The sequence below is a fragment of the Bubalus kerabau genome, chromosome 16, assembly GCF_029407905.1.
Source record: "Bubalus kerabau isolate K-KA32 ecotype Philippines breed swamp buffalo chromosome 16, PCC_UOA_SB_1v2, whole genome shotgun sequence".
Lineage (NCBI taxonomy): Eukaryota > Metazoa > Chordata > Mammalia > Artiodactyla > Bovidae > Bubalus > Bubalus kerabau.
This window is the reverse complement of record NC_073639.1, coordinates 18,817,178-18,961,356: the sequence shown is the minus strand read 5'-3', so window position 1 is coordinate 18,961,356 and position 144,179 is coordinate 18,817,178.

The following is a 144,179-nucleotide window of genomic DNA, read 5'->3' as shown; positions in this document are numbered from 1 at the left end:
CTCCCCAACCTCCCGGAGAAGGTGATGGCACCCCACTCCTGTACTCTTCCTGGCAAATCCCATGGACGGAGGAGCCTGGGAGGCTGCAGTCCATGGAGTCGCGAAGAGTCGGACACGACTGAGCGACCTCCCTTTCACTTTTCACTTTCATGCATTGGGGAAGGAAATGGCAACCCACTCCAGTGTTCTTGCCTGGAGAATTCCAGGGATGGGGGAGCCTTGTGAGCTGCCATCTGTGGGGTCGCACAGAGTCGGACACAACTGAAGCGACTTAGCAGCAGCAGCAGCTCCCCAACCTCCATGGCACCACTTGGGGTCCTTCTGCTACCTGTGGTTAACTCCTTTTCTTCCTCTCTCCCTCTAAAGAAGCACATGTCCTAAGGTTCAGGATGCCATGCTTTGTCCATCTTTCTATTTACCCCCACCCCTAAATCTCATCCACCTTTACACTTTCAACTTTCACCTCTTTGTGGATGACTCTCAAACCTTTATCTTCCATCTTAAGATGGGCATACACAAATCCCATCTTAATTGTCCCATAAAGGGTATTAGAACATCTGACAATTCATTTGGAAGAAAAATTTTTTAAATGTAGATTCTATCTTCACACCATATACAAAATTCAACTCTAGACGAGTCAAACAGATAAACATTCTTAAAAGACCTTTTTAAAAAAAGTACAGAGTAGTCATAAAGTTTGTGTGTGTGTGTGTGTATATATATATATAAAATATACATATTTATTATTATTTACCTTGTGTGGTTTAGTTGCTAAGTCATGTCTGACTCTTTGTGATCCCACGGACTGCATCACACCAGCTTCCCTGTCCTTCACGGTCTTTTGGAGTTTGCTCAAACTCCTGTCCATTGAGTTGGTGATGCTACCTAACTATCTCATCTTCTGCTGCCCGCGTCTTTGGTCTTCAGTCTTTCCCAGCATCAAAGTCTTTTCTGAATGTGTCGGCTCTTCACATCAGACTAAAATATTATTATTATTTACAATGTAATATAAACATAAATATATATTTACAAACGGAAGCTCTGATGATGTCTTCTGAGGTGTGCTAGAAGCACAAATTTACCCAGTGAAAACCAGAGATACAAACTAGTGCATCACAGGTACGTGTGCAGGGACTTCTGGAAACTTCATGTTAATGTATCACATTTGCAAATTTGTGGTGCATTGAACTATGTAACACTAATAAAGAACAACATGTTGAATATATCATGAATGCCACTGAACAAATTTATCATAACCCAATATCAATAAGCCATTTATTATGCATATTTACTTAAGCTTCTAGAATTTCCAGGTCATCTTGTTTAAGGAAAATGAATATGATTATTTTGTTTAAAATCATGAGATAAGGGAGGCCTTTCTACATGTGTACTAAAATTCAGAAAGGAAATATTTTTAATGTGTTTTTAAAAGGCCCCCAAAGAACCGAAAATGCTTTCAAAGATTATCTTTATGAGTGTGAAATTTTTATGGTTTAATAATTTCTGAATTGTCAAGTTTTTTAATAACAGGTATATTTTCATAGATTATTTGCGTAAATTTTAAAATAAAAATGAAAGGCACTGTACAGTACTTAACTAAGCCACTAATAATCAAAGTATTTACTGGATTGATAAATTCTACCAACATACTTTTTAAAACTGCTGATAAAAATACAAAATATCACATATCTTCAACCAAGCAAGAATCAACATGCAGAGAAAAATTAATTTCTCTCCCTGAGGTATCCTCAAGTTAGCCAGCTCTAGAAGTCTATGGCACCCAACTCCAGTATTCTTGCCTGGAAAATCCCATGGGTGGAGGAGCCTGGTAGGCTGCAGTCCATGGGGTCGCAGGGAGTCAGACAAGACTGAGTGACTTCACTTTCACTTTTCACTTGCATGCATTGGAGAAGGAAATGGCAACCCACTCCAGTGTTCTTGCCTGGAAAAAACCAGGGGCAGGAGAGCCTGGTGGGCTGACGTCTATGGGGTCGCACAGAGTCAGACACAACTGAAGTGACTTAGCAGTAGCAGCAGCAGTAGAAGTCTATAAAAATGACAGAAATACAGCTATTTTGATTAGAAATGTCAGAAACAATGAGAGTGTGTTATCTACTCAGTCATGTCCGACTCTTTGCAACCCCATGGACTGTAGCCCACCAGGCTCCACTGTTCACGGAATTCTCTAGGCAAGAATACTGAGTGGGTTGCCATTCCCTTCTCCAGGGGATCTTCTCAACCCAGAGATCAAACCCTATCTCGTGCATTGCAAGAGGACTCTTTACTGTCTGAGCCACCAGGAAAGCCCAATGAGAAGTGATTCCAAAAAATAATGGAAAAATAAATTACAGATTAAAATAGTTGTTTCCCCAATTTTTTCCCTTAGAATACTATCACTTCTGAATACAAATCTTCTATAAGGGAAACAAACTGCTTCATCATCCAAAAAGTTGGGAAGAAATCTAGGCTAAGCACAAACATGTTTCATAACTTGCAGTCTTCCTGAAGCCCTTAACATATGTTCATGCAGGTGGTGACTCTCTAACAGAGGGAGACAGTATCCGATGCATCCCACACTGACGTGATCGCAAATCCTTTTTTCCATGATAGCTATTAACAGCTCACACTGTGCAAAATGCTTATCAACATGTCAAGGAGGTTTCTAAATTTAAAATACTTGGTTCCAAAAATAGAAATTGCAAATTGTATCCCAGGTTCCTTAGTTAACCAAATAAACCTAGACCATAGATAGACTGCACCGTATGTTTCCTTAGACTAAATGGCAGCAGAAAGTTTTAGAAATTCTTGGGGAAAAACAGCCTATGTATTCATCCTGACCTCTCCTCCAGGTGTTTGGATTCATACTTTGTTTACCTTAGCTGTATCTGGGCTTGGGGAGTATCCCTATTAGTCCTCTTTTATAATTTGTAATTAAAACATCTATAATGTTATAAATGATTAATAAAGTTGTCCTCTTACATTTAAAAGCTTCAGATCAATAGCTTTTGCTTTCAGGACTTGTATCTTCTGGATGTAATTATACTAAAACACTGCATACCAAAAAGTGTGTAGCAAAACTCCCATAATTCAAATTATTTAGACTAATGATTAGTGTTTATATTCACAACTCAAATTAAGCCTAATAAATGCTTTCTACAGTTATATTTAAGAAGCATAACATGGGTGGAGTAGAAGGACATGCGCTCATCTTCTCCTGAGAGAACTCCAAAATTGCGACTCGATGCTGAACAACCATCGACAGGGGAATGTTGGATCCCACCAAAAAAAAGATATCCCATGTCGGAGGGCAAAGGAGAAGCCCCAATAAAATGGTAGGAGGGGCGAAATTACGTTTAGAATCAAACCTCATACCCACCACAGAGATAGTCAGAGGGCTCAAACAACCAGACGTGCCTTTGAGTATTTGAGTGTCTCCTGCAGAGGCATGGATCAGCAGTGGCCTACTGCGGGGACAGGGGCTCTGGCTGCAGCAGACTTGGGAGGCACGCCATGTAGTGTAAGTCCTCTTGGAGGAGGTCACCATTAGCCCCACCATAGAGCCACTGGCCCCACCATAGAGCCACTGAGCAGATGACCAACAAACTGGAGAACAATTATACCAAAGAAGTCCTCACACTGTTATGAAAACTCTGCAACCCACAACAGATTTCCCGACCTGGGGATCCAGCAAAGGACTGAGAAATGCCAGGGAATTTGACTTTGGAGGCCAATGGGATTTGATTACAGAACTTCCATAGGACTGGGAAACAGACTCTTGGAGGACACAAACAAAACCTTTTGTGTACCAGGAGCCAGGAGAAAGGAGCAGCGTCCCCACAAGAGACTGAGCCAGACTTGCCTGTGAGCGTCCAGGAGTCTTCCTGGTGGAGGCATGGATCAAAGTGGCCTGTGGCTGGGTCTGGGGCGCTGACTACAACAGTGATGTGTAAGTCCTTTTGAAGGAGGTTTACCACCATACCATGGTTTGGCCTCAGGCCAAACAACAGGGAGAGGACACAGCCCCACCCATCAACATGAAATTAGATTAAAGATTTACTGAGCATGGCCATTGGACTGCAAGGAGATTCAACCAGTCCACCCTAAAGGAAATCAGTCCTGAATACTCATTGGAAGGACTGATATTGAAGCTGAAACTCCAATACTTTGGCCACCTGATGCGAAGAACTGACTCATTTGAAAAGACCCTAATGCTGGGAAAGATTGAAGGCAGGAGGAGAAGGGGATGGCAGAGGATGAGATGGCTGGATGGCATCACCGACTCAATGGACATGAGTTTGAGCAAGCTCAAGTTGGTGATGGACAGGGAAGCCTGGCGTGCTGCAGTCCATGGGGTCACAAAGAGTCAGACAGAACTGAGCGACTGAACTGAACTGAGCATGGCCCCACCCACTGGAACCAGATTACCAAGAACCAGATTACCCCACAGCCAGTCTCTCCCATCAGGAGGCTTCCACAAGCCTCTTCTCCTTATCCATCAGAGGGCAGACAAAATAAAAACCACAATCACAGAAAACTAACTAAACTGATCACACGGATCACAGCCTTGAATAACTCAATGAAACTGTGAGCCATGCCATGTAAGGCCACCTGAGACAGACAGGTCATGGTGGAGAGTTTTGACAAAACATGGCACACTAGAGAGGGGAATGGCAGACCACTTCAGTATTCTTGCTTTGAGAACCCCATGAAGAGTATGAAAAGACAAAAAGATAGGACACTGAGAGATGACTCCCCAGATCTGTAGGTACCCAATATGTTATTGGAGAAGAAAGAGAAATAGCTCCAGAAAAAATGAAGAGATGGAGCCAGGGAGAAAACAATGCCCAGTTGTGAATGTGACTGTGATGAAAGTCAAGTGTGATGCTGTAAAGAACAATCCTGCATAAGAACCTGGAACGTTAGGTCCATGAATCAAGCTAAATTGGAAGTGGTCAAACAGGAGATGGCAAGAGTGATCATCGACATTTTAGGAATCAGTGAACTCAAACCGATCAGAATGGGCAAATTGAATTCAGATGACCATTATATCTACTATTGTTGGCAAGAAACCCTTAGAAGAAATGGAGCAGCCCTCATAGTCAACAAAAGAGACTGAAATACAGTACCTAGGTGCAATCTTAAAAATGACAGAATGAACTCTGTTTGTGTCCAAGGTAAACCATTCAATATCACAGTAATCCAACTCTATGCTCCAACCACTAATGCCGAAGAAGCTGAAGTTGAATGGGTCTATGATGAATGGGTCAAGATCTTCTAGAACTAACACCAAAAAAAAAGAAGAAAAGAAGTCCTTTTCATCATAGGGGACTGGAATGCAAAATAGGAAGTCAAGAGCTACCTGAGTAACAGGCAAGTTTGTCCTTGGAGTACAAAATGAAGCAGGGCAAAGGCTAATAGTGTTTTGAACGCACAGGTCATAGCAAACACCCTCTTCTAACAACACAAGAGATGATTCTACACATGGACATCATCAGATGATCACTATCAAAATCAGACTGATTATATTCTTTGCAGTTAAAGAAGGAGAAACTCTATACAGTCAGCAAAAACAAGACTGGGAGCTGACTGTGACTCAGATCATGAACTCCTTATTGCCAAATTCAGACTTAAATTGAAGAAAGTAGGGAAAACCACTAGACCATTCAGGCATGACCTAAATAAAATCCCTTATGATTATACAGTGGAAGTGACAAGTAGATACAAAGGATTAGATCTGATAGAGTGTCTGAAGAACTATGAATAGACTTTCATGACATTGTACAGAAGGTGGTGATCAAAACCATCCCCAAGAAAAAAGAAACACTAAAAGGCAAAATGGTTATCAGAGGAGGCCTTACAAAGAGCTAAGAAAAGAAAAGAAGTGAAAGGCAAAGGAGGAAAGATATATCCATATGAATGCAGAGTTCCAAAGAATAGCAAGGAGAGATAAGAAACCATGCCTCAGTGATCAATGCAAAGAAATAGAGGAAAACAATAGAATGAGAAAGACTAGAGATCTCTTCAAGAAAATTAGAGATACCAAGGGAACATTTCATGCAAAGATGGACTGAATAAAGGACAGAAACTGTATGGACCTAACAGAGGCAGACGATATCAAGAAGAGGAGGCAAGAATACGCAGAAGAACTATACAGAAAAGATCTTAATGACCCAGATAACCACTATGCTGTGATCACTCACCTAGAACCAGACATCCTGGAATGTGAAGTCAAGTGGTTCTTAGGAAGCATCTCTACAAACAAAGCTAGTGGAGGTGATGGAATTCCAGCCGAGCTATTTCATATCCTAAAAGATGATGCTGTGAAAGTGCTGCACTCAATATGCCAGCAAATTCGGGAAACTCAGCAGTGGCCACAGGACTGGAAAAGGTCAGTTTTCATTCCAATCCCAAGGAAAGGCAATGCCAAAGAATACTCAAACTACCACACAATTGCACTCATCTCACACATTGGTAAAGTAATGCTCAAAATTCTCCAAGCCAGGATTCAACAGTACACAAACAGAACTTCCAGATGTTCAAGCTGGATTTAGAGAATGCAGAGGAACCAGAGATCAAATTGCCAACATCCTCTGGATCATAGAAAAAGCAAGAGAGTTCCAGAAAAACACCTACTTCTGCTGTATTGACTATGCCAAAGCCTTTGACTATGGATCACAACAAACTGTGGAAAATTCTTCAAGAGATGGGAATACCAGATCACCTGATCTGCCTCTTGAGAAATCTGTATGCAGGTCAGGAAGCAACAGTTAGAACTGGACATGGAACAACAGACTGGTTCCAAATTGGGAATGGAGTACATCAAAGCTGTATATTGTCATCCTGCTTATTTAACTTCTATGTAGAGTGCATCATGAGAAACGCTGGGCTGGATGAAGCACAAGCTGGAATCAAGATTGCCAGGAGAAATATCAACAACCTCAGATATGCAGATGACACCACCCTTATGGCAGAAAGCAAAGAGGAACTAAAGAACTTTTTGATGAAAGTGAAAAAGGAGAATGAAAAATCTGGCTTAAAATTCAACATTCAGAAAACTAAGATCATGCCATCCAGTCCAATCACTTCATGGCAAATAGATGGGGAAACAATGGAAACAGTGACAGACTTTTTCTTGGACTCCAAGATCAGTGCAGATGGTAACTCCAGCCATGAAATTAAAAGACACTTGCTCCTTGGAAGAAACGCTATGACAAACCTAGCCAGCACATTATAAAAAGGAAAGACATTAGTTTGCCAACAAAGGTCCATATAAACAAAGTTGTGGTTTTCAATAGTCATGCGTGAATGTGAGAGTTGGACTATAAAGAAAGCTGAGCACCAAAGAATTGATGCTTTTGAACTGTGGTGTTGGAGAAGACTCTTGAGAATCCCTTGGACTGCAAGGAGATCCAACCAGTCCATCCTAAAGGAAATCAGTCCTGAATGTTCGTTGGAAGGACTGATGCTGAAGTTGAAACTCCAATACTTTGGCCACCTAATGCAAAGAACTGACTCATTAGAAAAGACCCTGATGCTGGGAAAGATTGAAGGCAGGAGGAGAAGGGGACAACAGAGGCTGAGATGGTTGGATGGTATCACCGACTCGATGGATATGAGTTTGAGCAAGCTCAGGGAGGTGGTGAAGGACAGGGAAGCCTCGCATGCGGCAGTCCATGGGGTTGATAAGAGTCAGACATGACTGAGCAACTGAACTGAACTGAACTGAACAGTTATATTTGAAGAGAAGATTTAGTTTTCTGTGTGTTTACAGAAAAGAAATATAAGTTTGTGTTAATACATAGGATAATTTTTCGTACGTTAATGTAAATACAAATGTATGCATACACACATTTACATATGAATATGCATATACATTAGGGATCTGATTTTCCTTTGCCTCCTCATTAAGAAGATATTGAAAATCCTTAGCGCAATATGGTCTAAAAATAATCCTCTGTTCTTTCTGGGATTTATTTCTCCTTTAGTCTGCAAACACTATGAGGTCAGGCATCAGCTTGCTCCTTTGGGCAGAGACATAGATGTTTTCATAATTCTTGAATAACATTAAGCATCCTTCCTTGTTGCAATGAATTAGAGCCTTGCCATTTAACCATTGTATACCCATAATTAAATGAGCTACATTGTTCAAAAATGCTTGCTCTTCTGAAATTAAGGAAAAGCTCTAATTGCATAGAGAACTACTGGTTCACTTCCTAAAGAAATAAACCTAATGAAAGATATATAGTACTCTATATAGAAATATATAAGACAGTACTAAGATATTCTTCAAAGACAGAGAGCCAGAGAGAGAGATTCCATTCACTGAAATGCTCAATTTTTAAATTTATCAATTCCTTCCAGATTAATCTATAAATTTAAAGACATACCAATAAAAATTCTACCAGAGATTTTGGTAGACACTGACAAGTTGATTCTATCATTTATATGGGAATTCAAAAAGAAACAAAGACTAGCTAAGACAAAGAGAGAACAAATTTGGAGGATTTATACTTACTCAGCTATCAAGACGCATTATAAACCAAAGTAATAAAAAATATGATTTTGCCACAGTAGTGATAAATAGGTCAATGAACAGAAACAAGAGTCTAGAAAAATAAGCAAACATATTCATTTGATGTATGACAAATAAATTATACTGGGTCAGTTTTTTATCTGCATAAAATAAAAATAAATCTTAATCTTTATCTCACATAAAAATCAATTCCAAGTAGATTGTGACTCTAAATGTGAAATGTAAAATAGTAAAACTTCCAGAAGATAACATCAAGAAACTCTTTCAGACTGTCAGACGGACTCTAGGGTAGCCTCCATGCCATCACCCTTGAGTGCAGATGGGACCTGTGAGTTGCTTCCAACAGAATACAGCAGAAGTGTAAGGTTGCATGACTGGTTGCATGCTCAGTCAAGTCTGACTCTTTGCAAACTCATGGAGACCCCATGGACTATAAACTGGCAGGCTCCTCTGTTTCTGGGATTTCCCAGGCAAGAATGCTGGAGCAGGTTGCCATTTCCTTCTCCAGGAGATCTTCCCAACCCAGGAATCAAACCCAGGTCTCCTGGTTGGCAGGTGGATTCTTTACCACTGAGCCACCTGGGAAGCTCCAAAGTGCAAGGTATTCCAATGTAATTAAAGTCTCAAACAATCTGATTTGAAGTTATTATCGAAAGAGGGATTATCCTATACGGATCTGACTTAACCAGGTGAAATCCTTTAATAGCGGGACTGACCTTGGGGGCCTGATGAAGTCAGCAGCCGTGAGAAGAAGCCCACAAGATAATGACCTGAAGGAGGCCTGCAGGAACTACAGGTGGCCTCTGTGACCCGAGGTGGCGGATAGTCATTGGAAGGTGACAACGGATGCCAACAAGGACAACTGACAGCTGCGGAACAGATATTTCACCCTTCTGGTTCTGGGCACTGGAGAAAGGCCCTCAGAATATATACAATATATTTTCTCTTAGGCAGAATTGAAAGCAGAAAATCCTGAATGGACTGAGAAATTGCTGAATTAACTAAATGACCATGGTTAAATTCGTGCCACTAGGCAGGGGACAGAAATTAATTTCAGTTGTAGAAAAATACAATTATATTTTTGAACTCCCAAATTTGTGGAAAATTAAATTAAAACCTATATAATTACTTTAAGCTTTGGATCTTACTGGTTTGATCATTTTAATTATTCATATACCACAATTCAAAAATAACTAACTCTGATGAGTAATTTTTCTGTCTAGTATTTCATTTTTCCTGAAAGCTTGATATTCTTCTTAATATCTCACAGCAAAGAATGAACTGCCTTATTATTTGCTTCAATTCCATAGTCTTGATGACTTTTAAAACCCAATTTGTCTTAGACATAAAATATTTACTATTTTAAACACTTAGTTAATTTCTATTGACTCATACTCTTCTAAATATTACACTCCTGAGATTGCCTAGTCCATTAGTCCTGGAAGGGCCCCTAACATAATACCTTTCCAAATTCATTATTATTAGTTTTGGGGAAGCTTTTGTCCTTGAGCAGAGTTAAAATATTTTTCAATGATAGTTGAGCAAATATTCAGTGAGATAAGCCACCAGGTATAACTGATGCAAGAAGTACTTTTGAAGGACAGAACTGCAAAGAACAGAATTTCAAGGGCAAAGATAAATTCACAATTGCAGGTTTAGTCACCATAAGCATAGAAAAAGTGTACACATTCAGCAAACACCACCAGCACACATGGCAGACACAAATGCACCATAGCCTCTTTGCACAAAGAAATTCTCAGTCATCTTTTCAATTGTAGTTTCCCTATTGCATGTGTACTAAGTCGCTTCAGTCGTGATATCTGACTCTTTGTGACCCTATGGACTGTAGCCCGCCAGGCTCCTCTGTCCATGGGATTCACCAGGAAAGAATACTGGATTGTTGGGTAGTTGTCCCCCTTTCCAGGAGATCTTCTCAAGCCAGAGATCAAAGTTGCTTCTCTTGCCACTCCTGCACTGCAGGCAGATTCTTTACTGCTAAGCCACCAGAAAAGTTTCCCTTTTGGCCCACTCCATCTGTACTAAACTCAAAATTTGTACACTTTCTAGCCACAGAGAAGGGTCTACTCATGCTTAGATGATAGCCCTACTTGCATTTTTGCTCCCTTCAATCTATTCCCAACCAAGAGCCAGAGTGATCCATTTAGACACGTCCAATCATGTCACTCCTTCCACAGAATAAATTGCTTACTGAGGATAAATCACAAGTCCTTACAACGGTAGGCTCTCTTTCTGCCTTTCTGCTCGCAGCTACTGCCCATACACCATCCACTTCACTCAGCCTCACTGGCCTCAACTTGTTCATACAAGCACATGTCTCTCAACCTGTGACAATCGTACTTCAGATTTCCATAGAGTTTATTACTCTCGTGTTTTCCAAATCTTTGCTCAAATGTTCTCTTCTTAATGAGACCATCCCTTTAAAATTTCACCCTCCATATGCATTATTTTTCTTTTTTTTATACTCCATTTGAATTTATTATAAAATATTGAATATATTCCCTGTACTGCATAATAATATCCTTGCAATTTACTCATTTTATACAGAATAGTCTGTACCTGTTAATCCACTATCCCTATCTTGCCCTCCCACCTTCCCTCTTCCCACTGGTAACAACTAGTTTGTTCTCTATATCTATGTTTGTTTTGTTCTAGTCATTATTTTTCTTAATAGAAGTTATCACCTCATTATTTTTCTTAATAGCAGTTATCACCTCATAAAATATTAAATGATTATTTATTTCCTTAATTTCTGTTTCCACCCATCAAAATGTAAACTTTATGAGGGAATTTGTTTTCTGTTTTGTTCACTGATGTACCACTAACCCCCAAAACACTGCCTGGCACATAGTATGCCATCAGTAAATACTTGTTGAATGAATGCATGATAACATAGCTTCCAGGCATAACTACAAAAAGGTAAGTATTTGTTACACTGCTTTTCTTTGATATATTTCATTTTTACCTACCAAATCCAGGACTTCTGCTATGAATAGTATCACAGCAAATTTCTGTCTATCCTATGTCCAATACTTTATATTTTTACCTCCATCCTTTTCTAAGGGACTATGACAGCCATTAAATATTCCTGGAGATTTGGCCTTAGGTTCTGATTTCTATACGTTAGCCAAGTGTGATAATGTCGCTTCTCTGTGTATCTGTAAAAGGTAATAATTACTGACACTACTGCCCAGAATTTAAGATAAATATCAAGATGACAATGGAAATCGATTAAAATTTCTTCAATAACTCAACATTCAGAAAACTAAGTTCATGGTATCAGGTCCCATCACTTCATGGGAAATAGATGGGGAAACAGTGGGAACAGTGTCAGACTTTATTTTTCTGGGCCCCAAAATCACTTGCAGATGGTGATTGAAGCCATGAAACTAATAAGATGCATACTCCTTGGAAGGAAAGTTATGACCAACCTAGATAGCATATGCAAAAGCAGAGACATTACTTTGCCAACAAAGGTCCGTCTAGTCAAGGCTATGGTTTTTCCAGTGGTCATGTATGGATGTGAGAGTTGGACTGTGAAGAAAGCTAAGTGCCGAAGAATTGATGCTTTTGAACTCTGGTGTTGGAGAAGACTCTTGAGAGTCCCTTGGACTGCAAGGAGATCCAACCAGTCCATTCTAAAGGAGATCAGTCCTGGGTGTTCTTTGGAAGGACTGATGCTGAAGTTAAAATCCAATACTTTGGCCACCTGATGCAAAGAGTTGACTCATTGGAAAAGACTCTGATGCTGGGAGAGATTGGGGGCAGGAGGAGAAGGGAATGACAGAGGATGAGATGGCTAGATGGCATCACTGACTCAATGGACGTGAGTTTGAGTGAACTCCGGGAGTTGGTGATGGACAGGGAGGCCTGGCATGCTCCAATTCATGGGGTCGCAAAGAGTCGGACACAACTGAGCGACTGAACTGAACTGAACTGTGATGAATAAAAGAGAATGATAGTATGAGACCAGCAGTAGAGAAAATCAGCTGCAAAATATAAACAGAGTTGCAGAACTGAATCTTCTTTCTTCCATAGATGATATCGTATATCTTGACATAGGTTTGATTTTAACAAGTGCATTCACTGGGTGGGCTTCCCAGCTGGTGCTAGTGGTAAAGGAACCCATCTGCCAAAGCAGGAGATGTAAGAGAAGTTCAATCCCTGGATCCAGAAGATGCCATGGAGGAGGGCATGACAACCCACTTCAATATTCTTGCCTGGAAAATTCCACGGACAGAGGAGTCTGGCAAGCTACAATCCACAGGGTCGCAAAGAGTCGGACACAACCAAAACAACTCAGCATGCACATTCATTGGTCAAAACTCAATGCCTGAGCTGGTAATGCTTGCATGTTTTATTATATATATAAACTTTATATAAAAATAGTAATTCAGTATTAAATTCTGGTTCATTATATGCATGCTGAAATATTTAGGGGTAATTTACTGATATCTGCAATTTTCTTTGAAATACATTAGAATAAAAAATGGATTAAAAGAAGGATAAAAGATATATATAAATAGGTGATAAAGGGCCTATAGAACAATATAAATGAGAATTTGGGTTATGGTTATATATGGTGTCATTTTTCATTGTAAATTCTCTCAACTTTGCTGTATATTTGAAAAAGATCATCATAAAAATGCTTTAAAATTGAGCATCTCAGCTCCAACCATGTCTTATTAGAGAAACTGCTCTGGATCAATGACCCTTGTGATTAATGCATCTCCTTGGGATGGATGAGCCTGAAGAAAGACTTTGAGGCCCTAAAGGCTGTGGCCAGGACCTCCAGCAGCTTCTTCCCCATCCCTGATGATTTGTTTGAATTGAACTCGAGTCTTGGTCATAGGAACCCTGGCATCCAACTTTGACTAGAAATATGCTTTCCCCGAAAAAGGATGAAATATAAATAAATCTTTATACTCACTGGCCTTGTGATAACAAAATTTTACATAAACATAGTATAAATGTTTAGTTATAAAAAGAAAGTATTTCAGCCCCATTGCAATTTTATCTTTTTGTTCTTCTTGTAAAAACTACACTGAGATTTATTGCAAGGACCTTATAAAAGTAATAAAATAATATAAAATGATCATAAAACGAATCACATATTTTATAGAAAATAGCAGAATAAAATCACTTTTTTGTGAGATGTCAAATGCAAAGAAATGTATGACTTAAGACAACTCTCTGCTGTCTTTAAGCATCTAAAGTGTTCAACTTCTTGTGTTCTTGTAGGACTGGGAAGACATTTATTCCTGTCAATTTGAAAAAGCTCTACTGACCACTCTCCATGCTTATAGGAATGTTCAGTGTGAATTCTGTTAACTGAAAAACCTTTTTAATAAATGTCTTTCTTGTCTTTTCCATTATGTTTACTTAGACTGTATCCCTCCATATCAGTCAAAAGAACAAACAAAATGAAAAATATTCAGGCTTCCTCTAATCATATCCTTTGAAACAAGTTGCTATTATGACATACTAAGGTCTACTAACTTCTGTCTATGCAGAAACGTAAACAAAATAAGTCCAGAGATAATCAGGCAACACAGGTTGAATATGACCCAGGAATTCATCACGCTTCCAAATAAACAACTGCTATCTTGGACTGAATTAATAAAAGCATAATGAGATCAGATGAAGCATTAACTCAATTAGTAGGACTCTGTCGAGATAAAGATTCAATAAGGAATTTATAGAAATTTTAAAAACTAGAATACATTTCTGAGAAGACACACAAAATAATATTTAAAAGAATGGAACTAGGACTTCCTTGGTGGCCCAATGGTCAAGAATCTGCCTTCCAATGCAGGGGAGGTGGGTTCAAGGGTCAAGGGACTAAGATCCCACATGCCATGGGGCAACTAAGCTGGAGTAACACAACTAGAAAGCCCGCATGCTGCAATGAAGACCTGGAGCAGCCAAATAAATATTTTTTTTAAAAAAACCTCACACTGCATTAAAATAAGTAAATAAATAAAAGAATGGGACTTAATGGAAAACCATGAAAAAAAGAAAAAGACAAAAAAGTGACCCAGCTGGTGGCTGTCTGCCCTCCAGCTTTGCTGGAACAGAACAAGATGTAACAATCGACAACAACAGGTTAAATAAGACAGAATACTCACTCAATGGCCCCCTTTCAGTCTTCCGTGAACCTTTTCTTTCTGAAGCATGGTATACTGTCAGTTGCTCCCTCCCTTAGGATGAGTCTCCTCTCCTTCTTAAAGTAGAACTCTATTCTCATCTTACCTCGATAGTCACTTTTTATATCTATGGTCTCCAAAGTTTCAAGGTCATAAAAAGAAGGCAAGAGTTTGGAAATGAAATGGGTTAGTCTCCACATAATGTTTTACTTTTACTGTGTTCTTTTGCTTTTACTTTTTTACTTTTACTGAGTGCTGTAAAATGTGGATGTTATTTAAAATTACACCCTTTTATTTTGACCCCCTTTTCTTTTTATTCTCTTTCTCCTCCCTGTATAATCTCACCCACATATGCTGGTGACTCTGAAAATTACATTCTAACTTTAATCTCTTTCATAAACTCCAAACAGAATTCTCTTCTTCTCAGGGGTCTTGCAGGTACATAAAACATCATCATGTTGAAAACCAAACTTATCATTTCTGCCTAGACCTTCTTCTTGTATAATATTTTCTAGTAATGGCATTCCTATCAAAGTAATTGGAGAAGGAAATGGCAACCCACCCCAGTATTCTTACATGGGAAATCCCGTGGACAGAAGAGCCTTTCAGGTTATAGTCCATTCCCTGGGGTCACAAAGAGTCAGACATGACTTAGTGACTAAACAACAACATCATCAAAGCAATCCTCCAAATTAGCAACCATGAAATGACCTTAAGTTTCTCTGCCTCCGTCTCAACCTCCCACATTCTGGGGTTCTTCTGTCTCTCCTTTCTATACTGATGCTTCTTGAAAGTAAGGACTTATTGTATACATCCTTATCTCAGTGCCTAGAAGGGTGTCTAGTACATATAAGGTGTACAAGGTAGGATGGAAAAAAGGAGAGAAGAAAGGAATAATGAAAAATAATGAAAGGAGAAGAGAGAGATGTAAGGAGGAAAGCAATTAATAAAATGACTGAGTTATTACTAATAATAGGATAGTTAAAGTTTATAACAGCTGACAGCTGAGGCTGTAATTCTTCTGTGGCAGAGAGCTCTTTTTGCTGGAAAGACTTATGAAAAATCTTTAGGGTAAAAGTTAAGCCCCTCAGGGCCTACTTATCAATTGATGAAAGCTTGGAGGGAATGTGGAATACTCTACGTAACAAAAAGAATTTGGAGAATTCCAAGGCAAAATAAGAGTGAGACACAGGAAGGAAAAATGAGGCAAACGCTCATGAGGACAATGCATCATCACCGTGACCCTCAAATCCTCCATCAGTTCTAGGAAACCCATTAAAATCTTGGTGTGAGTGGATATTTCCATTCTTGAAATGCAGTGAAATGATGGAATTTAGAATCTAGGTTTACATAGGATAAAAAATGAGACAAAATTAAGGGACACAAAAGCCAGAGTGTTAGGGAACCATCGGTCAAAACTGCCCAACTTAGCTTGGCACGATGATAACCACTTGCATGAGCTATCTCACAGCAGGAGGTCCCGGTGAGGAACACGGTGCTATCACGGAAAAAAACTAACTGGGAAAATTCAGAAGGGGCCAAAATACAGAAGACACCAGCCCATAATATGTCCTACCAAACTCCCAGAATCCTTTACACTGGAATCTGTCTTGGCTGAGAGCTGCATGCACCACCAGGAAGGACTCTGAGTCAAATTAAAGCAAGACGACTGGCCAGGGACAACTCAGAAACTCACCCCCTCACCATGAGGTCTGAGCCGGTAAGCCACACGGCAGAGCAGTTCTCCTGGTTTCCCTTACTGCACTGTTCTCCACCCGGGCACGCCATTCCAATAAAGTCTTTTGCTTTGTAAGCACATGTCTCTCCTTGGAAAGAGTCCATTCTGGATGGGGTACCCTCTCCTGCAACAAGAGGACAAGGCAACAAGCAGAACTGGGGTTACATTCACAGTCACACATTACAGGGAAAGTACTTAGATTGGCCGTGAACGCGGCAGGTGAAGCATGACCTCAGCCTCTGCCAGGGAATCTAACATGGATTATCGGATCACAAGGAAAATGATTATCCAAAAAATCAAACCAAGGTTACAAAACTACATGCTCAAAATTGTACCTGACATAGCTCTATTTCAAATTCACAGACAGGGCCAAATAAACCAGCTTAAAATTCTCATTTTAAGTCAAGAATTTCGGCTTTGATCTGGGGCCACTCCTTTTTCCTAGAGCCATCTAGAATAGTGGTATGATCCCTGAAGAGGTTTAAATGCTTGAAGCTAGTACAGCCTTGAAAACAGATACTGCTTCCTACTGCTCAAATAGAAGGAAATCTGTATAAGCTGATACACACTTTGGCAGGAGGCCAACAACTTCAATATACTCTTTTTTTATTTTGTTTTTTAATTTTCAAGGGGCTCAGCAGTCACCAATCTACACTTGTGTTCTTATAGTTAAGTGAGATGGGGAGTAGAAGAAAGAAATGGGAATATCTGATGGTTTGAGGTAGAAACATTTACGTCTGCCAGTTCAGTTCAGTTCAGTTCGGTCACTCAGTCATGTTTGACTCTTTGTGACCCTATGAACTGCAGCACACCAGGCCTCCCTGTCCATCACCAACTCCCAGAGTTCACCCAAACCCACATCCATAGAGTCGATGATGCCATCCAACCATCTCATCCTCTGTCATCCCCTTCTCCTCTTGCCCTCAATCTTTCCCAGAATCAGGGTCTTTGCCAGTGAGTCAGCTCTTCGCATCAGGTAGCCAAAAGTATTGGAACTTCAGCCTCAACACCAATCCTTCCAATGAACACCCAGGACTGATCTCCTTTAGGATGGAAAGATTGGCTCTCCAAGGGACTCTCAAGAGTCTTCTCCAACACTACAGTTCAAAAGCATCAAGTCTTCGGTGCTCAGCTTTCTTTATAGTCCAACTCTCACATCCATACATGACCACTGGAAAAACCATAGCCTTGACTAGACGAACCTTTGTTGGCAAAGTAATGTCTCTGCTTTTGAATATGCTTTCTGGGTTGGTTATAACTTTCCTTCCAAGGAGTAAGTGTCTTAATTTCATGGCTGCAATCACCATCTGCAGTGATTTTGGAGCCCAGAAAAATCAAGTCTGACACTGTTTCCCCATCTATCTGCCATGAAGTGATGGGACCAGATGCCATGATTTTAGTTTTCTGAATGTTGAGCTTTAAGCCAACTTTTTCACTCTCCTCTTTCACTTTCATCAAGAGGCTTTTTAGTTCCTCTTCACTTTCTGCCATAAGGGTGGTATCATCTGCATATCTCAGGTTATTGATATTTCTCCTGGCAATCTTGATTCCAACTTGTGCTTCTTCCAGCCCAGCATTTCTCATGATGTACTTTGCATATAAATTAAACAAGCAGGGTGACAATATAATGCCTTGACACACTCCTTTTCCTATTTGGAACCAGTCTGTTGTTCCATGTCCATTTCTAACTGTTGCTTCCTGACCTGCATACAGGTTTCTCAAGAGGCAGGTCAGGTGGTCTGGTATTCCCATCTCTTTCAGAATTTTCCACAGTTTAGTGTGATCCACACAGTCAAAGGCTTTGGCATAGTCAATAAAGCAATAGATGTTTTTCTGGAACTCTCTTGCTTTTTCGATGGTCCATTGGATGTTAGCAATTTGATCTCTGGTTACTCTGCCTTTTCTAAAACCAGCTTGAACACACTGGAAGTTCACGGTTCACATATTGCTGAAGCCTGGCTTGGAGAATTTTAAGCATTACTTTACTAGCATGTGAGATGAATGCAACTGTGCGGTAGTTTGAGCATTCTTTGGCATTGCCTTTCTTTGGGATTGAAATGAAAACTGACCTTTTCCAGTCCTGTGGCCACTGCTGAGTTTTCCAAATTTGCTGGCATATTGACTGCAGCACTTTCACAGCATCATCTTTTAGGATTTGGAATAGCTCAACTGGAATTCCATCACCTCCACTAGCTTTGTTCGTAGTGATGCTTTCTAAGGCCCACTTGACTTCACATTCCAGGATGTCTGGCTCCAGGTCAGTGATCACACCATTGTGATTATCCAGGTCATGAAGATTTTTTTGTATAGTTCTTCTGTGTATTCTTGCCACCTCTTCTTAATATCTTCTGCTTATGTTAGGTCTCTACCATTTCTGTCCTTTATTGAGCTCATCTTTGCATGAAATGTTCCCTTGGTATCTCGGATTTTCTTGAAGAGATCTCTAGTCTTTCCCATTCTATTGTTTTCCTCTATTTCTTTGCATTGATCGCTGAGGAAGGCTTTCTTATCTCTCCTTGCTATTCTTTGGAACTCTGCATTCAAATAGGTATATCTTTCCTTTTCTCCTTTGCTTTGCGCTTCTGGTCTTTTCACAGCTATTTGTACGGCCTCCTCAGACAGCCATTTTGCTTTTTTGCATTTCTTTTTCTTGGGGATGGTCTTGATTCCTGTCTCCTGTACAATGTAACGAACCTCCATCCATAGTTCATCAGGCACTCTGTCTATCAGATCTAGGCCCTTAAATCTATTTCTCACTTCCACTGTATAGTCATAAGGGATTTGATTTGTCTGCCAATATCAGGTTCTAAATATAAAAAGTTTCTTACTACTGGACCACTAAACCCTTCACACTCATTTTCATGCTATATAGGCTAGTTTATTTTCTTTATATGCTACAGTCTGAGCTTTATAACTTGTAATTATATGTGTTGTTATATAAAAAATGAATGTAACTACTCATTTTGACAGGCTAATGAGGTGCAGGAGTGCAAAATTGTAGAAGTATGTGATTTCATAGAAAATTCTACTACCATACTTGTTTATTTAATAAACCAAACTGCAGGCCTCCAAAACATGCTGCTGTCTTATAATAAAACCATTCACAGCCATAGCTAAGAAAAGAGGCTTCCTAGTTTTCAATCAGTGGCAGTCACCTCGGCTATAAAAGAAAATACTCTGGGTGGTTTTGTAGCAGAAAATGGGTCAAGACCCAGGAACACTCCAAAAACTGTTTGTTGTCAAAATAAACTAGCAAAGCCTCAAAGTCATTAGAAAATATCAAATATTAAGGAGTTATAACAATCTTAGATACTGTCTACTCTACCAACAGTATTTACATAACATTTTTTCACTTCACTAATTTTCTTGGTTATTGGCATTGTTCCCAGATATTAATAGTATTTCCTCTTCCCTCTAAGATGCTCTCTGTCACTTATACTTTCCATTAAAAACACTGTCCAGAATCTTTACACTGCATTTTTCAAATGCATATTCCCTTGCATAGTATTAATACCAACTATTCACATAAGATAAACACTTTTTTCCCTTGACCAACAGGGGACCTCTTTTTTTCCTTTAAATCAGTCCTATATGGAAAGTTTTATACTATAGCACCAAAGAAAAACACCAGTGACATTCTCTAGACTTTTTCTTTCTTTCTTTGAAACTTTCCCTCTGACATCCTGGTGACACGAACAGCCAATATGAGAAACAGCAGCTTCACATGGAGTCCAGGTCAAGAGCCAACAAATTACTCGGTCACTTAAAAAACAGAATGAATAGACTTCTAATTACAGTGATGTCAAACATAGAAGAGAAGAAACACCGGATTTCACTTCTGAATCCCTGCTTTATAATTGAGCTGCTTCGCATGGTATGGAGTAAGCTCCCTCACTGGTTTCTGACATGACTGGCCATATTACCTCACCTTTGTGGAACCTGAATTCCTTTCAATTCCATCTGCCTGTAATAGAGTAAGGAATGTCCTAATGACCAAAAGTGCTATTTTTACATGAGTATCTCTCACCATTTTTCAGAATCTATTCATTCTTAATTCAAACAGAATTTGAAGAAGGCAGCACAGTATCATTAAGAGCACGGACTCTGCAGTCAGACTGAGTTGAATCTTGGCTCTGCTGTTCACCAACTCTGTTACCTTAAGTTACTTAAACTCAGTGCTCTGTTTGATCACTGATAAGATGAGGAAAACAATATCTTTTATGGAGTTCTTTTAGAATAAAATTAATTAAAATATGTAAAATACCTAGAACTGTTCCAGGCATAGTTTTTGTTTGATTTCTAAACCCATAAAATAGACAGCAAAAAGGATAGAGACGAGAGCTTCTGCAGGCATTTGCACTGACCCCAGCAAGCAGGGCCCACTTCAAGTCTAACAGCAAAGGGAAGAGATGGGGTATTGCTTTAAAACAGATGTAAGAACTGGGAACACGGAGTGTGGGAACTGAGAAGTGGAATATTTCCTGGCATATTAGTAAACAAGGCTGTCACAGTCATCAGCGATTAGAGCCCTCCAACGGGAGCCGGTGAGGCCTAAGGGCCCTCAAAAAGGAAAGAATACCTGCGACCTGACAGCCATCAGACTGCAGCCACTCCCTACGGTGAGCCCCAGGAGACCTCAGGATGCGAAAAACACAGAATACTGGCCCCGATAGCTGACATGCATATGGAAGGAATGATTTCAGTGAGCTCAGACTCTTGCATCTTCCCATACAAAGAAAGTGCTAAATTCCTTAATGAGATATCTAGTTTTCTTTAATTAACAGTAATCTTTTGATGACTACCTACCCTTTGTTGGCAAACTTCTATATAATTTTGCTCCTACTCCTCCCCTCCTTGGAGCAGTTCTCTTAGGGTTACTTCAGATGCTGTCTCCTAGGCATAAGTCCGAAGAATTTCCACCAAATAAAACATAACTCTCAACTTTTAGGTTGTAAATATTTTTTAAGCCGACAGAATAAAAGCCTGGTGAGTATCCAAGGGCAATACTCTATTACATTGCAATGGAGCAGTGAACATTTATTAAGAAGAACCTGAACCGCCATGTCTGAGGACCTCTATTTCAGCTCAGTAAAATAGTTAATGTTTGTAAAGATAACCCTAAGCATTTAAGAAATGATTGAAATAGGCTTAACAATTTCACTGAAGCTGCAATAAAAGTTGAGATTTCTACTCAAAATACTCAAATAAAAAATTTTAGTGCCATATACATACTTAACTAGCCAAAATACTCAACTATTTAGAATGATTTAATCTAAGTGATCTAGTTATAAGAAGATACAGAGAGAATAAAATCATAGTATAAAATAGCAAATGACCTCAAGAGGAGGTGTGACAAAGACTGCTCATTATTCTCTAACCTTTCATTTTCTGAGTCTTCTTTTGGACATAGAAAGGTGCTGAGTATATGGGACACGACTTTCCACTCATCTACAGGCTACATGTCCTTGTCTCCCTTGCAGTTCAGTGTGGCATGTGGTTAACCTCTTATCATTGGAGTGTCAATGGAATCTATTGTATTATAATCTAATCTATTGTGGTGCTTCCTTATTGGAAAACTGTTTGCCTTCCACTTCCTAGTCCTCTCCCCACGAGCTGTATGGAGAACAGGAAGCAGGTAAGCTAGCTTCTACCATGCAGATGAGGTAGCAACCAAGGAAATGGAACAAAAAGAGGAAACTGGGTCCCCAGATCCACTCGTGGAGGGACGAGGGTGATTGCCTCCCCTCAAGGCAATTAACTTCTATCTCATTCAAGCTAGAGCAATATGGGGTCTTTTTGTTGTAGGAGCCTAGTATTATCTTAATAAATTTAGAAAAAGATAACAAATTAAATTCAAATGTATTTTGAGTGCAAGTATTATACAAATTGCTATGTGAGGCTTTATAAAGATGCAGTATTAATTAGATGCAAGTTCTGCCTCCAGAGACTTTATAACCCAGAAAAGATGAGCCAAGTCCTCAGACAAGTACATTACCACATAGTCTGTGTTGCTTGTCATCTGCGAGTTATAAACAAGGTGCCATGGGATTAAAGTAAGAAACAATTCTATCAACTTGGATCAGAGAATCTCAAACCAGGAAAATCCTCATGAAGAGAGCCTTTCAGAAAGACCTATCATTGAAAGGCAGAGATAAATAATGATAAGAAAAAAAAACATTATAAATAAAAGCATTAGAGCAGAAAAGTGGATACATATTCATGTGTCTTATTAAAATGGACAGTAAGGTTGAAAGGCTTTGGAATGGGTAAGCTAGAAGAGTAAGTTTAGAACCACATTGAGAAGAGCACTGAATTACAATTATAAAATATGTATTAAGCTCTTTCCATATGCAAACATTGTGCTAAGTGTTTTGTGTACCTTCTCAGCTGGTCATCAACATAAACTCTGATCTTTTTTGATAGTACTGATGAACCTATTTTCAGGGCAGCAATGGAGACGCAGACATAGAGAAAAGACTTACGGACAAGGGTCAGGGGAAGGAAGGAGAGGGTGAGACGAATGGTGTGAGTAGCATGGAAGCATATATACTACCATATGTAAAATAGATAGCCAATGGAAATTTGCTATATGACTCAGGGAACTCAAATTGGGCCTCTGTAACAACTTAGAAGGGTGGGAAAGCGTGGGTGGTGGGAGGGTTTCAAGAGGGAGGGGACATATGTACACCTATGCTCATTCATGTTGATACGCGACAGAAATCAAACCAATATTGTAAAGCAATTATCCATTAGTTAAACAGAAATGAATTGAAAAAATAAATTCTGGTCTTCCACACATCATTTCTAGTGTGAGGGGTCTGTACCTAACTCAGCAGGCCATGGACATTTTGATGAACCATGAGAAAGTGGATGACACTCCCCAGCTGGGCTGCAGGAAGGTCATTCACCATGTGGCAGTGTGCAGTGCAGGATGCCAATGACGGCAGTGAGAATATACATGTGTGTGTGTGTGTGTGTGTGTGTTAGACAAGGCAAAAGATGAGGGTTGAGGGCTTGAACTAGTGTGGCAACACTGACCCAGGAAAAGAAGGAGTGGCTGGACTCAAGACATTATGAAGAACTTGGCAAGTAATTATGTGATTGTGTGAAGAGTTCTGTGAAAAAGGAAGTGGGGGAATAACTCTAGGGTTTAGAAACTAAGCCTTGAAATTAACAAAATAAGGAATTAGATGTATTATTAACAACAACAACAACAAAATAGGAGGTAAGGAGGTTTACTGGGCTTAATGAGATGTTGAGGAAGTCTATGCAGAGAATCTTTGCTTTCTCTGTACCATGATTCAGTATATGCCTTTGCAAAACATAGTTTTATGTTTTGCATAGGCAAAAACATAAATACATAGGCAAAAAACCACATAGTTCTTTTTTCCTCTGAAAAACAGAAATAAAAACATCCCTTATAGACTTTTCTGAGATTGAAATAAGATTTAAAAAAAAAAAGGGTACGAAATAGTACCTGGCACCATAGCACTAGAGATAGCACATAGTAGGCAGTTACTGCATACGTGCTAAGTCACATTCAACTAGTTGTGACTCCCTGGACTTTAGCCTACCAGGCTCCTCTGTCCATGGGTATTCTCCAGGCAAGAATACTGAAGTGGGCTGCCATGCCCTCCTCCAGGGGATCTTCCCAACCCAGGGATTGAACCTGCGGCTCCTGCATGCAGGTAGATTCTTTTACTGCTGAGCCACCAGGCAAGCCGCAGGCACTCACTAAGCAGTTAGTTATTGCTGCTGCTTCTGCTTTTTCTCCTGACATGATGGAAAATTGGGAGCAAGAGCTATAGGTTTCAAAAGCTTCTATGTGTATATGCTTATGTGTGTGATACATACATTTTATATATATATATATATTCCATATATATATGGAAGATGTAAGATGATGAAAACACTAACAAAAAAAGGAATAGTTTATTTATTTATTTATTTTTGACCTCATGGCATGTGGGATCTTAGCTCCTCAACCAGGGTTTCAACCCACCCCTTGCATTGGATGTGCAGTATCTTTAACTGCTGGACCACCAGGCAATTCCCAGGGGGAAAGTTTTAAGGGGAGAATCTTGGTAAATACTTCCATTTTAAGACACTGTAGAAAGATGGGAGCTGGTGAAGGAGACAGAGGAGGCAAGCAATGAGGTAAGAAGAAATGAGGGCTGAGGAAAAAAGAAAATTCAAAGGGAGATGGTAACCACGTCAAATGCTGCTTAGAGGACAAAAGAGAATTGCAATCTGAGAAAAATAGTATTGATTCGAGTGTCAGAGTTAAAAAAGAAAAAAAATTAAACTTGTCAGGAGATGGACAGCAAAAGGTGTTTATCAACATGTGGGAAAGATCTGGTCGAGAGAAGGATTAGATTTACAAAGGAGAAAGACAAATCAAAGGAATGAAACCTCAGAGGAAGGAAAAGAGTTTCGATGAGGAGCATGGGTGCAAACATCAGCCTTTGCCAGGAAGAGAGATGCCCTTTCCTCATGGAGGGAAGAAAGAGAAAGGGGCAGTGTGTGCAGTGAAGACAAGAAGATACTGCAGCAACTCCGCCTCTGATAGGGTACCTTTAAGCTGGCTTTTTAGTAAAGTAAGAGGTTAAGTCAACTACTGAGAGTCAGTAGTAGTTGTTTAAAGACATCAGTTCCTGCCCCCAAACCGCCCCCACAGGTAAAGGGTATTTATTAAGTATATGTTAGTTGCTCAGTCATGTCCGACTCCTTTTGACTCTATGGACTGCAGCCCACCAGGCTCCTCTGTCCATGGAATTCTCTAGGTCAGGATACTAGAGTGGGTAGCCAATCCCTTCTCCAGGGGATCTTCCCAACCCAGGGATCAAACCCAGGTCTCCTGAAATGCAGCCGGATTCTTCACCATCTGAGCCACCAAAGACATTATTTATTAATGTTTCCACTTTAATAATATTTTGCCAAACCCACTTTTCTCCTCAAAGCATTCATTTTTCTACTGTTTGGTGAGAGTCCTCAGAGAAAAGCATCTTGAGTGGCTGAAATGAGTCATTCCCAGTCATTCCCACTCCTTAATGTCGAGTCTGCATATAAAAGGAATAAATGGTGGTGGCTGCGGAAGGGGTAGAACCTTGCACAGACCATCCTGAAACACCTTCCTATGGAGAGTAGGAAGGTCCATTGTAATGCAATTTTGACAGTATGTTCTGTATCCACTGTACTGGCATGAAGGATGTTTGCTAAAACTTCACGTCCACCCAGAATCTCAGACTGTGACCTTGCTTGAAAATAGGGTCTTTGCAGATGTACTAGTTAAACAAGGTCATTCTGGATAAGGGTGGACCCTAACTGGTAAGACTTTTACCCTTCTAAGAAGAGGGAAATTTGGACACAGACACAGAAGGAAGACATGTGAAGACAGAGGCAGAGTTTGGAGTTATGCCATCCCAAGTCAAGAAATGTCTAGAACATTCAGATGCTGGAAGAAGCAAGAGAGAATCATCCCCATAAGCTTCCGAGGAAGCAGGGCTCAGTAAACGTCTTGATTTTGAACTTCTGGCCTCCTGAACTGTGCGTGCAAGCTGTCACTTCAGTCATGTCCAACTCTTTGCGACCCTATGGACCACAGTCCACCAGGCTCCTCTGTCCATGGGATTCTCCAGACAAAAATACTGGAGTGGATTGCCATGCACTCCTCCAGGGGATCTTCCCGACCCAGGGATCAAACCCACACCTCTTATGTCTTGTGCATTGGCAGGCGGGCTCTTCACCTCTAGTACCACCTGGCAAGCCCTTCCAGAACCGTGCGGATCATAGAAAAACAACAACAAATTTCTGTTGCTTCAGGCCACCTAGTAGATGGTGCTTTTTATATCAGTCCTAGGAAACTAATAACACCCACCAAAAAGAAATAAGGCGCTAAGTCCCATGACTAATAAATTCTTCCTTTATTGGACCTCATAAATATCACCTAAAAATCAAAAGTACCATTTTCTATCAGAACTTAGCTTTGTTGAGCCTGAATCTCTCTCCAGAGGCAGCAAGAAAAAACCTCTAAGTTCTTAAATTGTCATTGTAAGCAGAGTAGCGGTTTATCTGAACACCCTGAAAATATGATGGGAAATGGACATGAGGGAAGAAGAGCACTTTAAAACCTATTACATAAAAAATTACCCAAGTGCCATTAGTCCCAAGGTTCTATAGAAGAGGTCAGTCAAATAAGGATGAGAACTAATCACTCAGAATAACCAATTAGCAGAGAAAAAAACAATAGCCTAAGGCCCTAATATGTGTCCCTTTAAAAGGAAAGACACCCAGTTAGAACACTGAGCCTGGAGCAAGGTACAGTGATGAAAGCAGGAAAAAAAAAAAGAAAAAAAGTATTTGGGTTCCATCTGGAATTCCTTGATAACACATCAGAAAGAATCACATAGGTTTGGACGGCCAGAGGGACCAGAAGGACAAAGGCCCACCCCGTGTTTGAAGACTGTGTTTCTGAATCTTACCACACATTTGGATTTAAAAAACCTGATGCTATGCTTTGAGCACATAAGATATCACAGGAGGAAATAAAACAAAATTTAGAGATCAAGGTCTGAGATTGTGGTGCAATTACTCTGGAGAGGTGGTGAAAAATACTACAAAGAGCCATAGAAAAGCACAAGAGAAACTTTAGACCTAAGCTTCTCCTTTCACATGAGACAATGAAATCAGTGGGAGATAAAGGGAGAAATCTATTCCTTTTTTATTTAAAGAACTCCTGGAAAATATGCTGTGTTTATCTGTGCAAAATGAAACAAAAAATAATGGGGTAAAAAGGGTGACAGCAAAAAGTTATAATGATACTATTTTGTAAGAACACCAAATTTTGATTTTAAAATGGACTAGGATCATTATAGACTTCCAAGGATTTGACTAGCAAGATCAAAATGACTCTTCAGAAAGATGTCTCTTCCTGCTCTCTGTGAGCAGGATAGTTTGCAGAACAGAGAAGGCGATAAAAAGAATTTGAACATGAAGCAAGTGAGTACCCAGACTGGGTTATGTATGTAAAAAGACCAAGACACAGAATTCAAAGTGGATTAGATGAAACAGACCTGCACTTAGATCTGCTTTCCTCCCATAAGCACTCCAACCAAAACCTCCAATCTTATTCTCCGGCCCTTAGGCAAACATTCCATCAACCCTTTGCCTACAATCCCTTGATCCCAATAACCTTTTCATTGTCCCTCATCTCCCTGGCTTTCCTGCCTCCCTGCTTACACAATTTAAATAAAGCCATTCATATTATAATCACCCCTTTCTGCTACCAACTCCTTACCTCCCTTTATTTCCATTATACTCAACTAGCTAAATCCCAGTGTTTATTAAGCCTGGTTCCCCACCCTCTCCTCTGTGGCACCCAGACATCTGATTGGAGCTAAAGAAAAACACACAACCATGCTCACCCTTCTCCCTTCTATTTCATAATCCCTAACCTTTCATACGGAGAAGGCAATGGCAACCCACTCCAGTACTCTTGCCTGGAAAATCCCATGGACGGAGGGGCCTGGTAGGCTACAGTCCATGGGATTGCGAAGAATCAGACACGACTGAGCAACTTCACTTTCACTTTTCACTTTCATGCATTGGAGAAGTAAATGGCAACCCACTCCAGTGGGCTCTTGCCTGGAGAATCCCAGGGACAGCGGAGCCTGGGGGGCTGCTGTCTATGGAGTCGCACAGAGTCAGACACAACTGACGCAACTTAGCAGCAGCAGCAGCAGCAACTGTCTTCCTGGTCCATTCACTCTTCTGCTCACTTAGATAATTATTTCATGTCATCTCTGTTCTCAAATCTCCAGGACCATTTCTCCTTAGCTGATGGTCTTGTTTCCTATTTCTCTGAAAGGACAGATGATATCATAAGAGAAATTTTTCAAGCTTTTACCACTCTATCTGCTTTTACATCATTCTTTCTTTTTTGATGCTAAAAATGAATGACCCAAGCTCTTCCCCAACCCCTTCCCTTGTCTCTAAGGTCTTAACCTGCTCAAATACGTCACTCCAATATTTATCCCTACTCCCTCTTTTCCATGATCATTTTTCCTCTTAGATCACTACCACTGGCAGACATCTTTTAAAAAATTGTTTCCATACTCTTCTTCAATTATTGTCCTATTTTCCAATTCCAAACTGCTCAGAAACTTAATTTTCTGTCCTGAATTTCATTGTTCCTTCAACCTTATTCACACGGCTTTTGCTTTTACCACTTAAACTGGACTCCTATTTTATACCACTCACATAAAGCAACCTGAAATAGATTAAAGGAATAAATGAAAGAGCTGAAACCATAAAACTCCTAGGATAAAACACAGCAAAAAACCTCAACACTGGTCTTGGCAACAGTTTTTCGATATGACATCAAAAGCATAAGCATCAAAAGCAAAAATCAACAAGTCGGACGACATGAAACTAAAAAGCTTCTGCACAGCAGAAGAAATAATCAACAAATGAGGAAGCAACCTATGGAATGGGAGAATATATATGCAAACCATAGAGCAAATAAGGATTTAAGATCCAACATATTTAAGGGACTTACACAACTCAATAACGAAAGTAAAAACAAAATCCTAATAATCCAATTTTAAAATGGGCAAAGAACCTTAACAGATATTTTTCCAAAGAAAATATACAGATAACCAACAAGTACCTGAAGAGATACTCAACATCACAAATCATCAGAGAAATGCAAATCAAAACCACCATGAGATATTACATTACATCTGTTAGAATGGCTTTTATCAAAAAGATAATGATAACAAGGATGACGAAAATGTGGAGAAAACGAAACCATTGTGCACAGTTGGTGAGAATATAAATCAGTGCAGCCACTGTGGGGAACAGTGCCTCAAAAACCTGAAAACAGAACTATCATGAAAGTGAAAGCGTTAGTCGCTCAGTCCTATCTGACTCTTTTCGACCCCATGGACTGTAGCCTACCAGGCTCTTCTGTCCACGGGATTTGCCAGGCAAGAACACTGGAGTGGGTTGCCATTCCCTTCTCCAGGGGATCGTCCTGACCCTGGAATCAAACCCAGGTCTCCTACCTTACAGGCCGATTCTTTACCATCTGAGCCACCAGGGAAGCCCCCCAAAACCACCATATGATACAGCAATTCCACTTCTGAGTATATATCCAAAGGAAAGGAAATCACTATCTTGAAAAGATATCTGCACTCCCATGCTTATTGCAGCATTATTCACAACAGCCAAGATATAGAAGCAAATTGCGTTGTGGTATATATAGATATTAAATGGAATATTACTCAGCCATAAAAAGAATTGATTATATTCTTTGCAGTCAAAGATGGAGACACTCTATACAGTCAGCAAAAACAAGACTGGGAGCCGACTGTGGCTAAGATCATGAACTCCTTATTGCCAAATTCAGACTTAAATTGAAGAAAGTAGGGAAAACCACTAGACCATTCAGGTATGACCTAAATCAAATCCCTTACAATTATACAGTGGAAGTGAAAAATAGATTTAAGGGACTAGATCTGATAGACAGAGTGCCTGATGAACTATGGACGGAGATCCGTAACACTGTACTGGAGATAGGGATCAAGACCATCCGCAAGAAAAAGAAATACGAAAAAGCAAAGTGGCTATCTGAGGAAGCCTTATAAATAGCTGTGATAAGAAGAGAAGCAAAAGGCAAAGGAGAAAAGGAAAGATATACCCATTCGAATGCAGAGTCCCAAAGAATAACAAGGAGAGATAAGAAAGCCTTCTTCAGTAGTCAGTGCAAATAAATAGAGGGAAAAAATAGAATGGGAAAGACCAGAGATCTCTTCAAGAAAATCAGAGATACCAAGGGAACATTTCATGCAAAGATGAGCTCAATAAAGGACCGAAATGATATGGACCTAACAGAAGCAGACAATATTAAGAAGAGGTGGTAAGAATACACAGAAGAACTATACAAAAAAGATCTTCACAACCCAGATAATCACGATAGTATGATCACTCACCTAGAGCCAGACATCCTGCAATCCAAAGTCAAGTAGGCTTTAGAAAGCATCACTGCGAACAAAGCTATTGGAGGTGATGGAATTCCAGTTGAGCTATTTCAAATCCTAAAAGATGATGCTGTGAAAGTGCTGCACTCAGTATGCCAGGAAATTTGGAAAATTCAGCAGTGGCCACAGGACTGGAAAAGGTTAGTTTTCATTTCAATCCCAAAGAAAGGTAATGCCAAAGAATATTCAAACTACCGCAGAATTGCACTCATCTCACACGTTACAAAGTAATGGTCAAAATTTTCCAAGCCACGCTTCAACAGTACATTAACTGTGAACTTCCAGATGTTCAAGCTGGATTTAGAAAAGGCAGAGGAAGCAGAAATCAAATTGCCAAAATCACTGGATCATCGAAAGAGCAAGAGAGTTTCAGGAAAATATCTACTTCTGCTTTATTCACTACCCTAAAGCCTTTGACTGTGTGGATCACAACACACTGTGGGAAATCCTTCAAGAGATGGGCCTACAAGACCACTTGACCTGCCTCATGAGAAATCTATATGCATGTCAGGAAGCAACAGTTAGAACTGGACATGGAACAACAGACTGGTTCCAAATAGGAAAAGGAGTACGTCAAAGCTGTATATTGTCACTCTGCTTATTTAACTTATATGCAGAGTACATCATGAGAAATGCTGGGATGGAGGAAACACAGGCTGGAATCAAGAATGCCAGGAGAAATATCAATAACCTCAGATATGCAGATGACACCACCCTTATAGCAGAAAGTGAAGAAGAAATAAAGAGCTTCTTGATGAAAGTGAAAGAGGAGAGTGAAAAAGTTGGCTTAAAGCTCAATGTTCAGAAAACTAAGGTCATGGCATCTGGTCCCATCACTTCATGGCAAATAGATGGGGAAACAGTGGAAACAGTGCCTGACTTTATTTTTTGGGGCTCCAAAATCACTGCAGATGGTGATTGCAGCCATGAAATTAAAAGATGCTTGCTCCTTGGAAGAAAAGTTATGACCAACCTAGACAGCTTATAAAAAGCAGAGATATTACTTTATCAACAAAGGTCTGTCTAGTCAAGGCTATGGTTTTTTCAGTGGTCATGTATGGATGTGAGAGTTGGACTATAAAGAAAGCTGAGTGCCGAAGAATTGATGCTTTTGAACTGTGGTGTTGGAGAAGACTCTTGAGAGTCCCTTGGACTGCAAGGAGATCCAACCAGTTTATCCTAAAGGAAATCAGTCCTGAATATTCATTGGAAAGACTGATTTTGAAGCTGAAACTCCAATACGTTGGCCATCTGATGGAAAGAACTGACTCACTGGAAAAGACCCTGATGCTGGGAAAGATTGAAGGCGGGAGGAGAAGGGGATGGACAGGGAAGCCTGGTGTCCCGCAGTTCATGGGGTCTCAAAGAGTCAGACACGACTGAGTGACTGAACTGAACTGAGAAAAAAGAAATCTTGCCATTTACAACATGCATCAATCTAGAGGGTATTATGCTAAGTGAAATAAGTCAGACAGAGAAATACAAATACCTTATGCTTTCATTTATATGTGAAATTAAAAAAAAAAAAACTCATAGAAACAAAGACAATAGGAGTTCTATGGGAACTCAGATTGATAGAAACAGGGAGTAGAATGGTGGCTGCCAAAGACTAGGAGGTAGTCAAAATGAGGAGATGATGTTCAAATGGTACAAACTTCCAGCCAAAAGATAAGTTCTATGGATCTACCATACAGTGCAGATCTAATATACTGTATTATATACTTGAAATTTGCTGTGAGTATAGATCTTAAGTGTTCTCACCATACACACAAAAACAGCTCTAATCAGAGAGGTGACAGAGGTATACACTAACATAACTGTGGCAATCATTTCACAATGTCACCTGTATCAAGTCATCACATTTATACCTTAAACTTATATGACGTTATATATGAATTATATCTCAATAAAGCTGCAGGGAAATTAAAAGTAAAATGAACATAACATGACCAAAATAAATTTTTTACGTCCCTTCCACCCCTACCCCAAGATTTCTGCAGTATTTCTCAACCATTCTTCCTGTTTTTCTGACCAAGAACTTTGGACTCATCCCTGGTATTCTGCTTTCTCTCTTTGGTGAGTGTTGCTAAGTCGCTTCAGTCGTGTCCGACTCTGTGCGACCCCACAGACAGCAGCCCACCAGGCTTCCCCATCCCTGAGATCCTCCAGGCAAGAATAGTGGAGTGGGTTGCCATTGCCTTCTCCATTCCAGCCTCTATTACCAGACAAGGATTACACATTTATTTAATGATTTCCTCTTTCCATGTGCTCCGGGACTCAGTAAAAAAAAAATTCTGTGCAGTTACTAAACAAAGGCAGTGAGAGAGAATCATGAAATTTCACTCAGTAGGAAGAGTTCCAAAACAGTTTTTTAAATCTTGGATTTAAAATCACAAGGGCTTTGGCTGCTTAAGGAAACTGAATATTGCACCCAGAGTGTTGGCGACAGCTTGGCAAAGCAGTGGGTTTATTTTGTGCCTTTATTTGCTCTCTCAAGAGAATATTAAACTGCAGTCATGTACAGATACCTTAATTCAACTCCAGAACTAAATGCTGAGTTAATTTTTTCAAACAAACTATTAAGAGCAACACAAATTTAGATCATTTAGGTTATGTCTGATCCCACTGTAGTTTTAAGAACATGTTTAGAATCTTAAATGACATGTGTTCTATCTCATTTTTTGTTTCTTTCTCCTTCATGATTTACTTTGCTCAGTAAAACATTTTACTGTATGTAGAAGCAGGCTTGGAAGCTTTTCTGCAAATCGAACACTATGCTTCTCTGCCAGGTACCCTTGGGATTTTGAGCTATAGTGATTTTTTTTTCAACTACCCTATTAATTGGTGAGGAAATATATGAGATTATAAATATATGTTCTTGTCCTTATCAGTGCATACTGACATATAATTTTAAAGGGTTAAAAGGGACACTACATTCCTATAATAAGAAAATATTAGACTCAGCATTCTTATCACCATGGCTTGAGGTAGAAATTGTGACTTCATTATAGTCACTCTCTACTGCAAAAGCCTTCTACCTCCATGGAATGTCAGAGTAATTATAGTATCACAGGTACCATAAAAACATCATATCCTAAGACAGAAAGCTCTACCCCAAGCAGTGACCCATCTTACCCATATTCAACAACCATATAAAGTGCATGGTGCCTGTCTGGCACTATATTTATAATGAATGACATTAAAAAAAAAAAAACAGTTGAGGGATCCACAATAAAGCAATTAAAATGAGCAAAATCACAATAATTGAGAAAACATGGAGCACTGAAAAGTAAAAGGACAAACTAAAGCAGAAGCCAAATGAAAAACATCCTGAAGCAAAAACATGACAATTTTATAATGTAATTATCTAATAGCTGATTCAATAGAAAATAGCTAACTTATCAAAATATAACATCATGGAGTTTCAAACACAAGAGTAGGAAGAATATGTCTGTCAAAATTAGACGTGGTGAAAGATACACAAAGAAAGGGTCTGAATTTTCTTTAAAACAAAATACAGAAAAATTGTTAGAAATTCTCCTATAAATACGTTAATATATTTAAATTAAGATCACAGTGATAGTTACATTTTGTAACAGACTCATCATTAACTACTGGTCACTATTTCTCTTTCCTGGGTTACGGTTTTCTACTCTGTTTTTCTCCCATATATATTTATAATAAGTGCTGACTGTTCAAGATGAAGCTCACCAGTTATTAAATGTTATGCCCTTGCACCTTCATGACTCATTTGCTCGTGAGAATATATTACCAACATCCCAAACAAGAAATATACAAGGACAAGATGATTTTTATGTCTTTTTCATGGGAGTGAAAAATATTATGAGAACAAGAATTATTACTAAGTTACCCCAAAAGAATTCTGTCACTAGTTGTCAAACCATCTAAGGAGAGATAACACCCTCATCTTAAAAAGGGGTGAAATAAGTTTACCAAAGTAAGAATATAATTTCATTAATGCATCAGTTTCCCAAGAATAAATATAAGATCTCGCAATCCTCTTCTTTCCTACCCCCTCTTCCTCTACCTAATGATACTTTTAATTTGGTAGTTTTATTACTTCTCAGGCAGTGGAAGGTGTGATATAACAAGGAGACAATATTCTTCAGTAATCCTTAATTTGAGGAAGGAGATGCATGATTGTGTGGTTTTGTGTTCGATCCTGAGGCAGCCAAACAGCTGGAAATGCAGAGTCCTCTATTTCTGCAATACTGAGGTCTCTAAAGAAATTGATAGAGTTTGGAGAAGTCATAGACATAAGAGCATGATGGAAAACTACATCTGTATTTTTTTCAATTTGAATAGTAGTTAATTTGGGGGCACAGTTTAGGATATTTTGTAATATGTATTATTTTGTTAAATTGTGCTATAATCACATATACACACACACTCCCAAACACACATATACAGTAAATACAAATTCACCAATGGTATTGTTGTTCCAAGACTTTCAATAGTTGAGACCACAGAATTAAGAGTGGAGTCAAATTCAGATAATGAAGGTATAGTTTAGACAGAATTGAGAGGTCAGGTATCAAAAAAGGCTGAAAATTAATAACCAACTTGGAACTAGAGATCAAAATTAAACAAATAGGGATTAGAGAAATCACAGTTGCCAAAAGATTAAGACTAGTCACTGCATCAAGAACAAGGATTTAGGAGAATATGTAAGATTAAGATAGTAAAGAGAGAACTAGAACCAGATTAACCAGGGAACTTCTGCTAGAATAAAAGCCAGTTCTACAATGTGACAGTTCAGGACCTAAATACAGAAGGTAGTTCACATTTGAAAAATACTATATGGATTAATCTGATTAGATGAAGAAATATGATTAGGTGGGGCTTCCCAGGTTCTTTACTAGTGGTAAAGAACTCGCCCGCCATTGCATTAGATGTTAAGAGATGTGGTTTTGATCCCTTCATCAGGAAGATCCCCTGGAGAAGGAAATTGCAGCCCCCTCCAGTATTCTTGCCTAGAGAAACCCATGGACAGAGGAGTCTGATAGCAATAGTCCATAGGGTCGAAAGAGTTAGACACAACTGAAGTGACTTAACACGCGCATGTGCAGCACACGCACACACACGCACGCACACACACACACGCACGCGCGCACACACACACACACACACACATACACACATGATTAGGTGATATTTAAAACCAGGTGAATAGGCTCTTTCAATTTCTGGAAATCTTCTGCAAAGCCTGTAAGAGATGCTGCAAAGCCTATAAGTGCTTTTGTGAGAGAAACATTTAAAAGTTTGAAGACAGTGGATATGCATTATGATTAAGGTGCTTGCTAGAAATGTTTGTATTTGTCATAAGCTTCTAATGCAAGTTGCTTTTGTAGAACTATTTCTGTAAAGTCACCCTAAGTGGTCATTTCCACACATTACTTACTCTGGAGAGACCTAAAAGACAGTCCCACTGTCCCACATTTTGAGATGCAAAAATGTGTCTATAAATTTTCATGAACATTCAGAAGATTTTTAGACAAAATAAGTCTTTTTCACAGGCAGTTATGCACCTTTAGGAAGGTCAACGCCAGTTCTGCACAATTTTGAGCTTGATGTTTGCATCGATTCATGTTTTGTTTAGTTCAAAAAACAAGAACTTTTCTCTTCAAAGCATAGAGAGACTTCAAACAAAATTGAGGTGAAATATTTCAGAACATTTAGGTAACGATGCTGACTAATGGAAACTGATGCATATTTCTCTATCTTTACATAAAATGAAAAAGAAGTAAGGAGAGTCTTAAGAGCAAAAAAAAAAAACAAAACCACGTAAAAAATTAATTATTAGGACATACCTGGTGGTACAATGGCTAAGATTCCATGTTCCCAATGCAGGGGTCCTGGGTTTGATCCCTGGTCAGGGAACTAGATTCCACATGCTGCAACTAAGAGTTCACATGCCGTAACTAAAAATCCTGCATTACCACAACCAAAGATCCTGCATACCACAACAGATTGAAGATTCTACATGCCACAACTAAGAACCAATGCAGCCAAATAAATAAGTATTTTTTAAAAATCAATTATTGATTAATGGTTTCCACTCTAATTACAGCTTCAATAGGTTCTTAAATAATCATTGACAAGACCTCTGAAACAGCTATTCCATTTTACAGGAATGGTTTGGAAAGGGTCCTCTCAGACCAGTTTAATTAATACTGATTTTCCAGCATGCTTCCCTTTGTCTCTCTCTTTCCATCCATTCAGGAAACATCCATGTCTTGTGCTGAACACTTAGTGGAGGACAGTGGGTAGTGCTTGCTCTTTGGTGATAAATAAAAATTTCAGTTAGAACAGAGTGAAGAATGTCATCTACAAATTATATTGGTCATGTACTATCCAGAGAAAATTAGCCAAATTTCAAAATATTTTTAAATTCCCAGAATAAACTTATTTTCTCACAGGTTAAGAATAAAAAACCAGGAACAGAAGAAATTTCTCATTATCCAACAAAGTCATCCTAAATGAATGCCTGCTATACACCAGAAATTTGCTGGAGGTTGTGTTCATGAAGTTGGTTGTCAGCTTAAGAGCAGATGGGGGAATTCTAGCAATAAAGGTGTGATTAATATATAAACTCAAAGGGAATAAAGCCATCATATTACTTGACAAATATCAGGCCCAGAGAAATAATTCCTCATCCAAGTTTAAAGAAATCATCAAGAAATGGGAAATAGGGGAACTTTAAAATAATAACCCACTGTGATCTATAAGAAAGAACACAGCTATTACCCTAAAAACCATACAGATGTATACCTCTTAATAATATTCATCCAAGAAATAAAAGGAAAGCTTATATCATTTCTTTTTCTTTAATCTCAATAAAATATAAGAACTCAAAGAGCCAGTGAAATAAGAGATATGACACAAATGAAAATTGAGCTGGCAGAAAAAAATTAAAATGCAAAGTCCTCAAGAAAGCACAATAAAAGATTAAATAATTAAAATATGCATTGAACAAGTACAAAATTAAGATTGTATAAAATTTAAATCAGTAAAAATCTAGAAAAATTCTCTAAGAAAATAATAGCTACAGTGAAAGAGAAAATTCAACATTTAAATAGTCACCATAACTAAGAAAGGGAGTAGAAGTAATTGTCAAAGATTTATTAGAAGGAAAAAATAGTAATACCCTGAAGTAGAAAAAAAGAAGCATAGACATTGATAGTTCTAAAAGGTTTACAAAATCCCAGGCAAAACTGATGTAAAATAGGATAAATTAAATATAAACTAAATAAAATTTTAAATTTCAAAATAAGATTGTTTAAAAATTCATGCAGAAATAGATTACATTTGAAGAATAAAAAATAAAAATAAAAAAGAAGGCAGGCCTGTCCTCTCATTGAACCCATAAAACCACAACTGTCTGGAATTTGAGGAGAAAAATGATGTGGCAATTATTTTATACCCAGACAAGATAACATGATGAAATGGTTTAGGGAATATACTGTCCATATATATCTACCTGAAAAATAAACACAAAAATCTCTTCACTATATTAAGAGAAAAATTAAAAAGTAAGCATGAGAAACCAGAAATATAAAAGGACTATGTCAACCAATTTAAAATATGAAAACAAGAAAATATCATGTACTAATCAGGGAGGAGTTTAAGAAGCTATAACAAAAGACTTGCCAAATGCAGCGGCTCATTGCAGTTTACCTTTCTCTCTTGTAAGAGTCCCAGATGGGAAAAGCAGAACATCCATTAGGTCATATGCAAACCCAGATTCCTCCTTTTTCAGCAATCTCCTGGAGTGTTGACCTCATATACATACTTAAAACTGTCAAGGACAATCGTGTGCACATTCTAGGCCCTGGAAAATGGGAAGTATTAATAGAAGGTGTGGAAAGCAAGTCATTTCCTTATACAAAATTAAACTGGCAATCGCACACATTACTTTGCTTACATCTAACTGGGCAAAACTTAGTCATGTGGCCTCACCTAGCTACAGGGAGATTAGGAACTAAAATCTCTACTTAAGTGTGTATGTGACCAATTAAAATGTGTTTGGCTTTCCTCTAAATCACACTGTGTGGAGAGAGCAAATTAGCCAAGATGGTATGTTCAGGCTCTCTCACCCCATGTTTTGTAAATAATGACTATGTAACAGCTGACCTCATTTGTAGCACTTCATATGCTCATCATGTAGTGCTCACTTGGTCATGGGCTACTTTGTGTGGTACAGATGTATGCTGCTGCTGCTGCTACCGCCGCTTCAGTCGTGTCTGACTCTGTGCAACCCCATAGATGGCAGCCCACCAGGCTCCGCCGTCTCTGGGATTTTCCAGGCAAGAACACTGGAGTGGGTTGCCATTTCCTTCTCCAGTGCATGAAAGTGAAGTTGCTCAGTCATGCCCAACTCTTCACAACCCCATGGACTGCAGCCTCCCAGGCTCCTCCGCCCACGGGATTTTCCAGGCAAGAGTACTGGAGTGGGGTGACATTGCTTTCTCTGACAGATGTATGAGCTCCATCTAAAGAAAGCAGGGGTATTTTACTGCTGCATCATGGTTGTGTCTGTTGGGTCAACCACTAGAGGAGAGAATATAGCGTGTCTCCTGCTACAGCCGCTGCATCAGCCAGGAGAGAATAAACGTGTCTGTAGTTCCTGCAGCTCCTCGAGTCTCCGTCCAGCCTCTGAGCTCACACCTTGCTACCTTCAGCTCGCACCTTCAATGAACAGTGCAGACAGTGTGAACAGTGAGACAACGGGCATTACACACAGATCAGTGATATACTCACCCAGTTAAAAGTCATGTGGTTCCCAAGACATCCTTATTCAGCAATTTAGCTGCCTTTTCCACTTGCGCTAAAGTTTTCTCTCACCTGAAAGTCATTTTACTCAAAGAAGCACATATTTCATCACTTACCAAGTCACTATGGACAAGAAGAGGATAACAAAGCCACACAGAGATAAAGTGCTGCACTCAGACCCAGCCTGCCTCAGTCCACTTTCTTAAATCAGCAAAATCCAATATTCTTATATCATGGCTCTTAGGGGCCAATTGTGAAGAGCTGAAACCAAAGTATATTAAACCTGCTAAATAAATATGGAACATGAATCAAAAGCACAGATGATATATGATATTATAAGAAAATTAATGTTTTTAATTAAATCAAGAAAGAAAAAACTTAAATAGGGTATCTAATTAGACTTTTCTATGGTCTGAAAATATTGGATAAAAGTTCAAAGAAATTTCACTCTGAAGAGAACACCAAAGAGCTTCCAAATATCTACTTTAGAGCTTATTAAAAGAAACCAAAATCAGGTATGATTCCTTCACTCCCCCTCTACCCACCTCAAGTTGATTTAAAGGGAAAGCAATGGTAAAGAAAGGGCTTCCCAGGTGGCACAGTGGTAAAGAATACTCCTGCCAATGCAGGAGACTCAGAACATATGGGTTTGATCCCTGGGTTGGAAAGATCCCCTGAAGTAGGAAATGGCAACCCACTCTAGTAGACTTGCCTGGAAAATTCCATGGACAGAAGTCCACTCCGCGGGGTCACAAAGAGTTGGACATGACTGAACATGCACATGCTCACAATGCTAAAGTTTCTGTAGTAGAGAATGATCTGAGATGTGAGCGGTGAGCCTACAAGAGTATTGTGGGTCTCCCCCTCTACTCCCCCATTTCAATCTTGTTGAGGAGAGTCTCCAAGAGAATCAGTCACAGAGATCAGGAGTGCCTGGAGGGGCAAGAAAGTGGCATCCCCACCTCTATGGAATATACAGTCCCTGGTACTGCCAGTGCTGAATGGGTTAAGGAAAGGGCGCTCTTGAGAGAACCTGACGTATGTCCCCTACAGCTAACATGAGCAGATGGAAAGCGCGGGACAAGGAGAGAGAAGAATGAGGAGGAGCCTTCACTTGCAGCAGTACAGGAGGTGCTAAGGTCTCACAGATGTCCTGTGAGAGGGCTGCCTGAAGACTTCAGGTGTGCTGGTAGGGTGGCCAAGATGTCCCTACAGTGTTCCAAAGGACTAATCCCTGCATTCTGGAGTCCACAAAGACATCAGTGACAATCACAGTTCAAGCTTTAAGACTTTTGACACCTTCTCTTATTCCCCTGCATCCCATCCAAACTCTGTGCGAACCAAAAGAGGTAGACAGCGGAGGAGGAGAGAGAAATACAGAAGGCAGCAGGAAATCACACCTTGCCTTGGCTCTCACCATTCGTCTCCAGCCACAGGCCACACCTGGGATTGGGCTTGAGGCAGTGGCCAGAGGTGAAAGAGTTTTGACTTTGAGCTGCAGTTAGAACAGTATATTTCAAACATGAACTTGTTGGGGGAAAGGAGAAGGTGGGACAAATGGAAAGAGCAGCATGGAAACATACACTACCATATGCAAAATAGATAACTAGTGGGAATTTGCTGCATGATTTGGGGAGCTCAAAGCATGCTCTGTGGTAACCTAGGGGGTGGAGTGTGGTGGGAGATGGGAGCAAGGTTCAAGGAGGAGGAGACATATGTATGCCTATGGTTGATTCATGTTGATGTATGGCAGAAACCAACATAATACCGTAAAACAATTATCCTCCAATTAAAAATAAATGATCTAAAAAAAAAAAAGAATTTGTTCTTATACCTATGAATAACTAGAAAGCCATGGGACCTGACAAATGTCTTCCAAAAGGAGGAACGGAGATCATCAAAATCTCCTAGAAGCCCTAGATAATCCAAACCACTATCATCTACTACCTGGATTTTTGCAATCAGTTATTTAATACTCTCCTTGCTTTTGTCTTTGCCCTCCTCCAATCTCCTCTCAACACAGAAGCCAGACTGATCTTGTAAAAATTGTATCAATCAGCTTTTGCTAAAATAACAGCGAGGTGGAGGGAATGTGCAAGTTTGACTTTAAAGTAAATGAATAAAGTGAGAATTTGAAATAACACTACTGTACATTGCTCAGTGTCTAAGTGATGTTATTAACAAGGTTGGTATACATGGTAGCCAATCTACACATTTGGTCCCACAATGAACCATGCCCCCCGATATGTATTTCCTTCTCTAGTTCTGCCCTATATTGAATTTAATGTTGGTGGTCAAGAATGCAAACTGAGATTAGTCAGTATATTTGTGAGTGTGAGTGAGTATCTTTTTTGGCAACTGTATCTTCAGCTCCTAGAATAGTCCCTTGCACATACTAGACTAGGAATAGTCAAGTAAATAAAAATTTAATATAATCCCACTGCATGCTTTTAAATGATGCTTTTAACATTGATGGTATACACAGTATATAATGTTCAAGTATGGGCTTACCAGTAGCTTACCAGTAACCTGTGAATCCTTTTTAGACAAGTCTAGTGCCCTTCTTCATTGAATATGGGCTGGCTGTTTTAACCACTAGGCTGTGGTGGAAGTGGTTCTGTGTGATTTCTGAGATTAGGTCAGAATAAACCTGTAGTTTCTGCCTTGGTCTTCAGAACACTTATTTTGGTGGAATCCAGCAACCACAGCAAAATGCCTGACAATTCTGAGATCCACAGGCTATGAGGAAACTCAATCTACCATTGTAGAGAGACTACATGGAGAAAGACATAGATGACAGGCCAGTCCTAAGCTCTCCAGCCTTCCCAGTGGAGGTGCCAGACATACGAGTGAAGATGCCATCTTGTACAATATCCCATTTACGCCTTCAGTGATTCTAGCCTGAGCACCATCTAACTGCAATCTAAAGACATTTCCAAAGGAAGAAGTGCCCACGTGACCAGCCAACCCACAAAATTTTGAGAGATAACAACAAATTGTTGCCTTAAGCCACTAAGCTTTAGGGTTTATTGTTGCATAGCAATAGATGCCAGAGCAGTTTAACTAGGATAATGAGAAAAAGAGAGAATGTTAAATCAAAGATTTAAAATTCTAAGGAATAGCACCAACACAGTAGTTTTTAATGTATCATTTCCTACCAAAAAGAATAGAGATCTTTGCAGAAATGGCCAATCCCATAGCTAGGGAAGAAATGTACAAGAGTAGTGTGAAACAACTTATCCAGAAGACAAGCAATTATCAAAGACTACTACTAGGACCGTACCATAAGGATTCAAGAATCGACTTGAAAGGGTACCACTGTTTACAAACGGAGTAAATTGAGCAGCAATAGGAATACTGACTATAACAGTTTGAAACATGTTCCAATACTCAACGCTTTATAAAACAAAAGGAAGAGGAACTAATTGGTCACCGCTTGAAGATGAAGAAACAAATTATTATTCTGAAAACAAGAAAAGAAAGAAAATCATGACAAGAACAAAGCACCTGTGGCAGTCTGTATAATGAAACTTACCCTCAGAATCGCCAGAGTTTAGATTCTCAACATGCAGAAACAAATTAATAAATGTTTTTAAAGTGAAGGTAAAGAGGAATAATGTCAACAAGATGACAGAATAAGAAGTCCTCTAATCTCCTTCCCACCAGGGACACAAAGATTCAGCAAAAATACACAGATTCTCTATAAGCAGTCCAGAAACCAGCTGAGAAACTTCTAGCAAGTATGAAAACAACCTTATTGAAACCAATGGGAAAATTTGATATTCCCTAGCACCACAAGCCCACCCCCTGACACAACATCACATAATCATAAGGAAACCCTCAACTCCCAGTTTCAGCATGGGGAAGGAATTAAATGACTGGGCCAAAGATCTGATACTTCTGAATTTATTTAAGCCTTGCCTGAATCTGAGCACTGCCAGGAAAAGGTCATATGTTGGGGCCTGTTGAGAACAATAACAGTTTGGAAGAGCATGCACACACTCATGTAACTCAGCCTTCAGCAAATGGATGAAAACCCCCAAATCCCCGCTTCTCCCTGGGAAATGAAAGATTGGACTGTGCATCCAACATTCCAACTTTTCTGGAGGCTGCCCAAGGGACTGACTTCTGTCTTGCCTGTCCCTGAGCACTTCCAGGACCCAGCATATTCTAGATGCCTGAGAGGTGCAGAGAACAGACTGGGTTACAGCAGGAGTGTATCTCAACATAATAAAGTCTGCATATGACAAGTCCTCGGTTAATATCATACTCAGTGGTGAAAGGTTGAAAGTTTTTCTTCTAAGATTGGGAACAAGGTAAAGATGCTCACTCTCATTCACCATTCCTGTTCAACACAGTACTGGAAGTTCTAGTCAGAGCAATCAGGCAAGAAAAAAAATAAATAAGAGGCATCCAAAGAAGAAAGGAAGAAGTAAAATTGTCCCTGTCTTCAGATGACATGATCTTATATATAGAAAACCTCAACCCCAGACTCTACCTAAAGACAGTTAGAAATATTACTCAGCCATAAAAAGGAACAAAACTGAGTCATCTGTAGTGATGTAGATGAATCTAGAGTCTGTTAGAGTGAAGTAAGTCAGAAAGAGAAAAATATTACATATTAGCACATATATATGGAATCTAGGAAAATGGTACTGACAAACCTATTGGCAGGGCAGGAATAGAGAGACAGATGTAGAGAATGGACTTACGGACACAGCAGGGGAAGGAGAGGGTGGGATGAACTGAGAGAGATGGATTGACATATATACACTACCATGTGTTAAACAGATAGCCAGTGGGAGGCTGCTGTGCAGCACAGGGAGCTCAGCCCCGAGCTCTGTGATGACCCAGAGGGTGGGATGGGTAGGCGGGAGGGAGATGCAAGAGGAAAGGGATATATGTATACATATAGCTGATCCATGTTGTTGTGCAGCATAAACTGACACAACACTGTAAAGCAATTATACTCCAATTAAGATAAAGAGAATACAAAAGTCATCATTAAAAAAGTGAGAGCAGAATCTCAAACAACAGAAATAATAAATGAATTCAGTAAAGTTGCAGGACATAAAAATCAGTATACAAAAACTAGCTGTGTTTCTATTAACAACCGTCTGTAAAAGAAATTAATAGAACAATCCCATTTACAATAGTATCAAAAATAATAAAATAATTATAAACTTAACCAAGGAAATGAAAGATCTGAACACTGAAAACTATAAAGCATTGCTGAAAGAAAATGAAGACAACAAATAAATGGAAAGACATCCCATGTTCATTGATTGTTAAGATCTAATATTTAAAGCAATATGGAGAGTCTGTACAATCCCTATCAAAATCTCAATGGCATTTCCTGCAGAAATAGAAAAGAACAAACCCCAAATTCACAGGGAACCACAGAGGACTTTGAATAGCTAAAACAATCTTGAGAAATAATAGAGGCATTTACAGTCAAATGATCTTCAACAAGCATGCCATATGGGGAGACATGCTCAGGCCAGGCTCAGCTATGCAAGATGAGTAAGTCTGAGAGATCGCCTCTACAACATGGGCCTTGTAGTCAACATTACTCTCCTTGTACATATGAAAATTTGTTAAGAGGGTAGATTTCATGCTGTGTTCCTGATGTTCTTTTGCTACAATTTTTTTTTAAAAAAGCATGAAATGAAAAATAAAGAGATGATTAAAAAATCTAAGAAAAATATAGGTAAAGGAAGAGAGAACTTCCTTCCTCTCCCAACCAAACTGAACCTTGCACACATGTTCCAACTCTTTCCCTCCCCAGGGAAGGGCCGGGAGTAGGGGATTTCCTCTGCATTGAGCTAGAGGGAGGGACTAGTCCAGATCAACACCTAATTCTCAGCTTCCCTGGACCTGGTACCCTTTCTTATTAGCACTTAGCTTCAGGCAAGACAGAAACAAGTCCTTCAGGCAGACTCCCCCCAAAAGTCTAAACAGTTGGATGTATGTTTCATTCTTCTCTTTGCCTCCTTAGAAAGAAGCCAAGAGCTGGGAGTTTTCTCCAGATGCAGCCTGGCAGAGTGGGTGTCATAAATTTTCCTACTGACTTGGTTGCTAGCTGGTTTCACTGCTCCCCTGGGGTGCAAGTGCCTCTTAACTGGTTCTGAATTTCTCACAGAGGGAACTGCTCCATGCATTGTTGAATGGATGTCTCTTTTGGGAGGGTCTGGGGCTCCCTAGTCTCCATCTTGCTGATGTCATCCTGAAACTTACTTTTGGAACTACAAATCAAAGAAGGCCTGCAGTCCCTGAAAACCTTTGAAAGATCTTTTTACATCACTGCTTTTATTAGAATTTTCTAAATAAAGAAAGAAAAAAAGTAGTGTGGCTGCTTAAATTTTTATAACCTCTGAAGAAAGCGAGGAATCACACTAAAATGAAATGGTTTTGCTTTAATTTTATGCACTTTTTAATGTGGGCCAAGATTTCCTTTGATCTTTATGGGAATAACTGGGGAAAATTAAATGCTCTAACAAATGTCAAGTTTATATATATATATATATATATATATACACACACACACACACACATATATATGTACACACAAAACTTCATGTGCTTATATTGCATATAGGTGGGTTATAGATATATACACACATATGTTTGTATGTGTACATACAAACATTCAAAAGCAATAAAGCTAACTCTTTTCCTTTTAGAAAAGAGCCAAAATACAAGAAACACCTATTTCTGCTTTATTGACTATGCCAAAGCCTTTGACTGTGTGGATCGCAAGAAACTGTGGAAAATTCTGAAAGAGATGGGAATACCAGACCACCTGACCTGCCTCTTGAGAAATCTGTATGCAGGTCAGGAAGCAACAGTTAGAACTGGACATGGAACAACAGACTGGTTCCAAATAGGAAAAGGAGTACGTCAAGGCTGTATATTGTCACCCTGCTTATTTAACTTCCATGCAGAGTACATCATGAGAAACGCTGGGCTGGAAGAAGCAGAAGCTGCAATCAAGATTCCTGGAGAAATATCAATAACCTTAGATATGCAGATGACACCACCCTTATGGCAGAAAGTGAAAAGGAACTAAAAAGCCTCTTGATGAAGGTGAAAGAGGAGAGTGAAAAAGTTGGCTTAAAGCTCAACATTCAGAAAACGAAGATCATGGCATCTGGTCCCATCATTTCATGGGAAATAGATGGGGAAACAGTGGAAACAGTGTCAGACTTTATTTTTCTGGGCTCCCAAATCACTGCAGATGGTGACTGCAGCCATGAAATTAAAAGACGCTTACTCCTTGGAAGGAAAGTTATGACCAACCTAGATAGCATATGCAAAAGCAGAGACATTACTTTGCCAACAAAGGTCTGTCTAGTCAAGGCTATGGTTTTCCAGTGGTCATGTATGGATGTGAGAGTTGGACTGTGAAGAAAGCTGAGTGCTGAAGAATTGACGCTTTTGAACTGTGGTGTTGGAGAAGACTCTTGAGAGTCCCTTGGACTGCAAGGAGATCCAACCAGTCCATTCTGAAGGAGATCAGCCCTGGGTGTTCTTTGGAAGGAAAGATGCTAAAGCTGAAACTCCAGTACTTTGGCCACCTCATGCGAAGAGTTGACTCATTGGAAAAGACTCTGATGCTGGGAGGGATTGGGGGCAGGAGGAGAAGGGGACGACAGAGGATGAGATGGCTGGATGGCATCACTGACTCGATGGACATGAGTCTGAGTGAACTCCAGGAGTTGGTGATGGACAGGGAGGCCTGGCATGCTGAGATTCGTGGGGTCGCAAGGAGTCAGACATGACTGAGCGACTGAACTGAACTGAACTGAACTGAAAAGAAAAATACGAATCAATATATAAATATTGTCTTTCAGGAATAAATAAAATATGTAAAGTGTTTGTTACAGGATAAAGTAAAATTGTTGTCTTTGATATACTAGGAAAACACTGGTATATCATCAACCACCTGACATCCAGTTATGGAATTTCAAGGGCTTGGGACTGTTCAACATCATCTAGGAAGGATCATAGCCCAGAAACTTTTCTTTATTGACTGACACAAGTGAGGGATCATGGTTTTAATGTTTCATTTTTAGTTTGCATTTTGTTTTGTAATAACATAGAGAGGTATGTGTGCTCAGTCGCTTTGTCATGTCTGACTCTTTGTGATCCTATGGACAGTAGCCCATCAGATTCCTTTGCATGGAACTTTCCAGGCAAGAATACTGGAGCAGGTTGCCATTTCCTTCTCCATAAAGAAGTATAGACAATATTAAGGTAAAACATCTTGGGTCTTGAGAAATACATTTCTTAGAATGCTTTCATTAACAACAAGAAAACCCAAACCAGGGTAGCATAAATTTTTAAAGGGGTACTTTATCATATAAGACTGTAAGAGTATCTCAAAGACTCAAGGATGTGGCTGGGCTCAGGACAAAGGGAAGCCAGCTGTTTAAATCCGTTCATGATTTTTCTCCCTCTTTCACCATTGCTATTCGTTAAAGTCAGCTCTAGTCTTTTTATCTTTTTATCTCTGCAGCCAGTTGTCTGCCTTTGGCAGAAAACATGGCAATTAAAAAAAAAAAAAATCTAGGGTTGAAAATTCAAAAGACCCATCAGAGTAAGACCTACACTTAACAGCTTAATTTCAGATAGGTTCTGATTGGACCAACACGGTGCAGAGCCCAGGAGGCCAGTCCTGTTTTATTAACATGGCTGTTCTCTCTATAACCATGTAGCTTGAATTAGTGTGTCTGTGTGTCGGAGGGGGATGAATGCCCCAAGGTCAATCAGTGGGGCAAAAAAGTCCCATGAGTGAAAAATTATCTCCTATTGAGGTAGTTCGAAGCACTGGGAATACATCTTGTGATTTGACAACTTCTAGATTTTGCCGTTTGTTTGCTATTGTTTAAGTAAATGTTGTATTTGTTGTTAGTGAAATAGAAAGAGAAGATAATAGAACCCATAGTAAATGTTTAGACTAACAGTCTCTTCTATTTGCCAGTGCCCCTTTAAAGAAAAATAATTAGTCCAGAAACAAGAAATCAAGCTAGCAAATATGTGCTAAATGGGACAATCATTTAGCACAGTGAACAGGGAAAGGATGTGACTGTTAATGTGGGAAAAACCATTGAAACAATCAGCCCGTGCAAAAGAGCAATAAAGAAAAGAAAATGAGATACTGGGATATTCTTAGCTGAAGAAACAAATGCAAAAACAAAAATGGGGCCAAATGTTCTCCAATAAGATATCTGTTCCCATTTGGAGAATTGAGTGGAGAACTGATCACCAGAATGCAAAAAGACACTGACTCAGTAAAAGTGTATATATTTTCCAGCCCAAGCACAGAAGTACTAAAATCACTTAGACAAATTTGGATAAGAACTTAGTATTTCTTAGCGACCTGATATTTCTTATAATAAATGAACAAATACGTTTTAACAGAGGCATTACATTTATAAACAAGAAAGCATCAAAAATTTATTAACTATCAGCAAGTAAGTGTTACAACCAGCAATATTATTCCCCGCAAAGTCTAATATATTGAAAGGATTAGTATGGAAGAGCAAATGGGAAAGAAAGATCCTATGCATCCACGTTAGTTAGGGGTTGTTGTGGCAGACTAATATCATTTCTTTGAAAACCTATCCAATACTTCCTAGGAGTAGCATCCACATAATAGTTATGTAAAACATTCATTTATGGAATAAAATTATTTTACTCCTTAATAATAAAAGTCATATTACTTGCCCTTGCTAAAAAAAACAACCAAACTCAAATATCTTTCTCAGGCTTCCGATTCTAAGTCCTTTGCTACTTCAAGAAGCAGAAGTCATTATTATTCATTATAATTTTCTCATAATTCCTGATCAATTAATATGTGCACAGGAATGCTTAATATGCTTACTATTATATATATGTAGTTAAGCCATTATTTTCTATTTCATTATCAAGGAGTCTATATGAGATATTCACTAAGACGCAGAAATTTCTATGCCCCTTGCTCTATTAAACCAATCACTGCACTTAAAATGAAGACATCATTTCAAAACCTTCAGTAGAATACCTACGTTTTACTTTTTAAATATTTATGACAAATGTCCATTTTTGTTGAGGGTAAATTATCTTAACAAACAAGATATTAATCAGTATTCAGATATTTTTGTAATGTCATTGAAGTTAAATTTCTCACAAGCAACTATTTGGGGACATAATGTTTTCCAGGTCACACTTGGAAGAACTGTGCTCTAACTGATTTTTGTATTACAAGCTTTCTTTATTGAGGCTCTTTGAACAACAGTAACTTTAATATTGGTAACTTAAAATCACATGGAGTCCCCACCTCTACCAACTTGATGTGGGGAAAAAAAGTTCATTTCCTTTCGTTATATTTCACCTACGAGCATTTATGTCAGTGCAATAGACTTTTCATTGTTTTAATTATGATTTAAAGCTCACTCTTGGTGTGAGATTTTATCAGTATTTTGTCATCTCTAATGATTTTACTTTTGTTCTGAACTGAGAGATCTTGTAATTATAAAATGACACAAATAACATACATCTTGGTAATCGTTACCAGTAGGTATGTTCCTCTCGCACAAGATTCTAATTAAGCTCAAGATACAAACAAGCAATGAAATCATTAATTCTTTCTACAAAATGTTAAGTACAATCATCATGAGATGAAATCTAATTTGGTAATTGTAGTATATTGTGTATATTCCAGAGTATTTGATCAAAAATATACTTTTAAAGACAGCAATTTACACACCATTGAGCCTCTTGAAAAATTACTACTGGATACAAGAAGAACACAAAAATTAGTTGTTGTTTTTTTTTCATTAATAACACTACCAGGCAATACCCAGAGTGCACACATATCCCCTTGCATATGGTTAGCAGTAATTAAAATGTTTCTTACTACTAATTTCCACCAGTTCAGAAATATGAACAGCCCTGGATTTCCAAATAGACACATAGGATGCTCGTAAAACGGAGCAGTGGAGCACAATTAATGAGAAAAATCAAGTCTCTAAAATTTTAACTTCCCAGGTACCTTTTTGTAAGAAGCTACTGAACAATATACTACAGTAAAATTAAATAAATACACAAAAAAGAAGACATGGAATCCAGAACAAGTTTCTTACAGAGGAAAGAGATGAAAGGAATTTGTACGAACTTGCCAAAAGGAAGTCCCAAGATGAGAGCCGAGCAGGCAGTCTACACCACACACTGTCATGGAACAGAAGATGGAGCGTTCCAGAAAGGATGCTGTTAGCAAAAATAAGTAAAAGATGGTGGTGAAGCTACTGGCAGATTATCTTAGAATAACTACTTAGAATATTGGATTCATAAATATTTTACAGAACTGTTAAAGAATATAGAAAGACAGCTTTTAATTAAAAGAAAATTAAATAAGGAGGGGGGAGACAATTATCAACTTCAAAGGGAAAAAGGTCTAACAACAAACTTTTTATATTGTAATACTTGACTTTAGCAGTGACTACCCTCCCCCACCCACACACACACTCATAATGAAAACACCAAAAATAGATTTAACCAAAAATTGCTATTTTATATGGAGGAGTAGAAAAAGGATAGAGAGAAAAATCCTCATCTACTATAATAAGTCAATAATGTTCTAAAACAGCTTGCACATATTTAAAAATATGGAAATAAATGCCTCGAAAGTTAAAAAATGTAAAGCAATTGCCCCAAGGATAGGAAGTTGGAAAATGAAGGACACAGGTAAATGATACAAGAAAATTTTGGAAATTCTAGTAATTTCTAGAAAATCTAGTAATAAGTAAGGTGACCATATATTCTGCTTTGGCCACAATAGTCTTAGTTTATGGGAAGTTTCCCCCAGGATCCTGTTCAATTTGGCAATTTTTTTCTTGATTATTCATTTTTAATGAAGTTTTTATTTTTAACAGTTGCATTAAAATAGGATGCCTGGGTTTAGCAGACCTCCACTTTGACCTCCCCACTTCTGCCATGGGTTTATCTAATAGCCTACAAGACCTGTGTGCACTAAAAAGAATTCTCACCTTAATGTGTAGCTAAATCTCAAAGCCAGTCAGCAGCAACCTGCCTTTCTCCACTGATCACTTCCAGGCTCAAAAAACACCATGCTTCAAGACAACCGTAGGACTACTGCTTACGAAATAGACTGTCTTTTGAGGTAAATGATGAGGACCACCATCTCTTTCAAGTCTCGGGTAGGCATCAGAAAGGATATTCTGCACCGCTCTCCTGTGAGTCAGCTGGTAAAACACCTAGCTGTGCACAGTCCAGCCTGGTCTGCAAGATTCACGAAACCATCAGATGAGCAGCTGGAGTCAGAGGAACAGACCAGTGTGAAAATGGGAACCTACAGCCTAGGTACACATGAAATACATGCCAGAGACAGCAGCGCAGGTCTTCTGCAGAGAATGCAGAGAATAGCCTGAAGCCCACTGCAACACGGTTTAGCCATCTGTTAGATGGCAGTACTGTACAGCTATTTAGCTTACTGGCAATTCTTATTTTACATACTCCTTCAGCAGCCTCACCTCAAAACTGAATTTATGTAATGAAAAGTCATGTACTAAATTTCTGACTCTTAAAAAGGTGATGATAACATATACCTTGTTTAAAATATTTACTATCTACCATGACATGGGCCTTTCCTGGTAGCTCAAATGGTAAAGAATCTGCCTGCAATGAAGGAGACCCAGGTTTGATCCCTGGGTGGGGAAGATCTTCTGGAGAAAGGAATAGCAACCCACTCCAGTATTCTTGCCTGGAGAATTCCATGGCAGGCTGACAGTCCATGGGATCACAAAAAGTCAGACAAGACTAAACAACTAACCACACACACACGACATGAGGATAACAGAGATACCAGTAGCTATATAAAAATCAGAAGTCAGAAATCTAAAGAAATTCCAGCATCTACTTTACTTTGGATATTTAACATCTCTGTGTGTCCACGGATGAAAACAGAAAATGCAGCCATAGAGATGTAAGTACCTATCATTCTGTGAATGACTTTTCATCTAGATCAAATGACACTGCTTTTACACTGCTGCTGCTAAGTCGCTTCAGTCGTGTCCGACTCTGTGCGACCCCATAGACGGCAGCCCACCAGGCTCCCCCGTCCCTGGGATTCTCCAGGCAAGAACACTGGAGTGGGTTTCACGCTAATGTAGCTAATTTTCTATTCTCTACTTTCTTGTACATAAATTTAAAAAGTGAAATGGTAGCAGTTAATTGTTTGGCTGCATTAGCAAATCACAAATGATTAATTACACCCGTTTCACATCTATGTCATCAGATGCTTCAAATAGAAAACAAGCCAATCCTAATAATAATGTTTTTTTTTTCCATAAAATTTATGGAATCAAAGTGAAACTTAAAAAAATCATTCCATTTAAGGTGAAACATCTGACATTAGTATGAATCCTATTGTGAAAAAAAGGATTTATTTTTCCAGTAATGATATATATACAAATTTTGATGGAGTGCATCAGCATGATAAGAACATTCTTACTAAGACATATAACAAAGAAATATACTTAGAACTGATTATGGTGCACACATAATTCATAACCAAATTCAAATATGTCATGATAGTCTACCAGTTAAAAAATAAGTGGAGGTCTTAAAAATTTACAAATAATTTATATATACATTACAAATGACTACAAAGTTTTGCAACAAAACTAATGTGGAAATAAAGTAACAGAAGAAAGAAAAAGAGCTTCCACATGGTAGTATAAATTTTTCTTTGCTACCTGTCTTCAGATATTTAAACCCTTGAAGAAAAAAATTGTAAAACTAAATGTTTTTAAAAAACATTAAACTTTTTGTGAGAAAGTTCTTTACATTTAGATTGCATCTTGTTTGGGGAGACTTAGAAATCAATAATTATAGATTAAATAATTAACAGGCTAAAGTCTTCAGATTTTGGTGCTTTTAATTATTTGCAATGGTTATAAGGGAAGTTTGCAAGCAAGAAGATGCTGAAATTTATCACTATGAACTAAAGTAAGGGAAAACATGTGTGACCTAAAATTTGGTGATAAGGTTTCAGATACAATATCAAAAGCACATTTCATGAAAGAAAAACTAGATAAATTAGGTTTTATTACAAGTAAAATTTTCTATCCTGTGAAAAAAACTTTTAAGTGAACAGAAAGGTAAGCCACAGATGAGGATAAAGTATTTGAAAAACACATTATCTTTCTCTGGCCAAAATATAGAAGGAAATTTTAAAACTCAACAATAAAAAATAAAATAATGGGCAAAATGCCTGGACACCTCACCAAAGACAAGAAACAGATGGCAAATAAACAAAAGAAAATATGCTTGAAACCAGTCATTAAGGAACTGCAAATTAAATAAAACAACAAAGAGATGCCACTACACCATAGAAAAGCTAAAATCCAAAAATTAAACAATACCAATTGCTGACATGGATGCAGGGCAACTCTCATTCATTGATGGTGGGGGTGCAAATAGTTTAGCCACTTTGGGAGAGTTTGGCAATTTCTTATAAAGCTAAACATACTCTTACCACACAATGCAGCAGTCATGCTCCTAGGCATTTATGCAACTTATGTGAAAACTTATGTTCACCAAAAAGCCTGCAGACTTCAGATGTAAGGAGCTTGGAAGTCACCCCATCCATGCTAACAACAAGTAAAAAGCTGAACAGAATGAAAAACTAAGAACTCTGCTAGGATCCATAAGAGAGGGGAAAACACAGGGTAAACCACTGTCCCCAAGACTGGCGAGTCAGACAGGTGAATACAGGAAGTCATGGCTTACCTGAGCAGAGACTCACAAGCAGAAACTGCCAAGAAAACCAGTGCTGCAGAAGACCTACACAATTGAATTGCTGGAGGCTCTGCGTGGACAACTCTGACAGTTAAAAAACTCAGGGAACCCAGTCGTAGGGAGATGCCTACACTTTCATGTGTTTTACCTCCAGTTCAACCAGATCCTCACAGTAAATAGAGAAAAATCCCCTTGTGCTACCAGCACCAGTAGGGAAAGGAAACCATTTTGAAATATACCAGGACAATCTGTTCTTCTTAAGGCCTGCCCTCAGGGGAAACTAATTAACCTGAGCTTAACTGGCTGGGGTATTATCAGAGTCTAACTCACCTGTAGGAATGTGAGAGTTGGACCATTAAGAAGGCTGAGTACCAAAGAATTGAGGCTTTTGAATTGTGCTGGAAAAGACTCTTGAGAGTCCCTTGAACAGCAAGGAGATCAAACCAGTCAATCCTAAAGGAAATCAACCCTGAATATTCATTGGAAGGACTGATGCTGAAGCTTCAATAATTTGGCGACCTGATGTGAAGAGCTGACTCACTGGAAAAGACCCAGATGCTGGGCAAGATTGAAGGCAGGAGGCAAAGTGTGGTGACAGAGGATGAGATGGTTGGATGGCATCACCGACTCAATGGACATGAGTCTGAGCAAACTCTGGGAGATAGTGAAGGACAGGGAAGTCTGGTGTGCTGCAGTCCATGGGGTTGCATAGAGTCAGACACAAATTACTGACTGAACAACAACAACTCACCTGAGAGTTACCTGAGAAATACTCAGTTCCAGTCAGCTGTAGCCCTGCAAGTGGGAGAAGGGAAATACTCAACCTGAGGCCACACAAGCCATCCTCTTCCACCCAAGGGGACAGAAAAACACAGAAACACTTGTGAAGTTCACAGTCCAGAGCTCACTAAAACACTCGGGTCTAATCATAGGACCCTGAAACACTTCTCTTTGCCCCTCCCCCCACCATATTACTAAAGCCTATTTACAACAGTTCTTTGTTCATGTCTATCAAAGAAGAAATTACAAGGCATATTAAAAGGGGAAAAGCACAATTTGAAGAGACAGACGAAGCATCAGAATCAGACATGGCAGGGACATGAGAATTATCATATCAGGATCTTGAAAGATCTATGATTGATATGCTAAAGGCTCTAATGGATAGAGTAGACAGCATGCAAAAATAGATGGACAGTGTACGCAGAGAGATGGAAATCCTAGCAAGGAACCAAAGAGAAATGCCCGAGATCAAAAACACTGTGGCAGAAATGAAGAAAGCCTTTTATGGGCTTACAAGCAGACTGTTCATGGCTGAGGAAAGAATCTCTGAGTTTGAGGACATCACAATATAAATCCTCCAAATTGAAAAGCAAAACCAACAAAGACTGCCCAAAAAAAGACTATCCAAGGACTATAACGTGCTTAGTTGCTCAGTCATGTCTGACTCTTTGCAACCCCATGAATCAGCTCTTGTCCATGGGGATTCTCCAGGCCAGAATACTGGAGTGGGTTGCCATGTCCTCCTCCAGGAGATCTTCCCAACCCAGGGATCAAACCCAGGTCTCCTGCATTATTGTCTCAGCCACTAGGGAAGCCATCCAAGGACTACAGAACAACTACAAAATGTATATTATACATGTATGAGAAAACCAGAAGCAGAAGAAAGAAAGGAACAGAAAAAAATATCTGAAACAATAGACTGGGAATTTCCCCAAATTAATTTCAGACACCAAATCACAGATCCAGAAAGCACAGTGATCTTCTAGCAGAATAAATCCCAAATAACTCTATGTAGGCATACCATTTTCAAAGTAGAGGAAATCAAAGATGAAGAAAAAATCTTGGAAAAAATCTAGAAAGATGAAGAAAAACCTATTTGCAGGGCAGCAATGGAGACACAGACATAGAGAAGAGACTTGTGGACACAGTGGGAGAAGGAGGGGGTGGGATGAACTGAGAGAGCAGCATGGAAACATATACATTATCATATGTGAAATTAGACAGCCAGTGGGAATTTGCTGTAGGATTCTGCTGCTGCCGCTGTCGCTTCAGCTGTGCGACCCCATAGACAGCAGCCCACCAGGCTCCCCCATCCCTGGGATTCTCCAGGCAAGAACACTGGAGTGGGTTGCCATTTCCTTCTCCAAGCTGTGTGATTCAGGGAGCTCAAATCTAGTGCTTTGTGACACTGGATGGGATGCGATGGGACCCTCGGGTGGGATGGGGTGGTGGGTGGGAGAGAGATTCAAGAGAGGACATATGTATACCTAGAGCTGATTCATGTTGATGTATGGCAGAAACCAACTCAATATTGTAAAGCAATTACCCTCCAATCAAAAAAAAAAAAAAAAAAAAGCCTGCATGCAAATGTTTATAGCAATTGTGAAAAGCCAGAAGCAACCAAGTTCTCTTTCAATAGGTGTGAAAAAAACAACTGTAATACATACAAACAATAGGATGTTATTCAGTGATTTAAAAAAAAAAAAAAAAATGAGCTACCGAGCCATGAAAAGACATGGATAAACTGTAAATACATATTGCTGAATGAAACAAGCCAATCTGAAAAAAGTAAATAATGAATAATTGTATGATTTTCTGGAAAAGGTAAAATGATAGATATGATTTAAAAAAAAAAATCAGTGGTTGCTTTGTGCTTAGGTATGTAGGAGATGTGTTAAATAGGTGAAGTACAGGAGATTATTTTAGGGCATTGAAACCATGCTGTATGATACTGTAGTGGTGAATACACAATACTATGTATTTATCAAAACCCATAGAAATTTACAGTACACAGAGTGAAAATTAACAAGTGCACATTTTTTAAAAATTCATTTACAAGGTTGGAAGAATCCCACAATGGAATACAGAATGTGACAAAACAAGCTAACTGCATTGCAAATGCATGAAACAACCTCACTTAAGAGACTGGGAGAGAAAAGGTGTTGACCTAACTAACTACGGAAATGAGTGGAGGCTGTAAAATAAAAGCCAAAATAAATCTACAGAAGCACTGTACTCTAGTTGATAATGGTGTTTGCCACAGAGGTACGGATTAACAATTTTGATACTGCTATACTAAAATTAAGCAATTAAGTAAAGAGAAAACAGATGGTGGAAAGCCAGACTTCTCATTGTGGAAGGTACACATAAGCAAGGGGAAGAGATCTGAAGGATCCACATGGTAATGAACCAGGGTTGGAGACATTGGTATGAACTCATGTTTAATTTTAAGATAACACTGATAGCTACATATGGAATTATTTCTATTTCTGGATATTTCCAAATTTACATATTTCCATATACATTTGTAAGTATTTATAGACATGTGTATATTAACCTCAGGTGGCACAGTGATAAAGAACAAGCCTGCCAATTCAGGAGATGTTGGAGACACAGGTTTGATCCCTGGGTTGGGAAGATCACCTAGAGAAGGAAATGGCAATTCACTCCAGTATTCTTGCCTGGAGAATTCCATGGACAGAGAAGCCTGGCAGGCTACGGTCCAAGGGGTTGCAGAGTCTGACACAGGTTAATATGTACTCATATACTTCCCTTTTTATTATTGTTTTTCCTTGTTGAGAGAGCCAAGAAGTAACATCAGCCCCATACCAAAGGGAATGTCTAGTGCCAGATCTTAGTTTCTAAAACTATTTCCCAATAAAAGGAATCAGGGCTCCGTAGAGGAATGAGCAGGTACAGGAAATATACAAAATAAGCATGTAGTAACTTGCAATTTCAGAAGGTAAGAAATATCTTTTAAAAAAATCCAAAAAAGCAAAAACAAAAAAACATAGACATTGATTGAGGGATATGTCAAATAGATGTATTTTAAATTTTTAAATATTATATATTCTGTTACTGCTGCTGCTAAGTCGCTTCAGTCGTGTCCGACTCCGTGAGACCCAACAGACGCCAGCCCACCAGGCTCCACCGTCCCTGTGATTCTCCAGGCAAGAACACCAGAGTGGGTTGCCATTTCCTTCTCCAATGCATGAAAGTGTGAAGTCGCTCAGTTGTGTCCGACTCAGCGACCCCATGGACTGCAGCCCACCAGGCTCCTCCATCCATGGGATTCTCCAGGCAAGAGTACTGGCGTGGGGCGCCATTGCCTTCTCCATATTCTGTTACTATCATCCCATAATTAAAATATGAAGATAAGTAATCAATTTTATAATAAACAATATCTGATTTCTATGTAATGCTAGCTTCTAAGTTTTGCCAAGAAATTTATTAGCATTATTTATTAACTTTAATGATAGCCTTTAAGGAAGACAGAAATGCTATTATCTCTGAAATCAAGATATTGATAGATATAGTGATTCAAGTTTTTGGAACACAGGACTAACAGCCAAATTTTACAATTACCAATTGTTTGACATTGTAACATACTTGAAAGTGATAATTTTTACATTTCAATTCTACTCCCATCAAACTTTATGTTCTTAGAAAACACTAAGGGGCAAACTACTCAATGCAAAACAGTATTCAAATTTATGCAAATTTAGAACAATTGGTTAAGATCCCTTTAGTTAAAAGAAGAAAGAAAATATATCTTGGATACATTCCAAAATCTTTTAAAAGAAAACAAAAGCCAATTCTTTAGCAAAGAACTGGAAATGGGAAAACAGGAAATTTTTATTTTACTTTATTTTATTCTGTTCTATTTATTTTTGTCTGTGTGGCATGCGGGATCCTAGTTTCCTGATCAGGGATCAAACCTGTGCCCCCTCCAGTGGAAGTGTGGAGTCTTAACCGCTGAACCACCAGGGAATTCCTTGGAGTACACCATGTTTTAACAGTGGCTCTCCCTTCTATTGGTTTTTCTACCATAAAGAACACACCACTACACACTGGTACAGATATCTAAAATGAAATGACTACAAGTATCTGCTCAGCTCTGAAACACTCCTGGACCAAACTCTAATTCAGTCTCACTGTTGTATTCCTCATCTTTCACCCACCTTGATTGCCTACTTCTCTTGGTTTGATACCAGGATCCATTCTTCTCTGGTCAACAGTCACAGATTAGGAGACCTCTGTGGGTGCATTGGGCAAGGAGTACCATTCATATATCCTCTGCTTTGCTTCTCAGCTAAATTTTGTTTGGATTGGAAAACCGAGACTCTGGCCCCACTAAAATCTCAGACCTCTTCCTCTTTAGAATTTCATTTGATCTGCCTCCAACACACCATAACTGAATTTATGAAATTCCCCACGCTGAGGTACGATCCAAATGAGATATATTCACAAGTTAGTTGGGAAGAAAATTGGTCACAAATCTTTGAAGCCCATTCAGCAATGCTTCTCAAAATTTTTAGTTTAAGTTGAATAAGAAGTATCAGCAGTTTGGCAATTAAAAAAGATTAAAAGACTAATCAACTCTAACATCTCAGCAATAACTTAATCACTCCTATAGCTGGCATCTCTACCCTCTAGGATTTCCTTTCTGTTAACAAGCAGGCAAACATTCTGGCCAACCACACCAGCAAGAGTGGTTACAGACACCACTCCTAGGGTACTCTTGGCAGATTCGGTCAACCTCTTATTTACTGCCTGAACTCTTTCTCGGCCCAAAGTACCCATGCTTCATTTTCCATTTGAAAGCTTCCCAGACTCCCCAGTGATCTCTTCTTCAAGGTGAAGCTCTGAAGACCATAGTTTGTTCTGCCTTTAGCTACATTTTTACTTGCCTGTTGCTTTCTTTATTACTCGTTGACAAATGGGATAGAGATGGAGGCTTCCCATAACCAGGTGGCACCACAGTGATGGCAGCACAGTCTCAGCTCCGCTCAGTCGCTCAGTCGTGTCTCACTTTTTGACCCCATGGACGCAGCACGCCAGGCCTCCCTGTCCATCACCAACTCCCGGGGCACAGTTTAGTTTCACAGTTTACTTTGCTCCATTTGGAAGAATCACACGTGTTTTTTTCACTCAACTAATTTTTGTGATCACAAGAATGTAATCTCTCGAGTTCTCCCTTTTGTCTTCTGTATCTTCATATACTTTATTGACTAAGACATGGTCTCTTAAATCCACTAATGAGAGGCCTTTCATTCTATTGTATTTCTATTATACGCTGATTATTTCCAAGCATAAATAACAATAAACGTCTTGGATAAGCATGCTTTATATGTTTATTACACTCACGATAGATTTCCTTTCTAATTATAACTGTCATACAATGTTTCATGGATCTTTAATTATCTTCAGTTAGTTATCTTGCTATTCAGTGAGGGGATTATTTTGTGCCCTGACCACAGTTTCTTAGGTACTCAAGAGGCAAAAGTCTCACAAATCACAGTAAATTCACTATCATTATTAGGCATTAATTGGTCCTAAAATATGCTTCTAACTTCTTAATTGTATAATAACTTTTAATTCAAGGGGCTTCCCTGGTGGCTCAGATGGTAAAGAATCTGCCTGCAGTGCACGAGACCCAAGTTCGATCCCTGGGTTGGTTGGGATGGTCCCCTGGAGAAGGGAATAGCTACCCACTCCAGTATTCTTCCCTAGAAAATTCCACAGATAGAAGAGCCTGGTGGGCTACAGTCCATGGGATTGCAAAGAGTCAGACATGACTGAGCGACTAACACTTTCACACTCTTTAACCCAATCTTTATAGTCTCAAGTAACACACGCAATCAATTTTCCATCTGACATATAATCTTCACAGTAACTGTTAACACAAAAATGTTTGCATACTGATGGAAAAATTAAAGAATTCACTGTGACCTGTTAAGACTCACGAGTTTATTAGCTATATTAGTAAAAGTTTATTACACACACAATAGGTTTCCTTTCTAATTATAACTGTCATACAATGTTTCATGGATCTTTCATCATCTACAGTTAGTTATCTTGCTATTCAGTTGTCATTTGAGGGGACTATTTTGTGCCCTGACCAAAGTTTCCTAGATATTCAAGAGGCAAAAGTCTCACAAATCACAGTAAATTCACTATCATTATTAGCCTAATAACAATAATAAATGTGTTGGTGTTGTTAGGAATCAGAATTCTTATTGTAGAAGGGTGACAAAATTATGGATTATAGGCTATAAATGAAGAACCCTAAAGTATTTGGAATCAGATATATCAGGAATACATATTTCATTCAGAGGAATGAATTATCATTCATTATCATTGTTCTTAAGACTTAGAGTTTATTAGCTATATTAGTAAAAGCTTATAGAATTTATTCACAGTAAAATGCTAACAAGTAATGCCTTTCTCCTTTTATCCAATCCTTCTCATCACTCCAGGAGTGTTAGTTATTACTTCAAGCATATGTAGGTTAAGTTCAGATATACATTTTGAACAGGATTTCTCCTAAATGAAATCACTTCCTCTGAATGAAATATGTATTCCTGATGTATCTGATTCCAAATACCTTAGGGTTCTTCATTAATAGCCTCTAATCGATAATGTTATCACCCTTCTACAATAAGAATTCTGATTCCTAACAACATCAACACATTTATTCATTTATTCTATTTCTACTATGCACAAAGAGTTTTGGAACTACAATAGTACTATTATCATAACAAATCTAAGTAAAATGTAGGATTTTCCTGTAGCTCTATTTGCCCTTTTAATATAGTCCTTGGGCGGGTCATGGTGGAGAGATCTGACAGAATGTGGTCCACTGGAGAAGGGAATGGCAAACCATTTCAGTATTCTTGCCTTGAAAACCCCATGAACACTATGAAAAGCCAAAATGATAGGATACTGAAAGAGAAACTCCCAAGGTCAGTAGGTGCCCAATATGCTACTGGAGATCAGTGGAGAAATAACTCCAGAAAGAATGAAGGGATGGAGCCAAAGCAAAAAGAATACCCAGCTGTGGATGTGACTGGTGATAGAAGCAAGGTCCGATGCTGTAAAGAGCAATATTGCATAGGAACCTGGAATGTCAGGTCCATGAATCAAGGCAAATTGGAAGTGGTCAAACAAGAAATGGCAAGAATGAATGTCGACATTCTAGGAATCAGCGAACTAAAATGGACTGGAATGAGTGAATTTAATTGAGATGACCATTATATCTACTATGCGGGCAGGAATCCCTCAGAAGAAATGGAGTAGCCATCATGGTCAACAAAAGAGTCCGAAATGCAGTACTTGGATGCAATCTAAAAACGACAGAATGATCTCTGTTCGTTTCCAAGGCAAACCATTCAATATCACAGTAATCCAAGTCTATGCCCCAACCAGTAACACTGAAGAAGCTGCAGTTGAACAGTTCTATGAAGACCTACAAGACCTTTTAGAACTAACACCCAAAAAAGATATCCTTTTCATTATAGGAGACTGGAATGCAAAAGTAGGAAGTCAAGAAACACCTGAAGTAACAGGCAAATTTGGCCTTGGAATACGGAATGAAGCAGGGCAAAGACTAATAGAGTTTTGCCAAGAAAATGCACTGGTCATAAAAAACACCCTCTTCCAACAACACAAGAGAAGACTCTACACATGGACATCACCAGATGGTCAACACCGAAATCAGATTGATTATATTCTTTGCAGCCAAAGATGGAGAAGCTATATGCAGTCAGCAAAAACAAGACCAGGAGCTGACTGTGGCTCAGACCATGAACTCCTTATTGCCAAATTCAGACTGAAATTGAACAAAGTAGGGAAAACCACTAGACCATTCAGGTATGACCTAAATCAAATCCCTTATCATTATACAGTAGAAGTGAGAAATAGATTTAAGGGCCTAGATCCGATAGATAGAGTACCTGATGAGCTATGGAATGAGGTTCGTGACATTGTATAAGACACAGGGATCAAGACCATCCCCATGGAAAAGAAATGCAAAACAGCAAAATGGTTGTCTGGGGAGGCCTTACAAATAGCTGTGAAAAGAAGAGAAGCGAAAAGCAAAGGAGAAAAGGAAAGATATAAACATCTGAATGCAGAGTTCCAAAGAATAGCAAGAAGAGATAAGAAAGCCTTCTTCAGTGACCAATGCAAAGAAAGAGAGGAAAACAACAGAATGGGAAAGACTAGACATCTCTTCAAGAAAATTAGAGATACCAAGGGAACATTTCATGCAAAGATGGGCTCGATAAAGGACAGAAATGGTATGGACCTAACAGAAGCAGAAGATATTAAGAAGAGATAGCAAGAATACACAGAACTGTACAAAAAAGATCTTCATGACCCAGATAACCACAATGGTGTGATCACACTGACCTAGAGCCAGACATCCTGGAATGTGAAGTCAAGTGGGCCTTAGAAAGCATCACTACGAACAAAGCTAGTGGAGGTGATAGAATTCCAGTTGAGCTATTCCAAATCCTGAAAGATGATGCTGTGAAAGTGCTGCACTCAATATGCCAGCAAATTTGGAAAACTCAGCAGTGGCCACAGGACTGGAAAAGGTCAGTTTTCATTCCAATTCCAAAGAAAGGCAATGCCAAAGAATGCCCAAACTACCACACAATTGCACTCATCTCACATGCTAGTAAAGTAATGTTTAAAATTCTCCAAGCCAGGCTTTAGCAATATGTGAACCATGAACTTCCTGATGTTCAAGCTGGTTTTAGAAAAGGCAGAGGAACCAGAGATCAAATTGCCAACATCCGCTGGATCATGGAAAAAGCAAGAGAGTTCCAGAAAAACATCTATTTCTGCTTTAATGACTATGCCAAAGCCTTTGACTGTGTGGATCACAATAAACTGTGGAAAATTCTGAAAGAGATGGGAATACCAGAGCACCTGATCTGCCTCTTGAGAAATTTGTATGCAGGTCAGGAAGCAACAGTTAGAATTGGACATGGAACAACAGACTGGTTCCAAATAGGAAAAGGAGTACGTCAGGGCTGTATATTGTCACCCTGTTTATTTAACTTATATGCAGAGTACATCATGAGAAACGCTGGACTGGAAGAAACACAAGCTGGAATCAAGATTGCCAGGAGAAATATCAATAACCTCAGATATGCAGATGACACCACCCTTATGGCAGAAAGTGAAGAGGAACTAAAAAGCCTCTTGATGAAGGTGAAAGTGGAGAGTGAAAAAGTTGGCTTAAAGCTCAACATTCAGAAAACAAAGATCATGGCATCTGGTCCCATCACTTCATGGTAAATAGATGGGGAAAGAATGGAAACAGTGTCAGACTTTATTTTTCTGGGCTCCAAAATCACTGCAGATGGTGACTGCAGCCATGAAATTAAAAGACGCTTACTCCTTGGAAGGAAAGTGATGACCAACCTAGATAGCATTTTCAAAAGCAGAGACATTACTTTGCCCACAAAGGTTCATCTAGTCAAGGCTATGGTTTTTCCTGTGGTCATGTATGGATGTGAGACTTGGACTGTGAAGAAGGCTGAGCGCCGAAGAATTGATGCTTTGAACTGTGGTGTAGGGGAAGACTCTTGAGAGTCCCTTGGACTGCAAGGAGAGCCAACCAGTCCATTCTGAAAGAGATCATCCCTGGGTGTTCTTTGGAAGGAATGATGCTAAAGCTGAAACTCCAGTACTTTGGCCACCTCATGCGAAGAGTTGACTCATTGGAAAAGACCCTGATGCTGGGAGGGATTGGGGGCAAGAGGAGAAGGGGACAACAGAGGATGAGATGGCTGGATGGCATCACTGACTCGATGGACGTGATTTTGAGTGAACTCCGGGAGTTGGTGATGGACAGGGAGGCCTGGCGTGCTGTGATTCATGGGGTCACTAAGAGTCGGACACGACTGAGGGACTGATCTGATAGTATAAGATGCTGCAGATCACTCCATCTTTTCAGTCCTTTCACACAAGATCCTATCAAATTAAAACAATATTTATACAATCTCACATTCCAAGGGATTTAAACATAAGATCATATTGGTTATGTATCTGACAATGGCTCCCAGAATATATTATATCTTCCTGGTTGTTCAGAAATTCATGTCATCAAGTAAAGGGGAGAGCTTCACTCATCTTCTTCATCAAGTTTGTGTCTAGGGAACCAGAGCAATGAACCATAAGAACCTGAAAGTGTAATCTCTGCCTACAACTCACTGGGGTTTATTAAGGCCTATGAGGATAAGGGCCAGGCTTATTGGTAATTCAGTCAGATCTTCTATGCTCCAGCTATCAAATAATTGGAAGTTAACTGACCCTGAGGCAAATTAAAAAAAAAAAATCTAAGCAGAGTGCTGACAGTCACACAAAGAAGCAAATTACATGTCATGTTTAAGGTCGGGTTCAATTAAAAAAAAAAAAAAAAAAAAAAACAGGGCATAAAGCCAAAGGTTCAGGAATTAGATAAGTGCAGGACCTAGCAAGATGCAGGAAAGGAGCAAAAGCTCAGGACTTGTGTTGGGTACATGGTGTGTGGGTACATCAGCCCACACTAAACTAAAGACACAGCCTAGGACTAGAGGCTCATTTTTCCAGACACTGCACTGTTTCTATGAATATCACACAATGTGATGATTCTCAAAGAACCTACCTATAGGAAAATCAAGACCATACACCACACAGGAAAAATCATAAGGTACAATCTCCCAATATTATAGGTCATCTTTGATTTCTTTTTAAAAACATTTTTATTAAATTCATCTATTTTTAACTGAAGGTGAATTGCTTCACAATATTGTCTTGGTTTCCACCATACCTCAACATGAATCAGCCACAGGTATGAATATGTCTGCTCCATCTTGAACCAACCTCCACCTCCTACTTCATCCTACCCCTCTAGTTGCCACAGAGTACTAGCTTGAGCTCCCTAAGTCATACAGCAAATTCCCACTGGCTGGCTATTTTACATATTGTAATGTATATGTTTTCATGCACCTGTCTCCATTCACACCGCATTCTTCCTCCAACCTCCAACGTATACTGTGTACACAAGTCCATTCTCTATCTTTGCAAATCTATTTCTGTCCTGCAAACAGATTCATCGGTAACATCTTTCTAGATTCCATATGTATGTATTCAGTTCAGTTCACTTCAGTCGCTAAGTCGTGGCCAACTCTCTGCAACTCCATGGACTGCAGCAAGCCAGGCCTCCCTGTCCATCACCTACTCTTAGAGTTTACTCAAACTCATGTCCATTGAGTCGGTGATGATATTCAACCATCTCATCCTGCTGTCCCCTTATCCTCCCGCCTTCGATCTTTCTCAGCATCCGGGTCTTTCCCAAGCAGTCACTTCTTCACATCAGGTGGCCAAAGTATTGGAGTTTCAGCTTCAGCATCAATCCTTCCAATGAATATTCAAGACTGATTTCCTTTAGGTTGGACTTGTTGGATCTCCTTGCTGTTCAAGGGACTCTCAAGAGTCTTCTCCAACACCACAGTTCAAAAGCATCAATTCTTCAGTGCTCAGCTTTCTTTATGGTCCAACTCTAACATCCACACACGAAAACTGGTAAAACCATAGGTTTGACTAGATGGACCTTTGTTAGCAAAGTAATGTCTCTGCTTTTTAATATGCTGTCTAGGTTGGTCATAACTTTTATTTCAAGGAGCAAACATCTTTTCATTTCATGGCTGCAGTCATCATCTGCAGTGATTTTGGAGCCCAAAAAATTAAGTCTGTCACTGTTTCCACTGTTTTCCCACCTATTTCCCATGAAGTGATGGGACCAAATGCCATGATCTTAGTTTTCTAACTGTTGAGTTTTAAGTCAACCTTTTCACTCTCCTCTTTCACTTTCATCAAGAGGCTCTTTAGTTCTTCACTTTCTGTCATAAGGTGGTATATTCTGCATATCTGAGGTTACTGATATTTCTCCTGGCAATCTTGATTCCAGCTTATGCTTAATCCAGCCCAGCTTTTCTCATGATGTACTCTGCATACAAGTTAAATAAGCAGGGTGACAATATACAGCCTTGTTGTACTCCTTTCCCGATTTGGAACCAGTCTGTTGTTCCATGTCCAGTTCTAACTGTTGCCTCCTGACCTGCATATAGATTTCTCAGGAGGCAGGTCAGGTAGTCGGGTATTCCCATCTCTTTCAGAACTTTCCAGACTTTCTTGTGGTCCACACAATCAAAGGCTTTGGTATAGTTAATAAAGCAGAAGTAGATTTTTTCCAGAACTTTCTTGCTTTTTTGATGATGCAATGGGTGTTGGCAGTTTGATCTCTGGTTCCTCTGCTTTTTCTAAATCAAGCTTGAACATCTGGAATTTCACGGTTCATGTACTGTTGAAGTGTGGCTTGGAGAATTTTAATCATTACTTTACTAGCATGTGAGATGAGTGCAATTGTGAGGTAGTTTGAGCATTCTTTGGCATTGCCTTTCTTTGCGACTGGAATGAAAACTTACCTTTTCCAGTCCTGTGGCCACTGCTGAGTTTTCCAAATTTGCTGGCATACTGAGTACAGCACTTTCACAGCATCATCTTTCAGGATTTGGAATAGCTCAACTGGAATTCTATCACCTCCACTAGCTTTGTTCGTAGTGATGCTTCCTAAGGCCCACTTGACTTCACATTCCAGGATGTCTGGCATTAGGTGAGTGATCATATCATTGTGATTATCTGGATCATGAAGATCATCTTTGAACAGTTTTTCTGTATTCTTGCCACCTCTTCTTGATATCTTCTGCTTCTGTTAGGTCCATACCATTTCTGTCTTTTATTGTGCCCATCTTTGCATTAAATGTTCCCTTGGTAGCTCTAATTTTCTTTAAGAGATCTCTAGTCTTTTCCATTCCATTGTTTTCCTCTATTTCTTTGCACTGATCACTGAGGAAGGCTTTCTTATCTCTCCTTGCTATTCTTTGGAACTCTGCACTCAAAGGGGTGTATCTTTCCATTTCTCATTTGCCTTTTGTTTCTCTTCTTTTCACAGCTATTCGTAAGGCCTCCTCAGACAACCAGTTTGCCTTTTTGCATTTCTTTTTCCTCCGGATGGCTTTGATCCCTGCCACCTGTACAATGTCACAAACCTCCGTCCATAGTTCTTCAGGCACTCTATCAGATCTAATCCCTTGAATCTATTTCTCACTTCCAATGTATAATCGTAAGAAATTTGATTTAGGTCATACTGTTTTGTAAGTAAGTTCATTTGTTTCATTTCTTTTTTTGGTGCCACATATAAGGATGTCATATGTTAATCAATATCTTTACCCAAAGAAAAAAAAAAAAAGGAAATCTGAGTAATATACTCTTTCTTCTGGTTTAACATTAATCAGTTTTTATAGCATTCATTTAGTTCAATCTCAGGACACTCCAGTGACTACTGTGCAGTTTCCAGAATCAGGCAGTTGAATGCTACGCAGTTGGAATGGGAAAAGGCAAAAAATGCTGGCTATCCCATTGTTGGCCTGCTGGCATAAGCCTGGAATGGAAGAGTCCAGCTGCTACAAGATAGCTCAGGATACATAACACAATTTTAGAACTCATGAATGAAGAAGCACCAGTTTATGGACTGGACCCAATTCTAGGTTCAATGTATCCAGTTTTCAAGTTAATAATACTACACAGGGTATCGTCAAGGTATCCCAGGCCATAGTCCTGTATGTCTCAGTAATAATGGATTTCTAAGACCAGGATAGCAAATAGGCTTAATTTTACATGTGACTCTGATCGATGGTTGCCTACAGCAACTTCTTCAGAACAACCTAGCATCACTCAGGGGCTTCCCTGGTGTTTCAGACAGTAACGAATCTGCTTACAATGCAGGAGACCTGGGTTTGATCGCTGGGTTGGAAAATTCCCTGGAGGAGGGCATGGCAGCCCATTCCAGTATTCTTGCCTGGAGAATCCCCATGGGTAGAAGAGCCTGGAGGGCTGTAGTCCACAGGGTCGCAAAGAGTCGGACACGACTGAGCAACTAAGCACAGCATAGCACAAGGTCACTCAGAGGAAGTGCCAAGATATATTAGCAGTGTCTATCATGGATTCAGAAAGGAGGAAATAACAATTTAAACATCCCTATTTACTGATCTTGAGCCAGAGATTTCATGGGGAAAAAAACAGTTGAAATACCTAGCTCACAAGTTCAAGTAAAATCTAAACTGTGATAGTTTATCTCTACTAATCTGTACTCCCTCTCCCTAACAGAGGAACTTCTTAATCTCTATCAATGTTTCCTTTCATGTGTTTCTCCCTCTTCATTTATTTCCTAATTCCTCCATTTCTCTGCCAAATACAGTATTATAAACCTATTTAATGAAACAATGTTTCTTTCTTCTGAAAATGTCATATAATGAATTTTTATATAGTGTCCTGTCCCAGTTACAACAAAAGCTTCCAATAAAATTTAAATTGTGTGTTTATTTGTGTGTGACATATTATTTTTAGTAGATCAATTCACCTATAGTAGGAAAAAAAAAAGCATCCTATTTCCTTTTGAAGGGTCATAGATCAGAAGTCACCTGATCCACATCACACGTGTGTGTGTGTGTGTGTGTGTGTGTGTGTGTAGGCTAGATATTGCCCTGGGGGTCTGTCTGCCCAGCAACCAGTGCTCTAATTCCTTCACTCCAGCTCACCTCCAATTCTGATAAACAATGTCTTGATTTTTTTAAAGACCACAGTCCACCTTCTTCAGTCCATATGATTAGGGTCATTTTCTTAAAAGATATGAATCCCAAATCCAAAAACTTCACTTAGTTTTAGATATAATTTACTTAGTAATTTTACTGCCAGGATGAGGAGAAAAACCAACCAAATAATGCTAGAGAAAATATAAGAATCATAGTATTTGAGGACATCCCAGAATAACTGAAATTACACAGACAACTGCCTCTGAATTTCTTATTACATGACCAAAATAAACCCACACTTTAGTGGCTTCAGTCCAAACTTTTTGTTTCTAACAATCAAAAGATATCTTCAATAATTGACACGGAAAGGACAAAAAAATTTAAGAGTGAAACAAAGATTTTTTTAAATTTAGGAGACCTTAGAGATAAAACCTACATGTGAATTTTGTGAATTATGTCCCTGTAAGAAGACAAACTGTGCGGTGTATCATGATCAAAGTACCAAGAGGAATCAAGGGCAAAAGGAACCCTAAGGTCAATGAAGATCTCAGTCAGTGAAATGCCATTTTTATGAAGACCACTTGACGTTCATGAGCCAGTGTTTTCAAAATTTTGAAGACTTTGTAAACCATGCAGATAAATTTCCTTTCAAAGGAAACAGTCCTTATACTGGGAGAGCTCATTCATGGAAGAGGATAGGAAGAGCACTTTAGTGCATACTGCTGCTGCTGCTGCTAAGTCGCTTCAGTCGTGTCCGACTCTGTGCGACCCCACAGATGACAGCCCACCAGGCTCCCCCATCCCTGGGATTCTCCAGGCAAGAACACTGGAGTGGGATTCCATTTCCTTCTCCAATGCATGAAAGTGAAAAGTGAAAGTGAAGTCGCTCAGTCGTGTCCGACTCTTAGCGACCCCCTGGACTGCAGCCTGCCAGGATCCTCCATCCATGAGATTTTCCAGGCAAGAGTACTGGAGTGGGGTGCCATTGCCTTCTCCTTAGTGCATACTAGAAGAATGGAAAAACAGGTACGTCTTTGGATGGGCTAGAGATTATAGCAGCAAAGTTTTTAAGTGGCAAGAAGAAAATGATAGAAAATACCCATGTTAAAAATCTGATGGTGAAATCTCCTTAGAGTTTAAAAACAGAAGGAAAGAAAATGCAGTCACAGGACCTAAGATTTCTCACTAAGAACTGCTCCTTTATCTTAAAAAAAAAAACAAACTCAAGAAACTCTCCAATTAGGCAGCAAGAAACTGCAATGTAATAATTAAATATGTTTTAGAGAGTACACAAGCAACAATTTTTAACAAGATACTACTAATTAGTACCATTACACATTCCAATGAAATGAACATTTACCCTCAATAGACCTCAGTGTACTCGTCTATAAAAGACGAAAAGGAGTTTGAACTGGATAATATCTAATACCCACTACAACCTTAAATGCTAAAATAATATATATTTTTATTACATAAGTAATATAACACTCATTAGAGAAAACAAGATAACATGGTTTTTGCCAAAATCAAGACTGTCTTATTTGACTTTTACTTTTCAAAATAAGGATAGAGGTTTAAGAGACAAAGGTCAATCAGGGATTTTCCTGTCTATTTTGTACCCAAGGCCATGTTAGATGTGGTTCAGATGTTTGGGTCAGATTTCCTAAACTGCTTCTCAACCAACTTATGGTGAGACTTTCTCTTTCAAATATGCAAACCATCTGAACCCTTCTCAGAACAAATATTTGGTGGGGGGGAAAGGGGGGTTTCTTCAGGAAGTTGCTTCAAAGAAAAATGATATCCCTAACCAATGACTTCTGAACTTGACTCCATGGAGCACTGACAGGCAGGCTTTTTTGTTCCCTAGCAAAACCTTTAAAAGAACTATATAAACTGTAATCTCAGAAGAAAGAATATAAGTACAGATCTTTTGGACACCATGTTTCCTACACTGCTGTAGTACTGAACTTAAGAAAACTAATGGCAATTTATTGGTCCCATTTTTTTCCCCTGGAGGAGAAAGATTTGAACATGTCCAATGTCAAAAATGTCCCCAGGGGACTTCCCTGGTCATGCAGTGGTTAAGACTCAGAGCTGCCAATGCAGGGGGCACGGGTTTGATCCCTGGTTGGGAAACTAAGATCCTACATCCAAGTGGTATGGTCAAAAAAAAAAAGAAAATCCCCAGACTCTAGCCAGGATAATATGAGGGTCTTCTGAGACCAGTGTATTATAACAGATTTATTCTTACTAACAAAAGTTATGACCAACTAGATAGCATATTGAAAAGCAGAGACATTACTTTGCCAACAAAGGTCCATCTAGTCAAGGCTATGGTTTTTCCTGTGGTCATGTATGGATGTGAGAGTTGGACTGTGAAGAAAACTGAGTGCCGAAGAATTGATGCTTTTGAACTCTGGTGTTGGAGAAGACTCTTGAGAGTGCCTTGGACTGCAAGGAGATCCAACCAGTCCACCCTAAAGGAGATCAACCCTGGGATTTCTTTGGAAGGAATGATGCTAAAGCTGAAACTCCAGTACTTTGGCCACCTCATGTGAAGAGTTGACTCATTGGAAAAGACCCTGATGCTGGGAGGGATTGGGGGCAGGAGGAGAAGGGGACGAAAGAGGATGAGATGGCTGGATGGCATCACTGACTCGATGGACGTGATTTTGAGTGAACTCCGGGAGTTTGTGATGGACAGGGAGGCCTGGCATGCTGCAATTCATGGGGTTGCAAAGGGTCAGACACGACTGAGTGACTGAACTGAATTGAACTGAACATATTATAAACATCTTTCCACATCATAAAATATATTTCTACATTATTTTTCTTAAGAAGAATTAATTTGTTTTCTAGTTATAAATGTAATATATCCTCCACTATTTATTAACTGTTTTGTCTTGGACAATTTACATAAAATCAAGTGTCAGCTGCCTCATCAGTAAATAAAAATAATATAATTCCTATCTTTTGTTGTGAAAATTAAAAGAAAAAATTAATATATATTATTTATTACAGTGCCAGATAGTACTGTACATATCTTTTTTAAAAATTTCAAATAGCAGAAAAAGTTACTTTCAAAATGTGAAAATAATCTATAATTCTACTACCCTGTAGACATTTTCCTTCAATCTTTTAGACTTTTCTCTACTCTTTCTATTGGCAGAAAGTGAAAAGGAACTAAAGAGACTCTTGATGAAAATGAAACAGAATAAAAAAGTTGGCTTAAAACTCAACTTTCGAAAAACTAAGATCATGGCTTTCAGTCCCATCATTTCATGGCAAATAGATGGAGAAAAAATGGAAACAGTGACAGACTTTATTTTCTTGGGCTCCAAAATCACTGCAGATGGTGACTGAAACCATGAAATGAAAAGATGTTTGCTCCTTGGAAGAACAGCTATGACAAACCTAGACAGCATATTGAAAAGCAGAGACATCACTTTGCCAAAAAAGTCCATATAGTCAAAGTTATGGTTTTTCCACTAGTCATGTACAGATGTGAGAGCTGAACCATTAAGAAGGCTGAGTGCCAAAGAGTTGATGCTTTCAAACTATGGTGCTGGAGAAGACTCTCGAGAGTCCCTTGGACTGCAGGGAGATGAAATCAATCAATCCTAAAGGAAATCAACCCTGAATATTCACTGGAAAAACTGATGCTGAAGCTCCAGTATTTTGGGCACCTGATGTGAACAGCTGACTCACAGGAAAAGATCCTGATGCTGGGAAAGTTTAAGGGCAGGAGGAGAAGAGGTGACAGAGGATGAGATGGTTGGATGGCATCACCAACTCACTGGACATGAGTTTGAGCAAACTCCAGGAGATGGTGAAAGACAGGGAAGCCTGGAGTGCTGCAGTCCGTGGGGTCGCAAAGAATAGGACAAGACTGAGTGACAGAACAACAACTAGGCATACATATACATAAGTGCTTATAGACACAAATTTATGTGTTATTTTGGTTTTATACCGTTGTTCCCCAGAGCTTCACAGAGTGCTAAAATATTTAAAACATTAAGGAATTAATTAGTAAAAAAAAAATGTGATTTTATGAAAAGTCTCTATTATATTTAGCCCCAGCCAATGAAGCACTTATTTCATGTAATGATTGACATATTAAAAAGTCACTACAAAAAATAAATTTAATATTCTTTCACAGTATGTTTAACATGATTTAACTTTCAATTTTAAAAATATATGTGTGGGCTTATATCAGTTAAAATAGATTACCTGCAAGTAACAGAATATGTAATTCAATTAAGTTTAACAATGAAGGCATTTATATTTTCACATAACTGGAAATCCAGAGACAACATGTTCTTCAAGGTTGTCTTAATTCAACATATTTGGCTCAATTTCTTTGGACCATGACCTCTTCCAGGTTTTAGATTCATTTCCATACTAGCAACAAGATGCAGAGTTTCCTTGTATCACATTCACACATGAGAATGGCACAAGGAAGAATGATAGTTGACTTCCAGAAGTTTTCTGGAAGTTCACCCATAATGAGGCAATAAGTATCAGATCTGCACTCCTGTAGTGGGCTTCCCTGGTGGTTCAGAGGTTAAAGCGTCTGCCTGCAATGCAGGAGACCTGGGTTCGATCCCCGGGTTGGGAAGATCCCCTGGAGAAGGAAATGGAAACCCACTCCAGTATTCTTGCCTGGAGAATCCCATGGATGAAGGAGCCTGGTGGGCTACAGTCCACGGGGTCGCAAAGAATCAGACATGACTAAGCGACTTCACTCACTCACTCACTCAGTCAATAACAATAAAGCAAGACAAACATAGGTAATAAAAGTTTTCAAACATTAAACAAAAGCAAGCATGGGCATATAATCTTAGACACAAGGAAAACACAGAAAGCAAGTTTTGCTTTCACCCTGACTTTTGATGCGGGCACACTTTCAAACTGCCTCTCAGAGAAGTAGAGCTTAAATCTGTTTTACTAGGTATAGAATATAAATATCAGAATGAGGGGTTGTTGAGACAGCAGGGATGCATTCTAACCAAGGAAATTACTTGACTCTAAGATAGAAATTTGAGTTCCACACCAAATAGGGTCTAATAGTAAAAGTTCGTTAGACTGGGTGCTGGAGAGGAGGCAGCTATGAAAAGAACACATAAATCTATCTAGAAGTTCTCTTGAGTTTTTGGCTAGATCTTTAGTTTGTGTATCTGCAAGCCTTGTTGTTGTTGTTTAGTTGCTCAGTCCTGTCCAGCTCTTTGCGGCCCCATGGACAGCAGGCTTCCCTGTCCTTCACCATCTCTCAGAGCTTGTTCAAACTCATGTCCATGGAGTCAGTGATGCCATCCAACCATATTGTCCCCTGCCATCCCCTTCTCCTCCTGCCTTCAATCTTTCCCAAGCTTTTCAATCTTTCTGCAAGCCTAGGAGGGGTCAATTGCTGGGAGTCCATAAACTAAATGGGACTTTCAAGGATCACACCATTCTGGGTCTCTGCCCTCCCATGTAGCTTATACACTATGCATTCAGCATTCTTTCAACCACGTTATTCTCAGAAAGGCCACAATTAGGATCTAGACACATAAGTTCAGTTCAGTTCAGTTCAGTCGCTCAGACTCTTTGCGACCCCATGAATCGCAGCATGCCAGGCCTCCCTGTCCATCACCAACTCCCGGAGTTTACTCAAACTCATGTCCATTGAGTCAGTGATGCCATCCAGCCATCTCATCCTCTGTCGTCCCCTTCTCCTCCTGCCCCCAATCCCTCCCAGCATCAGGGTCTTTTCCAATGAGTCAACTCTTCCCATGAGGTGGCCAAAATATTGGAGTTTCAGCTTCAGCATCAGTCCTTCCAAAGAACACCTAGAACTAATCACCTTTAGAATGGACTGGTTGGATCTCCTTGCAGTCCAACTCTCAAGAGTCTTCTCCAACACCACAGTTCAAAGCATCAATTCTTCGGCGCTCAACTTTCTTCACAGTCCAACTCTCACACCCATACATAACCACTGGAAAAACCATAGACGGACCTTTGTTGGCATAAGTAGAAGTGACCAAAATTATATTTCTGTTCTTCCTCCCTGTCCCCCTCTTCCATTTTTCTCCTCTTTCTACTTCTTCTCTTCCTTCCTCCTCCTCCTCTTCTCAGATCCTAAGGTTTCCTACCAAGTAAAATTACTACATAGTAGAATGACTCTTGCAACTGGTAAGTGGTTCAGAGGAACAATGATATGAAAACAATTACTTTAAGTGCTGTGCTCCTTAAAAATAACTTCCTCAAAACTTGTTTTTAACAACATTGATGGAGTGCTTCAAACGTATCAAACACTGACCTAGATACGTGAAAAAACATTTCATTCTGACAAATTGCACATAATGGAGTCAGCTATGTCAAAATTCAAACCCAGCTCAGCCAGAAACACAGCATGCTGCTGCTTCTCGTTTCTCATCATGAAGACTTGTCTACACACTGGCCTGTGTACTGATGGCCTTTGGATTAATTCCTATTCAAGCTAATTAAAGAGACAACCTCAGTTTGCCTTCAGGTATTCTTATAAGCTAGAAATATCTACTGCTTCTTTTGACAGTGTTATATCCTCACTATTCATGACCTCTCTTCCTGAAGCAGAGAGCTGAACATTATCATCTATGGGCAACTTCTTACCCTACTTACGAATCTTTTTTCTTTAATTACTAAAATGTTTCTATGCTAGTCAGAAAGGAAAAAGAACTCTTCCCCCTTTCCCAATATTTTACCTTCAGAAGAACTAGATAGAGAGGAGGAGGATGCAGGAAAAAAGCATAAGAGGACACGAGGCATCTCATTGTAGTCACAGTGATGCTGTATTAAGCCGCTAAGACAGCCTAGCAACTGCAGCTCGAAAATGTTCCTATGGTACAAATAAATTATAGCTTGGGCAGAAATCTAAATAGACATCTTAATAATAGATATTTGAAGAGGTGTGTCATAATAAAATATCTCATATATATTTAGCACTTTCTCTTAAGAATTTTTACAACTATTACATTAATTGAGTCTTACACCAAGCCTGTAAAAAAGTCTGAACAGATTTCTTTATTACTTATAAAAATCCTACATACATTTTTATTGTTAAAAGTTCAAATAATACAGTACATAGAGAAAAACACGAGGGACCCCCTTGGTAAAGCCCAGTGTCCTTTCAACCATTTCCCTGTGTGTTTGTGCACAAGCACACGCAAGCACAGAGTTCAGGGTGGCAGGTGTGCATATAAATAAGTGGGGTATTACACATGCTATTTTGTGAAATTCTTTTCATACTTAATAGCATAGGCTGGTGGTGTTTTATGACAGAATCAAAAATCTGCCCAATCCTGGCCACACGGCCATCCATAATATGGAAATACCACAAGTTATTAATTCATTCCCCTAGATGTATATCGGATTTTATTAATTAGGTAGGCTAGAGCTATAACAGATAACACTGAGACAGTTTAACTCAGTCAAGTTTATGGCCGAACTCAGGTCACAGTCCAATGAGTCAGTAGGGGATATTCTCTTTCACATGGTCCTACAAGTATCAATCTCCTTTCTTCCTCAATGTCACCCAGTAGACAGGAGAAAGAGAAAATATGAAGACACTCCACTTTTCACTGCCATGGATAGAAGTACTTTATTTCTCCTACTCATGTTCTGTTAGTAAGAACTATTTATGGAGTCCACCAAGAAGACTGGAAAATTTGTTTGAATTTTTGCACAGGAAGTAGAAGAAGGCTTCATGAGTATTTAGCCAGTCTATTCCATGTAGATTAATTTTGTTTTTTCACTATTAAAACCAATGCTATAATAAACACCTTCTACATACATCTTTGCACACTTATGCCAGTAGGATAGATAGCTACACTAGGAATTGCTAGGCAAAAAAATACACAAAAGATATTTTCTAAAATACTGTTTTAAAATGGCTTAAATATAAGACATGATAACATAAAACGCCTAGAAGAGAACATAGGCAAAACTTGCTTCGACATGAATCACAGCAATATTTTTTTTAAAGTCAGTATCCCAAGGCAATAGAAATAAAAGCAGAAATAAACAAATGGGATCTAATTAAACTCATAAGCTTTTGCACAGCAAAGGAAACTATAACCAAAACAAAAAGATAAGCTATGGGCTGGGAAAAAATATTTGCAAATGATGAGACTCACAAGGGGTTAATTTCCAAAATATACAAACAAATCAATAACAAAAACAAACAACCCAATCAAAAAATGGGCAAAGAGACATTTCTTGAAAGAAAGCATGCAGGATGGCCAACAGACACATGAAAAGATGCTCAACATTGCTCAGGATGAGACAAAATGCAAATCAAAACCACAATGAGGTATCACCTCGCACCAGTCAGAATGACCACCACCAAAAAGCCTACAAATAATAAGCGGTGGAAAGGGTGTGGAGAAAAGGGAACACTACCATACAGCTGGTAGGAAAGTAAATTGGTGCAGCCACTATGGAAAACAGTCTGTTGTTGTTGTTGTTAATCGCCCAGTCATGTCCAACTCCTTGCAACCCCATGGACTGCAGTACACTAGGCTTCCCTGTGCTTCACCATCTCCTGGAGCTTGCTCAAACTCATGCCCATTAAGTCGGTGACGCCATCCAACGATCTCATCCTCTGTCGTCCCGTTCTCCTCCTGTCTTCAATCTTTTCCAACATCAGGGTCTTTTCTAATGAGTCAGCTCTCCGCATCAGGTGGCCAAAGTATTATACGGAGGTTCCTTTAAAAACTAAAAACAGAGTTACCATATGATCAAGCAATCTCACACTTGGACATATATCCAGAAAGGATAAAAACTCTAATTTGAAAAAATACATGCACGTCGATGTTCATAGCATCGCTATTTATAATAGCAAGACATGGAAGTATTTTAGTGTCCATTGACAGATAAATGGATAAAGATGTGGCATTTATATACATATATATATGCATATATATATAATGTATATTATATATAATGTAATATTATATAATATATAATGTAATATGATTGTCAAAAAAGAATGAAATAATGCCATTTGCACCAATTTGAATGGACCTAGCTGAAGCTGAAACTCCAGTACTTTGGCCACCTCATGCAAAGAGTTGACTCACTAGAAAAGACTCTGATGCTGGGAGGGATTGGGGGCAGGAGGAGAAGGGGACGACAGAGGATGAGATGGCTGGATGGCATCACCGACTCGATGGACGTGAGTCTGAATGAACTCCGGGAGATGGTGATGGACAGGGAGGCCTGGCGTGCTGCAGTTCATGGGGTCGCAAAGAGTCGGACACGACTGAAAAACTGATCTAAACTGAACTGAATATTATCATACTAAGTGAAGTAAATCAGACAAAGACAAATATCATATGACATCACTTATATATGGAATCTAAAAATGATACAAATGAACTTATTTTCAAAACAGAAGTAGACTGAGACGCAAAAAACAAACTTATGGTTGCCAAAGGGTAAAGGAAGAGGAGGGATAAATCAGGAGCTTGGGATTAATATACGGACACTACGCTAGTGGCCCAGATGGTTAAGCGTCGGTCTACAATGTGGAAACCCGGGTTTGATCCCTGGGTCGGGAAGTTCCCTGGAGAAGGAAATGGCAATCCACTCCAGTACTATTGCCTGGAAAAGCCCATGGACAGAGGAGCCTGGTAGGCTACAGTCCATGGGGTCGCAAAGAGCCGGACACGACTGAGCAATATTCACTGTAATCACTACCATATATATAAAATGGATAACCAACAAGGACCTATTGAGCACAGAGAACTCTACTCAATATTTTTTAGTAATCTACATGGGTAAAGAATCTGAAAAGGAGTTAATGTATATATATATGTTTAAGTGTATGTATAACTGAATCACTTGGTTGTACACCTCAACTAACACCACATTGTAAATCAACTGTACTTCAGTTAAGAAATTTAAAAAATACAACGAATTTTATCTCTTCCTTTCTAAAGTAAAATTAACATTTAATAGTGTTAAATCAATCTTCTAGCACACATTACATACACACTAAGAAGCTGGCATTCAAAGCATTATATGATCCGGTCTTTATTATTAAAGATCTTTCTACTATACCCCATAAAAGCCTTCCACTTCTCTGAGACTTTTACTTCTGAAACATGTTATGACTATTCATCTTAAATCCTGGATTGAAATTTATTATCTCTGGGTTCTTGGGAATACCATTTTGCCCACTCTGAGTCTTGTTTAATCATTTTGAAAAGAGGTAGCATTATAAACCTCCCAGTTTCTTGAAATGATTAAATGATGGAAAATGCTGTGTACGTGCTCAGTCGGGTCTGACTCTGAGACCCCATGGACCGTAGCCCTTCAGGCTCCTCTATCCATGGAATTTTCCAGGCAATAATACTGGAGTAGGTTCCCATTTACTCTTCCAGGGGTTCTTCCCAACTCAGGGATTGAACCTGTGTCTCCTGTGTCTCCTGCACTGGCAGGCGGACTCTTTACCACTGGGCCACCTAGAAAGCCCACAGTGGAAAATGGCACGTGTGAAAAGCCTGCCTTATGACCCAGCAATCCCACTGCTGGGCATACACACCGAGGAAACCAGAATTGAAAGAGACACATATACCCCAGTGTTCACTGCAGCACTGTTTATAATAGCCAGGACATGGAAGCAACCTAGATGTCCATCAGCAGATGAATGGATAAGAAAACATACACACAATGGAGTATTACTCAGCCATTAAAAAGAATACATTTGAATCAGTTCTCTGGAGAAGGCAATGGCACCCCATTCCGGTACTCTTGCCTGGAAAATCCCATGGATGGCGGAGCCTGGTAGGCTGCAGTCCATGGGGTCGCTAAGAGTCCGGGACACGACTGAGTGACTTCACTTTCACTTTTCCCTTTCACGCATTGGAGAAGGAAATGGCGGCCCACTCCAGTGTTCTTGCCTGGAGAGTCCCAGGGACGGGGGAGCCTGGTGGGCTTCCGTCTATGGGATTGCACAGAGTCGGACACGACTGAAGCGACTTAGCAGCAGCAGCAGCAGAATCAGTTCTAATAAGGTGGATGAAACTGGAGCCTATTATACAGAGTGAAGTAAGCCAGAAAGAAAAACACCAATACAGTATGCTGCTGCTGCTGCTGCTGCTGCTGCGTCGCGTCAGTCGTGTCCAACTCTGTGCGACCCCATAGACGGCAGCCCACCAGGCTCCCCCGTCCCTGGGATTCTCCAGGCAAGAACACTGGAGTGGGTTGCCATTGCCTTCTCCAACCAATACAGTATACTAACGCATATATATGGAATTTAGAAAGATGGTAACGATAACCCTGTATGCGAGACAGCAAAAGAGACACAGATGTATAGAACAGTCTTTTGGACTCTGTGGGAGAGGGAGAGGATGGGATGATTTGGGAGAATGGCATTTAAACATGTATAATATCATATAAGAAATGAATCGCCAGTCCAGGTTCGATGCAGGATACAGGATGCTTGGGGCTGGTGCACTGGGATGACCCAGAGGGATAGTACGGGGAGGAAGGTGAGAGGGGGGGTTCAGGATGGGGAACACATGTACACCCACGGCAGATTCATGTTGATGTATGGCAAAACCAATACAATATTGTAAAGTAATTAGCCTCCAATTAAAATAAATAAATTTAAATTAAAAAAAAATAAAAAAGTGAGAAGGAACAAAAAAAAAAAAAAAAAAAAAAAGGAGACCCAGGTTTGTTCTCTGGGTCTGGAAGATCCCCTGGAGAAGGGAATTGCTACCACTCCAGTATTCTTGCCTGGAGAATTCTGTGGACGGAGGAGTTTGGAGGGCTACAGTCTACGGGGTCGCAGGGAGTCAGACATGACTGAGTGACTGTTACCTTCAGTTTCACTTCAGGAATTATTAGTGATGCTGAGTAGAAAGATGAAAGATACTTTAAATGGAATGGTATTGGAAGACTTTTCTGAGATGGTGACCTCTAAACTGACTGCTGAGGGATTGAAAAATATCCAGCCTTTGAAGAACCACCAAGCAGAGTGAACACACAGATAAACAGAAAATTGGAGATGTAGAAAAGACACAAAATAAAGCAGTGTCTAGTAGATCATTCAGAAAAAAAAGAAAAGCCTCAACATAATAAACACTCAATGACTGTTTAATTCTGCCCTTCCTTCTCTATCTCAGGCTACAATAATGCTCCTATTCAGGAATTCTTATACTTGTTTATACTACTTTTTTGTTACCTAGCATATATGACCTTCTTCATTATTCATCTTTCCATGTGATAGCTTGTCTCCTCATTGTGACCTATAAGCAACTAGAAGCATACCATATTCTTTGGGTCCCCATTCCTTTGTACAGTACCATACCATGTAGCCCCCAGTAAATGTCTGGGATGATGCCAATTAAACTGAGCATGCCAGTGGTGTGGAAGAGAGAAGGCAAAACAAAAGAAAAATCAGTCCCAGTTATTCAATTTAAGAAAAAAAAAAAAAAAACACTTGAAAAACCTGTAGAGATTAGTTAGGGAGATATTGAAAGATAACATTTAAAAACTTAATAATCCACAGGAAGCTGGAAAATATTTGTGAACACTTCACTGAAAACCCAAGATAAACGTATGTCAAATCTTAAAATGCCAAGGTGTGTGTGCATGCGTGTCCGTGTCTATACAAGATTAAAGGACTGTAGAAGCATATTTTTCCATTTAATAAAATTATTTTTAAAAGAATTATTTTAAAAGAAGAATAAAGGAAGGGAAGTAGAGGGAGGAAGGGAAGATTGGGAAGAGAAAAGAAGAGAGAAAAAAGTAAAGAATCTTTCAAAGACTAGAAAAGTGGTTCATTATTTACAAAATAGAAACAGACTGATAAACATAGAAAACAAATTCATGGCTACCAAAAGGGAAAGGTAAGGAGGAGGGATAAACTGGGAGTTTGGGATTGACATGTACACACTGTATTTAAATGGACAATCAACAAGGACCTACTATGTAGCACAGGGAACTCTGCTCAATATTCTGCAATAATCTAAATGGGAAAGAATTTTTAAAAGAATAGATTTATGTATATGTATAACTGAATCACTTTGCTATACAAACTGAAATTAACACCACATTGTAAATCAACTGGAGTCCAATATAAAATAAAAAAATTTTTTTTTAAGTATTCCAGCTAAAGAGAGCAGGGAAACTCAGGATGGACATAGGATAGGTACAAGCTGGAAATAAGGCAAATCAAAGGGGAATTATGTGGAACTTTTAAAGAATGTCCCAAACCATCAGCAGAACCGAAAACAACTTGCGTGCTGCGTGCTTAGTCACATCAGTTGTGTCCGACTCTCTGCAACCCCATGGACCACAGCCCGCCAAGCTCCTCTGTCCATGGGATTCTCCAGGCAAGAATATGGAGTGGGTTGCCATTTCCTTCTCCAGTGATAAAGTATGAAGTGAGTGAAGTGAAGTCGCTCAGTCGTGTCCGACTCTTTGCGACCCCATGGACTGTAGGCTACCAGGCTTCTCCATCCATGGGATTTTCCAGGCAAGAGTACTGGAGTAGGTTGTCATTTCCTTCTCCAAGGAACTGGCAAAACAAGGCTCTGGTTCCACAGACACAAAGAACTGGCACTGAGCACCTTCAGCTGCACTACACAGAAGTACATCCTGCATCCATTCAGTTTCAGTCCTGCCCGATTTATCAACAGAGTTATCTGACAGGCCCATTCCCAAGATGGAACTTTGTCCCTCTGCAAGCATGCCTATTCTTCTTTGTTCTTTTTTGTGGAATTCCTTCCTGACATTTCCATAAGCTGTAACTTTAGTACGTATTCAACATTTAACTGAAACAATAGAAACACTTAATTTTCTCTTTATTTCATACCACCCTTATTGTATATTATATGCTTTTAAATTAGTCCCTAAGATAAAAATATCTTTTGCAATATCCAAAAATCAACAAAAAGCCATTTGACCCGTTTTTTTTAAAAAATTAATTTATTTTTTATTGACAGATAATTGCTTTACAGAATTTTGTTGTTTTCTGTCAAACCTCAGCAGGAATCAGCCATAGGTAGGCATATATCCCCTCCCTTTTGAACCTCCCTCCCCATCCCACCCCTCTAGGTTGATTCAGAGCCCCTGTTTGAGTTTCCTGAGCCATACAGCAAATTCCCATTGGCTGTCTATTTTACACATGGTAATGTAAGTTCCCATGTTACTCTTTTCATACACCTCACCCTCTTCACCCTTGCTTTATTGCTATTTCAAAACCACTACTAGCGATAAGGTTAAAGAGTGTTACAGCAGTGAAAATAGCATAAACATTTTAATACACACAAACTTCTCTTTGACAACCATGAATACAGAGATACTGCTTTTTTGCTTTTTTAAAATAGCAATTCTTAACCTCTGTTTCTGTTCCCAGAAAAAACAAATATCACTTTAGTGCCCTAATATTCACTGTGAACAAAAATGTAGGCTTTGCATTTGTGTTAATGAGGATCCTCCCAGTGATCTCTCTGCATAGGTGTTGTATCACAGTGAGTTCTTGATCTACTCAGCTTCACCTGCATTGACATCCTAGCTCCCCTACCACTGAACCATGACTTCATTGCCAATAGATTCTTCATTTACATAATGATTTGCATACTTAAAATTCCTTCACATAATTCTCATAATCATGCATCCTTCTGGGCATATGTAACATAATGATCCTGCTAGAACTTTATTAATTTAGTCAACAAATATTAATGGAGGGGCTGCTTAGCGCCAGGTATTATTGCTCTAGGTGCTGGGAATGAGACATGGAATACGATACAGTCTCCACATTGCAAGGGCCTACAATAAAATAAAGGGGAACAGGCATGAAAAGAGGCAATTAAAATACAGTGGATAGATGTCTAACAAATGGCCTCTCTTTATTGCCTTCATGACATAAAGTGGTTGAGCAAACTCTCTTGTACACAATAATTATAAAAACTGGACAGAATATTTTAAAAACAATTATTGTCAGACACTAACAACCAAAAGGCCACAGAAACTAATGGAGACAGTACTAGGATGGATAAGGATTAAATTTGTGGCTGAGGTTGGTCTTCATCCCTCCACTAAGTTTCTAAAGAATCCCTTGGTCATAAGAGAAATTAGAAAATTTAATGATAATAAAAATATATCAAAGTTTGTGGTTCTAAAGCAGTGTTGAGAGGGAGATTTACAAATTTAAATAACCAATATTACAAAAAAAGAGAAAGGCAAGCTTAATGATATAAGATTCCATTTTAAGAAGCTAGGGAAAAAATTAAACCCCAACTATACAAAAGGAATAAAATAATAAAGATAAGAGTAAAAAATAAATTAAATATGAATTAAACAAGCAAGAGATAAACCAATAAAACCTAAAGATCAATAAAATCAATAAACTTCTACCCAAAGGGGAAAAAACTCAAGACACAAATTACCAATTTCAATACCATTACAGTTATCACAGACCATAAAAACTGAAAGTATTATTTTTCTTGGGCTGCTGAAAAAAATTATTGCAATTTTATAGCTTAAAGTAACACAAATGTATTATCTTACTGTTCCAGAGGCAATAAATCTGAAATCAAGGTGTCAGCAGGGCCATATCTCCCCAAAATTAACAACAAACTAAAATGGACAAATTTTTTTTGAAAGATACAAATTACAAATAAGACACAAGAAAAAATAGACAATATAAATAGTCCTACATCAATATAAATAGTCCTAAGTAAATTGCATTTTTAATTAAAGATCTTTCTATAAGGAACATTTGAGGTCCAGATGGCCTCACTGATAAATTGAAGTCAACATTTAATAAGATATAAGACCAATCTTACACAAATTCTTTCAGAAAGTCGAGTCTACAAACATACATCCTGTGCAGGAAAAGGGTTAATGCAACAGGCCTGGGTTGTTCAAACCCTGCACATTCTCAAGAACATCTTTTCTCTAGTATTGGCCCTTGGCCACTTCCTGGGATATGAGCTTTAAGCCCTTGGGATATTCTGACTGATAAGAAAGATTTTATATGCATGAAGCCTTGGATCACATGATACGAGTTTGATCAGATGTTCATGGGAATGTGATTTATGATGAACACCTGTTTTTGCCTTGAAGCTCTATCTAAACACCAATACTCAAGTGAGCACCCCTGGTAGGTAACACATGTCATCACACATCATTGTGAGGAGAATAAAGGACATCATGTGACTCCATCAAGAGGACACTGGAAGCTTAGGTTTGGTTTCCCCTGGACTTAAACCCATGTACCTTTTCCTTTGCTGAATTTAATGTGTATTCTCTCACTGTAATGGGCTTCCCTTGTGGCTCAGCTGGTAAAGAATCTGCCTGCAATGCAGGACACCTGGGTTCAATCCCTGGGTTGGGAAGATCCCCTGGAGAAGGGAAAGGCTACCCACTCCAATATTCTGGCCTGGAGAATTCCATGGACTGTATAGTCCATGGGGTCACAAAGAGCTGGACACGACTGAGTGACTTTCACTTTCACTTCTCACTGTAATAAACCAATCATAAGTATACTAGTTTTCTGAGTCCTCTGAGACTTCCAGTGAGTGATCAAGCTGAAGATAGCCCTGGGGAATCCCAATACACCTCCCAACTCATTTAATATTATGAGGTCAATATTATCTTGATGCTAAAAGCAAAGGAATCAGGAGAAAATTATAGACCTATATTTCTCATGAATATATATGCAAAATTTCTTTTAAATATTAACAGAAAGAATCCAATAATAGAGAAAAAGGATAATACATCATGAACATGCAGGTTTTATTTTAGAAATACAAGGTTGATTTAATATTTATAGATCAATCAATGTAATTATCCACATTAACATAATAAAAGAGAAAAGCCACATAATTTGTCTCAATAGATGTGGGAAAAGCATTTGAGCAAAAATTCACCAACCATTAATGATGAGTTCTCAACAAATTAAGAATTAAAGGAAACTTCATCAACCTGATAAAAGACATCAGTGGAAAATTTATAGCTAAAAATCTCATTTAATGGTGAGTCTCATACTGGGGGAATTATTTCCAAAACATTTTATATGATAAAGGACTCATATCCAGAATATATATGGAACTCACATTACCTAAATAAGAGAAAAACTAACAACCCAATATAAATATGTTAACTAACTTCACCAAAGAAAATACATGAACAGCAAACACACACTTGAAAAGATGGTTGATATTATTAATTATCATTCCCTGGTGGTTCAGATGGCAAAGAATCTGTGCAATGCAGAAGACCCAGGTTTGAACCCCTAGTAAGGAAAATCCCCTGGAGAAGGAAATGGCAACCCACTCCAGTATTCTTCCGTGGAGAATTCCATGGAATTACAATGAGATATCACTACATCTCCATTAAAATGACTAACATTCCAAAGCCTGACAATACTAAGTGCTGATAACTGGAAACAACTATGAAGTAGCTTTCGGAGGTGATGAAAATGTTCTGTGTCTTGGCTGTGGGGTGGTGAGTATACACATTTATTGAAAGACAGTGGACTGCACTTTAAATGGGTGCATTTTATTACATGCAGATTACACCACAATAACGTTTTAAAAAGTACAGCAAACACTAAATAAAAGTGTTCACACTACAGTAATGAATGAAATGAACACATTCAAGATGCTCATTCTGTTTAAATAAATGCGCTTACACCATATTCTCCTAAGCTCTTTTCTAAAGCATTAAGAACTTTCTCCATAAATCCTGAATTCACATTTCAGTATCCACTGAAAAATATATGATTATTTTCTATTTTTTATTGATAAGGAACCAAAGATAACTAGAGGTTTCTCTCAGTATCCCTAATATCCAAAAGAATTAATGCAATAGCAGGTCCAAATTTATATAATTACTGTTTCCCAAGATTAGATAGCTGTTTTGACTTTTTCCCTTAAGGCAGGGGTCCCAACCTCTGGGACCTGATGATCTGAGGTGGAGTTGATGCAGTAATAATAACAGAAATAAAGTACACAATAAATGTAATGCACTTGAATCATCCTGAAACCGCCTCCCACCAGCCCCAGTCAGGAGAAAAAGTGTCTTCCACGAAACTGGTGTCTGGAGCCAAAAAAGTTGGGGACCACTGCCTTAAGGGCCTTGGTTTATTTTTCTTTCCTCTGTTTTCACTCATACAGCTCATCCAACTGTCTTTCATTAAACTCAAGGATGATTTCATGCTCAGACTAGAAAAATGAAACACCTATGCTGTTTATCTGCTCAGACATTAGCTTCTTGGGGCAGAGCTTCTTTGTATGTTAATAAACCCCAGTGTTTGTGAAACTTAGGTCTTCTATTCTTACATTTAAATTTTTTCCTTTTTTTTCTTAATATGTATTTACTTTTTTCCCTTCATCTCTCCACAAACTGGGGTAAAAGACTTCCAACTAAAGTATTGCAAAATAAACTCACAGGAAATTCAGAGGTAGCAATTACAGGCAGTCTGACATTCCTGCTTGTTTAAGTAGGTGTTTTAAAAAAAATTTGGCACAGCTTTACTTACAACGATCCCTGTTTTTAATTTTATTTTATTTCTGCCATGTTTTTCCTGAGAAGGCAATGGCACCCCACTCCAGTACTCTTGCCTGGAAAATCCCATGGACGGAGGAGCCTGGTAGGCTGCGGTCCATGGGGCTGCGAAGAGTCGGACACGACTGAGCGACTTCACTTTCACTTGTCACTTTCATGCATTGGAGAAGGAAATGGCAACCCACTCCAGTGTTCTTGCCTGGAGAATCCCATGGATGGCGGAGCCTGGTGGGCTGCAGTCTATGGGGTCGCACAGAGTCGGACACGACTGAAGCGACTTAGCAACAGCCATGTTTTTCAGTCATACCACTTTTAAAAATTCTTATATTTCTAACATTTGGAGGTAGTTTCTTGTGACATTCATGATAAACTTCTTTGAATAAGTATTTTTCATATTTTAAATCTGAAGACCAGGCAGGATATTTTAAAAGTCTATTGCAAACTGAGTATTTTAAAAGTCTACTGTAAACGAAAATGGACTGGAATTGGTGAATTTAACTCAGATGGCCATTATATCTATTACTATGGGCAAGAATCCCTTAGAAGAAATGGACTAGCCCTCACAGTCAACAAGAGTCTGAAATGCAGTACTTGGATGCAATCTCAAAAACGACTAAATGATCTCTCTTCGTTTTCAAGGCAAACCATTCAGTATTACAATAATCCAAGTCTAAATCCAAATCCCGACCAGTAATGCTAAAGAACCTGAAGTTGAATGGTTCGATGAAGATCTACAAGACCTTCTAGAACTGACACCCAAAAAAGATGTCCTTTTCTTTAGAGGGGACTGGAATGCAGAAGTTGGAAGTCAAGAAATACCTGCAGTAACAGGTAAATTTGGCCTTGGAGTACAGAATGAAGAAGGGCAAAGACTAACAGAGTTTTGCCAAGAGAACACACTGGTCATAGCAAACACCCTCTTCCAACAACACAAGAGAAGATTCTACACATAGACATCACCAGATGCTCAATACCAAAATCAGATTGATTATATTCTTTGCAGCCAAAGATGGAGAAGCTCTATACAGTCAGCAAAAACAAGACCAGGAGTGACTGTGGGTCAGGTCACGAACTCCTTACTGTCAAATTCAGACTTAAATTGGAGAAAGTAGGAAAAACCACTAGACCTAACTAGGTCATTCAAGTATGACCTAAATCAAATCCCTTACAATTATACAGTGGAAGCGACAAATAGAGTCAAAGGATTATATCTGATAGACAAGAGTGCCTGGAGAAATATGGACGGAGGTTCATGACATTGTACAGGAGGCAGTGTACAAGACCATCCCCAAGAAAAAGAAATGCCAAAAGGCAAAATGGTTGTCTGAGGAGGCCTTACAAATAGCTGAGAAAAGAAGAGAAGCAAAAGGCAAAGGAGAAAAGAAAAGATATACCCATTTGAACGCAGAGTTCCAAAGAATATCAAGGAGAGATAAGAATGCCTTCCACAGTGATCAGTGCAAAGAAAGAGGAAAACAATAGAATGGGAAAGACTAGAGATCTTGTCAAGAAAATTATAGATACCAAGGGAACATTTCATGCAAAGATAGGCACAATAAAGGACAGAAATGGTAGGGACCTAATAGAAGCAGAAGATATTAAGAAGAGGTGGTAAGAATACACAGAAAAACTATACAAAGAAGACCTTCACAATGCAGATAATCACAATGATATGATCACTCACCTAGAGCCAGACATCCTGGAGTGCAAAGTCAAGTGAGCCTTAGGAAGCATCACTACGAACAAAGCTAGTGGAGGTGATGGAATTCCAACTGAGCTATTTCAAATCCGAAAGGATGATGATGTGAAAGTGCTGCACTCAATATGCCAGCAAATTTGGAAAACTCAGCAGTGGCCACAAGACTGGAAAAGGTCAGTTTTCATTCCAATCCCAAAGAAAGGCAATGCCAAAGAATGCTCAAACTACCACACAATTGCACGCATCCCACATGCTAGCAAAGTAATGGTCAAAATTCTCCAAGCTAGGCTTCAACAGTATGTGAATTGTGAACTTCCAGATGTTCAAGCTGAATTTAGAAAAGGCAGAGGAACCAGAGATCAAATTGACAACATCCATTGGATCATAGAAAAAGCAAGAGGATTCCAGAAAAACATCTACTTCAAAGCCTTTTGAAGGCTTTGAAGATTGTGTAGATCACAACAAACCTTTTGAAAGCCTTTTGAAGACTGTGGATCACAACAAACTGGAAAATTCTTTAAGAGATGGGAATACCAGACCACCTGACTTGCCCCCTGAGAAATCTGTATACAGGTCAGGAGGCAACAGCTAGAATTGGACATGGAACAACAGACTGGTTCCAAATAGGGAAAGGAATATGTCAAGGTGATGTACTGTCATCCTGCTTATTTAACTTATATGCAGAGTACATCATGAGAAACCCTGGGCTGGATGAAGCACAAGATGGAATCAAGATTGCCAGGAGAAACTTCAGTAACCTCAGATATGCAGATGACATCACCCTTATGGCAGAAAGTGAAAGAGGAGAGTGAAAAGGTTGGCTTAAAACTCAACACTCAAAAAACAAAGATCATGGCATCTGATCCCATCACTTCATGGCAAATAGATGGGGAAACAGTGGAAATAGTGACAGGCTTTATTTTGGGGGGCTCCAAAATCACTGCAGATGGTGACTGCAGCCATAAAATTAAAAGACGCTTGCTCCTTGGAAGAAAAGTTATGACCAACCAAGACAGCATATTAAAAAGCAAAGACAGTACTTTGCCAACAAAGGTCCATCTAGTCAAAGCTATGGTTTTTCCAGTAGTCAGGTATGGATATGAGAGTTGGATTATACTATAAAGAAAGCTGAGAGAGCAGTCCTAAGATGGCAGAGGAATAGGACAGGGAGACCACTTTCTCCCCTACGAATTCATCGAAAGAACATTTGAACGCTGAGCAAATTCCACAAAACAACTTCTGAATGCTGGCAGAGGACATCAAGCACCCAAAAACGCAGTCCATTGTCTTCAAAAGGAGGTAGGAAAAAATAGAAAAGATAAAAAGAGAGACAAAAGAGGGAGGGACAGAGATCCATCCCAGGAAGGGAGTCTTAAAAAAGAGAGAAGTTTCCAAACACCAGGAAACACTCTCACCGGCAAATCTGTGGCAAACCTTGGAACTTCAGAGGGCAACATAACCGGGAAGAAAAATAAATAAATAATTAAAACTCACAGATTATGTGCCTAAGGCAACTCCCAGCGGAGAAGCAGCGCAGATGCTTGCATCTGCCACTAGCAAAAGGGGACTGGACAGGGAGCCCCAGGCTGCATTGCTTAGGGTAAGGACCAGGCCTGAATGCCCCGAGGGCAATCTGAGGGAACTAACTAGAGATAGCAACCCAGACTGTGGGATAGCTATCCCGTGAAAAGCCCTAACCTAAGACACCACCAGGCCCGCTCACAGAACAAAGGACTGAGCAGAGCTAGCTGACTATGGACCGGCCCATCCCCTGCAGGAGACAGGCAGATGAGGGCAGCCAGAGCCGGAAAGGGGCAATCATGGCCCCAGAGAGGTATCATCTACCAAACCACATGCAGGCTTCGTTGCTAACCAAGACTCCTTGGGATTCTGGATGGTCGACATCCGCCAGGAGGGTCGCAGCCAGGGATCAGCTCCCCAAAGGAGACACACAGCACACCTGAGAAGGTGAGCCCATTGTACACCCAGAAAACCGAGCGGTGGGGACAGGTGAGGCGATAAGTCGCAGCCTTCAACTGGGGGGCAACTATACATGCCAAGCACCTGGTCACCTGAGCTGCTCGTACCTGGGACGAGCACAAAACTCAGGCCCAACCAAGTCTGTGCCTTTGTGGAGAACCGGAGAAACTGAACCTGAGCAGCTTTGAACTGGAAAGTGCACTCAACCCAGGACCAGCCTCAGACAGTCCCGGCAGAGCAACCTAGAGCCTGAGCAGTGTAGACTGGGAAATCACACACGCTGTGAGCAGGGGCAAACCCGGTGTGGCCGAGACACTGGGAGCACTCCCCACAGACGCCAGTGATATTTGTTTGCAGTGTTCCTCCCTCCCCACAGCACAGCTAAAAAAGTGAGCCTAAAAAAAGTGACCACCACCGCCCCCTTGTGTCAGCGTGGAAATTAAGACCTGAAGAGGCCAGCAAACAGAAGCTAAAATAAACAGAGGGAACCGCTTTGAAAGTGACAGTTGCAAATTAAAACCCTGCAGTTAGCACCGACTACATAGGAAGGGGCCTATAGATCTTGAGAAGTGCAAGCTGGATCAAGGAACTATCTGAAAATGAACTGACCCCACTTTGTCCACAACAACACCAGAGAAAGTCCTAGATATATTTTTACTATTATTTTTTTAATTAAAAAATTTTTTTTTAATTTTAAGTCCTCTATTACTCCTTTAATTTTCATTTTTATAACCTAATATTACTTTGCAAAAACAAAAAGCCCCTATTTTTAAAGCAAACTTCATATATATATATATTTTATAATTTTTGTGACTTTGTTTTTTTCTTTAATATTGTATTTTTGAGAATCTAACTGCTACTCTAGATTTTTAATCTTTGCTTTTTGGTATTTGTTGTCAATTTTGTACCTTTAAGAACCCAATCTTCAGTACCCATTTTTACTTGGGAGTGAGATTACTGGCTTGTCTGCTGTCTCCCCCTTTGGACTCTTCTTTTTCTCCACCAGGTCGCCTCTATCTCCTCCCTCCCCCTGCTCTTCTCTACCCAACTCTGTGAATCTCTTTGTGTGTTCTGGGCTGTGGAGAACACTTAGGGAACTGATTACTAACTGGATCTGTCTCTCCGCTTTTGATTCCCCCTTTTATCCTTCTGGCCACCTCTGTCTCCTTCCTCCCCCTTCTTTTCTCTGTGTAACTTTGTGAACATCTCTGAGGGATCCAGACTGTGGAGAACACATAGGGAAGTGATTACTGGCTAGCTTTTTCTTTCTCTTTTGATTCCCCCTTTTATCCTCCTGGCCACCTCTGTCTCCTTCCTCCCTCTTCTCTTCTCTGTGTAACACCGTGGTCATCTCTGAGGGATCCAGACTGTGGAGAGCACATAGGGAAGTGATTACTGGCTAGCTTGCTCTCTCCCCTTTTGATTCCCTCTCTTCTCCTCCTGGTCACCTCTATCTCCCTCCTCTCTCTTCTCTTCTCCATGTAACTCTGTACCTCTCCAGGTGTCCCCCACTATGGAGAAACTTTTCATCATTAACCTAGATGTTTTATCATCAGTGCTGTATAGATGGAGAAGTCTTGAGGCTACTGTAAGAATATGACTGAAAACCAGAGGTAGGAGGCTTAAATCCAAATCCTGAGAACACCACAGAACTCCTGACTCCAGGGAACATTAATCGCTAGGAGCTCATCAAACCATACCTACACTGAAACCAAACACCACCCAAGGGCCAACAAGTTCCAGAGCAAGACATACTGCACAAATTCTCCAGCAACACAGGAACATAGCCCTGATCTTCAATATACAGGCTGCCCAAAGTCATACCAAACACACTGACATCTCAAAACTCATTACTGGACACTTCAGTGCACTCCAGAGAGAAGAAATCCAGCTCCACCCACCAGAACACCGACACAAGCTTCCCTAACCAGAAAACCTTGACAAGCCACACGTCCAACCCCACCCACAGTGAGGAACCTCCACAACAAAGAGGAGCCACAAACTACCAGAATACGGAAAGGCCACCCCAAACACAGCAATATAAACTAGATGAAAAGGCAGAGAAATACCCAGCAGGGAAAGGAACAGGATAAATGCCCACCAAACTAAACAAAAGAGGAAGAGATAGGGAATCTACCTGATAAAGAATTCCAAATAATGATAGTGAAAATGATCCAAAATCTTGAAAACAAAATGGAGTTACAGATAAATAGCATGGAAACAAGGATTGAGAAGATGCAAGAAATGTTTAACAAGGACCTAGAAGAAATAAAAAAGAGTCAATATATAAAGAATAATGCAATAAATAATCAAAAACACTCTGGAGGGAACCAACAGTAGAATAATGGAGGCAGAAGATAGGAAAAGTGAGGTAGAAGATAGAATGGTAGAAATAAATGAAACAGAGGAAAAAAGAAAAACGAATTAAAAGAAATGAAGACAGTCTCAGAGACCTCTGGGACAATGTTAAACGCCCCAACATTCTAATCATAGGAGTCCCAGAAGAAGACAAAAAGAAAGGCCATGAGAAAATACTTGAGGAGATAATAGTTGAAAACTTCCCTAAAATGGGGAAGGCAATAATCACCCAAGTCCAAGAAACCCAGAGAGTTCCAAACAGGATAAACCCGAGGTGAAACACCCCAAGACACATATTAATCAAATTAACAAAGATCAAACACAAAGAACAAATATTAAAAGCAGCAAGGGAAAAACAACAAATAACACACAAGGGGATTCCCATAAGGATAACAGCTGATCTTTCAATAGAAACTCTTCAGGCCAGAAGGGAAGACAGGACATACTTAAAGGGATGAAACAATATAACCTACAGCCCAGATTACTGTACCCAGCAAGGATCTCATTCAAATCTAAAGGAGAAATCAAAAGCTTTACAGATAAGCAAAAGCGGAGAGAATTCAACACCACCAAACCAGCTCTCCAACAAATCCTAAAGGATCTTCTCTAGACAGGAAACACAGAAAGGGTGTATAAACTCGAACCCAAAACAATAAAGTAAATGGCAATGGGATGATACTTATCAATAATTACCTTAAATGTAAATGGGTTGAATGCCCCAATCAAAAGACAAAGACCAGTTGAATGGATACAAAAATAAGACCCCTATATATGTTGTCTACAAGAGACCCACCTCAAAACAAGAGACGCATACAGACTGCAAATGAAGGGCTGGAAAAAGATATTCCACACAAACAGAGACCAAAAGAAAGCAGGAGTAGCAATACTCATATCAGATCAAATAGACTTTAAAACAAAGGCTGTGAAAAAAGACAAAGGACATTACATAATGATCAAAGGATCAATCCAAGAAGAAGATATAACAATTATAAATATATACGCATCCAACATAGGAGCACCGCAATATGTAAGACAAATGCTAACAAGTCTGAAAGGGGAAATTAACAATAACACAATAATAGTGGAAGACTTTAATACCCCACTCACACCTATGGATAGATCAACCAATCAGAAAATTAATAAGGAAACACAAACTTTAAATGATACAATAGACCAGTTAGACCTAATTGATATCTATAGGACATTTCACCTCCAAACAATGAATTTACCTTTTTCTCAAGTGCACACAGAACCTTCTCCAGGATAGATCACATCCTGGGCCATAAATCTAGCCTTGGTAAATTCAAAAAAATTGAAATCATTCCAAGCATCTTTTCTGACCACAATGCAGTAAGATAACATGTCAATTACAGGAGAAAAACTTTTTAAAAATTCCAACATATGGAGGCTGAACAACATGCTGCTGAATAACCAACAAATCACAGAAGAAATCAAAAAAGAAATCAAAATATGCATAGACACGAATGAAAATGAAAACACAACAACCCCAAACCTGTGGGACACTGTAAAAGCAGTGCTAAGGGGAAGGTTCATAGCAATGCAGACATACCTCAAGAAACAAGAAAAAAGTCAAATAAATAACCTAACTCTACACCTAAAGCAACTAGAAAAGGAAAAAATGAAGAACCCCAGGGTTAGTAGAAGGAAAGAAATCTTAAAAATTAGGGCAGAAATAAATGCAAAAGAAACAAAAGAGATCCTAGCAAAAATCAACAAAGCCAAAAGCTGGTTCTTTGAAAGGATAAATCAAACTGACAAACCATTAGCCAGACTCATCAAGAAACAAAGGGAGAAAAATCAAATCAATAAAATTAGAAATGAAAATGGAGAGATCAGAACAGACAACACAGAAATACAAAGGATCATAAGAGACTACTATCAGCAATTATATGCCAATAAAATGGACAACTTAGAAGAAATGGACAAATTCTTAGAAAAGTACAACTTTCCAAAACTGAACCAGAAAGAAATAGAAAATCTTAACAGACCCATCACAAGCACGGAAATTGAAACTGTAATCAAAAATCTTCCAGCAAACAAAAGCCCAGGTCCAGACGGCTTCACAGCTGAATTCTACCAAAAATTTAGAGAAGAGCTAACACCTATCCTGCTCAAACCCTTCCAGAAAATTGCAGAGGAAGGTAAACTTCCAACCTCATTCTATGAGGCCACCATCACCCTAATACCAAAACCCGACAAAGATACTACAAAAAAAGAAAACTACAGGCCAATATCACTGATGAACATAGATGCAAAAATCCTTAACAAAATTCTAGCAATCAGAATCCAACAACACATTAAAAAGATCATACACCATGACCAAGAGGGCTTTATCCCAGGGATGCAAGGATTCTTCAATATCCACAAATCAATCAATGTAATACACCACATTAACAAATTGAAAAATAAAAGCCATATGATTATCTCAATAGATGCAGAGAAAGCCTTTGACAAAATTCAACATTCATTTATGATAAAAACTCTCCAGAAAGCAGAAATAGAAGGAACATACCTCAACATAATAAAAGCTATATATGACAAACCCACAGCAAACATTATTCTCAATTGTGAAAAATTGAAAGCATTTCCCCTAAAGTCAGGAAAAAGACAAGGGTGCCCACTCTCACCACTACTATTCAACATAGTTTAGGAAGTTTTGGCCACAGCAAGCAGAAAGGAAAAAGAAATAAAAGGAATCCAAATTGGAAAAGAAGAAGTAAAACTCTCATTTTTGCAGATGACATGATCCTCTACATAGAAAACCCTAAAGACTCCACCAGAAAATTACTAGAACTAATCAATGAATATAGTAAACTTGCAGGATATAAAATCAACACACAGAAATCCCTGGCATTCCTATACACTAATAATGAGAAAATAGAAAGAGAAATTAGGGAAACAATTCCATTCACCATTGCAATGAAAAGAATAAAATACTTAGGAATATATCTACCTAAAGAAACTAAAGACCTATATATAGAAAACTTTAAAACACTGGTGAAAGAAATCAAAGAGGACACTAATAGATGGAGAAATATACCATGTTCATTCTATCGGAAGAATCAATATAGTGAAAATGAGTATACTACCCAAAGCAATCTATAGTTCAATGCAATCCCTATCAAGTTACAGTGGTATTTTTTACAGAACTAGATCAAATAATTTCACAATTTGTATGGAAATACAAAAAAAAAAAAAAAAAAAAAACTCGAATAGCCAAAGCACTCTTGAGAAAGAAGAATGGAACTGGAGGAATCAACCTGCCTGACTTCAGGCTCTACTACAAAGCCACAGACATCAAGACAGTACAGTACTGGCACAAAGACAGAAATATAGATCAATGGAACAAAATAGAAAGCCCAGAGATAAACCCACGCACCTATGGACACCATATCTTTGACAAAGGAGGCAAGAATATACAACGGAGAAAAGACAATCTCTTTAACAAGTGGTGCTGGGAAAACTGGTCAACCACTTGTAAAAGAATGAAACTAGAACACTTTCTAACACCATACACAAAAGTAAACTCAAAATGGATTAAAGATCTAAACGTAAGACCAGAAACTATAAAACTCCTAGAGGAGAACATAGGCAAAACACTCTCTGACATAAATCACAGCAGGATCCTCTATGACCCACCTCCCAGAATATTGGAAATAAAAGCAAAAATAAACAAATGGGGCCCAATTAAAATTAAAAGCTTCTGCACAACAAAGGAAACTATAAGCAAGGTGAAAAGACAGCCTTCAGAATGGGAGAAAATAATAGCAAATGAAGCAACTGACAAACAACTAATCTCAAAAATATACAAGCAACTCCTGCAGCTCAATTCCAGAAAAATAAATGACCCAATCAAAATATGGGCCAAAGAACTAAATAGACATTTCTCCAAAGAAGACATACAGATGGCTAACAAACACATGAAAAGATGCTCAACATCACTCATTATCAGAGAAATGCAAATCAAAACCACTATGAGGTACCATATCACGCCAGTCAGAATGGCTGTGATCCAAAAGTCTACAAGTAATAAATGCTGGAGAGGGTGTGGAGCAAAGGGAATCCTCTTACCCTGTTGGTGGGAATGCAAACTAGTACAGCCACTATGGAGAACAGTGTGGAGATTCCTTAAAAAACTGGAAATAGAACTGCCATATGATCCAGCAATCCCACTGCTGGGCATACACACTGAGGAAACCAGAATTGAAAGAGACACATATACTCCAATGTTCATTGCAGCACTGTTTATCATAGCCAGGACATGGAAGCAACCTAGATGTCCATCAGCAGATGAATGGATAAGAAAGCTGTGATACATATACACAATGGAATATTACTCAGCCATTAAAATGAATGCATTTGAATCAGTTCTAATGAGGTGGATGAAACTGGAGCCTATTATACAGAGTGAAGTAAGCCAGAAAGAAAAACACCAATACAGTATACTAATGCATATATATGGAATTTAGAAAGATGGTAACAATAACCCTATACTGGAGACAGCAAAAGAGACACAGATGTATAAAACAGTCTTTTGGACTCTGTGGGAGAGGGAGAGGGTGGGATGATTTGAGAGAATGGCACTGAAACATGTGTATTATCATATGTGAAACGAATCGCCAGTCCAGGTTCAATGCATGATACAGGATGCTTGGGGCTGGTGCACTGGGATGACCCAGAGGGATGGGATGGGGAGGAACGTGGAAGGAGGCTCAGGATGGGGAACACATGTACACCCGTGGCAGATTCATGTCAATGTATGGCAACACCAATACAATATTGTAAAGTAATTGGCCTCCAAAAAATAAATTAATTAATTAATTAAAAAAATAAAAAATGTGTCATCCCCAAGGGGAGTATTTGCATGATGCATAGCACATGATATACTACACAAATAACAGCACCACATCACAAAGGTTTGTCATGAACCCTCTGATGGCAGATAGTCCTATTTGTGATTCTTGAAAAGTAAAATAAAATGAGTAAGGCTTAAAAAAAAAAAGAAAGCTGAGCACCAACGAATTGATACATTTGAACTGTGGTGTTGGAGAAGACTCTTGAGAGTCCCTTGGACTGCAAGGAGATCCAACCAGTCCATCGTAAAGGAAATCAGCCCTGAATATTCATTGGAAGGACTGATGCTGAAGCTGAAACTCCAGTACTTTGGCCACCTGACTCCAGTACTTTGGCAAAGAACTGACTCATTGGAAAAGACCCTGATTCTGGGAAAGATTGAAGGCAGGAGGAGAAGGGAATGGCAGAAGATGAGATGGTTGGATGGCATCACTGAGTCAATGGACATGAGTCTGAGTAAACTCCAAGAGTTGGTGATGGACAGGGAGGCCTAGCGTGCTGCAGTCCATGGGGTCGCAAAGAGTCAGACACAACTGAGTGAGTAAACTGAACTGAACTGATTGCAAACTGATAATTCTGGGCTCTTGGAGAAGTCCTGGATGTCTGGATTTCCATCATTAATAAAACTTAGGTTACTATTTTTCTTACAATTGTAAAGTGAACTCCCTTTTAAATCCCTTTTCATCTCCTTACTTCCAATTCTGTCACTGACACTAATTACTTTGGTCAATTGCAATCAGTAAAGGTTCTCCCTCTGCTGTGGGCTAGTGATATTTTATTTTCTAAAGGTTAGATTACCCCTCCCCACCCACCAGCCCGCCAACACAAGTATATTGTCTATGCTCCTAGTTCTGATTCCATGTACACAAGCTACAGTCCAGTTTTCCACATTCTCAGTACTTAGGAAGGAGGGCTCCCTGAGACCATAGCGAGCGTCCCAGTTACTATATAGTAGGTTTACTTAGCCTCCATCATATTAATCAGTCACTAAGATCACATTTTGGTTTATCTATCTACATCAAGAGAACTGAGGCAACATGAGTCAACAATGGAACAGCTGAATATGCTGAAAAAGTCCCATTTGTAGAACTGGGAGGTCAAGCATTAGTCTCTGGCAGCAGTGAAGTGCTGAAAAGCCCCATCTCACCTGCCAGCACTGCCCCAAGAACCTACCACCAGCAAAATGGCGCCAGTACTAAGCATGTGTCAAGCATCACGTGAAATTCTATGATGTGTACAATATGCAGCTCTGCCGGGTTTTCAGTCAACTTTCATCGCTTTCCTTCAGCGCCTGGTTTGTGCAAACGGGGATTACAGAAGGGGACGTGTTGTAATATAATTCAAACAGGAGAAAAGAGACAGAGATGCCTTTAGCAGAATAACAGTAGGGCTTAGAAGCACTATGAACAGTCAATTATTTCTGGTACAAACTTGATTTTTATTATACATGCTTTTACCACAGGCTAGACTGATGAGGGCAATTTTCCTTCCTGCGTGTATATGGATTAGAAGCATACCCAGGCAACCTTAACCAGAACAAGACTGAACAGAATTAGTAACTATATAAGACCCAAGACAGGGATGGGGAAAACTCCATCATGAGAAGAGCCTCCCAAGCAACAAGGAAATCACCAATTTAGGGAAAGGACTACTGTCTGGGTCTGACTCCACAGCCTTTCCTGTTTTCCACACATTCTTGGGGGTGCACGTGCTGTGTGCTCAGTTGTGTCTGACTCTTTACAACCCCGTGGATGGTAGCCCGCCAGGTTCCTTGGTCCATGGAATTCTCCAGGCAAGAATACTGAGTGGGTTGCCATTTCCTTCTCCAGGGGATCTTCTTGACCAAAGGATAGAACCTGCATCTCCTGCAAGTCTCCGGCACTGTAGCCAGATTCTCCACTGCTGAGCCACCAGGGAAGCCCTTACTCCTAGAGGAGACAGGGGTTAAAAAGTCTCTCCCCCTACTTTCTTACTGGAGTCAACAAACAGTGAGAGCTTCTTGCCTCCCACAAATGGGACTAAACTGTATTATCCCACCCTTCTGTTGTATGCCACATAATGAAGGGTTTAAAACAGACCAAGAAACAAAAATATCCTACTCTCAGGAAGTTAATGCTCTAAAGCTATATGTGCTGAGTTGTGTAATATTCTATGTACTTTTTAAGCTTATTTAAGACACACCATCAGCTTAATAATTACTTTCGTTTGAGTGTGTGTGTTCAGTTGTAAGATGTACCTTTATTTCAGAAATATTCACTAGACAGAGGGCTAAATGGAATATTAACAGTGGAAGTGCAAATATTGCCTATGTTGATGGTGCAAATTAAACCTATGTCTAATTCCCACTATTTGTAAAAATGTAAAAAGTGACAAATTCAATTAATACACATAGGATAAAAATGCAATGAGATAAATCTTCTCTTGACCAAGGTAGTTCTTTTAAAATAATTTTTCTGTGGGGGTAAAAAAAAAAAAGACCGAGAAAGAAAAATACCACATACTAAGCTGGGGCAGAATTCTGAGGTGTGATGTTATTAGCAGCACCTTCTGGGGAATAGTTGGTATTCATGATAAAATGCTGGAGCAATCTTATGACAGATGATAATGAGACTCAAACTCCTTTTGAGAAATTTGAGTAACATCACTCAGCTAATAGTCATCTTGCAATAAGCCTAATGATCTCTAAGTAGACATGCTTTTTTAAAGAAATATAATTTAACAATGACTACTTAACCACTTATTTCCCCAGAAGATGTCTCTACCAAGAGTAAATCTTTGGATTGGCTTTCTTAGGAGTCTTCTCCCTACGGCAAGTTTGAAATAAAACTGACACATGCTTACAATCTTAGAAGTTGTCACACAAGAATTAATCACAAGTGACAGTGATGAATTAGGTGTGCCTCCGCTCTCCCCTGGGAGAGTCAGGACTTCCTTAGTGGCTCAGTGGGTAAAGAATCCGCCTGAAATGCAGGAAACACAGGAGACCTGGGTTCGATCCCTAGGTCAGGAAGATTCTCTGGAGTAGGAAATGGCAATCCACTCCAGTGTTCTTGCATGGAGAATGCCATGGACAGAGGAACCTGGCTGGCTACAGTCCGTGGAGTCACAAAGAGTTGGACACTACTGAAGCGACTGAGCACACTGCTGTCCTCAAGGAAGACCGTGGGATATGAGGGGCAATACTTGACAGAAGGAAGGCCCAGGACAAAACAAAACAAAAAACAACAGGAAAAAAAAACAGAAGGAGAGAGATGGGGCTGGGGTAGGGGAGGGGTGGGAGGTGGGGGGAGAGGGAGGGAAGAAGGAAGAAAGAAAATAAAACTTTTCATTCAGTGAAAGCTGGAAGCCAGAGGACAGATTCTCCTTTAACTGAGGAAGAAAGAAGCTCAGCTTGAGACGAAGAAAAACAGTTTAAAACTCAAGACACACAGACTTCTTCATGCAAAAAGTTCAGCTTTGCCAATTCAAAGAGAAGAATACATATGGGGATGAGCATGCTCAGTGGCTCAGTCATGTCTGATTCTTTGTGACCCTATGGACTGTAGCCTGCCAGGCTCCCCTGTTGTTGGAATTTCTCAGACAAGAATACTGGAGGTGGGTAGCCATTCCCTGCTCCTGGGGATTTTCCTGACCCAGGGATCCAACCCACGTCCTGCATCTCCTGTGTTGGGAGGTGGATTCTTTACTACTAAGCCACCTGGGAAGCCCCATACAAATGGGAGGGAGGGTAATTTAAACAAAGTATTCAAACAGGTAGAAAAATATGAAACTTTTTTTAAGGCATTGTTCAAGTTTCTCTGACTCTATGCTGAATGTCTACACCTTTCTTCCTGATTTGTCCTCCCCATTGGCGGCAAGGTCTTTTTCATTGAGTTCCTAGAAAATTGCTCTCAGAAAGTCATACTCTGCAGCAAAGGGATGATACAGGAGATAATCAGCAGGACTGACCCCCTGACCATAAACTAGCCTCATCCCACAGTGCCAGTGTCAGAGGGAGAAGCCTGCTGCAAGTTTCATTTCAGTGTATCAGATCTATTGACTATGGTGTGCCTTCTGGAAAGAAAGGAAGGGCAGGGACATTTTAGTAATAAAATAGCTTTAGGTCTGCCTGAGGCAGCAGAAAGGGTGGAGTATCTTTTTTCCATGCTGTGGTGACATGTCAGTTTTTCTATTTGCCAAGTAACAACTGTAGATTCAAGCAGGAATCTTCTGAAAATAGTGCTATGGCAAAGGGATAGAATTTCAGGTGCATGGCAAGCTTTTCATGGCCTCTCTTATCAATCAATAGACTTCTGTCTATCAGAATCCTCCTCCCTGACCCAACCAGGGAACAGATGATGCCTGAGTTTAAAAAAAAAAAAAGACACAATTCCTACAATCTCCAACTTCCTCAACTACTTCTATGATTCACTCAATAAATGTTCGCTGAGAGCATGTCACCTTTTAGAAATTGCCCTAGATCCTATAAAGCATTTTAAAAATGAATAATAAATGAGGTGGAATCCCTGTATTCAAGAAAATTAGTCTTTTTCCCCAAAATATATAAATAAAATCCAAAGATAAACAATTACATAAAAATTTAAAAGTTAGAAATTCCATGTGAGGGAGTCCAGAAATAGTTCCATGAGTATATGTAAATTTAATTATGTAAAAGATTATACTTCAAATCCCAACAGAAGAAAGGACTACCTATTGATTGTTATCTAGGAAAATTTAAAGACAGACTTTATCTGAACATAAAAACACATTAAAACACATCAGATGAATCTAAGAATCATAAAGCAAAACTATACATGTATTAGCAAAATTTCTACTAGAACATTCTTACAATCTTTGCTTCTAGAAAAGGCCTTTCCAGGACTCCCCTGCTGGCCCAGTGGTTCAGACTCAACACTTACATTGCAGGGGATGTGGTTTTGATCCCTGCTTGTGGAACTAAGATCCTACATGCTGCAAGGCATAGCCAAAAGATAAAAAAAAAAAAAAAAAAAACTAATTTAAAAAATAGAAAAGGTCCTTCCAAGCATAAAGAGAAAAGATGCCAAAATTTAATATTCTACAAATTAAGATCTTCTGAATAAAAATGTCATCATGAACAAAGTTAAAAACAAGCAACAGATGAAAAAAAACATTTGCAGAATATAACAAACGATGGTCATTATTGAGAATAAAATGTATAAAAAGTTCTAATTAAACATAAGAAGGAAAATAACCCAATATAAAAATGGGCAAAAGAGATGAACTGACAAACTATAATAGAGATACCGATGACCAACACTTTCATTCTTCCATTCATTCAACCAGTATTTATTGAGTCTTCCTCTATGATAGCCACTGCCCTAGCAAGTAGACATACAGCAGTGAACAAAAAATACAAAAAGGAAAGGAAGAGAATTAAATATAATTTATCTGATTGGCAAAAATTTACAGAGATGTGGAATATCAAGTGCTGGTGAGGATACAGAAAAATGGGCATGTCGTGAAGCTTGGGAGTATAAACTTCACAGAATTTTTGAAGTATTTGGCAAAACTAATATAATTATGTAAAGTTTAAAAATAAAATTAAAAAAAGAAAACAACAACAAAAAAATAAATAAAAATAAAAGTATTCGATTGTGTATTAATGCCTATATACGGAATCTTTCTGCCTTTTCATACTGCAAAAGCCTGGCATGCTGCAGTCCATGGGGCCACAAAGAGTCAGACACGACTGAGTCACTGATCTGAACTGATATATGGAATCTAGAAAAATGGTCCTGATGAACCTATTTGCAGGGCAGGAATAGAGATGCAGACGGAGAGAATGGGCTTGTGGACACAATAGGGAAAGTAGAGGGTGGGACAAATTGAGAGTGGAGCATTGACACATATACATTACCGTGCGTAGAATAGCTAGCTAGTGCGAAGCAGCCATACAGCACAGGGAGCTCAGCTCAGTGCTTTGTGATGACCTAGATGAGCAGGATGGCGATGCGTGGGAGGGATGCTCAAGAGAGAGGGGACATATGTGTACTTATAACTGATTCACGCTGTACAGCAGAAATCAACATAATGTTGTAAAGCTATTATCCTTCAATTAAATTGTTTTTTTGAAAAGTATTTGAAGTATACTGTAAGTAACATCTTATGGAAAACCCCAAATGAATTGTTTGGCCAGTTGAATACAAATTAGCAGGATCAAGCAAAGTTGTTCATATAGTTTTACAAGCAATTTCATTTCATAGAGTCTATCCTACAGAAATATTCATACCTGGCAAAAAAGCTGCAAGGATGGTGATATCTGACATCATCCCCAGCACAGATCTGACAGTATCTGTGGTGGGGAGAGAGGCAGTAGCATGGGGCCCATGGAGGCCTCTCTCCATGCACTGCTGATGAGTAGACTGAAGAGAAATTCAGAGTATGTAACAGTCTTCGGAGTCAAATTACATGGGGTCAAATTCTGATTCTGTTGCCTTCCAAATGTACAAATCCAGATTCTCCTTCTGTGAAATAATTATTGTGCATAATTCATAAAATGGTGAGAATTCTGAGAATTCAATTAGGAAACCCATCAAAAATCACACCAAGCAGGCACAGAGAATTCATCTAGTAAGTATTAATTATTAATTAATTTTGAATTACTTGAATCAATTATAGTGAGGCTGTATTCACATATTATTTGTGTAGTTGAGAAGACAATCAAAAACACTCTCTAACGAAAGTCACAAATGGAGGGCTATGGGAATTCAGAAGAGTGAGAAACCTATCAATTATAAACGTTGCCACATCCTAGACCAGCTTCTCCCTAGAATGCAACAAATGCAGAAGAATCACAAATTGCGCTGGGCAGAATCACAAACCAAAATTTGTCTCACACCTCCTCCCATAAAAATGTAGAAAAGAAAAACATAATTAATCCAATGGTCTCCTAATTGGAGAGCCTAAGTAAATGGAATTAAATATTTACTGCTCCTCTAAAGATTTGTACATTTCTTTTTTTATTTTGTCAAGTTAGACATACTTATAAAACATTCTCCTAAAAGAGTCTCTTAGTAACTAAAGCAAGTTTCAAACTTCTGCAGAAATAATTCTCCTTTATGGGAAATACATTTTTTCCTAAATGATTTGTTGTTCAGTTGCTCATTCATGTCCATCTCTTTGCAACCCCACGGGCTGCAGCATGCCAGGCTTCCATGTCCTTCATTATCTTCCAGAGCTTCCTCAAACTAATATCCATCGAGTCAGTGATGCCATCCAACCACCTCATCCTTGGTCATCCCCTTCTCCTCCTGCCTTCAATCTTTCCCAGAATCAGGGTCTTTCCAGTGAGTCATTTCTTCCCATCAGGTGGCCAAAGTATTAGAGTTTCAGCTTCAGCATCAGTCCTTCCAATGAATATTCAGGACTGATTTCCTTCAGGATGGACTGGTTGGATCTCCTTGCAATTCAAGGGACTCTCAAGAATCTTCAACATCACAATTTGAAAGCATCAATTCTTCAGCACTCAACCTTCTTTATGGTCCAACTCTCACATCCATACATGACTACTGGAATGATCCCATCCATACATGACTACCTAAAATGATTACTATTACTTTAAAACTATGTATAAATTTTTACAACTGTGTTTTATCACTTGTTTCTTTCTAACAATTATTCTTTTTTTTAATTTTTTAATAAAATTTTGTGTGTGTGTTTTTTAATTTAATTTTTAAACTTTACAATATTGTATTGGTTTTGCCAAATATTGAAATGAATCCGCCACAGGTATACATGTGTTCCCCATCCTGAACCCTCCTCCCTCCTCCCTCCCCATACCATCCCTCTGGGTCGTCCCAGTGCACCAGCCCCAAGCATCCGGTATCGTGCATCGAACCTGGACTGGCAACTCGTTTCATACATGATATTTTACATGTTTCAATGCCATTCTCCCAAATCATCCCACCCTCTCCCTCTCACACAGAGTCCAAAAGACTGTTCTATACATCAGTGTCTCTTTTGCTGTCTTGTATACAGGGTTATTGTTACCATCTTTCTAAATTCCATATATATGCTAACCCTCTTACACTGTTGGTGGGAATGCAAACTAGTACAGCCACTATGGAGAACAGTGTGGAGATTCCTTAAAAAACTGGAAATAGAACTGCCTTATGATCTAGCAATCCCACTGCTGGGCATACACACTGGGGAAACCAGAATTGAAAGAGACACGTGTACCCCAATGTTCATCGCAGCACTGTTTATAATAGCCAGGACATGGAAGCAACCTAGATGTCCATCAGCAGATGAATGGATAAGAAAGCAGTGGTACATATACACAATGGAGTATTACTCAGCCATTAAAAAGAATACATTTGAATCAGTTCTAATGAGGTGGATGAAACTGGAGCCTATTATACAGAGTGAAGTAAGCCAGAAAGAAAAACACCAATACAGTATACTAACAATTATCCTTTAAGGAAGTTCTCAGTGTTACACAACCATGCCAAATCAGAAAAACCACCTGGGCAGGCTATTAAAAATATAGGTTCCCAGGATCTTCCTTTGGAGAGTCTGATTCTGTGGGGCTAGAATGTTGCAAAGGAATCTGCAGTTTTAACAACCATCTGAGGCAATTCTCATGACTAGGCAAGGCTGGAAAAGCCTGGGCTTGATTATCTGTGTCATAAGCTATGTCTCAATTTCACAGGGACCAGCTGATCCATGAGCTGAAACGTTTCTGTGTACCAGAGCAAGTATTGACAAATTGTGTTCCTGCTCTTCTATATGGCCTTTTCAAAAGGCTTGTCTACAAATGTTATCTCAATTTCTTCATTCCCATCTTTTTTTATTTTTTAAGAAACAAAATAGATTAATACATGTTGTGTGAATTTTTTTTTAATTTTTATTTCATTTTATTTTCATTATTGGAGTGTAATTGTTTTACAATGTTGTGTTAGTTTCTGCTGTACAACAAAGTGAATCAGCTATATGTGAACATATATCCCATCCCTCTTGAGCCTCCCTATGACCCCCACATCCCACCTCTCTGGGCATCACAGAGCACCGAACTGAGCTCCCTGTGCTGTACAGCAGCTTCCCACTAGCTAGCTATTTTACACACGGTAGTGTATATAAGTCAATGCTTCTCTCCCAGTTCATTCCTTATCCTGTACCTCCAATTTACATTGGCAAGTCTAGGTCCTTTACCTTTCCATAGAGTTTACGATCAGCTTATCAAAAGTCCACCAAAAGAAAAACAAAGAAAATGCATAAATGTAAAATTAATTTGAGAAGAATCACCATCTTTTCACTCACCAAACTGAGTCCCAGTGCCACGGTTGCTCATTTTCTCACTGTATGCCCATTAAGAAAGTTTCAAAATTCTCTCCATAAAAGTTACACATGCTTCTGCAGATTTACTCCTAAGTAATTTTTAGTTTTTATTGCTAACATGAATGGAGTTCCTTGAGTGTGGGTGTGGATATGAAAGAAACAAAGGAAGAAATATATAAACAGAAAATGTGTGAAACATTGTAGATGTTGAACACTGTAAAAACAGCAATATAAAAAAAACATCTACTTCCTTCCCCACAAGAACCAGGACTTAACCAGAATCTCATGTGGAATCTTACCTCCGTGATCTTACTTCTCCCTTCGTCTTTCATAGTTCTAAATTCTATTGTAAATTTTGTGTAGACATTCAGTGTTTTTCTTTACTGTACTATCAGCTATTTACGTATCTGTGAACAATATACTGATCAGGTTTTGATGGTTTTCAACTCAGTAAGATAAAATCATGCTGTATGTATTCTCTACACTTCATTCTGTCAAAATCATGTTTTTCAACTGAACCATATTGGTACATGTGATGATTGTTCAATAACTGTCATAGCTGTGGAGTGTTTCCAAGAGTGAACATGCTAAATTTTGCCTCTTCTATTGTAGATGGCCATTTTGGTTGTTTTCAGTTCGGGGCTATTATACAGAAACTGCTGGTAAGAACAATGTTATATGTATATCTTCAGGGAACTGTACTAGTTTTTCTAAAGTCTATGCCTAGGAGTGGAAATGCTGAATCACAGTGTCTACTTATGTTTAAATTGAAAACTATTATTTAGTGTATCATTTTAGATGCCAACATTGAGAATTTCTACTGCTCCATATTAATGATAACACTTAGCATAAGGCTTTTTAATTTTTGCTCATTTGTTAACTATAGAATGGTATCTGATTGCAGTTTTATTTGTAGTTCTTTAATTCTACTGAGCTAAGCACCTTTTTCATAAGTATATTGGCCTTTTGGATCTCCTCTTTTGTGATATGCCTGTTTAAAAATTTGCTTATTTTTCAAAACTGCATCTCTCTTTTTTGTTGATTTCTAGGAAATCACTATGTATTCTGAATATTAATCCTGTTTCAATTATATCTGATATTGAAGATACTGAAAATTATCTTCCCACTATGACTTTTTATGCTCCCTTCATGTGTCTTTTGATGGAGAAGTTCATCATATAAAGTGAATAAATTTAGACTTTTTCTCTGTAGGTTGCATTTTTTTGTATCCTATTTAGGAACTCCTTCCCTACTCCAATATTATAAACCTAATTTCTCATATTGCCTTTGAAAAGTTTCATAGTTTTGTGTCAAATATATGTCCTTTATCTACTTGGAATTCATATTTGTGTATGACATGAGGTAGGGATTGAATGAACTTTAAAAATTATGCCTTGCATATTCTATTTGCTTACTGCTGATGTATAGTAACAAGAACAAATTCATCTGTATACAGGAACTTTGCAGATTTTCTCATTAGGTCTAATAGTTACCTGTTATTGATTACAGCAAAGCCTTTGACTATGTAGATCAATCAACTGTTGGAAATTCTTAAAGAGATGGGAATACCAGACCACCTGACCTGCCTCCTGAGAAACATGTATGCAGGTCAAGAAGCAACAGTCAGAACCAGACATGGAACAACGGACTGGTTCCAAACTGGGAAAGGAATATGTCAAGGCTGTATACCGTCACCCTGCTTATTTAATTTACATGCAGAGTGCATCATGCAAAATGCCAGGCTGGAAGAAGCATAAGCTGGAATCAAGACTGCCGGGAGAAATATCAATAACCTCAGATATGCAGATGACACCACCCTTATGGCAGAAAGTGAAGAGGAACTAAAGAGCCTCTTGATGAAAGTGAAAGAGGAGAGTGAAAAAGTTGGCTTAAAACTCAACACTCAGAAAACTAAGATCATCTGGTCCCATCACTTCATGGCAAATAGATAGGGAAACAAAGGATACAGTGACAGACTTTATTTTCTTGGGCTCCAAAATCACTGTAGATGGTATCTGCAGCCATGAAATTAAAAGATGCTTGCTCCTTGGAAGAAAAGCTATGACCAACCTAGACAGCATATTAAATAGCAGAGATATTACTTTGCCAACAAAGGTCTGTCTAGTCAAGGCTATGGTTTTTCCAGTGGTCATGTATGGATGTGAAAGTTGGACTATGAAGAAAGCTGAGCACCAAAGAATTGATGCTTTTGAACTATGGTGTTGGAGAAGATTCTTGAGAGTCCCTTGGACTGCAAGGAGATTCAACCAGTCCATCCTAAAGGAAATAAATCCTTAATATTCATTGGAAGGACTGATGCTGAAGGTAAAACTCCAATATTTTGGCCATCTGATGGGAGGAGCTGACTCACTGGAAAAGACCCTGATGCTGGGAAAGATTGAAGGCAGGAAGAGAAGGGGATGACAGAAGATTAGATGGTTGGATGGCATCACCGAGTCAATGGATATGAGTTTGAGCAAGCTCCGGGAGTTGGTAATAGATAGGGAAGCCTGGCGTGCTGCAGTCCATGGGGCTGCAAAGAGTCGGACACAACTGAGCAACTGAACTGAGATATTCTTAAGTTTTCTCTGGTGGAAATTTCTTCATCAACAGTTTTTTTCCTTTATTTCTGTCTAGTGCTTTACCATTTATTTCATTATTGTATCTATTTCATTGGTTTAGACCTCCAGCACAATATTGAGTAGAATCAATGATAATGAGAATTCTTACCTAGTTCCTGATCTTAAAAAACAAAAATGTTCCTAAAGATACAGTTCTTTCTATTTCTACTGCTGAGTTTTTTTTATTATTGTTGTTTATTTTAAAATCATGAACACATTAAGTTTTATCAAATTATTTTTCTAAGGTGTAGGAGAGTGAATAATAACCCCCAATAGATAGCTGCATTCTAAACCCCAGATCCCGTGAATATTTTGTTTTATATAATAAAAGCACTTTGCAGAAAAACGGTACGGATTAACCTATTTGCAGGGCAGGACTAGAGACGCAGTTGTACAGAACAGACGTGTGGACACAGGTGAAGGGACAGGAAGGGGGAGTGGAACGAATTTAGAGTAACACTGACATATACACACTACCATGTGTCAAATAGAGAGCTGGTGGGAGGCTGCTGTGCCGCCCAGGGAGCTCAGCTCGGTGCTCTGTGGTGACCTAGAGGGGTGGGATGGGAGTGGGGGTGGGGTTCAAGAGGGATGAGATATATGTCTATACACGGCTGATCCACTGTGTTGTACAGCAGAGACTAACACAATATTGTAAAGCAACAATTCCTCAATTAAAAAGAAAAAAAAAAGAATTCTGAGATGGGGAAAATGTCCTGAAATAGTTGGGTAAATCAGATGTAATCACACTGCTCCCTATAAAAGGGAGTCAGGAGCATTAGGGTGAGAGAGAGAGATTGAAATAGCCTACACGGCTGGCTTTGAAGGTAGATGAGACCATAAGGCCATAAGAATGTGAGCAGCTCCCAGAAGCTAGAAAAAGAAAGGGAATGAATTTTCCACTAAAGACTCCAGAACAAATGCAGTCCTATAAGCACCTTGATTTTAGCACATTGAGACTGACTTTGGACTTCTGACTTCCAGAACCATAAGACACTAAATTTGTGTTATTTGAAAACAGTAAATTTGTGGTGATTTCTTTACAGCAGCAATACAGGATACAAGGGCTATTGTACTGAGTTTTAACCTTGCTTCACCTATGATTATGGTAAATTATAAAATTTCGGTTAGTGAATCATCCTTACATTTGTGAGATGATTCTTGCTTGGTTAAGATATTTCTTTTTTTAATTCAGTGGTAGATTTACTTTAGGAATATTATATTTAGATTATTATAACTTTGTTCATAAGTAAGATTAGCCTTTAATTGTCCTTTCTTATGCTACTTTTTTGGGGTAGCACGATTCCTGGGCCTCCTGAAAGGAACTGAGGAGCATGCCCTCTTCTACTATTGTATATGTTAATAAACATGTCTTATAAGATTGGGATTATTGTTTTCCTTAAAAGCTTCATAAAATTCAGCTATAAAAGGTTCAGAGAAGACTGCCATTAGTTGAGATACAAACATGTCAATTGGTTTGGAAATACCTGATGCTCTAAGAATCATGGCATTTGTTTTGATACAAAAAAGAAAAGGACTGACACTGTTGAGCATCAATATGTGAATGTTCATTCAGTGTTTTAGTGTGCATAAGTCTTTACAGCTTTTATAATTTCTTTTGAATCTATTTTCTAGAAAAGTATTTCAGCCCTTTTTCAATCATTAACATGTCTATTTTTTGTTTGTTTGCTTTTTTTGTTTTTTAACTTTACAATATTGTATTGGTTTTGCCATATATCAAAATGAATGTCTGTTTATAACATTCTCTTCTTAAGCTTTTACTTTACATGTAGTGATGCCTGTTATTTAATGCCTAATATTGTTTATTTGTGCTTTCTCTTTATTTATTCAGTCTTAGAAAAAGTTATTTTATTAGTATTTTCCATCTGACAATTAGCTTTTTATTTAGTCGATCTTATATTGCTTTTTAATTTCTATTTCTTTAATCATGCCCATATCATTATTATTTTCTTTCTTCTATGTCATTTGGGCTTACTCTATTTTTCTCTTTTAAAAAATTTAGGTGACTACTTAGCTTACGAATTTTTAGCCTTTTTCTTTGCAAATATGTTTAACTATTAAAGAAAAACTGGAATACAAACAAGTAATTGTACGTCCTTCTTGCCCATTAAAATTTTATTGAGTTCTTTACAATAAATTCTGTAACAAAACTCACAACATTTTCCTTCATCTCTGTCAGAGAGGAAGAAAATTTCCTCTACCATTCTGGGTTCTTCTGGATGGTCTAAGAATTAAATTGACAATGAGACAGATGAACGGGAGAAAATCAAACAGAAATTTAGTAACATGTATACATGGGAGGGACCTAGGAAAACTGAGTAACTCACCAAAATGGCTGAAACCCTCACCTGAAGTATCATCTTCGGCTTAAACAAAAAACAAAAGAAGAAGAAAAGAAAAAGATATCAGGGGTAGTGGGACTTTGGGACTTGAAAGAGGAAGAAGGCAACTGCATGGAGATGGAAAAGCAGGTGTCTGGTAAATAAATTTTCCTGGGCCATGTAGAGAAAATGGTATGCAGAATGAACTCTGATCTTTATGGACCACACCTAGTCTGAATTCTTTTCAAGTATCTCTGGAGATAGCTCTATCCTTTATCTAAATTCTTTAGGCAACTATGGAGGAGGTAAAAAGTAAGACTTCTAGAGCCTTCTGTTTCTTAAAAAAAATCAGCCTAAATACTCTTCATGCCAAAGAGACACATTTGGGAACAGCAATTTTTGCTTTCCTATATCACAAATGATAAAAATCTTTTGGTCACTTCAGTCCCAAGAATAGTCTAATAATTTGTAATAGTCAAAACTCTGAAATTCATGAAAAGTCAAAACATGTTCCCAATGTTCATTCAGGCCTGCTTCAGAATCTGTTGTGCAAAGAGGGTTTTGGGGTGTGCTGCTTCTGTGTTCCCCATCCTCCCATCCTCTCCCCACTAAGGATCTCTACCCCTCACCCCCACCCCAGTCCATTAGTGAAACCATGCAACTCAAATTGAGACTCGAACCTACAATCTTTTAATTGAGGTCACACCTGGTCTCAGGACTTAATGAAGCTCAGGTTCTTAATGCCTCAGAGCAGGAAGAATTCAGAGACAAAGTGACAGGCAGGAAGTAGATTTATTTTGAAAGAAACACACAGGTTGCAAAGAGTTGGACACGACTGAAGCAACTTGGCACACACGCATGCACACTCCAGGGAGTACAGGCCATTTCAGAAGGCAAGGGTGGGGATTTTTCTAGCAACTGGGCCACCACCCACTGTTGACATTTTATGTTTGACCTTGGAACCATCAAGGGACCTGTGGTTGTGTCATTTAGCTTGTTGATATGTCACAATGAGCATATACTAAGGCTCAAGTTCTAGTGGAAGTCTTGTCCACCATGGTGGACCTAGTTGGTTCTAACCATTTATATCCTGTCCTATGGCTACACCATTCTTTTAAAGGGTGTGCCCTGCCCCATTCCCTCCTGTTTCACTAGAATGGCAGCAGGAATTCTGAGTTCAAAGCAGGAAGGCCTTTCTTTGACAGCATCTAGGTTTTAGTGGGTGTTTATAAAGCTACCCTTCTACTCATTACATTGGTTAGGACTCTTTGCTGCTGCTGCTAAGTCGCTTCAGTCGTGTCCGACTCTGTGCAACCCCATAGACGGCAGCCCACCAGGCTCCCCCGTCCCTGGGATTCTGCAGGCAAGAACACTGGAGTGGGTTGCCATTTCCTTCTCCAATGCATGAAAGTGAAAAGTGAAAGTGAAGACGCTCAGTCGTCTCCGACTCTTAGCGACCCCATGGACTGCAGCCCACCAGGCTCCTCCGTCCATGGGATTTTCCAGGCAAGGGTACTGGAGTGGGGTGCCATTGCCTTCTCTGAGGACTCTTTAAGGACCCAAATTAAGGAACATTTTACAATATAACTGGCCAGCTGGCCAGCACTCTTTAAGGATGTCATGGTCATGACAACAAAGGAATCGTTCTAGATGAAAGGAGACTGAGTAGATACGACAATTACATGCAATGTGTGATCCTAGATTTGGATACAAAAAAAGGACACAAGTTGAACAACTGGCAAACAAACTCTGGATAATGTTTGTTATTAGAAAGTGCTGTGTGAATGGTAATTTCCTGGCTTTCATAATTGTACTATGGCTATGTAAGATTGTAACATTTAGGAAACCTAAATGTATACAAGATTTTTTGGTACTATTTTTTTTTTTGTATATCTGAAATTATTTTAAAATAAAACATGAAAAAAAAGTACATGTGCCTGTGATCTCAAGTTTAAATCTCTAGCCCAAATCTCTCCCCTGAACTCCAGACCCGTTTATCTAGTGCGTTCAGTTTTCTGCTTCTTATGTTCCTGTGATGTAACACAGACATTTCAAGCTTACAATTTCTTAACTTGAACTCTTACCTTATCTTCACAGTCTCTTCAACTAAAAGTCTTTATCCTGATCCCTAAACACCACCACTACCTATCCAACCATATTCAATCCATCACTGAAATCTGTTGATCCTATTTACAAATATGTATCTCAAATCCATGTGATTCCCTCAATTTCTATTGTCATGACTCTAGTCTAAGAGTCGTGACCTTGACCTTCTGTAACAGGAGGTTGTAACAGTTTCCCAACTAGCTTGTCTGCTTTGACTAGGGCCACCATCCAAGCCATTCTCCAAACAGGTTCTGTGTGATACCTTTAAAATGTACATGAGGTCATGACTCTCCCACTTTGAAAATACTTCAATAGTGTCTCCTTGTACCTAGAATAAAATTTAAAATTCTTAAGTTGGTTTAAGGCCAAGAGAGCCTATACAATTTGTCTGCCCTCCTTAACTCTCTTCCAAACACACAAACCACACTCTCTCTCACTCATCAGGCTCCAGAACACAGTTTTGAGAGTCCTCAAAAACTGAGGATCTATGTGTTGCCTCAGGATCTAAGCAATCGCTATTTCTTCTTCACTGGATGCTCCTTCTACTGCCTAGGATCCTCTTCCTGATAGTTTCCCCTTGACTAGTTCCTTTCCACCCATCACATTCAGGTCTCAGATTAAATGTCACCTTTTAGAAGTTTTTCTTTTATAAGCACTTACGATAACTTTTAATTATAACTTCACTGTCACTTATTCAGTGTCTATGTCTACCACTAGACTTCAAGCTTGGTGAGAGCTAGAATCAGGTCTGCTTTATCCACCTTTATATACCAGTATTTAGCTTATGCTCAATAAATACATAATAACAACTACTTTATGAGCAGCAAGCTAAATTTGTTTTATAATGATGGTCTCTGTAGGCTAGAGATGAGGAATTATTTCCACACCTAAGGAGATGCAGAAGAGGTATCTTCTTCCATAACACAGTTCAGCATCTCCAATTGGTGGGCATTCTGTGATTTAACATGAAATGAGTAGAGTGGCCTCACATGCTGGCTAGACAGTCATCTCCCCACCAGTTCCCTCCGGTAACTGTAGTCTGCAATGCATTGGGAAGTGCACACTTGGCCTCTCCCTGCATGTCAGGAACATGCACAAAACCACAACCATTTCTGAGTCTCAGAACTACGATGTTGAGAAGATCTAAATTATGAAGCAAAATCTGCACTTACTGTATTTGGCTCATAAAATTCTGGGTATAAGGTTGCAGTGGGAATGTTCTCATGTAACTTTCTGAACTTTGGACATGCATGAGAGCTGGGTTTAGAGCCTTTGAAGATTTTGTTGGGAATGTGTAAGTTCCAGCAGCAAAATAAGAAGACATGGGAAGGAAGATTTCACATTAAGGGTTTCAATTTCACCGTGGAAACTTGATAATAATAAAAACAAAAAGTATTTCGATTTCAAGCTTTTCATATTATTGCCATTGTGTTAATAGGATTACTGGAATCCGTACATAATCCTCTTTTATTAACTGAGTTGCTTAATCCAAGAAGGACTGTGAAACAGGGGGTGAATTTCTTTTAGAAAGTGTGACCTAAGAATGAACATAATCAATACTGTGTGTACTTATTTCAGAACCTCTTCTGATCATTTCTGGATCTTTTCCCATGGGAGACATCCTGGACCTTAGATTTGGCTTTTAAACTCAATGGATCAACAAGATAAATAGTGAGGTCAGAAGAGAACTTAGGCAAAACATTCTCTAACATAAATTGTACCAATGTTTTCTTAGGTCAGCCTCCCAAGGCAAAGAAATGAAGCAAAAATAAACAAATGGGACCTAATCAAACCTAAAAGCTTTTGCACAGCAAAGGAAATCATAAACAAAACAAAAAGACAACCTATGGACTGGGAGAAAATATTTGCAAATGATGTGACTGACAAGGACTTATTTCCAAGATATACAAGCAGCTCCTACAACTCCGTAACAACAACAAAAAACAACCCAATCAAAAAATGGGCAGAGAGTTAAATAGATATTTCTCCAAAGAAGACATACAGAAGGCCAATAGACATATGAAAAGATGTTCATCTAATTACTGCTAATTACTAAAGAATTGCAAATCAAAACTACAATGAGATACTACTTCACACCAGTCAGAATAAACATCATTATAAAGTCTACAAATAATAAATGTTGGAGAGAATATGGAGAAAAAGGAATCCTCCTACACTGTTGGTGGAAATGTAAATTAGTGCAGCTATTATGGAAAACAGTATGAAGGTTCCATTAAAAAATCTAAAAATAGAGTTATCAATCCCACTATTAGGCATATACCCAATCAAAACCATAATTTGAAAAGATACATGCATTCCTGTGTTCATAGCAGCACTATTTACAATAGCCAAGACATGGAAACAACTTAAATGTCCATCGACAGATGAATGGATAGACAAGGTATGGTATATACTATACCATCTTTGCAAATGACATTGCTCCTCACATCCAAAGGTCAGTGTGGGAATGCATTTTGGTTTTTCTTTTCTGGATGTTTCTTCTCCGTAGCCTAAGTTATGGCAAGATTTCAGAAAAAGTAGTTAAGTCTATAATAATCAATAGTCCACTGAGTTTTAGATGTGAGTCATTAAGGGATAAATTTCTGCTTCTCTTCATATAGACTTAAGGGGACACGGATCATGAAGACAGGACCTGAACTGACGGATGAAGCTAGGAAGGGAATAAGGGGGCACCATGTAAGTCTGAACCAGCCTTAGAGACCAGGACAGTACAAATAAGCCACCGTATCTGTCTGGTTGCTGATGTCAGAAGTAATGCTCTGGACCTCTGTAGGCAGGAATAACTGCACCACATCTATCCTCAGGAAAATTCCCGATAAAAGGAGCCCAGTTGGGACTGCGGCAGGAGAATGGAAATACTGGCGATCGGTGTCATTTCCTTTTTTGTTCAAAAACCCGACAAATGAAAGAGTTTTAAACTTAAACACTGGCTGGACTAAAAAGAATTGAAGCAAACCTTGTATATGTTACATAAGTCATGACTTCACCAAACGCAAGCTCCTTGAAGGAAGGGACTTTGGTTTTGTTTCCTGCATTATACTCTATGCCTGGCAGTAGATATTAAATGTATACATATTGATGATATGAAAAGTATTCCAATCTCATCATGACTTCAGTAGGGCCAGGAGGACCTGTTTGGCTTGGAATCATCATGATACAATATAACTCTGACCTAATAGCCAAATCCAGAAGAGTTCTTCTTTCTTCCCAGCAGTGAGGCCAGTCCCTTAAAACAAGCGACAATCCTTGGGTTGTTGCAAAGACACAACTTATCTGTTTATCTGCAAGTGAAGCCAGGACAGTAGATGTCTAGTATCAACTGTGTCAAGGACATAAGAGTGATACTGGACGAATCTTCTACTGCCACACAGCCCGTCTTCCTTCCAAATTGAGAGTGATCACTTCTCAAACTCAGCCTTTGTACTAGCTGTTCCTTCTGCTTGGAAAGCTCATTCCCAGAATTACAAAACCTGGCTACTTCTTATCATCCCTGGCTTGGTATCAGTGTCGCTTCCTCAAAGAGGCCTTCCAACCTACTATGGTACCTCAGTCACTCTATGGCATCGTCACACTTTATCAAGCAAGCTCATATTGTCCTGTTTCTTTGATGGTGTTTTGTTTTAATCTGATTTGTATCTGTCTTCTTCTAGAATGCAGCTGTAGTCATTAGTTGGGTGACTTTGGCCAGACTCTCAGAGCCTCAGTTTCCTTGTTGAGTTAATAAGTATCAAATGAAATAATGATGGAGATTGTCCTGGCATATAGTCCATTTTCAAGAAGCACTGGTTTAGAAAAAAAGGATTATTCAATTTAGTAAGCTTAATCTTTTGAAGGGGGAAAAAATAGTGGCAAATACCATTTTAAATTCTAAGAAGAAGAAATATAATTTGCTATTCCATAAATAGGAAGACACTTCTTTCAACTTTATAGTGAGGAATATATGAAAAGAGTGATAAAGATAAAACTTTTTTTTTCAAACCCATAGAGGGAATAATAATTAAATAACACTACAGTTTTCCTTTAATACAATTCTTTAGATGAATAAAGAAATGACTCAGTGTTACCAGGATTTTCCACTAGAAGCATTTTAGTTCCTCTTTAAGATACAGAAATAGGTATGAAACCTTCCTAACTTTGCAGAAAATTGTTAATTCCATGACTCAGGAGTGTTTTACAGACTTCTACAGTGTAATGAGCCCATCTTGTGGTCTTTTATAATATTGCTCCTTTTAAAGTGAAACACAGTTTTTAAACCATAGGTTTAAAGGTGTCATTCATTCAACACCTTCTGAGTACTCACTGTGCGCCAGGCATTTCGCTGACTGCTGGAGACGTGGTGATAGGAGATGTAAGAAAAATGAAGTCCTTGCTCTAATTCGTACAAATTTAAAAGAGAGAGACTTTTAGGCACAGGTAATCACAGTAGGAAAGTTAAGTGCTACGGTACAGAAGTACAAACACACTACACCAGAGTTAAGGGAAGTGCTCCAGAAATCAGAATCAAACTGGTACAGCTCCATTTCCAGGAATAACTCCTATCACTGGAGAAATCATGTATCACTAGACATTGGGTTAAACATTAATTTAAAGTCTTCCATTTCACACGCAAGTATTATATGCAGATTTTTTTTAGCCACAGAAAGCTCCGTATATCTGGCTGTAATCTCAATCACCCATTCTCAGAGTGTGACAAGTATAATACTTTTAAAATATCTTCCTATGTGTGTCGCTTATTGGTAAGCAGGTTTTCCATCTCCCTACACCCACTCACATCACAGCTTTGAAGAAACAGAGACACAGTGATCTTTGGGGAAGTGAAGGATATGACACAGAATATTTTAATCAGCCAGGGAGAGAAGGGGAAAGCTTGTCCTTTCCAATATGATGAGAGGAAATGTGAATAGAGGAGAATGTGAAGAGAGAATGTGAATAGAAATAGGGACTATAACTTCCCTGGTTGTCCAGTGGTTAAGACTCTGCAATTTCAATGCAGTGGGCGCCAGTTTGATCCCTGGTTGAGGAACTAAGATCCCATATGGCATGCAGGGCAGCCAAAAAATAAAACAAAGAAGTAGACGAGATAAATGATCAGGTGTGTGCCCAACCTCCTGGCTTCAAAGCTCTGCAGGGGGAGGAGGAGGAGGTGACAGACTGGGAGGAGCATTCCTTATTCAGGACTCTGGGAGGGGCTCATAATGCAGAGTGGCCCTTGACCAAAAAATGGCCACACCCTGTATGGGTGAGACAGTGGAGAGGCATGGTCAGCCACAGACAGGATCAACCTCTGTTCCTGGGAACAGGGCTCCTGGGATGAGAATGCACAGGCCATGGTTGGGGGAAAAGTTGAGCCACAGCCTCTGCTGCAGAGTGGACATCCTTGGCCAAGGTCAGATGGAGGGCATAACAGAGACTCAACAGGACTTAGCACTATGAGGAGCTAAAGAGAGGCCAAATCAGTACAAAGGGGTGATCACTACTGGACCAAGGTGAAAAAAACTGCAGCACAAGTTTACCAAGCAGAGAACTCAGCAGTAGACAGAGACAGAACACAGGGATTATAGCAACAAACATTACAAAAGCCTCAACCCATACCCAAGGAGAAAAGCAAGGATGTCATATGGGCAACATCCATATACCCTGATGTCCAGGTCCCTCCACCCCTTCTGTTCAGAATATGGTCTTCATTCAATTCTACATCTTATACCCACGTATCATCTCATTCAGCAAAACAAAAGGCTCTTCCTAAGAGTCCATCCTCCTTAAAAAGCATTAAAGACAGAATTAGAAAAAGTTAACTATTTTAATATATGTTCTTTCCTAATACTTATATTATCATAAGATTGAACATAGGGTTTCATGGTAAAAGCACATTAAAAATATCAAAGGAAATAGAAAATAGAAGATTTTAATCTTGACATCATTTCTCTGGAAACATCTCTTTGGTAGAAGTGTGCTAAGGCAAGCTAAAATTTTCTTTCTCTTCTTTCTCTTTGTTCACTTACTCCAGATGCTATGTGTATAATTAATACAATTATGATTTAAGAGAAGAGGGATTTTTTTTTTTAATTCCTCCAAAGTTTTCAGATCTGGAGATCAGACGAATTTTTCAGCAATCCATTCAACTAATTTGTTTTAAGTATTTTCTAAGCATACTGTGCTGGGCACTAGACAGTGCCAGTTATATTAGAAATTAAGAATGTAAGAAATGAAATCGCTTCTTAAAGGATTAGATCAAGTAAGCTGTCATAGTTTTATCAAGATGACTGATTCTGCAGCCAAGTGCATTTTCCAAGGATTTAAGGTTTTGCTGACTTTTTCTCAGATCACTTGGTTATAGAATTGCTTTCCTGAAATTAAAGTAAGATTAATTCTCCAGTTAAGTGGCTTTATGTCAAGTATCAACATGACAGTTTCCTTTAAAAAAAAAAAAAAGTCCTTCTAAATAAACACTCAATTTCCTGTTTTCCTATTCTTCATTCATTCAGTGTACTCAATAAATATGTATTGTCTGCTTCCACGTGGCAGTAACCTGTACTAGATGTTTGTGATGCAATCAGAAGCAAGACTTTCAGTTCCTTTGTTTTTCTCCATTGACCCTCTCTATCTAAAGGGATCTGAAACTCTGGTCTAGATTTTAGACTAGTCCAGACCTCCCAGTCTACAGTTCCATCTGCCTTTAGGTAGGGAGGGTCAGCCCTTTCCTGTGTCAAGCCATTCAATGGGTCACTTGCATCCGCGCATTGCTATCAACCACCTATGGTCACCTTGGTCCAACACCATGCAGCGTCCACGGCCTCTTCCTCTAACTGGGTCTCACCTTCCTTGAGTCACGGAAAGGGAAGTAAGGCACAAATCTTGCTCTGGATTTCTCAACTCCATCGTGGGGTTTCTGTTACCCCAAAAGACCTACACTCTATGGGAAAGAGACAAAAAAGCGAGAAGGCGTCTCACTTGGAACTTACACTCCCCTCCCTCATTCCAGCCTTCTCTGCTCAGGCCCTAAAGAGCTTTTATCTTCTCCCTGTGTGAAGTGTCCTGTATTTTTCCTGCTCTGGAGCTTATAGTAACATTCTTCCTTAGCTCCCCAGTCTTTGGTTCTTAATTATTAAAGAATAGTTTTTGGAATTTGGGGAACCCTTTTCTCTTTGGGGGTGACTAGTTTCACAGTTGAAACTCTGCCCTTCAAAACTATTTTCTCCCTATGGACTATGAATGTCAAAACTGAGAGTGACCTCATTATTCTAGTCTGTCTGTGTCTTCTTCCTCAATCAATGAATGGGTGAAGAACCACAAGCAATGAGAATAATTTCAGTAAAGACGGTCATGGAACCTCAGTTTACAACTGCAGCAGCAGCAGCAGGAGGATTTTGTTGTTGCTTAGTTGCTAAGTTGTGCCCGACTCTTTGCGACCCCATGGACCGTAGCCCACCAGGCTCCACTGTCTATCGGGTTCTCCAGGCAAGAATACTGGAGTGGGTTGCCATTTCCTTCTCCAGAGGATCTTCCCAACCCAGGGATTAAACTTGAGCTTCCTGCTTGGCAGGTGGATTCTTTACCACTGAGCCACTTGAGAAGCCAGAAGTAGATACTGCTACTTACATTCCAGTAATTACCTGGTAAGTATCAGTTTCTCTCACTAGGCTGCAGTGTCTCTATGACAGAGACTATGTCTGTTTTTCCCTCTAGTGCTTCCCCAGTTATTAAAGACATGACTCTTGCCCTCAGTGTTCAGACAGACAATTAAACAAACAATTACAAGGCCATGTGTTCTGCTCTATAACAAGAAACGATAAAGGGCCTTGGGAGAACATTTGAGGATGACTTACACCAGACTTGGGGAGGATCCCAGAGGAAGAGCTAGATAAGCTGACACCTGATGGGTAAAGAGAAATAAAGTCAAATAAAGGTTATTTGTGAGGGACTCAAAAATTATGCTCTGGCATTTGGATTTATTTCTAAAGGCAATAGAAAACCACTGAAGCGTATAAATAGGGGACTGAAGGCTTTTACAATAAAAAGTCATTGTGTAGGATAGAGATTGGAAACAAAAGGATGTCTGGAGGTGGGAGAGGCTGTTAGGAAGTGTTTGCCTACTCTAGGCAAGTTCGCAGAATTCCAGGTGGCCTGGCCAAGGGTGACAGTGGGAATGGAGAGAAGGACTGAGTTGGTGATGAAGCAGAGAAGGAATGAGAGGACTTCAGGACACTGGCTAGGTTTCTGACTTGAGTAACCGGGTGGTACCACTGGCTGATATAAAAAATAGGAGCAGAAATGGTTTTGTGAGCAATCTACAAAGCTATTTGGAATGTTTTTGCATAAAGGCCTTCACGGTCATTTGTTCCTTATACGTATTTTCATTGCCAGAGGTTCATTTTTACAAATTTCTCCTCACCAGCAATAGAAAGTTGCTCAGTTGTGTCCAACTCTTTGCGACCCCATGGACTATACAGTCCGTGGAATTCTCCAGGTCAGAATACTGTATTGGGTAGCCTTTCCCTTCTCCAGGGGATCTTCCCAACCCAGGGATAGAACCCAGGTCTCCTGCATTGCAGGCGGATTCTTTACCAGCTGAGCCACAAGGGAAGCCCAAGAACTAGAGTGGGTAGCCAGTCCCTTCAGCGGATCTTCTCAACCCAGGAATCAAACCGGGGTCTCCTGCATTGCACGTGGATTCTTTACCAACTAAGCTATGATGGAAGTTCCCATTTTTACAAATTTCTCCTCACTAGCAATAATCGTGTTACCTTTCTAAGATTTAGGGAAAGTTAGAGACCTTCCTCTCCGGGCCTGGCATTCAACCCACATAAGCCAGAGCCACAAACTTTCTCTGTAAAGAGCTGGATAACTATTTAACTATGCTATCGTAGCAAAAACAAACAAAAAATAGTCATTAAAAATAAAATGGATGAGCTTGACTGTATTCCAATAGAACTCTATTCACAAAAATAGACAGTGAGCAGAATTTGGTCCATGGGTTGAAGCTTGCCAAGTCCTGAGTTAGAACTGTGTTTCCCAGTATACTCTAGCAAATGCATAACCTTTAAACACTTCTGGATATACTTCCACTTAGAAATTTTAAAAATCATTTCTCCATTTGTGGGTAGTGTTTTAGCTTGGGCCACTATAACAAACGACCTAGACTGAGTGGCTCAAACAATAGACATTTATCTCTCACAGTTCTGGAGGCTGCAAAGTCCAAGATCAAAGTGCCAGCAGATTTAGTTTTTGGTGAGGGCCCTCTGCCTGGCATGTAGACAGCGGTCTCCTTGTACCTCACATGGCAGAGAGCACAGAGAAAGGAGACAAGCTCTCTTGTGTCTCTTATTAGGTCACTAGTCCCATCGTGAGGGCTCCACCCTCAAGACCTAATTAACCTCCTAAGAGTCCCATCTCCAAATACCATCACACCATATATTTTCAACACATCAATTTTGAGGGGGACACAGCCATTCCATCCTTAATAGACAGTATATAGGACAAAGACGTAATTTGAAATTACCATATTATTAAAGACCATTATGTTGACTTTATAACCATAGCATCTTTATTTAAAATATCCATAATATATGAAACTAGGTTTCTACTTTCTCCCCATTAACAGCTAACATATATTTTATTTTTTACCCTTTGAGCCAAGCATCATTTTCCAAATGATAATAGAATAAACTTCGATTTCCTATTTGCAGGTTAAATAATACTTATTGCTCCTAAATAAAAATGTAATTTGGATACAACCGTCATTATATATTTTTCATTTTTAAATGAATAGGTATTTAAAGTACTGGCAATCTTTAACATATAAAATGAGAAAATTAAATAATTCAACTTTTGTATTTGTTGAAAATCAAACTGAGACAAAATTGGAAAAACTGTCTTCTCCCACTTCTCAGCTCTAAACTTCCCACCCCGCAACGACATTACATTCTCCTGCTACAGATTCTCATACTCATCTAAACTTTTTATTTAAGGGGATGACACAGGAGCTGAAAGCTGAAATCAGGTTTGAGCTGAGATTTTAAGTCGGATCATGCCAGTCCTCTGCTCACAGCCCTCCATGGCTTGCCATTTCAACTGAAGCAAAAAGTCAAAGTCCTTCCGCTGGCTTGCTTATAAGTCCCTGACCTCCATTTTCACCTTCCTCTCCTATTTCAGCTTCTTTGCTGTTCTCAAACTTGCCTAGAGCCCTTTGCCTGGAGACCATTTCTCCCAGCTTAGTATATGGCTTATCTTATCTTTTCTTTTGGGCTTCCCTGATAGCCAAGTTGATAAAGAATCCACCTGCAATGCAGGAGATCCCAGGTTAGATTCCAGGGTCCAGAAGATCTGCTGGAGAAGGGACAGGCTGCCCACTACTCCAGTATCCCTGGGCTTCCCTTGTGGTTCAGCTGGTAAAGAATCTGCCTGCAATGCAGGAGACCTGCATTCAATCCCTGGGTTGGGAAGATCCCCTGGAGAAGGGAAAAGCTATCCAATATTTTGACCTGGAGAATTCCATGGACTTTTCTTTTACGTCTCTGCAGAAATGCTACCTCTTCAGCCATAGAGAACCTGGAGGGCATAAAATACCTGCAACTCCATCCTGCCCCCTTTCTCTCTGTTTGTTTCTATAATACTTATCATCACCTTATTTATTATATGTATATTTGTTTATTTACTGTCTGATATTGTATGAGGACAGTTGTTTCATTGGAAAAGACCCTGATGCTATGAAAGACTGAGGGCAAAAGGAGAAGGGGACAGCAGAGGATGAGATGGTTAGATAGCATCACCTACTCAATGGACATGAATTTGAGCAAACGTAATGCGAGATGGTAAAGGACAGGGAAGCCTGGTGTGCTGCAGTCCATGGGCTCAAAAAGAGTCCAGACAAGACTTAGTGACTGAACAACAACTGTATGAGGGCAGAAACTTTGTTCAGTTCCCTGCTCTCAACCCACCTCCTAGAGCAATGTCTGGCAAGATATATATGCTTAGTAACTCTTTGTTAAATATGAATGAATCGCATGTACTTCAGCTTGTACTTGTGTGATAATTTGATTGATACCTTATATTAGTCAAAATTGTAAACTCTATTAAGACAAAGTCTTTATACATTTTCACTCATTTTATTTATTCAGCATATTTGTTGAGTACCTACGCTATGTTAGCAATGTTCTAAGTACTGGACAAAGTTATGTTTTCATGGAGTCTATATTCTAAAAGCCACTAATTTATCACCTATTTATAACCCAGTGACTACTATTTAGTACAATGTGGCAGATTATATTTTCCAAAGAATATACAACCTTTGTCACCTGTTATAGGTTGAATTGTGTCCCTGGAAAGATATATTGAAATTCCAATTACCAGTAACTAAGACTGTGTTCTTATTTGGAAATAGGGTTGTTGTAGTATAGTTAGTTAAAACAAGGCCATAATAGAGTAAGTGTGAATGTGTTAGTCGCTCAGATGTGTCTGACTTTTTATGACCCCATAGATTCAGGCCCACCAGGCTCCTTCATCCACAGAATTTTCCAGACAAGAATACTGGAAAGGGTTGCCATTCCCTTCTCTAGGCGATCTTCCCAACCCAGAGATCGAACCTGGGTCTCCCACATTGTAGGCAGACTCTTTACCTTCTGAGCCACTAGGGAAGACTATACTAGAGTAAAGTAAAAGTGAAGTTGTTTAGTCATGTCCAACTCTTTGGGACTCCATGGGCTGTAGCCCACCAGGCTCCTACATCTGTGGAATCTTCCAGGCAAGAGTACTGTAGTCAGTTGCCATCTCCTTCTCCAGGGGATCTTCCCAACCCAGGGATCAAACCTGGGTCTCCTGCATTGCAGGCAGACACTTAACCATCTGAGCAACCAGGTAAGGTGGGCCGAAGAATTGATGCTTTTAAACTGTGGTGTTGAAGAAGACTCCTGAGACTTCCTTGGACAGCAAAGAGATCTAACCAGTCCATCCTAAAGGAAAGCAGTCCTGAATATTCATTGGAAGGACTGATGCTGAAGCTGAAGCTCCAATAATTTGGCCACCTGATGTGAAGAACTGCCTCTTTAGAAAAGACCCTCATGCTGGGAAAGATTGAAGGTGGGAGGAGAAGGGGACGACAGAGGATGAGATGGCTGGATGGCATCACCGACTCGATGGACATGAGTTTGAGTAAGCTCCAGGAGTTGGTGATGGACAGGGAAGCCTGGCGTGCTACAGTCCATGGGGTTGCTAAGAATTGGATACTACTGAGCAACTTAACTGAACCAATCCAATATGACTGGCATCTTTATAAGAAAAGGAGAGAGAAAGACAGACAGGGAGAGATGATCACCATGTGATGACAGAGGCAGAGATTGGAGTTTTGCATCTACAAGCCAAGGAATGCCAAGGGTTAACAACTATACAGGAAGCTGAGGGAGGGGCATGGAAGAGTTTCTCCCCTCCCATGGAAACACCTTGGCTTTAGGATTTCCAGCCTCCAGAACCATGACTTCTACAGAATTTCTATTCTTTCAAGTCACGCAGTGTGTGGTACTTTGTTACAGAAGCCCTGATACAACATCCCACATGCTCTTATACGGTGACCTTGGCACTCATTCCACCAACTATGAGCAGAGTGACACCCCCTTTCCTTGAAGCTGAGTGAGCTTTCATGGCTGCCTCAACCAATAGAGAGGAAATGACACCGCGTGACTTCTGAAGCTAGGCCAGAAAGATGTCATAGCTTCTGCCTTGTTCTCTTGGGATCTCGCTCTTGAAACCCACCCATTATGCCATGTGGAAGCCCCAGCAGTTCATGGAGGAGTCGTGTGAAGAGGTACCAATGTCCCTGGTGCAGAGGCTGGTTGAACTCCCAGGTATATGGGTGAGCATCTTGAAAGCAGATCCTCCAGCTCCCAACAAAGCCACCCCAGATAGAAACATGTGGAACCAAGATCAACTATTCTCACTGAGCTGACAACTTACAGATTCCTGAGCAATGGAAATCACTGCTTTTGTTTTAAGCCACTAAGTTTGGAGGTGGTTTGTTATATAGCAAACACTCTGTATAACATTCTGTATAACAATGTTTGTTATACAGAACATTGATACACATATACTTATTAAATATTTATTGAGTAATAAATAAACGAACTGATACTTCACAGTGCTACTATGCCCTAACAAATGGGTACATCCTTCAAAATTGATCTAGTTTAAATCTGGAACGTATTTTTTATTATCTGAACAGTCGGATACCATACCAAAAGCACACACTAGTATAATCAAGAGACCAAGGTTCTGGAAGAAGGGGATGGAATCCTGTGAAAATGTATAGATTTACTCTGGAGAAACCAAGCCCCATCATTTTCTGAGATGAAATGACAAAGATAAGAATTTTCCAATAGATTAGCTTCTGTGCTCATACATTTTAATCCTTGCTTTTCATCCACTAACCACTTATTTCTGTTCCTTGCCCCATTGGACATAAGACTTTTAGTCTCATAGCTTTATATCATAACAATGGGTTACCTGACACAGCAGTGCTAGGGACAGTCTTAGAACCCATCCCTATACCATGATAGCTGGTAATACAGAAATGACTACAAACCACACGATTCAGTTCAGTCACTCAGTCGTGTCCGACTCTTTGCGACCCCACAGACTGCACTACGCCAGGCTTCCCTGTCCATCACCAACTCCTGGAGCCTATTCAAACTCATGTCCATCACATCAGTGATGCTATCCAACCACCTCATCCTCTGCCGTCCCCTTCTCCTCCTGCCCACGAATACTACGCACTAAAAGCCAGCCTAATTACATTTCCCATTCTACTCTCGATTAGCTTCATGGCACATCCCCTGGAGACTAGAGGAGACCAAGGATGGCACTTGAAGCTGCCAGCTCTTCCCCACCTTGATAACGATGCTTTAGCCTCTCCATTCTCCTCCTCTTCATCATCCCTTTCCCCATAGAAACTGATACTGTCTTAGGAGGAAGGCAAGCAAGAGGAGGAAGTTGTATGAAGGGCTCCACATTTTTATCTAAGAAGTATTAAACACTGCTTAAAAAGCCAGTTTTAAATTATTGAGCCAGATAAGGTTTACACTGGGTATTAAGTTGGTTTCACTGCCTTCCAATTAGATGATGGAGCTTATATGGAAAGATCAAAGTAATTGTAGGCTACATTCATTAACTATCATTTTTCTGTATGCCCAAGTTAGTAGGTTTTACCTTACTAAACTAATATTTATCGAGTTGCAACCATGTGTCTGATATTGTGTCCCTCCTTTATACAAAGAAGTTTAGAGAAAAAATCATGGGATTTTAATATTAGGATCTGAAGAGAATTGCAGAAAAAATCTAGCTCTTCCAAAAAGAACATATTATTTGTCCAAAGTTATCAGCGGTTCAGTGGCAGAGCCAAGACTTAACTTTGGCTTCCTACTGCTAATCCTCCCACTTATTAGCATATGAAATTACTCAGCCCATAAAAAGTAACCAGCCCAAACTCGAGCGCTATTACTCTAACCTGGGGTAATTTTGTCTCTGCAGACAGAGACAAGGGACAGAGGAGGCTTCTGTTAAGACTGTATCACAGCTTGAGTTCTCCTGTTGAATCCTGCTCTTATCTTCCCTTCAACAAGTACTGATCCTAAGAATACTGCCCAATAAACCTCCTACACAAGGAATGTGTTTCCCAAGAAAGTCAACTTAATGGCAGACAGACATAATCTAAGAATGCCACTGGGCTGCAAACACCAGTCATTTCTTATGAACAGTATTCCATTTCAACAAACCATGTGAACTTCCATACAATTTGGGCACAAACCACACATTAAAGGCTTAGTGCCTCCACTAAATGGTCCTGACTTCAGATGTCAGCAGCAAGTTCAAGGGGTCCCCAGGACACCCACTCTTCTAGTCAACTGGCTGCAAATTCAATGGTTCTCATGACGCCTTCAGGTTCTATCACTCACTGGTATGATTCAGAACTCACAAAAGCATTATACTTACAATTATAAGGATCGAACCCAGGTCTCTTGCATTATAGGCAGATTTCTACCCTCTGAGCGACAAGGGAAGCCTGACTTACAATTATAGTTTTATAATAAACAAACTCTGGAAAATTCTTAAAGAGATGGGAATACCAGACCACCTGACCTGCCTCTTGAGAAATTTGTATGCAGGTCAGAAAGCAACAGCTAGAACTGAACATGGAACAACAGACTGGTTCCAAATAGGGAAAGGAGTACGTCAAAGCTGTATACTGTCACTCTGCTTATTTAACTTATATGCAGAATACATCATGAGAAACACTGGATGGAAGAAACAGAAGTGGAATCAACAATGCTGGGAGAAATACCAATAACCTCAGATATGCAGATGACACCACCCTTAAAGCAGAAAGTGAAGAAGAACTAAAGAGCTTCTTGATGAAAGTGAAAGAGGAGAGTGAAAAAGTTGGCTTAAAACTCAACACTCAGAAAACTATGGCATCTGGTCCCATCACTTTATGGCAAATAGATGGGGAAACAGTAACGCACTTTATTTGGGGGGGCTCCAAAATCACTGCAGATGGTGACTGCAGCCATGAAATAAAAAGACGCTTGCTTCCTGGAAGAAAAGTTATGACCAACCTAGACAGCATATTCAAAAGCAGAGACATTACTTTGCCAACAAAGGTCCATGTAGTCAAAGCTATGGTTTTTCCAGTAGTCATGTATGGATGTGAGAGTTGGACTATAAAGAAAGCTGAGCACTGAAGAATTGATGCTTTTGAACTGTGGTGTTTGAGAAGACTCTTGCGACTCCCTTGGACTGCAAGGAGATCCAACCAGTCCATCCTAAAGGAGATCAGTCCTGAATATTCATTGGAAGGACTGAAACTGTTTCAAAGTATTGGTGGCCAATACTTTGGCCACCTGATGCAAAGAGCTGACTCATTTGAAAAGACCCTGATGCTGGGAAGGATTGAAGGCGGGAGGAGAAGGGGACAACAGAGGATGAGATGGTTGGATGGCATCACCGACTCAATGGACATGGGTTTGAGTAAACTCCAGGAGTTGGTGATAGACAGAGAGGCCTGGCATGCTGCAGTCCATGGGGTCACAAAGAGTAGGACACAACTGAGCGACTGAACTGAACTAAACTGAATAAAGGATACAGCTCTGACTCTTCTGTAACTTGTAAAATAGAGAGTCAAAACCATTCATTACTCATCATTTATATTCTAAAATTTCACTGTACTTCCTAATATTCTGTTACATTGTGTTTCTCTTTCAGTTACAGAAAATAATCTGGCACAAGTACAGACATCTTAGAAATTAATTTCAGCTTTCATAATAAAATCTAAAGGTCATGTTTCCATTTGTTTATTTTGTTCATACACTCCCAGACTAAATAAACTGTCCTTCTCACTCTCATATTAGGCATGAACATACTTTTTGAAACATTAAAATTATTTGATGTTAGGTTCTATATCTGTCTTTCAAAGTTATTGACATCAATGGGAATGAAGATGAAAACTTCTACACCTTTCCTGCATGGTATTTTCCAATATCCTTAGTGAAGTCACCTAGGGTACCTTCTAGAGGAAGTATCTTTCACATTCATTTATTCCTTCAATGGCATTTTCAATTATTCATTTAACATGTATATATTGGATATAACTAATATACTAGGCATTTGATGGGCCCTGTAAAAGAAGAGATCTTAAATTTTCTCTAGTTTGGAAAATGCTACAGTTATATAGTTCTAAGACCCCCAAGATGACTTCTTGAATTTAAAAAAGTAAAGGTTTAGCAATATAAGCAACTTACATCTTTTCATTCAAACTATTAAATTTCAAACCAGTGCCCTTTTCCCCCTTCATAACCTAGGGTAATGTGTCCCTAACATTATTTCATAGTAACAATTTCCATCTAACAAGCTAATCTACTTTTGGTATCAGTTAGGACTATGTTTACCTCTAAATAACTAAAAATTTGACTAACAGTTGTTTAAGCCATGGGGGTTTATTAACATCATGCCACAGGAAGTCTGAGGGTTGGCAGTTCAAAAGCTCGATGATGTTACCAAGCCAAGAGACTCCTTCCAGCTCCTGTGCTCACAGCTTTGGCAGGGGGTGCAAGTGTGCAAGGCAGCACTGCACCCCAGGCACCTGCTAGGAATCAGCTCATCCGGAAGAAAGGAGGAAAGAGATTTGTTTATCACATCTTGATCACATGGCTCATCCTAGCATCAACAGAGTCTAAGGAACATGAATCTTTAAGGTTTTCAGCTACTGCAGTAGAAGAAAAGAAAGGGGGGGGTGGTTATAAACGAATCTGATACAGTCCCATCTATAATATTGGCCACACTCTTCTGAGGCAGTTATTTTCCATGTATCCCATCCCTCCACAAGTCCACATACTCTAGATCAGAATCACCTTTGGGTGTCATATTTCTTAGGTTGGTTGAAGTAAGCAAAATCTGTGAGATATATACTATTCTGGATATAGAGGGAAATCCAATTTCCTTTTATTATGAAATACAGATTGAATATCCAATTCTTAATATTGAGCATTCAGAGAACTTAAACTCACCTCTGTGTGTTCTAAACTATAAAGCACTCTTACATAAAACTGGTAACCACAGAGTCATTTGATTCAATCTAGATAAATACCAATCACTTTAAAATTCAGGTCTTTCTATTAACAGCAGCATTTGAGAATGTGGGTTGGATTTCAGACCTAAAGTGGGCATCCTGGTAACACTGTAACTCTGGTCCGTAAGACCCTCTCAGGGAGAGAGGCAGAATCATAGAGTAGACTGTAAAGCCACTTGTCAGGCAGTCAGAGCTGCCAAGCAACACAACTCGAAGGGGGCTCAGGTCACATACACTATTATGCAGCACATAACACGTGAGGCGCAGGCAAGGGCCTTGCAAAGAGAGTGGCAAGCTCTTTTTCACACAGAGGAAAGCACTGCCCAATCTCTTTCAATCCTATCACATAGGAATACAAGGAAAGTAAACAGGATAAGAGTTTGGGACTTCGCTGGTAGTCCAGTGGCTAAGGCTCCAAGCTTCCAATGCACAAGGCTCAGGTCAGGGATCTGATCCCTGGTCAGGGAACTAGAGCCTGCATACCTCAACTAACACCTGGCACACACACAAAAAAAAAGATAAATAAAAAAAATTTTTTAAGAGAGAGAGAGAATAAGAGCTTGAGATATCTTAGCTCAGGCTGCAACCTACTGCCCTATTCTCTCTCATTCACTAAGAAAGAACCATCAGATTAGTCAGAATCATCAGATTACCCCAAATCAATCAAATCATCTCCTTCAACGAACAATGTGGAGGGAGGGACAGAATCTTCCCTGCCAACCCGTCCCTCTAGGGCAGAGGTCTGCAAGCTATAGCCTTTGGGTCAAACCCATCCAGACTTGTGTTTTTGTAAAGCTGTATTGGAAACAGCTATGTCCTGTTCTTTACTTATGGGCTCTGTCTGCTCTCATGCTACGGTGACAGAGTTGAGTGTAACAAAGACCATAGGGATTGCAAAATTGAAAACATCTACTAGCTAGCCCTTTACAGAAAATGTTTGCCAACCTCTAAAGCAACTGACTTGGCAAGACTTTTTGACCATACTCACAATAAAAAATAATTTTATTGTAATGCAGTCTGCTTCATATAATCATATATGTGTGTGTGTGTAGATATACAGATATATACAATTTCATAGGACAATAATTACCCCTTATTATGTGTTATATGGGCTTGCCTGGTGGTGGTGGTGATTTAGTCACTAAGTCGTGTCCAACTCTTGAGACTCCCTGCCTGCCAGGTTCCTCTGTCCATGGGATTCTCCAGGCAAGAATACTGGAGTAGGTTGCCATTTCCTTCTCCAGGAAATCTTCTTGACTCAGGAATCAAACCAAACTACGAGGGAAGCCCAGGCTTCCCGGGTGGCTCAGTGGTAAAGAACCTGCCTGCAATGCAGGAGATGCAGGAGATGCGGGTTTGATCCCTGGGTCAGGAAAATCCCCTGGAGGAGGAAATGGCAACCCACTCCAGTATTCTTGTTGGAGAATTCCATGGACAGAGGAGCCTGGCGGGCCACAGTCCATGGGGTTGTAAGGAGTAGGACATGACTAAAGCGACTGAGCACACATGCACACATGTGTTATACACTCTGATATCTTCTCTTCTGGTCCATGACATTTTTTAAAGCTGGTCAAACAATCCACTAAACTGACCTGCAAACTGCACCCTCACCGAGGCAGACAGGCAGAATGGTTTCTCCCTATACTTACATACACAGTAAACATGGAAAAGATTATAGCAATTACTATTGTTTATTATTTATTAACTTTCTATTAAAAAATATTTTTGCAGTAAGGGAAAAAATACAGATTTGCCTGAACTCAGTATTCATTTATGTAACCAGTGCTTCAACAAATATTTATATAATACGTGTGTTCTGAGTATTTCTTAGGTTCTGCAGGTATAATAGTAAGCAAAACAGACATGGGGCTTAGACTGCAGTAGGAGAAAAAGATTTGAAACAAATACAAAAACATATAATTACTAACTTTCATATGAAGGAAAATCACTAAGTCTCATATTTACAATGTATGCATGCATGCTGCATGCTCAGTCGTGTCTGACTCTTTGTGACCCCATGGACTATACCCCACCAGGCTCCTCTGTCCATGGGATTCTCCAGGCAAGAACACTGGAGTGGGATGCCATTTCCTCCTCCAGGGGATCCTCCTGACCCAAGGACTGAACCGAGTCTCCTGCATTGGCAGGCAAATTCTTTACCCTGAGTCACAGGGGAAGCCTTACAAAATGAGAGGTAGGTGGAAATTAGTCCACTTTTGGAGAGAGTGAGGCTGTTCTACTTGGAATGGTTTCAATAGGGAAGTGAAATGGCAAATACTGGATGCTTGGGGCTGGTGCACTGGGACGACCCAGAGGGATGGTATGGGGAGGGAGGAGGGAGGAGGGTTCAGGATGGGGAACACATGTATACCTGTGGCAGATTCATTTCGATATTTGGCAAAACCAACACAATATTGTAAAGTTTAAAAATAAAATAACATTTTAAAAAAAATAAAAAAAGAATGAGAAGTTAATTGGACAAACAGAATGGGAGGGGAAGAGCAGGATGCAAGTCAATTTTAAAGACTAAAGACTTCAGTTAACATTATACAGCATCTCCTACCCCTAAGCATTTTACACATATCAACTCATAATTCAGCTAGAAAGAGGCAGATATGAAGCCAGGATCCATGTCCCAAGACACTAGTATAACCAAACAGCTGAATGAGATAAAATGTGACTGGTAGAGCTGGAAGGAAACCTTACAGGATGGGCAAGAGACATACTCCAGCTGTACTTGTGCTTAAACTTCTGAGGATTCTTAGACAAACTGCCCAGCTTCTCTGAACTTCACTTCCTTTATTATAAAGTTAAATGTTATAAAATTTAAATTAGATAGTACATTATACTATTGACTGACATAGGGTAAACTATATTAACCTGCTTTCTAAATTCTACCCACTCTCTAAACTCAGAGCTCCTTAATTAAAGGCACAGGGCTAAATCTAAATTCATCATTCATTCAGCATACTCATATTTACAAATTGTAGGGGGTAGAGTCCAGTACTCTTGCCTGGAGGATCCCATGGTCGGAGGAGCCTGGTAGGCTGCAATCCATGGGGTCGCACAGAGTCAGACACGACTGAACAACTTCACTTTCACTTTTCACTTTCATGCATTGGAGAAGGAAATGGCAACCCGCTCTGGTGTTCTTGCCTGGAGAATCCCAGGGACAGGGGAGCCTGGTGGGCTGCCATCTATGGGGTTGCACAGAGTCAGACATGACTGAAGCAATTGAGCAGCAGCAGCAGCAGGTGGTATATATTGGAAGAAAAAAGACAAAAGAGGCATTCCTTCAAAATCCTGAGGGAAAATTATTTTCTTCCTATAATGCTACCTCCAATCTCTCTTTTAAGTGAGTCTAAGGATTTCCAGGGTGGCTCAGATGGTAAAGCGTCTGCCTATAGTAGGGGAGACCCCGGTTTGATCCCTGGGTCAGGAAGAACCCCTGGAGAAGGAAATGGCCACCCACTCCAGTACTCTTGCCTGGAAAATCCCATGGATGGAGGAGCCCGGTAGGCTACCGTCCATGGGGTCACGAAGAGTCAGACACGACTGAGTGACTAAACTATGTACTATGTAAGGATAGAAAAGATATTTTATAACATGCAAGGTCTCCATTTTACTTCAAATAACCATTTCTTAGGTAGTTACTGGAGAATGTGCTCCACTAAAACAAAGAAGGTAGTAAGCCAAGAAGGAGGAAGACATGGAAAGCTGGACGCAGATGAAGGCAGAGGCAGAGAGGACGCCCAGCATGATGGTGAGGGGGGCCCCAGCAGGTCTACAGAGAGGCCAACTGCAACAGGGGTCAACAAGGACTCGGAGAGGGCTGTCAACAGGGAAAACATAGATCTCACAAACTACCACTGCATCTGACTGTGCTGAAAAGCACTTCAAACTTCTGTGGGAAACCTAGGGGCGAAATTTATAAAGGAGCACAGAAAACGAAGCACAATATTTTAAACAAAGCAATTATTCATTTCATGAAAGACAAAAATTGGACAAGAAACATAAACACGGCTTAGCTATGAACAATATTTGTACGTTTATAACTATGTATACAATTACTATTCATTTACACAAAAATTATGATATGGGGAGGAGAGACAGAGAGAATGTGTGGCTGTGTATACAGTGGGTAGCAGAGGGGGACATCTGAGAGTTACAGCCTCAACTTCCACAGAAGGAAGTCAATCAAAAGAAAGTTCAAAATTTTCAAATCATTATCTCACCATTGTCTAACTTTTACTTTTTATTTTAGGGTGTTTTAAGTAAATATAAATTAAAATCAAGGAAGAGTAGTATATAGTCATACTGTAGAAATAACAGGAGAAAAAAGCTAAAAAAGAGTTGAAGGCAGTGGAGAGGAAATTGGGGGTAGGGGCAGGCAGAGGAGAGAATAACTGCTTTTCTTTTAAGCTTACAGTGGCAACTGTGCAATTGCATGCAATAAATAAAAACTTAATTTTAAAATGACATTTACATTAAATAAGCATCTCTGCAGGCTTCCAGGAAAAGTGTTTTAAGCTATTTAAATATCCCTAGGACTCTCTTAGAATATTGGACAATGATCATGACCTGGACCTCACATAATAAAAGCTTAAGTGACTTTACAGTGACTTTATTTGGGGTCACTTGGATTATACCTATGATAACACTATGAAGTATAAATATCCCATTTTAGAGGTAAGAAAACCAGGTTAAATAATTCACTCAAGAGCATACTGCCAGGGACTTCACTCATGGTCCAATGGTTAAGACTTGGCCTTCTAATACAGGGGGTACCCGTTCAGGGACCTAGTTAAGATCCTACATGCCTCGCAACCTTACCAGAACATAAACAACAGAAACAATATTGTAACACATTCAATAAAGACTTTAAAAATGATCCACATCCCCCAAAAAACATTTAAAAAAAGAAAAAAAAGCACACTCCCAGTACAAAGAGGTTATATATGTAGCTCCCACATAGCATCAGAGACATTCAATTTTTCTTGAATATCAAAAGCACAATTCTAGAAGTCAAAGAATTTTTCTAAGTGTCTAGCTTAACTTTCTTTCACTGAAAGGTGATCATGTTCAAAGTGAAACTGGAAAAGTTATTCACTAAATCATCTAGTAGCACATTTCTACTTTGCTTTTATTTTACTTTATTATTGTTATTATTATTGTTGTTATTTTACTTTTTATTATTATTGGCCTATTTTACTTTATGATTGTTCTCTTATTTATTGTCAAAAATAAAATGTATTACAAATTCACAATTTGTGAAAAGTTATCAAGAGTAAAGAAATATATGAGCTGTAAAACTCTACAAAATCATGAACATTTATTTATGGGGATGGCAGACAACAAACAATAATTGCATACTGATGATCTGTGTGAATACCATATGCCCTGGAGTTCGATTCTATTTTTGATAAACTAGTCATTTAAGTGTGAAATTATAGAATATGCCTACAGTACATTACTGCCCACAGATTTAATTGGGGAAAATGTCCTTTAACAGTGTGAACAATCTACGATGAAGAATTTGGCTGAGGGTTAAGACTTCATCAACATTTGAACAGCTTCAAGTAAGTCAAACATTAATTTTACCTTTTGAAAATCTTTAACTCAAACACTCTTACAAGGTGCTTGTTTTTTTGACAAAACCAATGAAACTTGACTCAAAAACTATTCTTAGTTAGGTCACCTAACTAAAAAGTAATGACTACAAATAGGGTAACTAATTTTCATAAGTTTTATCACATTTCCTATTTTCCATGTTCTATAGGGGGTTGGAGTGATGGAGACAAAAATAAAAGGCAATTTCAAATGAAGGGAATGGTTTCCTGCTTCAGTAATGCCTCGAAATCTCTCAGTTTCATCCGTCTCTAGTTGGATCATAGAACTTCCTATATGGCTCAGTGGATAAAGAATCTGTGTGCAGGGTATTTTGGTTTTGCCATTACTGCTAATCCCATATCCCAAATGTCTTTATTCTATGCCACGCTCTTCAAGTTCTTTCAAGAGGTTTTATTAAGTAGAGAACATGAAGAGATGGAGCCGAAGCAAAAACAACACCCAGTTGTGGATGTGACTGGTGATGGAAGCAAGGTCTGATGCTGTAAAGAATAATATTGCACAGGAACCTGGAATGTTAGGTCCATGAGTCAAGGTAAATTGGAAGTGGTCAAATAGGAGATGGCAAGACTGAACATTGACATTTTAGTAAGATCATGGCATCTGGTCCCATCACTTCATGGGAAATAGAAGGGGAAACCATGGAAACAGTGTCAGACTTTATTTTTTGGGGCTCCAAAATCACCGCAGATGGTGACTGCAGCCATGAAATTAAAAGACGCTTACTCCTTGGAAAGAAAGTTATGACCAACCTAGACAGCATATTCAAAAGCAGAGACATCACTTTGCCAACAAAGGTCCATCTGGTCAAGGCTATGGTTTTTCCAGTGGTCATGTATGGATGTGAGAGTTGGACTGTGAAGAAGGCTGAGCGCCAAAGAATTGATGCTTTTGAATTGTGGTGTTGGAGAAGACTCTTGAGAGTCCCTTGGACTGCAAGGAGATCCAACCAGTCCATTCTTTAGAGGAGATCCAACCAGTCCTCCTTTAGAGGAGATCAGTCCTGGGTGTTCTTTGGAAGGAATGATGCTGAAGCTGAAACTCCAGTACTTTGGCCACCTCATGTGAAGAGTTGACTCACTGGAAAACACCCTGATGCTGGGAGGGATTGGGGGCAGGAGGAGAAGGGGACGACAGAGGATGAGATGGCTGGATGGCATCGCCGACTCGATGGATGAGAGTTTGAGTGAATTTTGGGAGTTGGTGATGGACAGGGAGGCCTGATGTGCTGCAATTCATGGGGTCACAAAGAGTTGGACGTGACTGAACTGAACTGAACTGAACTAAAATGGACTGGAACTGGTGAATTTAACTCAGATGATCATTATATCTACTACTGGCAGCTTGAATCCCTTAGAAGAAATGGAGTAGCCAACATAGTAAACAAAAGAGGCTGAAATGCAGTATGTGGATGCAATCTCAAAAATGACAAAATGATCCCTGTTCATTTCCAAGGCAAACCATTCAATACCACACTCTATTTCCCAACCACTGATGCTGAAGAAGCTGAAGTTGAACAGTTCTATGAAGACCTACAAGAACTAACACCCAAAAAAGAGGTCCTTTTCATTATAGGGGACTGGAATGCAAAAGTAGGAAGTCAAGAGATATTTGGAGCAACAGACAAATTTGGCTTTGGAGTACAAAACGAAGCAGGGGAAAGACCAACAGAATTTTGCCAAGAGAACACACTGGTCATAGCAAACACCTTCTGCCAACAACACAAGAGAAGACTCTACACATGGACAAGACCAGATGGTCAATACCAAAATCAGATTGAGTATATTCTTTGCAGCCAAAGATGGAGAAGCTCTATACAGTCAACAAAAACAAGACTGGGAGCCAACAATGGTTCAGATCATGAACTGTGTATTGCCAAATTCAGACTTAAATTGAACAAAGTAGGGAAAACCACTAGACCATTCAGATATGACCTAAATCAAACCCCTTTCGATTATACAGTAGAAGTGACAAATAGATTCAAGGGATTAGACCTGATAGACAGATTGCCTGAAGAACTATGGATGGAGGTTCGTGACATTTTACAGGAGGCAGGGATAAAGACCAGCTCCAAGAAGAAAGGCAAAAAGGCAAACTGGTTGTCTGAGGAGGTCTTACAAATAGTTGAGAAAAGAAGACAAGATAAAGGTAAAGGAGAAAAGAAAAGATATACCCATTTGAATGCAGAGTTCCAAAGAACAGCAAGGAGAGATAAGAAAGCCTTCCTCAATGAATAATGCAAAAAATAGAGGAAAACAATAGAATGGGAAAGACTAGAGATCTTGTCAAGAAAATTAGAGATACCAAGGAAACATTTCATGCAAAGATGGGCACAATAAAGCACAGAAATGGTATGGTCCTAACAGAAACAGAGATATTAAGGAGAGGTGGTAAGAATACACAGAAGAACTATACAAAAAAGATCTTCATGACGCAGATAACCACAATGGTGTGATCACTCACCTAGAGCCAAACATCCTGGAATGTGAAGTCAAGTGGGCCTTAGGAAGCATCACTACAAACAAAGCTAGTGGAGGTGATACAATTCCCATTGAGCTATTTCAAATCCTAAAAGATGATGCTGCCCTCAATATACCAGCAAATTTGGAAAACTCAGCAGTGGCCACAGAACTGGAAAAGGTGAGTTTTCATTCCAATCCCAAAGAAAGGCAATGCCAAAGAATATTCAAACTACCACACAACTGCACTCATCTGACACACTAGCAAAGTAATACTCAAAATTCTCCAAGCCAGGCTTCAACAGTACCTGAACCGAGAACTTCCAGATGTCCAAGCTGAATTTAGAAAAGGCAGAGGAACCAGAGAAAAAATTGGCAACATCCACTGGATCATCAAAATAGCAAGAGAGTTCCAGAAAGGCATCTACTTCTGCTTTATTGACTATGCCAAAGCCTTTGACTGTGTGGATCACAACAAACTGGAAAATTATCAAAGAGATGGGAATACCAGACCACCTGACCTGTCTCCTGAGAAATATGTACTCAGGTCAAGAAGCAAAAGTTAGCACTGAACATGGAACAACAGACAGGTTCCAAATAGGGAAAGGAGTACTTCAAGGCTGTATATTATCACCCTGCTTATTTAACTTAAATGCAGAGTACATCATGAGAAACGCTGGGCTGGATGAAGCACAAGCTGGAATCAAGATTGCTGGGAGAAATATCAATAACCTCAGATATGCAGATGATGCCACCCTTAAGGCAGAAAGCGAGACCTAAAGAGCCTCTTGATGAAAGTGAAAGCGGAGAGTGAAAAAGTTGGCTTAAAGCTCAATATTCAGCAAACTAAGACCATGGCACCTTGTCCCATCACTTCATGGCAAATAGATGGGGGAAACAGTGCAGACAGACTTTATTTTGGGGGGCTCTAAAATCACTGCAGATGGTGACTGCATCCATGAAATTAAAAGACACTGGCTCCTTGGAAGAAAAGCTATGATCAACCTAGACAGCATATTAAAAAGCAGAGACATTACTTTGCAACAAAGGTCCATCTGGTCAAAGCTATGGTTTTTCCAGTAGTCATGTATGGATGTGAGATTTGGAATATAAAGAAAGCTGAGCACCAAAGAATTGATGCTTTTGAACTGTGGTGTTGGAGAAGACTCTTGAGAGTCCCTTGGACAGCAAGGAGATCCAACCAGTCCATCCTAAAGGAATCAGTCCTGAATATTCATTGGAAGGACTGATGTTGAAACTCCACTTTGGCCACCAGATGTGAAGAACTGACTCCCTGGAAAAGATCCTGATGCTGGGAAAGATTGAAGGTGGGAGGAGAAGGGGACGACAGAGGATGAGATGGTTAGATGGCATCACTGACGCGATGGACATGAGTTTGAGTAAGCTCTGGGTACTGTTGATGGCCAGGGAAGCCTGACATGCTGCAGTCCATAGGGTCGCAAAGAGTCGGACATGACTGAGCGACTGAACTGAACTGATATGTAACAAGAGATTTAAGCAAAAGAGACATTATTAGAGAAAAAGAGGAGGTTATGAGGGAGGCTCAAGAAGGAGAGTATATATGTATACTTTTAGCTGAGTCACATTGTTGTATAGCAGAAATCAACACCACATTGTAAAGCAATTACCTCAAGTAAAATAATTTTAATACAATAAAAAGAGGACTTACTGAAGCTCATGTAACTGGACGGAGACTTGAGCAGGAAGCATCTGTGAAAGGAAAAGAATCCAGTCAGCTCAAAACATCGTTACCATGAAATGACACAACTCCAAACATCTCTTGTCCCTATGAGTTGTGAAAAATTAATAAACAGAAACCTCAATGAAATAGATTTGGGAGACCAGAAGGGGAGATTTCATGCCCTGTGAGCACAGCAGCCTAACAGAAGAAGAAAGACTCCTCTTCTTTGCTGGCAAGGACGCAGTCAATGAAGAGCCTCAGCCTCCTCTTTGTTTACTAGAGCCTTCCCCGCCTCGTTTCCTGCCTATAAGACAGTTCTCCTTCCCCTGCTGTGCGGGGGACATGCAGGTTGGCTCATCATGGCTATAGACCCTCAGATTGCAAGTCTGCTGATCCTAAATAAACCCATCCCTACTAGAGAAATATCTGGCAGTCTATTTGCTTTTGTTTTTAAAGATTTTTTCTTTTTTGATGTGGACTGTTTTTAAAGTTTTTGTTGAATTTGTTCCAATATTGCTTCTGTTTTATGGTTGTGTTTGCTTGTTTGTTTTTCGCCGTGAGGCATGTGGGACTTCGCTCCCAGAACAGGGATTGAACCTGAACCCCTGCACTGGAAGGCAAAGTCCCCCTCACCAGACTGCCAGGGAAGTCCTGGCCTAGCCTTGGTCACAGAGAGCAGAGAACAAAATCTAATGACAGCAGGAATCCAGAAAATTCACATGAGTGGAGAGTGGGATGGAAATACCACTAAGGGAAGGGTTGCTATTTAAAAAAAAAAAAAAAGGTGGGAGGTGATTGTTCATAGAGACAGAAGCAGGGGGAATATGTATGAACTTGATAAGCATGCTACTCACTCAAGTCTGAAAGACCTACCTGCATCTCTACCCAGCTATTAACCCTCTCCTTTTGTAAAATAGGTGCTCCCTGCTCCTGTTTAAGCAGAAAATCTCCTGAGGTGCTTATAGCCCATACTTTACCATCTCTTCTTTTGCCATGTCTCTCCAGTATTTCCCCCAATCTCTCTTCTAATATGCTTTATCTTACCACACAAATAGCCCCAAATCTCCCCCATCCTAAAAACAAGTCCTTCTGCCCAATGTTTTCTTTGGCAAATTCTTTCTTCTTTTCCACCAAGTTCCCAGGAAGGAAAGCCCATGTACTTCCAACTTCCTCCCTGCCTCAGCATCCTGGTTCAGTTTATACTGTCTCACTGGACTGCACTTCTCGAGTCAAAAACAATTTCCTGTCACATCTAGTTGGCACATTCTGGCCCCTGCTTTTGCAAGTTAGAATAACACAGTGGTTTAAGAACATCAACGATGCAGTCACTTCCAGGGTTCTCGATCTTGACTTTGCCACTTACCTTAGGCAACTTATTTCATCTATTTTCTTATCCATGAATAATGGTGAATAAAAATACTTATAGCACAGATTTAACTT